Source organism: Talpa occidentalis, unplaced genomic scaffold (genome assembly GCF_014898055.3).
Source record: "Talpa occidentalis isolate TD23 unplaced genomic scaffold, MPIMG_talOcc4v2.1 talOcc4.2, whole genome shotgun sequence".
NCBI classification, from domain to species: domain Eukaryota; kingdom Metazoa; phylum Chordata; class Mammalia; order Eulipotyphla; family Talpidae; genus Talpa; species Talpa occidentalis.
The window spans coordinates 109,501,626-109,645,804 of record NW_023602073.1 but is presented as its reverse complement, the minus strand read 5'-3'; the positions used below and the strand labels follow the sequence as shown (position 1 = coordinate 109,645,804).

At 39.0% G+C, this 144,179-nt stretch overlaps 2 protein-coding genes across 2 annotated transcripts; both read left to right on the top strand.

The window, feature by feature from the left end:
- The first annotated feature begins 12,820 nt into the window (after nucleotides 1–12,820).
- OSTM1 (osteoclastogenesis associated transmembrane protein 1) lies at nucleotides 12,821–38,866 on the top strand. The gene is made up of 6 exons (XM_037520179.2): nucleotides 12,821–13,272; nucleotides 22,067–22,181; nucleotides 29,708–29,805; nucleotides 30,113–30,268; nucleotides 32,694–32,859; nucleotides 36,711–38,866. The coding sequence occupies exons 1-6, from the start codon at nucleotides 12,871–12,873 to the stop codon at nucleotides 36,764–36,766; spliced, it is 993 nt and encodes a 330-aa protein (XP_037376076.1). The 5' UTR covers nucleotides 12,821–12,870; the 3' UTR covers nucleotides 36,767–38,866.
- Nucleotides 38,867–75,529: 36,663 nt separating this feature from the next.
- SEC63 (SEC63 homolog, protein translocation regulator) lies at nucleotides 75,530–139,723 on the top strand. The gene is made up of 21 exons (XM_037520178.2): nucleotides 75,530–75,822; nucleotides 96,747–96,846; nucleotides 104,597–104,711; nucleotides 106,182–106,294; nucleotides 109,903–109,964; nucleotides 110,539–110,597; nucleotides 112,189–112,239; nucleotides 113,204–113,312; nucleotides 115,691–115,785; nucleotides 115,875–116,007; nucleotides 117,169–117,261; nucleotides 118,002–118,156; nucleotides 120,338–120,485; nucleotides 123,188–123,270; nucleotides 124,672–124,731; nucleotides 124,966–125,139; nucleotides 129,094–129,252; nucleotides 130,876–130,977; nucleotides 133,167–133,265; nucleotides 137,875–137,979; nucleotides 138,707–139,723. Exons 1-21 carry the CDS (start codon nucleotides 75,699–75,701, stop codon nucleotides 138,848–138,850), a joined length of 2,283 nt encoding a protein of 760 aa, XP_037376075.1. The 5' UTR covers nucleotides 75,530–75,698; the 3' UTR covers nucleotides 138,851–139,723.
- The last annotated feature ends 4,456 nt before the right edge of the window (nucleotides 139,724–144,179 follow it).

Genomic DNA, 144,179 nt, shown 5'->3' with positions numbered 1-144,179 from the left:
TCTGGGCTATGAGAAGTGGTTTTACTCCAAAGTAGATTTTAGGCAATTATATGTACAATTGAAAGGCTGGCAAGGTTTCTGACATCGTGGACGACAAGTAGAGAGCATTCAGAAATCGCTCTTCTCCATTTTGTTCTTTACATCTTGGCCCAGAGGCCTGAATCATGGGATGAAGCAGAGAAATCACCAAGCACTTGAGAGCTTTATAGAGATGGGGATTTGAACACCCAAGGTCTTTCTTGACAATCACAGGATGACCCCAAATTCATACTCTAAAGGCAGAGCATTTCTAAAAACAACTAATTCACAGGTCTCTATCATTATGGCAATATATTATCTGAATCAACACGTCTTTCTAATCATGGGTGGATGATATTTTAATATATGTTAAAAGGAAAATGTTAAAGTAATATTTAATAAGGTTAAAAACTAAGCCCCCACTCCTTTACCAGCAGACAAGTTTGGGAGGCTTGAATCAATAAAGGGAATTAAGGCTTCTATGAAAATAGGTCATAAGACACATCACTTTGATTTTGAGTGTTAAAAGCAGGGCCAGGACATACTCTCTGTCAAAGGTCAATGACTTAGACCAGACATGGCCCAAAATGGCACCACAAGTAAGAAAACCTGAGAAAACAGGTTATAAAAGAGAACCTCAAGCCCTTCTTGGTGTGCCAACCTCTCCAGTGTTGGCCCCTGCTCCCTTGCAGGGCATTTCAATAAATCTGCCTTTTCTGTTCTACACGCTCTGGTAGATTCTTTCACCCCTTCAAATATACATTTGAAGGTGCCTCAAATTCCCCATGCTTCCTATAATTCCCCACTAAGGAAAGTAGCTTTTCCATAGGTCATTATTCTAATAATGCCATGTATCAAGATCTCTAGGAAAGATGACTATGGCAACATTGAGCCTTGAATTTCTCTTTCTGTGGTCTTTTGAAAATATTGGAATGATACTGGCCACATATACATTTATAAAATCACATTCCTTCCAGGAAGAATTCATTCACCCAGAATTTATGTAATTGAGCAGATCTATCTACCTATTAATCATCTTTCTATCTAAAACCACTGCTTAAGAGCAGCATGGAATAACAGGCTTGCTGTCTTGACTTGATGTAATTCCCATTTTAATTCAGAGAAATTTCATGTTTTTAGATAGCCTTTCACAGCATTGTGTCAGGTAAATTTATGATTGCTTTTTGACTTCATGAAATACTGGAAGTAGCTTATGGATCTTCAGTTTTTGCCATATAGATTCCTAGATATCTAGGAATCTCAGGCTGGAACACGCTGGTTTACGGGATGGAAACAACTGAGACACTTGGATTATGGCCATTTCAGGCAGTATAATTAAGTTAAATTTCTGCAGAATTAAAAAAAAAAAATTTCTGCAGAATTGACCTGATAATTAATATACATTTGAAGAAGACTCAAAATCCAGAATAACTTTGCCACAGTCAATTAAATCCCTTTGGTAAGAGAGTCCCAAATAATGAGTTACACTTTAAGGTATAATATGAATTGAAAGAGGCACAAAAAGCCCAATTGCCTAAAAATTCCTCCCTTTTCCCAACCAACCTTAATACCAACCAATTCCTTTTCCCCAGCAGGCTACTATTTAAAATCAAGTTTCCATTAGGAAGGAAGAGAAGGGCTTTACAGTATACTGCTATTAAATTTGCCATCCAGGGCCTCCCTGGTGGTGCAAGGGATTAAGCACCACACTATGAAGCAATCCACAGCCTCTGCAGCACGAGTTCGATCCCCAGCCGGCCAGGGAGCAACCCATATGGCGCAACAAACCTCTCCTGACTTGCCCACTGCTCCCCTCATCAGTGTACTTCGGTCAATCTGCCTGCTCTGTTTCCCACTCTGTCTCTGGTGAATCTTTTCACCCCCCCGCAACTCTGGCCTGTACGCCAGCTCTTGTATGCATAAATAAATAAATCTTCAAAAAAAAAAAATTGCCATCCAGCCTCCCTTCCCCATTTCTTCCTTGTCCTCATCACAGGATAGTCTTTAAGCAGCCCTAATTAAAAAATTATGATCCCTAAACTTGTCCTGGATACACTTCAGGCTTAATGGAGATTTAGCCTTGGAAAATTTGCAATTGGGAGAAAGACACCTGGTTTTGTCCAGGTTAAAATCTTTACTGCAGATACAACAAGATATTGAACAAATGGAGTTAGGGCAGCTCTATTTCCTACCATGAAGACTGGATAGTTAAGTAGCGTGGAATAGCTACTGTAAAATTTCAGCCCCATCCTAAGGCATGGCTGTGGCTTCATACTTATATTTTCCACTTTTTGTTTAAGTTACCTTGACGTAGTGTCTGTTTCTTGAAACCAAAAGAAAGCCAATAGACTGTCTTGGTGGAAGCTATTGGCAAGTCCTATAGTTTCATAAGATCGGTTACAGATCAGTCAGTAGTTACCCTCAAAGGCACATAGAATCTACTTTCTGAAGATCTAGGGAATACAACCAAAGAATCCCAGGAGCGTCAAAACAAGATCTTGGTTTACATCTGAAAAATCCAAATTTATACCAATATTCAGATAAGTGTATACATATTTATTTGCCATAAAACCAAGTAGTCTCTCACCCAAATATGTTACAGAATTAATAATGTCATTCTGTTATAGGACAGGGAGAGGGGTAGCCCAAAAACCCCGCAAACCTGCCTATTCTAAATGGGTTCTGCCATCTGCCGCATCAACACAAAACATATGACACTTTAATGGGAAGGAACTTTAATAAAAACTAGGAAACAATACAGGTAAGGCAAAGAGTCTAGTTTCTAAATGAAGCACCCAAAGTTACCCGTCCCCTCGTGGGTAAAACTCTATCCATATGGGGTCGGCCCAGAGCAAGGCCCCAAAGCCTGCCATAAGTCTAAAGCATCTTCCAGTGGGGACCCACAGAAAAGGGTCACAAACAACCGGACAAGCCCGGAAGGAAAAGAGCAAAATCAACATCAAGATAAAAGCTGCCATTGTCACCTCCCCACGGGTCTCACCCACATCTGTGTCACCCAGTCCACGACCAAAAGACAAGCGCAGTTTCTTTACATGTCTCTAGGCTCCATGTGCCTCTTCCAGGTCTCCTGGCTCCATCCTGCTTCCTTCCTTCCTTAGTCTCTTCTGCAGCTTCTCCTCTTCCTGCTCAGCTCCACCCTCCCTTGGGTGGGGCAGGGAACCTCCCCCTTTCCTGGGGACCACCCTGTTACAATTCTGACATAAAGATGTTTTAGAATTTTGAAAAAAAAAAGAAAAAAGCCCAAGTAATTAGCTTAAATTGCATTAGTTTAAATGTTAGCAGACTAATAAAAGACTAATAAAAGGGAACTGATAAGCAACTGTCTCTCCCCAAGGGATTCAGAGCAACAGAAGCATTGCTGTTTTTTTTTTTTTTGGAGGGGGAATAATTTCTTTCTCTAATTTTAGGGAGAAAAAAATGACTGTCCATAATTCTGTCATTCAAATACAGAAAGCAGGGCCTCCCTCATGCCACAGGGGTTAAAGACACAGCACTATCAAGCTATGGCCAGCCACTGCAACATGAGTTCAATCTGGCCAGGGAGCTAACCCACAGCAGACCTTCCTGTCTTGCCCACTGCTCCCCTCAGCAGTATATTTCAGTAGATCTGCGTATTCTGCTCCCCACTCTGTCTCTGGTGAATCCTCTCACTCCCCCCACCTCTGGCCTACACGCCAGTTCTTTTATGCATAAATAAATAAGTCTTTAAAAAAACAAAACAAAAAAAATACCGAAAGCGTTGTTCTCCATTTTTCATAAAAAGCTGATATGGACGCAGCTGGTAAGACCTGGATAATTAAAATATCAATCAGAACGGGGAGATTAAATGACTTTGCTTGAATAGAGCAATTGCGTGGAATTAGAATTGGAAGGAAAATAAAATAATTTGTAAAAGAAGCAAAGCAAACAATTTAACATTGGCCCTTTCTTCAAGTAAGCACAGTGGAAGGATGATAAGTGGTACTTGTTCTTAACGTTGCCATAGATAAATTGGAGAACATTCATTTCTCTGAGTCATGGACATTCAATCCTTGTTTGTAACATTTGCCTCCTTCGGATTCTGCTGTCATGTACACAGTGAATAGGATTTACTTACAAAGAATATTGAAAATTTGACATTAAAAAGGCATGCTATATAGAAATAGTGTCTTTTTAATTTTCCCAGAAATATATACATATATCCCAGAAAATTAAATGATAAGCAATAAATAATAAAACAATTTGAAACTGTGAAAAGGAACATAAAATCTGTATGTATTTATTGTGATGAAGAACAAGAGTGAAATAACTGGAAAGGAGGTGCTGCAAGACCAGAACCTGACTCACACAAGAGGGTGGGGGTGGAGGGGAATAACCTGACCTTTAACCCAGCTATAGAAACCAAGACCCTTAGGCGCCAGTGCCTTATCACAAGACATAAGACCCAAGCAGGATCAGACTGTGGTAGGGAGTGGAGCACAGACCTGAGGGTAAAGATATGGAGATTGGGCCCACCCTGGAATTGCTGGTCCCTCTCTAGTTTAGCCTAGTTATTCAAAACTAGCAACAAACGGGCCACTCCACGGAGGAGTGAGCCCTCCCAAAGAGAAAAGGACTATATCAGTGCAGTCTTTGCACTGGCTGGGGCAGCACTCCGTCTGCCTACCTATGCCTGGGTAGGTGCTTTCTTTTCACCAACTCTCTCCCTCCACAGGGCAGCAGCCTCCTGCCCGCCCATGACCTGTACCAGGCTGGGGCTTCTCTTCACTGACCTCCCTCATCAGAGGCAGCTTTCCTTAAGGCCGCCAGCCTGCAAATATGCAGGCCTCTCTCAACAAACCTGTCCCTTTCAGGGGAGTTCTTCCTGCCCGTTTGTATCCGTGCAAGTGCCTTTTATTCTTTTGTCCCCTTTCCCTATTAAACCTGCCCTTTAAATATAACTACTGTCTGTCTCGTGGGAAAACTGGCCACTTGCTGCTGAAAGGGGAGCTCTGGTGACACCTTTCACAGAGTGAACCCAAGGACCCCACACTCCAAACCCACAGACTCCAAAAATGACATCAATTGAATGATGAACAAAATTTAAAAAATAGGTGTAATCACTTTTCTATTTATCATTAAGATCTCTCTACTAGTAAAGGTTTGTTACAGGGCAGGGAGAGGGGCAGCCCAAACCCCGCAAACCTGCCTATTCTAAATGGGTTCTGCCATCCGCCACATCAACACAAAACATATGAGACTTTTAATGGGAAGGAACTTTAATACAATTAGGAAACAATACAGGAAAGGCAAAGAATCTAATTTCTAAATGAAGCACCCAAAGTGACCTGTCCCCTCGTGGGTAAAACTCCATCCAAATGGGCCCAGAGCAAGGCCCCAAAGCCTGCCACAAGTCTAAAGCATCTTCGAGTGGGGACCCACAGAAAAGGGTCAGAAACAACCAGACAAGCCCGGAAGGAAACGAGCAAAATCAAAATCAAGATAAAAGCTGCCATTGTCACCTCCCCACGGGTCTCACCCACATCTGTGTCACCCAGTCCACGACCAAAAGACAAGCGCAGTTTCTTCACGTGTCTCTAGGCTCCATGTGCCTCCCCCAGGGCTCCTTCTGGCTCCATCCTGCTTTCTTCCTCAGTCTCCTCTGCAGCTTCTTCTCTCCCTGCTCAGCTACACCCTCCCTTGGGTGGGGCAGGGAACCTGGAACCTTCCCCTTTCCTGGGGACCACCCTGTTACAGGTTCTTTAGAGAAATAGAGCCAATAGGATATATATAGAGAGAGAATTGCCTCACATAATTATGGAGCTTGAGAAATCCTAAATCTGTATCTGCAGTTGGCAAGTTGGAGGTCTAAGAGATGTCAGTTATATAGTCTGATTATGAAGGGCCTGAGAACTAGGAGAGTCAACAGTGTAAATTCTAGTCTGAGAGCCAGCACGTTCAAGACCTAAGAAGGGCTGATGGTTCTGTCTAAGTCTAAAGACAGGGAAAAAAAAATCAACGTCAAATATCAGAGCACTCAGGCAGTCAGAGTTCCCTCTTATGGTCTTTGTTCTCTTTAGGTCTTCAGTTGTGTGGGTGGGGTCCACACACTTTAAGGGGGGCAATCTAATTCAATGTGCTGGCTGGGATGTTAGCTCATCTAGCACTACCCTCACACACAGTCAGAATAATGTGTGTTTTTTTTTTAAGATTTATTTATTTATGCATACAAGAGCTGGGGTACAGGCCAGAGATGGGGGTGGTGAGAGGATTTGTTATAGGGCAGCCCCAATACAAAATGGGTTGCCTAACTGTGGGTCCTCACCCATGCGCTTGAAAGGACTCATTGATGGCTTTGGTTTGGAGTAGAGGTGGAGTCCACAAAGTCTGTATGGAATTAGCTCAGGATATGCTTTCCCCCTAACAGAGTCACCAGAGACAGAATGGGGAACAGAACAGGCAGACTGACTGAAATACACTGCTGAGGGGAGCAGTGGGCGAGATAGGAGAGGTCTGCTGCGCCATGTGGGTTGCTTCCTGGCTGGCCGGGGATCGAACCCTCACTGCAGAGGCTGCGGGTTGTTTCATAGTGTAGTGCTTAACCACTTGAGCCTCCAGGGAGACCCCAGAATAATGTTTGACTAAATGCCTGGGCCCCCTGTGGCCTAGTTAAGTTGATATATAAAAATAACTATCACTAATTCATCTCTTGCCAACTTGGCATCCCTTTTTTTAGTTTAAAGATTTATTTTTATTTATTTATACATACTAAAACTGGGATATAGGCCAGAGGTGTGGGGGGTGAGTGGGTGAGAGGATTCTTCAGAGACAGAGTAGGGGCCAGAACAGGCAGATCTACTGAAATACACTGCTTAGGGGGGCAGTGTGGGAGACAGGAGAGGTCTGCTGTGCCCTGTGGGTTAGCTCCCTGGCCAAGGAGCTAATTCATGGTGCAGTGGCTAATCTCAGCTTGATAGTGCTGAGATTTTAACTACTGCGCCACCAGGGAGGCTCCAACTTGGCATCCTTATGCATCTCCTTAAACCAAATCTAATCTCTAAATAAAGACAAAACAAGGTCATAATTCTAGCTAACATGACACAATTATCTTGCACACAACCAAAAACTCGTTAACCTTTTCCCCAGAAAAGAAAATAATGTGGGCCTCCCTGGTGGCGCAGGCAATTGAGCTCAGTGCTGCGAAGCTGTCCGCAGCCTCTGCAGTGTCTGTTGGATCCCCGCTGCCCTCCGAGCAACCCACATGGCGAGTAGACCTCTCCTGTCTCACCTGCTGCTCCCCTCAGCAGTGTATTTCGTCAGTCTGCCTGTTCTGTTTCACTCTCTGTCTCTGGTGCATCCTCTCACCCTCCCAAGCATCTGGCCTGTACCCTGGCTCTTGTATAAATAAAATAAATTAAAAAAAAAGAAAAAGAAAATAATGTGCTTGTGTGATGTTTATTCTTCTCCTTGAGAGCCATAATTTAAATATTGTGTTGTAAAATTAACAATACTTAAATGCTATGATAGAATGTCAAATATATCTTATGTTATATACGGAAATAGAGCAAAGAAAAGAAAGATATTTGTACATATGTACACATACATTCAAACAAAATAAAAAATAATACTCATGATAGTTTCATTCCCATAATTAGTTACATGGTCATAACTGGCCTTTATAGTTCCCTTCTTCCATTACCCATTATATATTCCCTTCACCTTCAGCAAACACCTCTGCTGGCTATGGTTCTATATCTGGTAGGGTAAACCAAACCTTCATTCCTAAAGGATTGCAGTTCTGTTGTAGTTTTCCATTGACCTAAACAACAGGGCACGAAAATACTAAGGTATCTCCTGTATTCCAGACATATCCTTCCTTACCCTCATTGTGAAGCAGCAGTCCAATTTCCCCTTGGTAGTCAGGATCAATCAGCCAGTCAACACAGTAACTCCCTTCTTTGCCCATTGATTCAGATGCATGACAGGCCCAAAGTGGCCTGTTGGCAGTCTTAACTTCCAGTTCAATGGAATTATTGTTCTATTCTCAGGGTGAAAACATTCTTCCCTTTGGAACTAAGGCTTCCAGGCCAGCAGAGCATAGGTCACAGGAATAGGAAGCAAAAATTTTGCTAGTGGGTCACTAGGGGTAATAGTGAGAGGCCATTCTCATTTTCACCACTTGATTCCTGGACCATGAATTCTAGTTATTGGAGAGACAGGACCGTATTTATCAAATTTACACAGATTTTCTTGTTATGTTAGGAAATAGATTCAGTGATCAAAATTTGGCCACTACTAATGTATAAATACTGAGGTACATATATTCACATATATTTATATACACTATATTTTTTATTGAGAAAATATTAAATATGTTTTGATATAAACTCCAAGTTCGAGTAAGATTCATCCTTAGAAATATACAGTTATAAGCAGTCTGTCGGGTAAATCTAATCATACTTCATTTTGTTAAAAATATCTCCTAATGAAGAAACTATAAAACACTCCATTTGGGAATGGGAAATCTGGAAATGAGATTGGCCACTAGAGTGTACAGGTAAGACTCTTTACAAGGTGTCATGAAGGGACAATATGACTTACATTTTCCATGTATTTAGGTCATTCTAGCCAGGCATGCAAAGTTTATGGGCATTGCCAGGATCTCAGAATTTTTGCAGTTGGGGAGCTTAGTTGCTGAGTCTTTTCTGGAGAGTATAATCTACCCAAGAGAAAAGATCTAAAACATTGATGTTTTCAAAACTGTATTTTGGGTGACTGTTCTGTGCATTGTATGACATTTAGCAATATTTCTGGTCTATCTACTAGATAACATAGTACCCCTCCCTCAGTTATCATAACCAAAAATGTTTCCAGACATTGCCAATGTTACGGGACTCATAAAATTGTTCCACTAGAGGCCACTGGTCTCATGATGCGACCCAGTCAAAAATCTCTATTGGTGAGCATATGTTCCCATTCAGCTTTGTAGTACTTTTTGAATATAAGCAGACAACTAAAGTTCACCAGAATATAAGGAAAAATAAGGGAAAAAAGCAACATGGAGGAAACGTGCTATGAGAAAGAATATGTAGCAACTTTAAAGAATATGTAGCATCTTAAAACAAGAACTCATGGAAATTATAATTATGGTAGCAGAAATGAAAAACACTATAGAAACACTGGAGAATACACTCTCTAGAAAGAAGGATAAAAAGATAAAGAGATGGAAAAATAGGAGAGGATTTAGAAGATGAGAGAATTAAGTCTCGGAGGACTGTGTGAGGAGGCAGCTTTAATGAATAAAAAGACTCCAAAATATAGAGTTTTTTTTTTTTAAAGATTTATTTATTTTTATACAAGAGCTGGGGTATAGGCCAGAGGTGCGGGAGGGTGAGAGGATCCACCAGAGATAGAGCAGGGAGCAGAACAGGCAGACAACTGAAATACACTGCTGAGGGGAGCAGCAGATGCCACAGGAGAGGTCTGCCATGCCATGTGGGATCCTTGCCAGCTGGCCAGGATCAAACCTGCACTGCAGAGGCTGCGGACAGCTTCACGGTGCCATGCTCAACCCGCTGCGCCACCGGGGAGGCCCCAAGATGTAGAGGTTTAAATTGCATGGAAGTTTATTTCTCTGTGGCCAAAGTAAGACCTTCCATGAAATCTTTATATGGCATGAACCCACACATGAAGCACAATGGAAGTAAGGTCCTCAAGGGATAGCCAAGTTTGTTTTTTTTTAAAAAAGATTTATTTATTTCAGTGTAGAAGAACTGGGGTGCAGGCCAGAGGTGTGGGGGGATGGTGAAAGGATTCACCAGAGACAGAGTGGGGAGCTGAACAGGCAGATTGACCGAAATACACTGCTGAGGGGAGCAGCGGGCAAGACAGGAGAGGTCTGCTGCGCCATGTGGGTAGCTCCCTGTCAGGGATTGAACTCTTGCTGCACTGGCTGCGGACAGTTTCATTGTGCTGCGTCTCAACCCCTTGCACCACCAGGGTGGCCCTGATAGCCAGGTTTTGATCCAGGTTAAACTTGTGCTGCCTCTTTTTAGTGGAGAATGATATTTAGAAGCCAAGATTTGGGCATGATGTGTGCTCATTACTTTTGGGGTCTCTTTGCGACTAGGTCTTCTTGGTAGGTAGCCAGTGAAAACACCATAAGTGTGTGCATGTATGTATGTAAATATATACACACGTATCTATATTTCTATATATATCAAGTCTATATTAAGTCATTGATATCCCTAATTTTCATTCAATTCTACCATTTGTTCTACTTTTCATATTTATAACTCCCTTCTCTGACAGTGAGAAACCAGACTCCCATTACCCTTAATATATTTACTTACTTAATCAATTCGTCTGAATGCAAGCAAATTCTCAGTCACTGCCCTTTGCCGTTTATGGAAACACTTCTTATCCCACTCAGGATCTAATGGGGTAATGCCTGGCACCCTTGCCACCTTAAATGTACTCATTTTACTTATGCTCTGACAACCCCCCTCTCAGCCCCTGTCACTCCCACCCCACCAGGAATAGGTATCTACTTTACCTGACCTAACAGTTTTAGGGCTAAATTGTTCCAAGAAGGGAAAGGGAAGTTTACCATGCCCCTTTAACACAGTCTTATACTATTGTAAACAGTATTGCAATGAATAATTGTGTCTACACAAAATTAGTATATGTTTAAGATGAATTCGTATAAGTGGACCGTGAATCAGAGAGTATGTGCCTCTGTAATGTTGCTGATTCTGCCACCTTACAAAAGTTACATTACTTTCCACAGAGGCTTGACAATTTACACACCATGGTGCCTAAAAAAACTCTTAACACTGGTAATTCTAATACATAGAAAGGCCTCAAAGTTACCTGGTGATATTTGAGAAAATTAAGACTGATGTTTTTTTCTTTTTTTTTAGAAATACATTTGTTGTCACACAAATGAAATTTTCAATATCATAGTTTCTTGGTAAACAAAAATGAAATAAAATTGAGCCACCAGAAGCAAATTTAGGAACACAAAATAATAACCAAACTCATAGAATAAAAAGTAACTCCAAGAACCCTCTGAAACATAAACTGGGTTCATAAACTAGTAGCTCTTCCATTTGCAAGGCAAAAATGGAAACAGAATGACACAAAACAACCAGGAAATAATTTTTCTACCAAATGTATTACTCAGATACTTGTCAGCAAACTGTTTTCCAGATCACGAGCTTAATTCTCTCTACACTCCTGCAGTGGTAGTAAGACTCTTGTCAGTGTCCTCACTGCCTTGGGCATGTTAGAACCTGGAGGGAGTTTGAAGTTGAGCCCATCATTTTTCTGGTTTTTGCACTGAACACGGTGCATCTCGGGAACCTATTCGGCCCCAAGCAAACCTGGACGCTCGTCACCCATGGACCAGGGTACAGAGAACTCACACAATCGCTACCAATGCAGCACCTATAGCACCTATAGCAAATTGGGTTTCCCCCATTTACATTTTATGTAAATGAAACGAAAATTCTAGTTCCTGTGTCGCAGTAGCCACTTTACCAATGCTCAACAGGCATAGTGGCTAGTGGCTACCCTATTAGGGCAGACACAGAATCTCTCCTCCATCAAAGAAAATCTTTCCGACAGCGCTGATGTAGACAGTTCAGCAGAATTTTTTGAAGTTTGGAAGCCACCAGACTCCATTATCAAAAAACTCAACAAACTCTTTGCAAATAGGAAGGAGGGAATTTTTTTTAAAAAAGATTTGTTTATTTGGGCCTCCCGGGTGGCGCAGCTGTTGAGCACCAGGTTGCGAAGCTGCCCGCGGCCTCTGCGGCGCCAGTTCACTCCCCTGCTGCTCCCCGGCCACCGGAGGAGGGTCCCACATGGCGCGCAGACCTCTCCTGCCACCCGCTGCTCCCCTCAGCAGTGTACTTCGGTCCTTCTGCCTGCTCTGCTCCCCACTCTGGCTCTGGTGAATTCTCTCACCCTCCCGCGCTTCTGACTGTACCCAGTGCTTGTATAAATAAAATAAATAAAATCTTTAAAAAAAAAAAAGATTTGTTTATTTATAGAGCTGGGGTACATAGCAGAGAGGGGGGGAGGAGAGGTGGGGGGAAGGGGAGGGGGTGACCGCCTCACCAGAGACAGAGTGGGGAGCAGAACAGGCAGATCTACTGAAACACACTGCTGAGGGGAGCAGCGGACGAGACAGGAGAGGTCTGCCGCGCCATGTGGGTATCTCCCTGGCTGGCCGGGGATAGAACCCTCCCTGCAGAGGCTGTGGATGGCTTCACAGTGCTGTGCTTAACCCCTTGCCCCACCAGGAGGCTCAGGAAGGGGGAAAATTCATGGTAAGAAACACCAAGTAAAAAACCTGCCCCTGCCAGCAGATTTTCTCTGAAAATTACTCGTAATTCCCACGCCCGTCTTTCCGCAGAGTGAAGAGTGCGCCAACTCGAGGACACGTGGAATTCCCAAAGCGGGGGGAAATCGAGGGCCAAGACCCCCGAGGTTCGACTGCTAACAGTGGTGGGCGTCTGTACGGGCCGGGAGGGCGAGCCTCGGCTTGGCCCAGGGCAGCACAAGCCCCGGGTCTCGCGCGCCCCTCGCGCCGCATGGGACGCCGACGGGGAGCGCGCAGCCGCGGGAGTGTGCGCGCAGCCGCGGGAGAGTGCGCGCTCCCGCAGACGAGCGGGCCCGCGGGGCGGCTCCCGGCTCCCGGCAGCCAATGGGGCGGGGCGCCGCGCGCCGGGGGCGGGGCCGTGACGCGCGCCCCTCGTGACTGCGCTCGCGGCCTGCGCCCGCGGAAGCCGGAAGCGGCGGCTGTCGGCGGCACTGGCTGGGGGTGGAGAGGCGGCGGTGAGCGTTCCGGGGTGGGTGAATCCCGCCATGGATCCTGACGCCGCAGTCGCGCGGCGCAGGTGGTGGCTCCTGCCGCGAGTGCTGCTGGTGCCGCTGCTGTGGTGGGGGCCGGCTCTGGGCGCGCTCTCCTCGGGCGGCAGCCCCCACAGGGTCCTCCGCGACCTCCTGGCGGAGCCCCAGTTGGTGGAGGTGGAAGACTTGTCCCTCACTCTGCTGCAGGGCGGAAGACTGGGGCCCCTGTCGCTGCCCTCGGACCTGACGGAGCTGGATCCTGAGTGCCAAGCGTTGCTGCTGGACTTCGCCAACAGCAGCGTAGAGCTGACCGGCTGTCTGGTGCGCCACGCCCGGCCGGTGCGCCTCTGTCAGAAGTGCTACACCCCCTTTCAGCAGGTCGCCAGCAAGATGGACAGCATCAGCCGAGCCGTGGGGGTGGGTAGAGGAGCACCCCGGGACCTCTGACATGGAGGGCTGGGAAAGGAGGAAGTTGTAATGATGATTCGCCCTGAGGGGCTCTTCGTTTCCCCTCTGTAAGCAAAAGGGTTTAGATTGGGTCTTTGGAGTCTGGGCCATCAGGAAAGTGGGCGGCCTGTTAGGGTTTGGGTTTGTATTTTTTTTTTTAAAGATTGATTTATTTACACCAGAACTGGGGTACAGGCCAGAAGCGCGGGAAGGTGAGAGAATTCACCAGACAGAGTGGGGAACAGAACAGGCAGACAACCAAAAACACTGCTGAGGGGAGCAGGGGGCGAGACAGGAGAGGTCTGCTCGCCTTGTGGGTTATCTCCCTGGCCAACCGGGAATCGAACCCACTCTGCAGAGGCTCCAGACAGCTTCACAGTCCTGCGCTCAACCCCCTGCGGCACCAGGGAGGCCCTGAGTTTGTGTGTTTTCCTTTGTGGCTGCTGATGGGCATCCTCCTAGAGCATACTTGCCTATAAAGTATGACTAGTTTTCTTGGGGCTCTTGCACCTTTACTCCCTCCCCCAATTCTGCCACAATTACTTCCCATGTCTACCTGGACTTCCCAGGAAGGACACTTTCCTGAGCCCCAGCGTGTAGTGTGGCTGTGCTTAGGAGCTTGTGCTTTGTAGCAGAACGTTTCAGAGCCACCACTTTTTAGCAGTGTGATTATTAGAGTCTCAGTTTCCATTTCTGTAAAATGGAAACAACTCCGTGATGTGACTGTTAAAAGGATCAAAAGAGATAATATGTGGAAGTCCATGTTAGTGACCAGGACACTGGGCCCAGCCTCCCAGGAGTCCAGTTCTATTCTGCTTATTAGCAATATACTCTGGGCAGGTTACCTACATCCTCTGTGCCTGTTTGCTCATCTGTAATATGGGAATAGCAGAGCTCTTTGAAAACTGGCACATACAATAATAATAGTTCCCAGTAAATGGGAGCCTAATTGGAAAGGGTCAATCTGCCCTACATTTGTGGTATCCTGAGAGCTTTTCTGGTTGTGTGGTAGGTGCTGTGAGGGATTTAATTAAAAAAAGGCAAAAAACACAGAAGACACCTTCCTGCCACTAAGAACTGTATAGGATCTATAATAGGAAAGAATTAGGGAGTCACAAGGTATGATTGGGGATATACGTGGTCAAGGAAAAACAAGGAATGAGATTGGTGTTGGATGAGTTGTCCTTGTATTGAGAGGATTAGTGTGGAATTAGTTTACAAATCACAAATGATTTGATAAAATATAACTTGTGTCTAGTTGCATCCTGCTTTAAGTCAGCCTGATATTTACTTAACATCTATTTTTTATGCATAAGTGGGGATTTATTTGCATTAAATAATACCTGTGGTCAATCTTTTCTGTAAAGAATTAGTTTTCAAGGTAGTTTAAGTAAATTTGGGCTTTCTGTACTATTTTCCAGGCATACTTCTCTTGGGTATAGCAAGGAGGAGGTATGTCATTTTATTTTCAAAGATTTATTTTATTTGTTTATGTATACAAGAACTGGGATGTAGGCCAGAGGTAATGGGTGTGTGTGTGAGAGGATTCACCAGAGACAGAGTGGGGAACAGAAGTCAGATCTACTGAAATCCACTGCCGAGGGAAGCAGTGAACAAGATAGGAGAGGTGTGCTGTGCCATGTGGGTTAGCTCCCTGGCTGTGGATGGAACTCATGTTGCTTTGGCTGGTGGTAGCTTGCTAGCTCTGTCTTTAACCCCTGTGCCACTAGGGAGGCCTGATATGTCACTATTTTAAAATAAAACACCCAAGATTTGTCCCAGTCAACTCAAGTAGGGAATGATGTGGTATCATACTGTTTTGAACAATTAGGTCAGTTGTTTGTGGCCAGAATGGCTGAGAATTGTGATGCAAAGTTTGGATTTTTTGAGGCAGTAAGTGCTTTCCTTGTTTATGTAGCGGCCATGGAATTAAGAGGTTAAAAAATAACCCCAAACTCTAGTAGTACAGTATTATGGGTGGCACCCAATCTGGGTATGAATTTCAGCACATTCCCCACAGTCCCTGGGAGGCTTCAGTGTGTGGGTTGCAAAAACTTCCTCTCTTCCTATTCAGATTCTGAAACCAGTAATGTGGGCACTCAGCTTGCCTCACCCTTGTATGAAAGAAGGCAAGTAGAGCTAAAAAGAGGCAGAAAAATCCTTTCCCCATCTGCATTTCCTCTCCAACTAATCCTTAACCTTAGTCCTTTTCTTAGTAGAGCTGAATGTGGTTTATTAGTGCAAAAGTATGATTTCCACAGTTCTGAGGTACTTTATTGATTTGATAGGGTTTATTTTTTTAGAACTAATTGGGAATTAGACCAATAGTGAACTTGTGGAAAAATGTGTTTTGAGTTTCTTATAAGTGAACTTGAATGAATTAGTTGTCCCTTGTGTTTATGTGTGTGGGAGCGCTATTTCTCAGCAGTAAAGTATTATTATTATTTTTTTTTTTAAAGATTTATTTATTTATACAAGAACCGGGGTACAGGCCAGAGGTGCGGGAGGGTGAGAGGATCCACCAGAGACAGAGCGGGGAACAGAACAGGCAGACTGATGAAATACACTGCTGAGGGGAGCAGCGGGTGAGACAGGAGAGGTCTGCTTGCCATGTGGGACCCTTTCTGGCTGGCCGGGATCAAACCTGCGGTGCAGAGGCTGTGGGCAGCTTAACAGCCCGGTGCTCAACCGCCTGCGCCACCAGGGGAGACCCTATTATTATTATTTTATTTTTCAAAAAGATTTATTTATTTATTTTTTTTTTTTATCCAAGCACTGGGTACAGTCAGAAGCACGGGAGGGTGAGAGAATTCACCAGAGCCAGACCAGGGAGCAGAGCAGGCAGAAAGACCGAAGTACACTGCTGAGGGGAGCAGCGGGCGGCAGGAGAGGTCTGCGCGCCATGTGGGACCCTCCTCCAGTGCCGGGGAGCAGCCGGGGATTGAACCGGCACTGCAGAGGCTGCGGGCAGCTTCGCAACCCAGTGCTCAACCAACCCAGTGCTCAACTGCTGGCCACCCGGGAGGCCCCTATTATTATTTTAAAGGTTTATTTTTATTTACTTACAAGAACTGGGTATAGGCCAGAGGTCTATAAGGTGAGAGGATTCTCCAGACAGAGTGGGAACAGAACAGGGGGATTGACTGAAATACACTGTGAGGGGAACAGTGGGTGAGACAGGAGTGGGTTAGCTCCCTGGCCTGGGATCTAACTCAAACTTGTGCTGCAGTGGCTGCTGAAAGCTTCATAGTGCTGAGACTTAACCCCTTGTGCCACCAGGGGGGCCTGTATTGAGCATCTTTTCATGTAGACTTTGATATGAAAGCAGTGTGATGTTATTGAAAGATTAAATTCTGTGGAATGACATGATGGAATTTGTATTTTAAAATGCCATTATGGCTACCTGAGAGAAAATGGAGGGGACAGGCACTAGAGAAGGTAGAGGAAGAGTTGGTGTGGAGAGATGAAGTGGTCACTTAAGAAACGATGGGGACCATGGTAGTGGGAGAAATGGGTAGATCTTGGAGATATTTAGGAGTAGAAGTGACAAGACTTGATAGTTAATTGAAAGTGGGGAATAAAGGAAAAAATGATTTCCAGAGTCTTTTTGCCCCTTTGTCCTGTTCCTCCTTCCCTTTTTTCTTTCTTAAGATGGGAGGGCCTGATCAAACAAACATGCAGTGAAGAAGGATCCTTTAGAGAAGGTGAAGATACAGGAGAGAGTGAATATTCAACAAGGCCAGATTCCTGAGAAGAAAGAGTAGATGGGATCTGAGGCATCCACAGAGATGAGGCTTGGCGGTGGCAGTCACTTTCTCCACTGTACTGGAGGGTAGAAGAAGAGACTGGATGCAGAGCTGGGCAGGCCCAAGTTTCAGTTTGATGGCTTCTGTTTTCACTGTCAACTAGAAGGCTAGATTTTAGGTACAGGGTGAGATGGATCCCATGGTTCTAGGAAGAGTAGAGAAGATTGGAGATACTGGTTTTAAAGAAAGGAGAGTGAGCAAAGAAGAAAGTGAGGAGTGCAGTTTGAAATTATGAATTTATTGTGGAAATAATCTGCTTGGTGGTTTGCTTTTTGCCAGACAGGCATGATGAAAGTAGATGGTCAGGTTCGTTGTAGTTAGAATTCTGCTGACTGATTATGACAGATTGGAGTGTTAAAAGTTCTAAATATAAACAAGGGCTGTTGTTGTTTGGTCATGTGCTAGGTGTTAGGATCACAAAGATACAAAGCAGAGTTTTCATCCAAAACAAACTTCTTTGCAGCTGAGGAACCTGCTGTGCTGCAAAGTAGATAATGTGCTTTAAGAAACTGAGCTTCACAGTGAAATAAGCCAGAAGGAAAAGGGAAAATACTGGATGGTTTCACGTATAGGAGGAATATAGGGGAACCAAATAAGGGATCAGGAAAAAGAATAACAATAATAATAAGTAAAAAAACAATTAGGATGCAGCTATAAATCAGAGACATTCTGCAAGGGAGGGAGAGGTAGAAGAATCAAAACAGGGGAGGGAAGGGCACAAAGGACTATGCTGATGGTTCATGGGCGAATGGCGGTGGGAATTTTATGGGGAATACATCTGAGAGGAGAAAGTATACAAGCATACATTGCACAAAAATGAACAATGATATAAAATATATATATAAATAAATACTAAAAAAAAAAGAGAAAGAAACTGAGCTTCAGATGATTAAGTAACTTACCTAAGGCCATGTAGTGTCAGAAGCAGAGTTTGAATGCAGAAGAGTAATTATGACCATTAAGTGAGTTTCAGATATTATTTGGAATATATATTTGTAATATTAAGAACTATTAGGTATTCTGCATACATGATCATTATTGGGATTATTCATCACTTCCCTTCCATTTCCACTGTTGCCACCATCTTTTCATTATATCTGACCTATGGAAGTAGTCTAATTGGTCTCTCCACCTTCTCGCCCTACGTATTGTGACCTAGACCTGTGTTCCCCAAGCTCCACTTTTCTTATCAAAAATCTTAAAAAGTTTCCTCCTATACGGCTCGTGACCTTCAAGACACTTCATAACCTTGCCCTGATTTCTTCCTCTATTGCCTCTACTTTCATAGAGGTACCCTCTTTTCTAGCTATTGAATGGAAGCCTCATTATATTGGCCTACTGAATACGCTGAATACCACATAATTCACTCCTTGATCATTTTATTCTCCCATTTTATAATCCTCTTCCCTTCCTCAGTATAGGGGGTTGGGTTACTTTAAATCCCACTTCCTCTGTGAACTCTTTCCTAATTTCTCCAACTACACTAATGTCTTCCTCAGTTGAACGGTTTCACTCATGGAACATTCATACTGATTTTTTAAAATGCCAGCCTTATGAAGATAAAATTTAACTGATTATGCTTAACCATATATACCACTAAGGTTGGCAGTAAGGTAGCTAGTTGAAAAATCATATTTCATTACTCTGTGCCAGACATTATGCTAAGTGACTGATGTATGTTGTTTTATTTAATAGCTATAGAACTCACGATGGTAAAACTGAACCTCAGCTTACCTTAGCTGCCCAAGATTACCAAAGAGTGTCTGACTCTTTAGGCGATGTGCTATTCAAGAAGTAATAAAAGCTTTCTTACGTGATTTTTTTAGTGCTCTGAAAACAATTCCAAGAAACTGACTTTAAAAATGCTGTGTTTAATTAGTAAATTAATCGTAAGCATTCATTTGGGCACATCTTTATTTTTTAAATAAAATTTAATTAATTTACCATTGGTTTACAATTTTAGATAAATTTCAAGTATAGGGTACTTCACACCTTGATATGTGCATATACTCATCGTACCCACTATCTGAGTTTAGCACATTCACACTATCAAATTGGCCACCTCTCCCCATGATTCCTATCCCACTGCCGCTTGCCCTCTGGCAACAACCATATTTTTCCAGAGTCTAAGAGAAACTCCCTGCACATGTTTTGTTAGTTCATTTGATTTGTTTAATATATTCCACAGATGAGTGCAACCATCAGTAAATGTCTTTCATTTTCTGCCTTATTTTGCTTAACGTAATCACCTCAAGTCCATCCATATTATTGCAAAAGGCAAGATTTCATCTTTTTAAGATCAGAAACAAATATTGGTGAGGATGTGGAGAAAAAGGAGCCCTCATACATTGTTAGTGGGAATGTAGGTCCAGTCCCTATGGAAAACAATATGGAGATTTCTCAAAATATTGAAAATATACAATAGCTAGGCTTTGGAAACAAGCCAAATGCCCAAAAATAGATGACTGGATCAAGAAGATGTGGTACATATACACCATGGAATATTGCTCAGCATTCAAAAAAGATAAACACATGCAATTTGCAGCAACATGGATGGCGCTGGAAGGGATCATGCTCAGCGAAATAAGCCAGAAAGAAAAAGAAAAATACCGGATGGTCTCACTTATAGCAGGAATCTAGAAAACTTAAATAAGTGACCAGGAAAATGAATAACTATAAGAAAGTGAAAATCAAAATCAACAAAAAACTATGAACCAGAGACACTCTATGGGGGTTGAGGGGCAGGGAGGGGAGGGATTGGGGTCAAAATAAGGGTGTTGCAATTGTATGGGGAATATAAAAATAAAATTTATTAAAAAAATATTGAAAACAGCTTTACCTTATTCTATCCAAAGAATGTAAAAACACTGATTTGAAGGGATAGATGCACTCCTATGTTCACTGCAGCACTATTTATAATAGCCAACTTTTGGAAACAAATGCCCAAGGATGAGTGGATAAGGAAGATGTGGTATATTTCTACAATGAAATACTACTCAGCTATAAAAAAGATGAACTCTTGCATTTATGACAATGTGGATGGAACTGGAGGGGATAATGCTAAATAAGTCAGAAGAAGAAAGCCAAATACCAGATGGTGTTATTTATATGTGGCATGTAGAGACAAAACAAAGGGTGAGACAAAACCAAGCCAATAAAAAATCTTAGAAATATGATTGTAGCATTGAGGCTACAAGAGGGGGAGGAGAAGGAGGAAGAGTAGAGTGGGGAAGGGGATACAATGAACTATGGTAGGACACTGGGTGCCTTGATGGTGGGTGTGCTGAGATGACATATGCTTCTGAAACACATGTAATCTCAAAAGATTTCATCTTTTTAAAATAACCAGGTATATTCCGTTGACAATGCTATACCACAACTTCTTTATCCATTGATCCGTTGATGGGTATTTAAGTTGTGAATAACACTGGTATGAAATAGGGTGCATGTATCTTTTTGAATTAGTATTTTTATAATCTTTGGATAAATACTTAGTAATGGTATTCCTAGGTCATGTGATATTTCTTTTTTAAAATATTTTTTGGGATTTATTTTATTTATACAAGAGCTGGGTATAGGCCAGAGTTGCGGGAGGGTGAGAGGATTCACCAGAGACCCAGAAGGGAGCAGAACAGGCAGAAGGACTGAAGTACACTGCTGATGGGAGCAGCGGGCGAGACAGGAGAGGTCTGCCTCACCATGAGGGATTTTCCCTGAACCAGCGCTGCAGAGGCTGCGGACAGCTTCACAGCACTGTGCTCAACCCTCTGTGGCACCGGGGAGGCCCCACATGTGATACTTCTATTGTTGGTTTTTAAAGTAATCTCCTTACCATTTTCCATAGAGGCTGCAGATTTGGGTGCATCTTTTAGTCTAACGCTCTCCCAACTGAGCTATTTCGGCTGCATTGGGTGCATCTTTTAATAAGATGACAAAATAAGCCACCCTGAGGGCAACCACCCCAAAATGAACATAGAGCTATTTTAAAGCATGAATTCTGTAATTGATTTCCTTTCCTCTTTTTCTACTGTATGTGACTGATCAGTTCTTCCCCGGAGTTATCACTCTCCTCTCTTTTCTTACCCATCACAATGTTTAATTCCCTATCTGTCTGTGGGCTATTCTAAAAGTCCCAGTGTTTATGGTATTTCTTACACAAATTTTTATATTTTATGGTATTTCTTACACAAATTTTTATACTTCAAAACTCCAGGATTCCTTTAATGCTTAATAAGTAATAGGAGTTAAATAACTTTGAAAGAATGAAGTGTCTGCAGGACATAGTTCCTTGCTTGGGGCACAAGAGAACGGAAATAAATAAGGATCAAATAATTCAGAACCTTGGAATTATTATTTGCATAGTGTGTTTCATTATTAAAATGACCTGTGGAAAGCACATTTCCTTTATCAGGATACAGACTGGATCTGTCACATTTTTCTGTAGACTTTAAGACTTTAAACCAAAAATTTCCCAGAAGATGAAACTAAATGTTTTGTGATCATTTACTCACCAGACTACAAATTATGTAGGTATTATATATGGTAGAGAAATTTATTTGGAAGGCAGAAAAGTAAATGAAAAATCAATGTATTTCCATTAGAGATAGCCAATATTACATTGTGGTGAATAGCTTTTCCAGAATTTTTCCTGATAAGAAGTAAGAAATATGACATGCATGCAATTTGGGTCTAAGAACTGAGGCTGTACTATAGAAACAAGTATTTACAAAACAAAGATTTTCTTCTTTGCAAGTGAACCTTGTATCAATATGTTAGCTGCTATTGTTTTGTTACCATTGTTAATAATGATACTATATGATCATATCAAAACCCAACATTTAAATGTTTATAGTAAATATTTTAATTCTTCTTATAATCTTATTTTTTTTCTTTTGCCTCAAATTGTTTGGAAAGTCTAAAAATACTTAGAATGTATTTTTCTATCTCTTTTGTTACAGAATGCTTCAGAGAGTAGTAACTGTGCCAAAAGTCTCTTAATGGAAGACAGAGTGCAAATAGTTGTGATTCTGTCTGAATTTTTTAATTCCACATGGGAGAAGGCAAATTGTGCAAGTAAGTAATTGTGCAAGCAAGTAAGTAATGCTGTAGTTATGGTTCAGTAGTATAGATGTCAGGTTTTATTTTCATGAATATTGAAATCTTTGAATCTGGATAATACTTTTTATTACTAAATTTACCTTCACTGTTTATTGATGGGAACTACTTAGGCAAATACTGAAAGGCAGAAAAGTATAGCAGTTAACAGCATGAGCTTTGCAATTAAGACAGATTTGTGTTTGATTCTGAGTGCTGCCACTTACTAGTCCTAACCTACTATTGTCAACTTTTGGGTGCATAACTTTGCCTCTTGGTACTTCACTTTCTTCATCTATAAAGAGGTGGTAATAACGGATCTATCATATATGATGGTACTTTACCATAGCATGTACCATAGCCTTTATTTTCTAGAAATCCATTGGAAAAGAAAGAGAAGGATCAGTAAAGAAGTTACCACAATAGTTTAAGCAAGAAGCAAAGAAAACATAAAGTAGGGCAGGGACCATGGAAATAGACAGGATGGATTAAAAAAATCCGTAGGCCATGAAGTAACTTTTCTAAGGATTTATGTTTTTGTTTAGTTCATATGTAGAAAAACTTTTATTGGGAAAAAGACCTCCTGCAAGGGATATCTTATGCCCTCATGCTGCTATTTTATTTTGGATTTTTGATGAGTAGTATCCAGTATGAAGTATGGTGACAATTATTAGCCCATGTATTTTTTCTTACATACTGAGAACAACCTAGATCTGTAGTTATCTGGGTGATAATTTATAAGTATAATGATTCTACTGATCCACTGTGTTATCCTAATATACTTCCTGATCCATCAAAGAAAAATTAACTTTCAGCTAGTACATATAATTTATGTTGAGAAGGAAAGATCCTCTATTCTCCTGCATTCACTAGAGGGGTGTATGAAATAAATTAACAGCAGATTGATTAACAAGAGAAAAAGGCATCCAAATGCATTGATTTTTTTTCCCCCTAAAGATTTATTTATTTATTTATTTATTTATTTATTTATTTATACAAGCACTGGGTACAGTCAGAACTGCGGGAGGGTGAGAAAATTCACCAGAGCCAGAGCGGGGAGCAGAGCAGGCAGATGGACGGAAGTACACTGCTGAGGGGAGCAGCGGGCGGCGGGAGAGGTCTGCGTGCTATGTGGGACCCTACTCCGGTGGCCAGGGAGCAGCTGGGGATTGAACCGGCGCTTCAGAGGCCGCAGGCAGCCTTGCAACACAGGGCTCAACTGCTGCGCCACCGGGGAGGCCCCCAAATGCATTGATTTTTTAATGTTACATGCCTCTGAGCATCCCTGGGGAAAAAGTAAACCACCAAAAATAAAAGTAAGATTTGAGAACTTAATAGGAGAAGGGGAAGACCATTTAAGGGAGAGGGAATGGTTTTTAAGAAAAATGAATAGACCATTAGAAGAAGAGATGGGAGATATGATAGTTTGTGACCAAATTTGTCTGGGTATTGCATCTATTTCTAGTCTCTCCTATGATGAGTCAGTCTAGTCAGTCTTCCCTGATTGATGAAACTCCCAGGGGAAGAATTTATGACCATTGAGTTTCTTCTGGTGGATATGCCTTCAGGCAAATAAAGAGAATTCAGAGAAAGCCTGTCTTTGCACTTACCCTTTTTCAAGTACTTTCAGCTCAAAAAATCCTTATTTGCAAAGAGGCATATTTTAGAAAGGTATATTCTGTTACCCTTCACTTATTGTGTCTTGATTCTTTAAAAATCAGTAATAAAATGTAATGGTTAACCAGGTCAATTAACCACTCTTTCCATATTTAATCTGCATGTTAATGTACTAAGCATTCATTAGATTCGCTTATTTGTGTCTTATTTAAAAAGTCTTATTAGTTTTCATATTTATTTAGCTTAATTATGTTATTCAGGTACAAAGTTCCAGCAGTTTATGTGATATTTTCTGAAGCATGCCCTATTTTTCAGAAACTGGTGATTGTTTCTGTTGTTTTCTATAAAACCAGTTTTGGAAAACATAAATCTTTATACAAACTTCTAATGGATGCCAAATACTTTATCTAAAAATGCATAATTCCTGTTATGATAATTTAGTAGATTTCTGTGTAAGGTCTTAACTTGAATCCTTAACACCTTTAAAAATGCCTCTTGAGCTGATGTCTGTGCCCTCATTGAGAAAGAAGCCATGCTAATCTGTCCTTGATGAGGCTGCATTGATTATGTGAAATGAGGAAAATTCATAATGACCACTTCACTTAGTGCTTATAGAAGCTTTATTATTACTAATATTCCTTAACTTACTAATTTCTAAAATACATAGCTTCTCGCTGCTTATAACCTTATGCTCTCAATTTTTGCAAAAGGATAAAAGAGGAATTTTACTAGTGTTTCTTTGTTTTAAATCAGAAAGTCAGGGCTCTTTAATAATGAAGACATTTTTAACCCATTATATAAATGAACTCCTTTGTGCTTTGTAATATCAGTGTCTAATAATTATTTTAAAAATTTGATGATAGTGCATTAATGTAGTACTTAACAAGATGACCAGCCTATATTAGCTTTTAGTTTAATTTTTAAGTTATCTGAAATGAAAAAGAATGTCGGTAAAATAGAAGTGATTAAGTCCTTTTGTTGGAGAGGCTTCCTTTATAAATTACTTTTTTCTTTTTTGTTCTTTTTGTCTAATTTTCTACTACTTCTATAAATTACCTTTTTATAAAGAAATATTTCAGCTGCATATACTGTATAGACAAAATTACCATTGCTTTCATATTCTTTTTTTTTTTTAAGATTTATTTTATTTATTCATGCATACAAGAGCTGATATGTAGGCCAGAGGTGTGAGGGTAGGGGCAGTTAAGAGGATTCACCAGAGACAGAGTGGGGAGCAGAACTGACGTAATGACTGAAATACACTGCTGAGGGGAACAGTGGGAGAGACAGAAGAGGTCTGCTGTGCCATGTGGGTAGCTCCCTGGCCGGGGATCGAACTCGTGCTGCCCTGGCTGCTGATAGCTTCATAATGCTGAGACCTTTTGCGTCACCAGGGAGGCCCCTGCTCTCATGTTCTTGTACTTGATATTACCTTTATATGTAACATAAGAACACGCACAGATTTATTTCTGTATTGCATGTGTTAGTTGCCTTGACATGACTCATTATAACATGGATGTATAATTGGTATGCTGTATAAAATTGTATTCTCTACTTTACTGAAAAATGTCTTACAGAAACTAGAACCTTATCAATCTAGTTAGTCCAATATACTAATATTCTACATATTTGTAATTGTTTTTCTTTTTATTTATATCTACTCTGACTTATGCATAAAAGGATTCAAGGCTACTTTGTGATGGTGTCAAACCAGGATTAAGAGGAGTTTATGTTAGGGCCTCCCTGGAGGCCTGGAGAATAGCACTATGGAGCTATAAGCAGCCACTGCAGCACTAGTTTGATTCCCAGCCAGGGAGCTGACCCACATGGCGCAGCAGACCTTTTTTGTCTCCCTGGCTGCTCTCGTCAGCAGTGTATTTCAGTAGATCCTCATGTTTTCTCCATTCTGTCTCTGGTGAATCCTCTCTCTCCCCTCACCTCTGGCGTACACCCCAGCTCTTGTATGCATAAATAGATAAAATAAATCCAAAAAAGAAAAAAAAAGAGGAGCCTATGTTATTTTTTTTTAAAAAGAATTTAGTATGTGAATTTTTCAAAAACTGACAGTAACATTTTCAAATAACAAAGAAAAAATAGTATAATTAAGAGAATACTTAATTAGAAGTCTGGAAAGTGTATTTTATATTTCAGTGCCTAACTTGATGTTTGATCCTTTATATATTACTTTATTTCTGTTTTCTAATTTGTAAAGTGCTCCCTTAGATTTTTTTTTTTTTTTTTTTTGTGGGACCCTCGCCAGCGACTGGGGAACGAACGGGTGCTGCAGAGGCTGCGGGCAGCCTCGCAACCCAGTGCTCAACCACTGCACCACCAGGGGAGGCCTGCTCCCTTAGATTTTTAAATGGTAGGATGAATAGTCACAGTGGGACTCACATTCTTGAGAAGACAAAGCTGCAGGGAATGTAGAGTGCCTGAGCTCTAAGGGGTAAAAAGCCTGTAGAACAGATGTATCAGCTGAGCCGGGTATAAACTAGCCCTTGAGATAGAGAACCTGTGCAAGGGGATGAATGGGGTGGAGGCAGTTTCTGGAGGTAGGAGTGCCTTTTTGTAATTAACCCAGCCAAAGAGGGTGCCTTTCTCTAGTTTTTAGGAAGGAGTCTTAATGTGCTAATTGTTGCCCTATTCATCAGATTTGTGTTTCAACGTCAGTTGCCAATATTGATCAGTTGGTGGTGACTGCCTGAATCCGTGCATATTTCTGGGTAGTGGAGGAGTTGTTGATTCTGAATGTTGACATTTGATGGTTTAGAATATAGATCTGAATGTTTTATATTCAGTGTTTGAGAGTACAGGCTCAGAAATCAGACTGAGCAGAAATTCAGGTTCTCTTCAATTTTGTGATTTTGGCAACCTCCTTCATTTCTCTAAGCCTCTATTCCTGATTATAAAGTGGAGATAACAATAGTTCTTGCCTCATAGGAACATAGTAAACATAAAGTGAGTATATGTGTTGAAACTGCTGGCTTAGCATTTGGAAGATAGCAAGTAAGCATTAACGTTAGCTTTCACTATAGGCTTTTTGTTTACCATAGTACATGCAAAAGCTCGTCCTGTGTAATATCAGCATGTATTCTGGAGGAGGAAAAAAATCTTTTCCTTCTATCCACTTTAGGTTCTCCAGCTGGGACTATAAATTAGATTAAAAAGAGAAAAACAGTTGATTAATGTGTTCATGCCCACATGGGAACACCCAGTGCAGAGACACCCAAAAGGGTGGTTAGAGTTTGTGTTTTATGTTATCTTGGGCTAATCAAAGGAAAAGGATGTTTACAAAATTCTGTGAGGCTTCTGGATGGAGGAGACACAGCTACAAGAAGGTGACCAGGAAAGGAATGGTAAGCAAGGGTGGTTTAGTAAAGATTTGTAGTGCAAAGATTACTTAAAGCCTTTTCCTTTGGTGATTATCTCCTTCCTATATAAAATTTACACACCACATTTACAAAAGGAAAACTTGGGTCCTATTTTTAGAACTTCCTGAATCAACTGGTTCTCATTTGACCTTTAGCATAAAATAATCCATATGTCAAAGAGAGATATTCTGAGGTGGCATAGCCTTATACCTTTCACTACTTATTCAGTCTATCTCTTATTCATTAAATTCTCTCTAATTGTATCACCATCTTTCTCCTGGATAATAGAGATAGCCACCTATTCTGTCTCTCTATTCATTGTTGTAATTCATTGTTGTAAATAGCGCTGAGTGGGTATAAGATACAGCTATCAGCTGAAGTTCAGGGAGACATGAGAAGAGTTGAGTGCCAGAGAATAGAAAATATTTGGAACATCTTTTGTGGAATAATTGGTAGGGTGTCTACAAGGATTGTTTTGAGATCCTGAGATCAGGATTTATATTGAATCCCTTCCTTACAACTTTAGAATGTCCTGTAATGCTGTTTTACAACCAGAATTGGCAGTAGAAAAAGCAGATGGAGACAGTTCAGGATTGGAAATTTTTGTGACCCTGCGGGAAGTAAAGAAGGCAAGGATTGTAGGAGAGTGAGATTAAAATCACTGACCACAAATTCTAGGATATGAAACCATGCACTTAAGCCAGAAGCCTGAGAGGGTAAGCTGAGAAACACAGGGAGCGGTAAAAGCAAAGTGAGGATAAAGAATAGGTTTATGAGCAGAGATCATGGAATCACATGTCATGCAGATGTGTTCTTATCACCTTCTGGCCTGAGATGTTGGCTGTAACCATGTACCACCAGATCCTCAGTCAGGCCAACTAGCATCAGAACGTTATCCCTGTCTTCATATTTATTGAAACTGATGGTGCTGAAGCAGCAGGGTTGAGTAGTCTGGCACTGTTCAATACAGATGCTTGCTAGGACAAAGGGAATAACCTAGAAATATCTTTGAAAAAAGCTTAGTGCCAATGATCAGTACAAGTTTTACTCAGTGAAATAAATTACAACAAACTAAGGAAAAAAGGTCCAGACATCAAAATGAAATGTTTTACTAGAAAGCTGCTGAGAATGAAAGTCTTCTATCACACAATTTTCCAATTAACTAGGAAACATTTTCCCTCTAAATGCACAAAATCATATTGGTGCATTGTATTTTTTGTTTGTTTGTTTAATTTTATTTTTGCATAGAAGAACTGGGGTAGAGGCCAAGGGGAGGGTGTGTGTTATGAGAGGATTCACCAGAGACAGAGTGGGGAGCAGAACAGGCAGATCTACTGAAATACACTGCTGAGGGGAGCAGCGGGCGAGACAGGAGAGGTCTGCTGTGCCATGTGGGTTAACTCCCTGGCTGGGGATTGAACTCAGGTCATAGTGATGATAGTGCTGAGACTTAACCCCTAGGCTACCAGGGAAGCCCTGTATAAAGGTTTACACGAATTAATAAATTATCTGAAACTGAAAAAAAAAAATAGCTTCATCAAAGAAGGGAAACTAGATGAATTATACTATATTCATACATAGAAAACAAAAGGATAAACTTGAGTTAATCCTTAGCAAGGGTAGCAAGTTACAGAGGAACATCATTTATGTAAGATTTTAAAAAGCTTGTAAAACAATTCTATTTCCAGATTTCTTGAAACCCTCTTTATCATTATTTTAGGCAAAATTCTCCCAAATTTGTTTCTCTGGTCTTCCAATTCATGACAAATTAGAAAGAGCAAATTAAAAATGGCTACCCTGTTTGATGCAATAAATTGCCCACTAGTGAAGATGGAAAGCACAGGATACTAAATTTGGCACCAAAAATGTTTTAAAAAGCATATGAATTTAGATAAAATTAATGTGGGATAAATAGGACTAAGATCACCCCTATTAAGGCAGCATTTGAAAAATGGTGTTCATGATTAGCATCTTGCACAATCAACTCAATTTAACTTTTTCTGGTATTTTTTTATAAAATGAGATGATATGATTATTTTAATGAAAACGGTTATGACTTAATTTTATTTTTTAAGGTAAGCGTCATGCTTTTGGAAAATTACGTTGAACACTACATGTTTATTTGAATAAAGAATTGCTTTAGGGCCTCCCTAGTGGTGCAGGGGTTAAGTCTCAGTGCTATCAAGCTACGGCCAGCCACTGTGAATGAGCTTGATCCCCAGCCAGGGAACTAACCCACATAGCACAGCAGACCTCTCCTGTCTCGCCCGCTGCTCCCCTCAGCAGTGTATTTCAGTCATTACGCCTGTTCAGCTCCCCACTCTGTCCCTGGTGAATCCTTCCCCCTCCCTCCCCTCACCTCTGGCCTATACTCCAGTTCTTGTATGTATAAATAAAGAAAATAAATCTTTAAAAAAAAAATTGCTATAATGTTAAATAGAAAATATAGCTCGAGAGATAAATAACAGATCATGTATGCTTGAGGTATATTAATATACTTTTTTTGTTTTTTGGCAGATTGTTTCGTGAACACAAGTGAAAAGCTATCAAATAGCACAGTGAATTTCTTCAATCTATTTAATCAGACCTTGACCTGCTTTGAAAATAACCTTCAGGTATTTCACATGATACTTAAAACTAAATGTTGCTTTATACAAATGAATAATAAATATTTCCAGTTGTTAGTGTATTAATAATCGATATTATCTGTACACATCAGTAGGTCTCTAATTTTGGAGCCTATAATACGATAGTGGTAACTCTATTTTATAGATAATAAATCTGCGACTCAGCGATTTCATCAACTGTCTAACTTCACAACTCAGTACTTTAACTCGCTACAATATTTTTTGTACTTTTAGGAGGGCAAAAGCTTACATTAAAGAGATGATGATGTTTATTGTGTGTATTATTTTTGCCTAGGGGAGCATACAGTTAAGAAATTATTCAGAAGTATGCAAAAACTGTGGTGACTTATACAAAGCTCTGAATGGTCTGTACAATGACATGCAAAAAAAATACAAAGAAGAGAATAAGGCTGAATACGGAATACATTTATGCATTGATGTGGAAGATGCGGTAAGTACTTGGCTTCCGAAATGATACTTCTATAGTATTATCCCCTGTACAGGTATACTGAAATCTGTAGATGCTATCTTCAGCTGAAAGTAATTAGTTATAAAGTAACAAAATTTTAGAATAGCCTGATCTGTTAAATACTTTTTAAATGGAAATTAATCAGGTACTTCATAATGAGTTAATAGTTAATATTTGGTATGTTTTGTTTTTTAATTTGATAATAGGTATCATTTTCAGAGGTTATCTTGAAATTGTTACTAATCTACATTTCAGTTTCTTGTGCACTTGTTGCTAATTCAAGAAGTCTCTTGGTTTTGCTAATGTGTTTCTGAAGCCATTCCTCAATTACTTCCTACCCCATTGCCTTATTTCTTTATATCTACTTCCATCTGAAAATTTTATTTATTTACTTATGGCCTTTCTTCACTCATTATAAATATAAGCCAAACAAAGACATTATATCTTTTTTTGTTCACTGTTCAGTACTTAGTTCCTGGCATATAGCAGAACTCTAATAAGGCTTTTTTCTTCACTGCATAGCATGTCCCTTCACATGGGGCATCACTAGATGGCGATCATGTCTTTTTAAAGGAATATGATGGCCGAATACTGAGGCATTAGAGGAAGTTGAGAAATTATCGATTAAAAGTTGAGAAATTGAAGTAAAAATTGATTAACTTCATGGTTGAGTATGATTAGTGTGAATTATCATAGCAGCTCAGAGAGAACTAGAGCAGATCAGTAGTCTTCAGGATGATAAAATGGAGGCAGCATGAGGATGTTTGTTTTTACTGCTTCATTTGTAATGTCTGGAATAGTACCTGGCTTCTAGTAGGCTCTCGATACACTAAATATATATAAAATAAAAGAATGAAGAAAATTAAATATGCTGTGAGTTAAGATGGAACACAGGAAATCCACATGATTATTTTAGAACATTCTTCTTACAGAGTGCAAAACTTAAACATACAGTACACTATTTGCAAACCATGTCTTAATTAAACAAAATCAAGGCAAGAAAGTTTTCTATATTAAATTTGGTGGTTTCCTTACATCACTCAGCTTGTTTGACTGAAATCATGAGCTCAATATAAGTGAGGTACTGCATCCTCCTAACTGTATGTTTCCATTGTATGCTGCTAAATATTAATATTGTCTAATAAAGTTTTCTGACCCATTAGATATCATGTACTTAAAAAATTATTTCCCACAAGTGTTAATCTTTCATAATATCTCAGATAAGATATTAAGCATTTCATAGATACCTCTTGAACAGATGTCCTGTAAATTGATACTTTTATTTCTGTTCTAAAAACATTGCAACAAACTCAGTGATGTTACATGTGAAAATACATAGTTTGTTTTTGTGACCTCCCCCCAATTTTACTGAAGTATAGTTGAAAACTGAAGTTGTGATATATTTAGTGTACGTTGTGAAGATTTGATGTATGCATGCATTGTAAAAATATACCCACTGTCAAATTAATGACACATACATCACCTCACAAAATTATCCTTTGAAACAATTTTTGACGAATGTAGCAGGATCTAACTATATTCCTGTTGATGTAAGTTATGTTTCAAATCTGTTAAAGGTGAATATTCTTTAAGCAGTTTTATGAATTTAGAATATGAAATTTTGGGGGTCTCCCTGGTAGGCTAGGGGTTAAAGTCTCAGCACTACCACTGTAAAGGCCCACCTGAATTCAGTCCCCAGCCAAGGAGCTAACCCACATGGCTCAGGCGACCTATCCTGTTTCGCCAGCTGCTCCCCTCAGCAGTGTATTTCAGTAGATCCTCCTGTTCTGCTCCCTACTCTGTTTCTGGTGAGTCCTCTCACCCACCTCCTATACCTCTGGCTTGTACCCCAGTTATTATATGCAAAAAATAAATAAAATCTTAATAAAAAATAAAATATGAAACTTCTATATGTATATAAGATTATGCAATGGGTAAGTGTGAACTAGTTTGTTTCCTTGGCAGAAGAAATTGCTCTCAACTATCAATGAATTCTTTTTTAGGGTTGTATATTTCATCTAAATTTTGGATGCCTCTTAAGTTATTATTATTTTTTTAAAGATTTTATTTATTTATTTATTTATGCAAGTGCTGGGTACAGTCAGAAGTGCGGGAGGGTGAGAGAATTCACCAGAGCGGGGAACAGAACAGGCAGACTGATGAAATACACTGCTGAGGGGAGCAGTGGGCGCGGCAGGAGAGGTCCGTTGCACTATGTGGGACCCTCGCCGGCAGCCAGGCGGGGATTGAACCGGTACTGCAGAGGCTGTGGGCAGCTTCACAGCCCAGCGCTCAACTGCTGTGCCACCAGGGGAGGCCCGCCTCTTAAGTTATTAACAAAATAATTTTCCTAATTTGAAGACAACTTAATTATAAAATAGTATGATATTATTTGTTATTATTCCAGATGAACATCACTCGAAAACTTTGGAGTCGAACTTTCAACTGTTCAGTTGTTTGCAGTGACACAGTGCCTGTGATTGCCGTTTCGGTGTTCATTCTCTTTCTACCTGTGGTTTTCTACCTTAGTAGCTTTCTTCATTCAGAACAGAAGAAACGCAAACTCATTCTACGTAAGTTTCCTTTTATAATTGTTCATTTATTTAGATAAAACCCCGTATTTAAAAAATTTAGGCTGTTATAAAAATGATACAGTCTCTGAGAAAATCATATTATTTTAAAACATCTCTCTGCTTCAAATTTTGCAATTATGATTACTAATGGAAAAGAAATGCGTAAGAAGTTTATAAGTACAGTTTTCAAAAATCAATACACAATGTCTTTCCAGTGCTTTACTTGAGTAAGCTAGAAACTGGAATAAGGTTGGAAATAACAGGAATAGCAACAAAGGCTTTGCAGTCCTGAAATGGTGATTGTGAGGAGAGAGAGACAGCTTGTAGGCTGACTAGAACCCTGCCAGAACCACCAAAGAATGCACAAGGCAGGGAGAAACTATAGCTTACACACAATTTGTTTACAAATTGCAGTTGTAGTTAAGTTACTTGACATAGAATATGTGCTCCATACATATTCCTTGCTTTTCTTCCCATCAAATAGGGAAGAGCAGAAAAAGCACTAATTAAAAGATCCTTTTTAGCTGAAAAAGAGTGGCTTTCTACGTCATACAAGCTTCTTGCTTATTATCAGAATGAAGAATAGATTAATTCCTTAGTAATTAATTAATTTTAAGATGGATTAATTTTAGTTTAGAGAAAATTAGGTTGTTTTACATTGGACTTTTTTTTCTGTGAAATATTTGTGTCTATGGTACAAAAATTCTTTTTCCTATAAATTTCTTGCTAGCATATCTTCTCTATCATTTATCTAATTTCAATTTTAATATATCTGACTTCTAAAAAACAGTTACTTGTAGATCAATTTGACTAGATTTATAATGTCTTGTCAACTTACAAAGCTATCTCTTAGAGGGGTGAGTCTTTATCATGAGTGTATTTACTAGAGCTTTTTGAAGAAGATGGCTAGCATTCTGTAAATATGTAATTACTCAGTTCTAAAAGCACTTATTTAGAATAATAACAAAATATCACAAGAATCTCATTATTGAGAAACTTTATTTCTCAGGGCTTGGTTCAGCATCTTATTTGCATTGCAAATCCAAACTCTGCAGAGATATTACTGCTTCTGATCAGTGTTTTTCTTTGCTTGTTAGTGTTTTCACAGTAAAAGTCAATACTATCCATGTGCTTGTGCAAGTCACAAACCTTGTTGTCTTTTAATTTCTTTCAATTCTTTCTTTTATTTATCCACTCCCACATTCCCTATCCATCCTTTTTTTTTTTTTTTTAAATTCATCAGCAAGTATTGCCAGCCCTGCTTCCACAGATGTATGTTAAATTGTCATTTCTGTGTGTCCACAGACAATATCATATAGCCAGGCCATCATCATCTCTTATCTGCACTAATGCAGAACCCCCTTAGCTGATATCTTTGCTTCCATTTCTTGACCCACTACAGTCTATTCTCCATAGAGTAGTGAGAATAATTTTTAAGACATTTTCCCATGCTCGTTTCTCACTTGAAACCCTTGATGTGTTCCTATTACACACAGAATAAAATCTAAACATATTTCCAGGGTGTGTTCTCCAAGCTGTTTGAGACTTGGTCCCCATCTACCTTTCTGTATTCATTTCATACACTGCTCTGCCCACTCATGATGCTTGTGTAGGCAGTCTGTCCTTGTTGTTGTTCCTCTCAAATACCAAGCTCATTCACATGGCCTCTGTCCTTATATTTGCCCTCTTTATCTTTCCTAGCAACTTGTCATCCAGATCTTAGGTCAAGACCTGTAAATTATACTTTATTTTCCTCCTTATTTGTTTGTCTCCCCTAACTCAACTGCAAGCTCTGTCAGAACAAGGATTCTGTCTGTCTTGCTTGCCGCTATAACACCAGCATCCGGAATATATTCGGGTCACAGTAGGTACTCAAAAATACTCCTCAAAATACCAGTCCTGTAAAATTCCTCTTCATGAGCTTCCTAGTATCTGAATATAAATGAAAGATTCTGAGATTATACTCCCAAAACTGGACATAATACCTATGAAGGTTTCACACAGAAGCCTTATTTATGATAAATAAATCAGCAACTTAAGGAAGTTTGCCAGTGTAAAAGCAAGCAGTTCTTGTGTTGCTACGTCATAGACATTTTTATTTATTTTTCTTAATGCCACCATTCTGTTTGTCCTTATTCATCAAGTCCTGTGGGGATAGGGGTTTAAAAAATGAACAAGGCACAATACATGCCTTTAAAGAATATACTGACCATAATCCAATTATAAGAGATGTAGTAGAGATTTATTGTTGTTGGGCCACAGGGAGGATAAGAATGGCTGCATTGGGAGTATTGGGATTCACTACTGGGATTCACCACTAGATGATCCCTGGGGTAGAATTTTGAAGGATGTCCATTTATCTAATAGAGATAAAGAAGTTACAGATCTATACTCATTGTGTTGCTATCTGGTTAATTTAATAAATTAAGTGGTAATAAACTAGATTACTTCTTGTAATTTTAAACAGTAACAATGGGAAAAAACCTATTGATTTAGTCTGCTTTCAAATCCACTGAAGGTTTAAGAAGTAGATTTCTAGCTTAGGCTGTTTTTTTTAGTTTAAGTTGCCCTTTAGTTTAGGCTGATGTAATACATGGGTTTAGAAAGTCATGTTGTCATCTAAAAGCTAGTGCAGTGGTCAGGGAAGACCCTGATAGAAACTAGAACAGTGGTTCTCATGCTTGGCTACAGTACTATAGCTATATCATAATTGTTTGCAGAGCTTTAAAAAAAAAAAAAATACAGACACCTGGGTCCCATTACAGACCTTCTAAATTGTAACCTCTACTCTTAGTGTTAAGAATCTCTAAAGTAGAAAGATTCCTGGGTATTCATTGTAAAATATTCTCACTGTGGCACAATTGTCTTTCATTTCTAGAATGTGAGAAACGTGCCTGTTTAACTATAAGTATACAAAACATATTCCCAAGCCAAATATCCAGAATTTAAAAGAATTAGCCCTAATGTCTCAGTTTCATTCCCATTACAATAAAAATTGATAGTAACATTTTATTAGCAACCATGTTTGTTAGGTATTCATGCCAGTGCATGTACTCTACAGCTCCCTTTTTCATTGCAAGCTATTAGAATTTTTTTTTTTAACAATACAGAATTCTTTCACTGAATTCTTCTAAGAGAAATTTATTTTTGGATTCTCAACTGAGACTTTAAAATATATAATTTTATTATTATACCTTATAGTACTTCCATTTTCTAAGTTGAGTACATTTTAAGATTGTGATCTTCAGGATAATATAAATTATGTCTCTTTTATTTGGTACTGTTTCTAACAAGGTCATGTGCAGCTTCTAGCAAAGTTGTATTTTTTGAGGTTGGTAGAAAAATGAACTTAGATTTTAATTTTCAGAAAGTCAAATCTATTCAGATTCAAACATAGAATCAATAGATGAACACTATAGTTAATATAAAAATGAATGATCATGGGATGGAGCTAGAAGGGATCATGCTCAGCAAAATAAGTCAGAAAGAAAAAGAAAAATACCGGATGGTCTCACTCATAGCAGGAATTTAGAAAACCTAAATAAGGGACCAGGAAAAAGACTAATTAATACAAAGTAAAAATCAAAATCAACAAGCAACTATAAACCAGAGACACCCTCCAGGGGTAGGGAGGAAGGGGGGAGGGGTGGGAGAGGAAGGAGTAGGGTCAAAATAAGGGGCGGGGGGGGGGTGCAATTGTATGGGGAATATAACCAAAATGAAAATGCATACATTGTGCAAAAATGAAAAATGATGTAAGAATTATATAAAATAAAATATTAAAAAAATGAATGATCATGTTTAGAGAATTAACTCTAAGTGAAAATACAACCTTTTTTTGTTTTATCTAGCCAAACGTCTTAAGTCTAGCACCAGCTTTGCAAATATTCAAGAAAATTCAAACTGAAACCTACTGAATGGCGAGTTTACATCATATCCGGTGTATGAATGGTGGAAGGCACAGCTTGGTCCAAAAGAAGATAAACTGTGATTTGACAAATCAAGTTCTTAAGAAATGGAAGGACTTCAGATTTATTTTTAAATAAGAATTTTCAATTTTTCTTTCCTTTTCTGCCCCCTTTTTTAAGGGTTTGGGTATTTTTAATTTCCAGGCATAGCAGTGTTGTCATTTTTAAAGTGTGTTTGTTATAATAACAAAAGATGTAAAAACATCTTTTGTGTAGGGGTTTTTTTTGGTTTTGTTTTTTTTTTTTTGTTGGCATGTTATTACTATTTGAGACTTCTGGTATTTCTTTATTAATGTAATATCTCAAGTAGCAAAGTTTTTGAAAACCAACACCTAAAAATTCATCAGTTATAGCAAAGACTTTGAAAAAGAAATATACTTGCCAAAAAATAGCAAGTCCAAAGATAAATTATTCACCATTGCAGTATTACTCTTACATGTACAATTAATATGTCATACATTACAAATAACATACTCTCTAGTTTCCTTCAAGTCATTTTTGAAAGCACTAAATAAAAACTTCCCTAATAATTTTTAGAAGTGGTAAGGTACATTTATAAAAAGATTTATGGTAACTGGTTTCTTACTTGACTTTTATAAACAGTAGTTTACACCTTTTTTTGCCTTTATTTCATAAGTAATTTGAAATCACTGGACTGCTTTATTATATTCAGGGCAAGATGGATTCTTTTTGTACCAGGGATTTGCATTGTGAATAAATTATTTGGCAATTTATAATTTATTGCTACTTTAAATCAAACATAGCATTGTCACACTGTATTTAAATTGTGATCTTTTTAATGGAGATTTGCCCTTGGGCTAATGGACATTTTTGTAAAGGAGAGAAAGGAGTAAGGAAAGCTTAAGATTCAGAAAATAGGGGAAATGGATGGGCTGCTCATTATATGATTTTTGAAAGGTTTGTGTCAGGGCCATCAATCAGAAAGAGACTCTAATATAAAAACAATTAGGTTAGGACGATGCTTGTTTTTTCCTAAAAAACATTGAAATCTGATAAAAATGATATGATTGTAATGAAATCAGATGTTTCACTCTCAGCAATTTTTATTTTGGAACACTTATATTAACTTCGTTTCAGAATTGTTGACAATTTTATTCCTCAGGTGTTTAGTGTTGAGAATTTCATTTATTAATTCCTTCTTACTTTCTTGGTGAAAATAGGCTTTATTTTAAACACCGAGAATACGAAGACTGCTGTATATAGAAACAAGAGTTTGGTTAAGCGGTATGAGAATTTGAATCTCTTCATGTACTGTAAAATATTCGATGGAGAGATAGAAAGTGTTTTCATTTTTTTTTTTGTTTACCATATATGCCGAAAGTGAAGGCTCATCTTGGCTATGTAACATATCCAAGAGCTGTACGGTTTTTCAAGTCTGCTGTGATCTATTTAAAATGTGCTGGGATTTGTTCTGCTGTCACACAGTTCATGCTGCTGATACTAATAGCACTATCTTGATTTGAAGCATATGGTTGAGGGCCATTGAAAGCAATCTTTCATTAATGCAAATAGAGCCAGTTTACATGTGCAAAGTTACAGAATGACATCTTTAATTCTGTAAGTAGTGACTCTTTGAGCACCTTTCAATATTATGTATTTCTAAAAACCATTGCTTTTGGATATGGTTGTTAATAAGCACTTTAAAAAAGAAAAGGCAACCATTACTATTTTTCTGGTTGAGTCATTGCTCTTTAGAAGTAGCATCAGCAATAGACTTCAAAAATAAATATTAAGCATTAAAATGTATAAGTATTTCATTTTTTAGTCATGCTGAAAAATTCCTTGTGTAGTTCTCAATTCTGAGACACATAGCATATGTGTGTGCACAAGAACATCTTTAGGGTTTTTCACACTTTGAAATAAAGGAAGTTGCTTATGGAAATTGAGGTGTTATATTTAATTTTTAAGTGCATTAAAAAAAATTCAGATGTAATTTAATCTATTTCAGTTTTTGGGTATTGCGTTTAAATGCTTTCTTTAAAAGCACCATCTATCTTATACTTTTACTGTAAATAAAAATGAACTTTGGATTATTTATTTTTTGTTGGATTTGGGAGGTAGAAATAGCATCAGAGATCTTAAGGAGTAACTAACTAAAATAATGAATAATATGAGAGTTTATTTGGTAAGTGTTACTTCAAATGGGATTTACTAATATTTCTTTTTAACTGCAACGTATCTCTTATAACATGAAATGTTTTCCCAAAATGACACTGTAGTTGGGGTTACATTCCTGACCAAAAATGTGACATCAAATAAATATCAGCAATTAATTGTTAAAGCAAAACATACCAGATAAACTGGTAGAAACTCCTGCTAGTCAAAATCCAACATTTCACCCCAACATTCATGTTCTCTCTCGTTTTTCTCCTATTGACTTGGAGAATTAATAGCTGTGGTGTGAGCAAAGGGCTAGCATACAGAGAGGATGAAAGAACAGGTAAAATTTCCAGAATGAATCCTCTTTCCCCTCCTACCTCCAGCCTGTGATTCCTGAATTTTTATGTAGAAGGGACCTGGAGGTGGTAATCTGTATGGAAAAGGGGAGTTGGGTTCATTTGTCTTGAAATTGTATGTGTATAGCAAAAATCACTGTATTACTAGATTGTTTATTTACTTGGGGAAGCTTTTGGGAAATACAGGATATTATGAAAGGGTTAAAGCTGTTTGACATTACACCACTTAGCACACTTAGCCCATCACCCACTCAGGACTTACTTGTTGCTCCAACCTAATATCTCAAATAGGAACAGCATGAAGTGATTGCTTAGCTGCTTTGACTCCCATCTGTGTTTATGTCCTCTGCATCAGGAGATTGAATCTTTTTTCACTACTTACCCGGTCTCCTAATATTACAACAAATGGAATCTCTCATATTTTGGTTATAGCCACTAAGTCTACACCCCTTGTTCTATGTCTTTGAAACACCAGGATGGGTGCATGGATGGGCACTAAGAGTGATTTAGAGAATGCAGTGTCTGTCTTGGGCAGGGTATGGAACACCCTTTTGGGGGCTGGAGTTGTTGACTATGGACGGTCTGATTTCAAGCACATATCCCCATTGCTTTTGGCGCTCAAGTCCAACCCACCTAAGCCTTATGATTGACTGATTCCCAGGGTGCCACCATTTATCCTCTTAGTCCTACTTAGCTTCAGCAAGACCAAAAATTCTGGTGGCTTGATAAAGTTGTGGTGAAGTTTAAGTCTTCCAATCCAAAAAAGTCACTTCTTTGCCTTCTGACTTGCAAAGTTTCTGATGACAAATTTTGTATATTAATGAAAGCAATAATGGCACAAAAGTCAAGAGGGGAATTCTTGGAGTTAAAAGAGATACAGTGTTTTAAGTCTGTTTTCATTGGAAAGGTTATTTCTTCAGGAAGTAGAATTGAGAGTCAAGTAGGTACACACTGTTAAGAGATTTTTTTTGTTTTTAAGTTGGGTGGAAGGCACATTCTGACTCAGATACAATTCCATTGCTTTCAGATATCTTGCTTTTCTTCTGCTCTTGTCCCTTTCTATTTCTTAAGAAAGCTGCTTGATATAAAGTACAAAACAAGTACTTTAGAATCAGAACCGGGTTTACATTCCTGTTTTTCCCTCATTTGGATAAGCAGTTTACTTCTCTGAACCCTCACTTCCACACCTGTGAAATGGGAGGTGGTAACACTGGCTTCACAAGATTATTGTGCAAATTAAATGAGATCGAATATTTAAAGAATCCGCAGTGCAGTGCCCAATACCTATTATTTCATACTGCTCAATCAGTACTAGTCTTTTTCCTGTGGACTATACAAATTACACTGCGCAGTTTGGTACTTGATTATACACCCTCTCACATCGTTTGCTAGGTTCCTTGTGTTTGTGATTATTATCCCTGCCCCCTTGATTAGATTGGAATCTTCTCCAGTTCTGGGACTATTTCTCCTTTTCCACTTGTCTCCCTAGTTCAATGATTGGTTTTTGAAGTCAGAGTAATACCTGAGAAAAGCATGTGTATACCTGAGGAAAGCATCTGAGGTTACAAAATACATTCCTGAACCACACCACATTGTATTGGAAGGTGTCTTTGGAACAGGTCCACACAAAGGACGTTTGAGACCTTGAAGAAAGGCCCTTCATCTGCCCATGAAAGGCTTGAAAGTGAAAACATAGCTAATGGAAAGAGAGAAATGCTATCTTATCATTCAGGAACCTTCTAGGATAAGCACTGAAGATTCCAGGCTGGAGCCAGTGGGGGGTATCATGAATTGCTGCCCTTAAAACTAGCATCTTAAATCATACATAATGCCTTTTCTGGGCAAGAGTCCCACCTGTTTAATCGCTGCTAAATGAGTGTGTATTAGATCTGACTGTTGAAAAATACCAAGATTGGACAGTTAAAAAAAAAAAAATCAACATGATGCCCATAACTGGTTTAATCTATCTTTCAATAATCCCACATATTACCTACTTATTTGCTGTAATGAACATGCCATTCAGTTAAAATAAGATTAACTGCTTAAACCGTAGCTTTACAGGCAGAGAACTTTAATGCTGCTTTGTGTTTCATTGTAAGGTTCAGCAGTTAAATGATACCGTGTTGTCATTTTTTTCTTTGTAATCACGTAGGATTAGCACTCCCCAGCCGATTCTGCTGATGGAACATTTGAAGCAGTCAATTTATACGTCTAGGTTACAACCTGGCAGCAATAACAACCTTCAGATTCAAACCTGTTACCCTCATCAGCTCTCAAATTGCACTGTTCTTTGTGAAGCCCCTCTCTGTTCTAAAGATAATGGAAATCTGGCCTGCTATGCAGTCTATGGGAGAAAAATTGGAAAGGGGCTTGGGCACACATCTGGAAAACAGTGCTGTGATGCCTCAGTTGGGATCAGAGTTCAGAAAATAAATTCAAGTTCCCTCCAAGTGAGTGAACATTTGCCTGTTAAGGTCAAATCCCACTTTAATGAAGCTTTCTAGATTATTCCAGCCTCACTCATCTCTTTTCTTTGAATTGTAATTGGAATTATTGTTCTCCCTATATTATTTAAAACTGATTATTTGTTGATTTATATGGCTCATATTGTTCTATAAGATGGGCTAATGCTGTCTCTTCAGCTAGCTTGCAAGATCTCTGAAGCCAGGGTCTAACATCTACATGGGTCCTGTGCCCTTAAAAAGGATCCAATAACTGCTCCTTGATGGAAGGAAATACCTCTGTGATGTGAGCCATTAAGAATCTGCCTGTATAGTCTGGAGTGGGGACTCTGAGCCACAGCTGAGCCTACTAGGAGCCCTGATGTTGGCGGTGTCCTCTTTTGTGGAGCATATATCCTCCTTTTGTGGTTCGTCAAAGACAGAGAGACAAGAGAATGACAACAGGTCTGTCCATCCTTTCATTGATTTAGTCACTCAAAACTATTAAGCATCTTCTGTATGCCAAAACTTGCTTCTCAGAATCCTTGAGAACAGAAAAACTCCTCCATGACCATTTTGGCAGAAATGGGGAGAAACAGTTTGAAAGTGCTAGAAGAAAACACCTTTCCTCTCACACACTACCCTTCAATCCCAAATTTTAAGCAGGAGCACACTTCTTTAGAGCTTCCTTTCCCCATGTGTTTACTCACCACTTCTCATTTTGACCTTTCCTCCTACTTAACTGCTGTGATGGAAGGGGCTGCTCCTCCCCTGCCTCCTGTGATAATAGCAGGCTATTGAATTCTCCTGTGTGAAACTGGTTTGCTCAGGTCTCTGCTGGACAGGCCACTCTTGCTAGGCTGGACAGGTTCCAGGTATGTTCCTTTAGATAGGATTTAGTGTGGGTCAGGGTTAATCAGTGGGTGGAGGAGGTTGAGGAGGAAAGAGGGAGATTAGGTTGGCTCTGCCCTCTTTAAGAAATTAGATGAATTATTTAATGAATTACAAGTAAGGAGACTTGCCTTGGATCAATCCCTGCCTTGAGGGCAATGCTGATGTCTATTTATTGGGCATGTTTTGACTCTCCAGGAAGAAGTCAGAGCCTCAGTTGCTCATAAGATGATCTGAGGTTGGTTTGGGGGTGTTAGATTAGCCCAGAGAGGAGAAGCACCCGTCAGCACAGAAGTGAACAGGTGATGGTCAAACAAGGAGCTGGTTCAGTAAGACGTAGTTCTCACTTGGGCCTAGTGTAGTCATTTATTTTTTTAAAAGCCATGAATATCATACTGGTATGAACCAAAAATATGTTTCAAACGGCACTAAATACCTCTTAAATGGCAAGTAATGATGATCCAGGGCCTGTTCCACTAGGATCAGTTTTGTTTATCTCATATTGCTCAAGAATTTTCTGTTAAAAGGAAGTAAGAGAGGTGCAGGGAATTTGTGAGAAAATATTTTGGGTGAAATTGAAGGACAAATAAGTTGAAAATCTACTGTCTTTAGACTTCTTAAGAAGGGAAAATTCTGAACTTACAGCTTCCCAGGAATATTTTACATTCATTAACTATGAAAAATTGTTTATTGTGAAGAAAAGGAAAAGCTAAGTTCTGATCATACAAGCTTCTGGGGATCATAAGTGATTAAGTGTCACTGCCGACCAAGAGGGCAATCTGAAAAGAACTTCAGCAGCCTGTGCAGTCCAACTTAAGGCTTTTATTAGCAGATATTACCACCTGTGGGGCCACTAGAAAATCAAATCATGTCCTTCAGCAAGTATTAATGCTACTTTTAAGAATGACAAAAATAACAAGTCATTAAACTTTTCCAACACATGGTGATGAAATCACATTACAGCTCTGTTTTTGTATAGTTAAGTCTTATTTAAAATTTTAAAAAGCTATGTATTTGTGAATTATTTCTCTAACTTTGTGTTTTACCAAGAAGATTGGTTATAATTTTCTGTTTGGGCACTAAAGGATTATTTTATATATTAAAAAAAGGAGTAATGCCAGTTCTGACTTCTATAGCAAAAAAGCAAAACTTAGGGGAAAAATGTATTCCTTTCTTATTGAAAATAATTTCAGTCTTTAAATATTCATCTTAGGTTTTGCCATGCCATATCAAAAGAAAATGAAGACCTCTGAGAGTAAGTGTTGATAATGATGGGGAATTTCTTGTGGAAAAAGAGGCCCTCTCCAGTGGCGCAGCAGTTGAGCACTGGGCTGCGAAGCTGCCTGCAGCCTCTGCAGTGCCGGTTTGATACCCAGCCGGCCGGGGCGAGGGTCCCACATGGCATGACAGACCTCTCCTGCCGCCCACTGCTCCCCTCAGCAGTGTACTTCGGTCCTTCTGCCTGTTCTGCTTCCCGCTCTGGCTCTGGTGACTGTGCCCAGGAAAGAAATCTGGTTAACATTTGTTTTACTCATGTTTGTTTCACCCTTCCATAAAAACTATTAATCGTACGTTATTCAGAAAAAATAAAAAATATGCTTTGGGGAATATGACCTTGAGCTGAAGTTACCCTAACTATAGTATAACTCACTGTAAAAAAATTTTTGTCAGATTGTTTTGAAATCTTAAGCCATCCTAGGAAGAGTCTGATTTCATGAAAAGTTCTAAGGAGACCAAGTCAAATCCATAAGCTGGAGGCCCTGCTGTTGTGTCACACGGCCAGCACTTGCAAGAGTGACATCTGAGACCCTTGCTTGTTCTGAGCCTATGAATCACTCCACTTTCCCTGTTCATGCTCTGAGTTCCTGACAAGTTTCTGTCTGACCTCCTAGCTTGAACTTTCCCCTTCTCTCTTATATTTGGCCTCATAAAAATCCCTCATGGAAAAAAAAAAAAAAAAAGCACATTTGATACTCCTCTGGTGTTGGCTCCCTTCCCCTGCTTTGATTTACATTTGCCCCTTAAATTCTATCTCCTGCCAGTCACTTCAGAAATAATCCAGCCAGATTCAGTTTATCCTAAAACCCAGGTGTTCATTCGTCCGCTGAAGAAATACGTCTGATTCCCTAAGATGAGGCAGGCAGAGTGCCAGGAACTGGGGTTCTAGTAGTGACAGAACGGACATGGTCCTGATCTCACAGAGCTGTTGCTATAGTAACAGTGAGGTTCCTTATTTCCCAAGCTAGGAACAGGCATGTCCTGAGTGAGAAAACCAGGGATTGCTGATTCTTAAAGATCAGAAAAACGAAATTTAATTGTACACAGGCAACTGTATTTTGTTCAAATTTTAAGATTGCATACCCTTTTTAATAGAATGGTTATTAATCTTTGTTTTAATTTTATACAAAAAGCAAGGTTGGCTATAAAAGCATGGTGATCTCCCTTTAGATTAGATTTTATAGATGATATAACTATAACCAAGTTTACTTGGTGGCTGCATATTCTAATTTCAGTAAACTAAGTGGAAACCAATAAAAAGTTTCTTTAGGATACTATCGAGCTGTAAAGGAAGATGAACTCTTGTTATTTGCAACAACATGGATGAAACTGGAAAGGATTATGATAAGTGAATCAGAAGTGAATAAGTGAATCATAAGTGAATAAGACAACCAGATGATTTCATTCATATGTGCACTATAGAAGAAAAAAAAGGAACTAATAAAACTGAATGAAAACATACCCTAGAAATATTGTTACAGGGCAGCCCGGATACAAAACGGGGTGCCTGACTGTGGGTCCTCACCCGCACGCTTAAAAGGACTTATCAATACTCTACTGCACCTCCACTGCCTTGGACTATAACTGTGTTTTACTCACCTTCCTCTTCCCACAGGAACTCAGGGTCTTGGTTTATTGCTTAAATGAGTGAATCTGCATGACACTAAGTGTCTGCTGGAGACAGGAGGTTATGAATTCTATGTAATATGTTCAATAAGAATATTCTTTTCCTAGGTGTGGCCCCTGGACACTAAAAGAAAGCCACAGGTACATTTCAAAGGATAGATAACTTGACCAAAAATGAATCTCAATCTGTAAGACAGTAAGATATAAAGCTTGAATTAGTACCAAGAGACTGTGGTAAGCTTCGACTTTCAAAGTATCTTTAGGATTTTTCACCCTGTTGCTGAAATTTCTAATGGAACAAAGGATTTACGGGTTTCATGATCTGAATTATTGAATTAATTTTTTTAAAGATTTGTTTATTTATGCATACAAGAACTGGGGTACAGGCCAGAGGTGTGGGGGGTGAGAGGATTCACCAGAGATAGAGTGGGGGACAGAACAGGAGGATTCACTGAAATACACTGCTGAGGGGAGCAGTGGTCAAGTCAGGATAGGTCTGCTTCGCCATGTGGGTTGCTCCCTGGCCAGGGATCGAACTTGTGCTGCAGTGGCTGCAGATAGCTTCATAGGTTGCGTCTTAACCCCTTGCGCCACCATGGAGGCCCTGAATTAATTTTTTAATGTGTGTTGCTGGTGCCGCTTTCTTCCCCCAAGAAGGTAAGCTCAACAAGAACTTGCTTGTCTTGTTCACTGTACATCTACCCAGCATCCCAGATAGTACCTGGCACATTGCAGATACTTGGTAAATATTTGTTGAATATGTGAATTTACAAGAAAGGCTGGAGGATTGTGGATTATTGTTCAAATTACAATGGACTGATTACAGTGTCAACTGGATTTGGAATTCCCTGCCAGGAATGAGTTCTCCAAAAACGTCATTATGGACAGTAAGACACACAGATTCATCAACTCGAGCAATTGCTTCTATTTTTTTTTTTTTTTTTTGCAATTGCTTCTAATTAGCACTTTTCATCCACCTATGCTGTGCTCTGAGGGTCCCTTGCAATGTTTCCCATGGCAAATCAGTCTAGATTCTCAACGAGAGAATGCCCAAGCAGTACTGGGAGCTGGGATGACATATTCATATAGGTTCTGAGGAAGCCACCATCCTTTTCCTAAAGGATCTTATAGTCTCAGAGGAGGAAGACATGAGGGATTTTGTGTTTGGTAATTTGCCCAGACAACAGGCTTCTCATTGGCATATAAAGCAGTCTCAGCAGTACTGCTCTAGAATACAAGGTGTGGAAGGGCACATATGGTCCTGAATCCTCACCTTTTGAAGGCTAGGACTCCACTAAAGTGTTCAGCGTATCAAAACTGATAACAATTTTCAAAACTACTCATTATTGAGCTCCTGTTATGTGCCAGGCCCGTTTACTTTTATTTTTACTTTTATCCCAGGGTAGTTCCAGTGATATTAATTCATTTTACATACAATCAAACTGAGACTCAGGAAATTTCAGTAACTTGCTACTGAAAGTCACACAACTATTAAGTGAAAGCCATGAATCAAATCCAGGCTTTTTAAATACTGTGTTCTTTGCACTACACCAATGGCTGTTGTTGAAATATCCGAGATGTACAATGAATTTACACCTACGAGAAATCTCTTCCTAACTTCCCTCCTCTATTCCTGTCAGAGAACATCTTAAACACACCAGTCCAAAGCCCTGTAGACCCAGGCACATTTCTTTACAGGGTATAGTTTACTGGCACATTATACTGATAAAACCATTAAAGAGAGTCGCTCTCTCATACCTAGAAGACACCGGGAAAAATAACAGTAAGCATTCAATCAATTATAGCTATGATGGACACCAGACCCTCAATAGGCTCAGCTTCTGTTTCTAGATGACACCATTTAGCCCTAAGGTCCATCCAGGCTCTTCACATCTCTGATGGTCGCATAGATGTCCTCAGTCTCTACTGGTCACCTAAAAAGTAATCATGAATGAGAGCTGCTGTGTCTCCAAATTTGACTTCCCCAGTGAATGGCAGCAGTGAGAGCTGCTCTCCACCAGAGCCAAACTCTTCCTCTACCTCAAGGAAGCAATTCCGCTCCTTCCAGTCCCTGCATATAAGGTTTTCATAATTATTTCAGATACTGCTCCTTGGAAAATGTGGTTTTATTCCTGCTCATTAAGTCTTACAAATATTATGACTTAACATGTCACATTGCCCCAGTGGATCTCTCATAAACTCTGGGCTGCTTGGACAGTTGCAAAAACTAGACAGGGAGGCTGGAATCAGCATGAATAAAGACAATTACCCCTCCCTTCCCACACATACCTCCCTGCCAATGGCAGGGCATTCCTGGAGAAGGGGAAGTGTGAGGGAAGAAAACTTTCAAGTGCAATTATTACTGTGGTGAGGAAAGAAAATGTACTTTTCCCAAAACCACTTTTTGGGGGGTACCAGGCAAATATCAATTCTCCTTCAACTTCTTGAGTTTGAAAAGGTTTTGTCACTACACATGACATTTGACTTCAAAACGAAAGTTTTGGGAAGACAGATTTTCTTGGTAGTTCTTAGTTCTTCCTAAATTTAGGAGGCATGTGCCCATGGGCGAAGGTGTGGCATGAGGAACTAAGAAATAGTAGAAGAGAAAAAGCTGAAGCGGGGAATGGAGAGGAGAGAGGGGAGAACAAAGGATACATGGGGCTTCAGTGTTCTGCTTCCTTTTTCTTTTCAACAGCACAGATGAGGGGGCTACCCAGGATTTCAAATCCACTTAAGCTTTTCTGAAGAGATGGTTGTGGCCTGACGCACAAGTGACTCTCAGAGCAGAGTCGTGCAGTTACAGAGGCAAAAATGAGATAGAAGGGCTCTGACATGTCCAGTGATGTCAACAACAGCTGACCAGTCATAAGACCTTAGGAAGGAAACCAGTGGGAATCTGGCTTCAGAGCACCTTGTACCCAGCTAGCTCCCTGCTAGGAGCTTAGAAACAGATTGATTATGATAATGGATTTTGTAATCTGTCATCATCCCATAAGCTACGGACCCACAGACTTCGACCCCTCCCAGGTATAATAAGCTCCTTTATTCAGCTGCACATGTTCTCCCTGTGGGGAGGATAGGAGGGGCACTTATAATTACAGATCCAAAGCAGATGTTTTACCAGAGAACAGGGCATTATATTCATTAGCAACAATCTTATAAACCAGGTTCTTTTTACTAGCCAGTTCACTAATTGACAGTTAAGAATTTGTATTAATAATACGCAGCAGCCAGGCATTGCTTAATCTGACAGTTTTATTAAAATTGTAGGCAAGCTCTGCAAGCCAGCACGACTGTCGGAATCCTGCTCCCCAAGGATCTTAACTTGCCTGTAAAACAATATCACTCTGGCAGAAAATTGTTCTCCCAGGTTGAAGTCCGAGAGTCAGCAGAGTTTCTCGCTTGAATGAATTTTTTTTGTTCCCTTTCTGACGCATCAGAACAAGGAAGCGATTTTGTCCTCATTGTTTTAAAACCTTGTTGGTATGGTTCACGTGTTCTGGACCCAACTATTCCAGCAGTGAATTGACCTGACTCTAGTTTTCTGCTTTTCTGAGTCTCTTGCCCTTTTTTAAAAAAAATTTATTTTGTGGGGTATAGAAGGAACTATTTCTCCAGTCCTTAGTAACTCCAGCAAAAGTTGTGTAAGTGATGACAGAGATGGCAAAATTCAAAGTCTATGCTATCACTGCTCTTTCCAGCCTTTGCCTTTGAAATCCTACCCATGTTCCAAGGCTCCCTCCTCCCTGGTATCCTCTCTAATTTCCCTCACTGATGGAAATAAAATATTTTCCTCTTCCTCTCAGCACCTCCACCTACTTCCCCAGGGCCCTCTCATCACCTGATCCTAACTCCCTGGGGGCACAGTCCATCCCAGCTAAGTCTCAGCCCCCCTTCCCATGATCCTTTGCCTAGAGCAAATAATCACTAAGTATTTGCTAGGTCAGATTGAATTTACTCATTATCGCTAACTCTAATCTCAGCCAGTCAGTCTGTAAGCACTCTTTTGATCTTTGTTCTTTTTACAAATATCTTTAGAATCTAGTCCTTCAGGACTTTTCACACTTCTTATCCATTTCCCTGGTTCAATCTCAGCCTTCTGGAGAGGGATCTTTTTAAAACATAAATATGGTCATGAGACTCTTCCGCTTAAATTCCTTCCACAGTTCTCCATGTATTCATTTCTTCTCCAAATAGTCTAGAACACACTGTGTACCATGCACTATGTTAGGAGCTGTGATTTCAATGATGAACAAAACACTCCCAAATCCTGCACTGATGGAGCTGAAATACTAGTGCGGAAGACAGACAACACATAGGCGACTACGTCAACAATAGATAAGTAGTACGAAAGCCAGTATTTATGGTCTGTCAGATGGTAATGAGTGATATGGGAAAGAAGAAAATAAGAAAGAGCGACATGGAAGGATAGAAGGGGAGGCCAGCACATGCTTGGGTTGATTAGGAAAGGCTGTGTTGGAATTGTTAGGGGGAAATGATGTCCTGAGCTAATCCCATACACGCTTTGTGGACCCCACCCCTACTCCAGACTAAAGCCATCAAGACATTGGGAAAGACAAATCCCATCACCACCAAAGGGAGGGTGGCTGGGACCTGAGAGTGGAGTTGGGTTGGATATAAAAACCAAACACGTGGGCCTTGGGGGCTCTCGCTATCGCTTGCCTCCTGGCTTCACGGCTCCTGGCTCGCGGCCAGCTCTCAGAGTGCCATTTTGGGATTCCTGATCGACGGATCGGGTAGGACTCATTTAAAACTTTGTCTCCCATTTTTCTCCCTGAGCTGTACATTTCCTCATTTGCCCTTCCCTTGTAAATAAACCTTTTATTAACCTTTCGCGTGTGCCTGCAGTAGAGCACTGATAAGTCCTTTTAAGCGAGAGGGTGAGGACCCACAGTCAGGCACCCCGTTTTGTATCAGGGTTGCTCTACAACACAATGACCTTGAACAAAGATTGTGGAAGTGAGGGAGCTAACCAAGTGGAAACTTGGGAGCAGAGCTCACCAGGCCTGTTGTATGGTGCTAAGGAAACATAGCAGGGCTAGCAAGAAGCAGCTTTAATTGCACTGGTGCTGACTCAGCAGATTCACATCTAAAGGCTGAGCCCTGTTTGTAGGAAGTCAGGGACATATACATACTTTTAGTTTCTACGAGGTTCCAGGTGGGTTTGCATTGGCAGCTGCACATGGTCAGATATGACATGGCTACATACTAGTGAGTTGTATGGCTGCATACTAAGGACTGAGTAAAGGTTTAGTGTTCACGCCACTCCCCTCCCGCCCCCTAGTTCCATTCCGCCTCATGGCGGTACATGATCTAACATGAATAAAGATTCATACGTGAAACTGAGCAAAAGGTACTCAAGACCCCCAGGCTGCTGCTGAGGGAACAGTGATGTAAAGAAGGTGCTAGGGAGGGAGGGAGGAAACAGAGTGGGGGTAAAGGTAGAAAGTGAAGTGGGAGAGATCTTGCCAGAGCCAGACTTTGTGGGCAATATGAGGACTTTGGAGTTTACTGAGTGAGATGGGACACTTTGAAGATGTTCTGCAGAGGATAGTTTTGATCTAACTTCAGGGTTTTTTTAAAAATTTTTTTTCTTACATCTTTGTTCATTTTTGTACAGTATTTGATTTCTCCCCTGAGGTGTAGTCTCCATAATTCTTCCACCACCATAGTCCCTTGTGCTCTTCCCTCCCCGGTTTTGATCCCCTCCCTCCTCCTCCCCTGCTGTATGCCTCAGATCTATGGTTCAGTTTTAAAAGATCACACTGGCTGCTGTGTTGAACAGAACACTAGGGATGTCTGGGAAAGACAGAAGTGGGGCAATCTGTTCCAAGAGGACTGCAGCCTTCAACAGAGTCATGCAGCCCTCTGGGCCAAAGTAGATCACCAGGTGGTGAGAAGTCACCAAATTCCTGTTTTTTGGAGATAGAACCAACAGGACTTGCTATTGAAATGATGGAGAGAGAGGGAGGGAGGGAGAGAGAGAGAGAGAGAGAGAGAGAAAGAGAGAGAGAGAGAAAGAAAGGTTTTAAAATACTACTTATTTAGAGCAACTGGGAACCTATTTGTTCTTTCTCTCCACTGCTGTCACCGGCCTCTCCCTTTCTACATTCCAGCTTCTGCTCACACCCATGTCTTCCATGTTCCACACTCATTCTTTTACATCTGAGTCGTTGCTGATGATAATCATTCCTACTGGATTGCCAAAGTGTGGCCTTCTATCCACCAGACAAATTCCTATTCCTCCTTCCAGACCTCACATATCCTCAATGAGGACTGCTTCCTTTTACTTGCATGCACAGCACACACACACACACACATACACATACCCCTGAGCAGGTATATCTACACCCACCTCTCATTTGCACATCCTTTATAACTGCCTCTCCTTACTTCACTTATTTCTTCAGATTTCATGGATCTCAGGTTCCTGGAGAATGCACGCTACCTGAGGGCAGGACTTCTGCTTCCTTATCGCTCCCTCTCTACCACAACAGTGGGGCTTCCTATTTATTAAAGCTATGAATGAGTGGGATTCACGGTGCTTCTCTCTCTAAATCCCTCTTCCTTTTCTCCTGCTTCCCTCACAAAAATGTTTTGTTTTCCCCTTCTATCTGTGACCACTCGTGCTACCTGGTAAGTCATGTGTTGAAGGGACTTGATTGGATGAATACTGACTTGTTTTGCAAAACAGGGAATGACATTTTATTTGTGCGTTAAATATAAAAAAAAAATCAAATGGACTTTAAGGCAGTTTTAACTACCCCCAACTCAGACTGTGTTGTAAAGGGATGTTCATCTCCAAGTTCACTACCAGGAAAGCCTTCTTGGAGGTCATAAATTAGATTGCTAGAATCCCATGATTTATTGAACCTATTTAAAACATAGAATGGCAAAACAGGGGGATTTAGAATAGGAGTAAAGCTGTAAGGAAGCAAATTTATCTTTCTCTTCTGCTTTAGCTGCAGTTAAGGGATCAGAGGACAAGACAGAGTAGTGTCAGCAAAAAGAAGTGTCTGGAATGCCCCAGCTTGCTGTGCTGGAAGGGTACAGGGTAAGTATGCCTATACAGCAGGGATAGTTGGCCAGTTGCTGTGCTGAACAGTTATGGGTTTTATCTGCATTTCTGGGTTGGAGCATAAATGAGGCTCTACAGGACGATACGGAGATAACTGAAATGTGGCCGGTTTAGGGACGATGTGATTATCACCTGGAGGTGGCATAATCCATCCTTCCTATGTCCATCCTTTTTTGTCTGTAAATAACACTCTTGTTATTTATCCTTTTTAACATATGGCGTATTTCACAGGTTGCCGATTTACTTACTACCTACTTCTCAGCACCTCTTATGAATTATATCTAGGTTTCTTGGGCTATTTGCTCACACATGTATTCTCACAAGTCACTCATTTACTTCCCCTCTATCTTGAACACTTCTCATGAGTTTTGTTCATTGTATGTGTTTTTCTTTCTATGATAGCAGAATTAGATATTCTGAAATAGCACAGCAAGTACAGACATTGTAGGATGAATGAGAGACTCCAAGATGCCAGTTTAAGAGTATCTGTGCCTAATGCAATGTCTCAGGAGGTAATTACGCCCAATAATTTATGCCCCTTACCACCTACAGTGCATCCCCATGATTGGCTTATTGAAGAACGTGTTTAAAGGCAAAAGAAAAATGGAAGTCATAAAAACCTCTGGGATCATTAATTATGTATACCCATGCTGGCTGGCTAATAATCATAAGAGTTAATTGGAAAATTTTGTTTCCAATCACCTTAGTAACTCAGAATCTTTTTCTTTTCCTGCTTACTTCCTAAAGGCCCCAAACTATTTCTGAAACTGTACTGCTCAGCTGAAAAAGAGTAAGTCCAGGGACAATTGTTTATTTATTTAACTCAGATTCACTCCAATACTTTCTATTGTACAAACTCCTTTTTAAAAATAAACTTTTTGAGCTATTCTTTACAGACATGCACATTTTAAGTATGCCATTTGGTGGGTATTGACAATGTTTGCACTCACACATACCACCATGGTTAAGATAGGACTTGTCCATCATCCCCTCAAATTCCTCCATTTCTAAGTAGCAATTTGACGCAACAAGGAAAAAGTTCCAGGTGTTCATTTCCATAGTATCTTGCTTTCCTTAAAGCCCAACTCTTGCCATTGGGGCAAACAGAGAAAGCGTCATAAAACATCACTTAGTGGTTTCTTTCCAATAGGCCCGGCATGATGCTTATCCAACATGTTGATTTTAGTTATTGGTAGTAAGGAGTGTAGATATTTTTAGGATAGGTGCCAACCTTGCTTTCTGTCCTCATTTGTGAAACGGTTGAGTCACCTTCCAGCATTACTTCTTCCCCTGTGGACCCTCAGCCATGGTCAGAGAGGATGTGTGACTGCCTTTTAAATGCACCGATTGCAGCACTTTACACAATGCAACCTCTGTGCGACTGCTCATGTGAAGTCCCAGTCTGGACTGTTCTTCTCTAGGGACCAGTTCACTTAGCATAATCCCCTCAAGTTTCAGCCATGTTGTCATAAAGAGCAAGATTTTATCTTTTTAAATAGCTGAATAGAGAATATGTTATAACTGAATAGGTCCCCAAACACTTCTTGAATTAAACAGATAATGGCATATTTAGCCCATGCCCTAGCCAGCAGCCTCAGAGGGACTCAGTGGGAGCGCTGGGTTCTGTGCTCTGATATGGTAGCCATACCATCTTGAGAAAATCAGGTGTGTGACAGTCCAAATTTACCATTATATTTACCACTATTGAGACAGTACTCTCTTTTGAGCATTCTACCCATGCTTCAGGAATTATGAAATTTTCTAGTCTTGCTGGTGGAAATAGACACTATTCTCAGTCTCACACAAGTGGCAGGTATATTGCTTTCTGGTCTTTTTAGATAGTTCTTTCTCCACTCCTACCCTCTCATGTTGGGGCTTCTGCCTGGAACATTTCCTCCAATAATTTCTTACTCAGATAATTTCTAATTCTTCATTAAGTTCCCAATTTTAACACCACTTCAGGGAAAACTTCCCTGACTACATAGTGGCCCTTCCCAGGCTTGGGTGCAGCTCCTGCTTTGTCCTCTTGTTACAGGGCAGGGAGAGGGGCACCCCAGACCCCACAAACCTGCCTGCTCTAAATAGGTTCTGCTATCCACTGCATCAACACAAAACATATGAGAATTTAATGAAAGGAACTTTAATACAATTAGTAAACAATACAGGAAAGGCAAAGAATCTAGTTTCTAAATCAAGCACCCAAAGTGACCTGTCCCCTCGTGGGTAAAACTCCACCCAAACGGTATTGGCCCAGAGCAAGGCCCCAAAGCCCGCCACAAGTCTAAAGCATCTTCCAGTGGGGACCCACAGAAAAGGATAAGAAACAACCAGACAAGTCTGGGAGGAAAAGAGCAAAATCAAAATCAAAATCAAGACAAAACCCACCATTGTCACCTCCCTGCGGGTCTCTCACCTACTTCTGTGTCACCCAGTCCACGACCAAAAGGCAAGCGCAGTTTCTTCACATGTCTCTTGGCCCCATGTGCCTCCTCCAGGTTTCCTTCTGGATCTCCATCCTGCTTACTTCCCTCCTCTGTCCCTCTGCAGCTTCTTCTCTTTGCTCAGCTCTATCCTCCTTTGGGTGGGGCAGGAAACCTGAAACTTCCTCTTTTCCTGGGGACCACCCTGTTACACAATGATCTCAGCACTTATCTCAACCATATAATAATTGCTTCCTTCTTTCTCCCCATTCCAACCTCCGAGCCTATTCCCTATAGTATCCCAGCACCTAGTCTTAGTAAGCACCAGTGTCTTATTCTTTTTGAAAATGTATGTTTATCTTTTGTAATAAATTCCAGCTCTATTCTGTCCTCCCCATTCCTGGCTCTGTTCTAGGCCATTTTCTAACCCTGATTCCTGAACAGCCTCAGATCAGCAGCCTCCCTGCCTGAGGGTCTCCTTCATCTAATCCACCCAGCTCAAAGCAGCAAGAACCATTGTCCTCAAGCATCATTTTGATCATATCACTCCCCTTCTTAGAAGCTTACAATAGCTCCAATTGCCTCTTGAATTAAATTAAAACTCCTAATCATGGGTTTCAAGAGTCACTACCAATTAGCTGCTTCCCTTCCCCCACACCTAACTGCTGTCATCTTTTCATAGGCCCTCAAGCTGTTGCCCTGCAAATTTGTTCCATGTCCACCTCACCGCCAAGCTGGCCCATATTGTACTTGCTCCTCCTTTCTTCATTGTCTCCCCTCCTCTTTCTTTTTCCCAAGTCATATCCCTTCCCCCACTTACAAATATTGCTCAGTAATAATTTCCTTAATGAATATATCCAAGTCACCTCCATGAACCTTATTATATCATAACCTGTTCTCAGGTAGGTTGAATATTTGTGCATATAAGTATGTTACTAACATCCCATTCCCTTTGGCTGCTGCTAACTTATTTTTTGGTACTGTCTGCCCTGTTAGTGTCCAGGAGCGCCTTCCATACCAGATTTCCACACCAGGCTCTGGTCAGTCTGATGTGTGCAGCCCTAGCTGAACAGTACAGAGTTTGTCCTCAGCATCCCTGTCATGGGAGATCTTACTGTGGTGGCGAGGAAGAAGGATGAAAACAAACATTTCTGAGTACCCACTCTGTGCCGGACATGGTGCTAGAAGCTTTACATATGTTGTCAGGTCTATCCCCAACAGCCTACTGAATTAGCAATGATTATTTCTGAACTGCAAAGACTTGAGGAGTCAGAGAGTTGTGTCTAGTCTGCCTTGTCACTGGTACAGGTTTTCTTAGTGCAACCACATGCTTCTATCCTCACACAAGGGAAGACATGTTTCTGGAAGAGTGGACCTTCTGGCAGATTACCTCAAATCTAAATCACCATAAGGATGTGCTCTGACAATGTTGTGTCCACACGGCCTACAACACACACACAATGTGGTGTCTGCTGCTTTTAAGTCTGACGAAGATGCTCACAAGCACTTGGCTCTGCTCACTCTATGTGCTTGTCTAACTCTTAGGAGACAAGTCTCTTCCTAGAAATGATTTCTTCTTTTTTAAAAAAAATTATTTATGCATATAAGAACTGGGTGTAGGCCAGATGCGCGGGGGATGAGAGGATTCACCAGAGACAGAGTGGGGAGCAGAATAGGGGATCTACTGAAATAAACTGCTGAGAGGAGCAGCAGGCAAGGCAGGGTTGGCTGTGCCATGTGGTTTGGCTGTGCCATGTGGGTTGGCTCACTTGACGGGGGATTGAACTCATGCCACTGTGGCTCGCTAGCTTGATAGCGCTGAGACTTTAACCCCTGTGCCACCAGGGAGACCCTTATAAATTATTTCTTTTTAAAGCCATGGACTCTTTCCCTTGGGAAAAAAAAAAAAACATGATCACATGACCCTGTGCTCACTATCAGAGTATCCTCAGGTCCACCTCTCCCTTTGCTTGTCACCATAGGTTGATGGAGGTGTATCACTCAGTGGTAGTGATGTCTGAGAAAAGTTTCATCAGAGCACCCCTTTTTTTTTTTTTTTTTTTTTTAATTTTCTAGAGGCATGTCTTATTTATTTATTTATTATTTGTTTGTTTGTTTGGTTTATACATGCACTGGGTACAGTCAGAAGCGCGGGAGGGTGAGAGAATTCACCAGAGCCAGAGCGGGGAGCAGAGCAGGCAGAAGGACCGAAGGACACTGCTGAGGGGAGCAGCGGGCGGCAGGAGAGGTCTGCGCGCCATGTGGGACCCTCCTCCGGTGGCCGGGGAGCAGCCGGGGATTGAACCGGCTGCAGAGGTTGCAGGCAGCTTCGCAACCCAGCGCTCAACCGCTGCGCCACCAGGGAGGCCCCCAGAGCACCCCTTTCAGTGGCACTCGGTGAGTTTCCCCAGGAGAGTTTCCATGAGGCAGAGATGTTTAGTTATATCCAAAAGACAGATTTATTATTAAAAGGGATGGGAAGTCAAGGAGGCTTGCACAGACACAAGCGGGCAGAAAGAGCTGCCCCTGAAAGGGACAGGTTTGCTAAAAGCGAAGCCTGCACAGTTACAGGCAGGCAGCCTTGGGAGGAGCTGACTCTGCTGCTTTGCAAAGGGAGGAGGTTGGTGAAGAGAAACACCTGCGCAGTCACTGGCAGGCAGGAGGGCTGCTGCTCGCCAGGGCAGAGATTGTGCTGATATAGTCTTGTTCTCTTTGGGAGGGGCTCATTCCTTGTGGGATTATTAACTGCTGTTAAATTAATTATTTCTAGGACTGATGCCTAAAAGATTCTTTCTATATTTGGTTTGACTAGGTCAATTTGGAAAAACCAGTGATTCTTTTACAATGGCCCTCAATCTTCATGTCCCCACCTGGTGTGCACCTCAGTCTGCGCCTCCGGATACTTTACTGTGTAGCTTGTCTGATCACTATTTTTATCATGTCTATCCTTAACCTCCAGTTTCTGGCATTGTGTGAGCCAGTTTTGTGATGGTCTTGTGATGCCTCTTTCCAAAATTTTCTACTCTCAGCCTCCATTGGCAGAGCATTAGACCACATAGGTGTTCTAGACCCCAGGACTAGAAAGGAAAGTACACTCGCCTGATAACTTTTCTTAATTTAGATTCCAAAGCCTATTGAGGTAAATTTTTGAGAACTCTGTCAATATTATTTATAAATATGTTTCAAATGATGTGCTGTGTAAGTCTTGAGTTATTTAATCATGCAAAGGCTAGCTTTGAAATGGAGACGTAAGAGAAAACCTATGGATTAAAAAGAGAGATTCAAGAAGAGGCTTTTTTTTTTTTTTTTTAAAGATTTATTTATTTATTTATACAAGCACTGGGTACAGTCAGAAGCACGGGAGGGTGAGAGAATTCACCAGAGCCAGAGCGGGGAGCAGAACAGGCAGAAGGACCGAAGTACACTGCTGAGGGGAGCAGTGGGCGGCAGGAGAGGTCTGCGCGCCATGCGGGACCCTCCTCTGGTGGCTGGGGAGCAGCTGGGGATCAAACCGGCACCGCGGAGGCTTCAGGCAGCTTCGCAACCCAGTGCTCAACCGCTGCACCACCGGGGAGACCCCAAGAAGAGGCTTTTGAGAAAATGAATTTCATGATTTTGATTGTACCCATATTAATCTATGGTTCCTGCTGCTGGTTTTAATTATAGCACCTTTACTTCCCAATTGCAGATAACACCATCATTGCATTTCAGTTTAATTGCCAGAGCCTGGTTTGTTTACAAGGGGAAGTCCATTTCAAACAGTAAACTTATTTTCCTGGGAAACTTCCTTTTGTTGCTGAGAAGGAAAAATGAAAAATACTGGTCTATTCACAGGCTGTTTGAGGCTGAAGAGTGACATCTCTTGGTGAAGAGATGGAAAGGATTTCTTTTAACTGAAATATGTAGAAGAACAATTATCCATGGCTTCAGAGTGTGAACCCCCTAAAATCATATGCAAAATTTTGGGTGTAAAGTATATGTTTTTCTGGGGAAAAAAATGGTCTAGAAGTTTTACCAGATTCTCAAAGAATTCTCTGTTCATAAAAGATTAAGTTCCCCAGGGCTTGGGTCATGTTTTCTTAAAATGTTTGGGTCAAAAGATTACCTGCAGCAGAGCCACTGAAGAGCCTGTTACAAACTCAGGTTCCTGGGCATGAGTTAGATTCTCTAGGGGTAGGGTTTGGGACTTCGAATTTTTAATAGTATTATTATTTGTTACCCCAAGTTATTTGGTGAAGTTTCTGAATTAGTTAAGAGGTTTTAGGTGTTTAACATTACCTGTTAGAATAAGATCAACACACTGCAGTGTAAGTAAGTACTTTCATTATCCAGTTAGGCTTGGGTTCAAATCCCAGCTCAGTCATTTACTAGCTGTGTAGTCTTGGCATATTATGAATCTCTTCTGAACCTGTTGCCTTATCTGCAAATATGGGGCTAACTAATTTATCTGTCTTGTGATAATATTGCCTAATACATAGTAGGAATCCAAGAAATCTTTTTTACTATTCATTAAACACCAAGTGTTACTTCTATTAAACACCAAGTACTCCTCCAAACTATCTAGGTCCAATTTTTAAAAATGCTTCATGAGGATTTTTCCATAAACATATTGTTAAAAAAAAGAAACGAGTCAATCATTTTCTATAGAGATCCATTAACCAGGTATAAAGATCCAAAAACAGGGATTTTTTTAGTTACTTGACAAATATTTCTGTTTTTTAATTTTTTATTTATTGTCTTACATTATTGTTCATTTTTGGACGGTGTTTGATTTCTCCCCTCCAGGGCGGATCCTGTTGTTCTCCCACCACAATAGCACCCGTGATCCATCACCACAGTCCTTTCTCTCCTCCCAAAACAGGGGTTTTGATATGTGCCTGAACTTTACAACTTTTTTTGTCTTAATAGAAAATTAGCAATATTGGGGGCCTCCCTGGTGGCGCAAGGGGTTAAGATGCAACCTATGAAGAAATCCGTAGCCACTGCAGCATGAGTTCGATCCCCGGCCAGGGAACTACCCAAGTGGCACAGCAGACCTCTCCTGACTCACCTGCTGCTCCCCTCAGCAGTGTATTTCGGTCAATCTGCCTGTTCTGTTCCCCACTCTGTCTCTGGTGAATCCTCTCACCATCCACATCTCTGGCCAGAACCCCAGTTCTTGTGTGCATAAATAAATAAATCTTAAAAAAAAAAAGAAAATTAACAATATTGATATTCTACAGGCCCTACCACAACAATTCTGTCTGGACTCACAGTGATTTTAGCAAATAGTAAGCATAAGAGAAATTACAACAGCAAAGTCTTCCATGCTTAATAGTCATGTTATAGAGTATTTGATTTAATTGAGCATCTACTCTCTAGCATATCTTCAGAAGCAAAAAAGAAAAGAAGAAATTCCTATTTTTGTTTAAGCCATATTTGACTTGAACACTCCTCTAGTCCCACTCTACCCTCATGCACACACACAGGATTGTTTTGGGAAAATTCTTTTCCTCTGATGATTTTGCTGCACTAGTATACCACAGCTGTGTTTTCTACCATGGGAAAAACATTTACACAAATGTTCATTTTTACATACCAAAGAACATTTACTCTGGCTAACAATGTAAGCAGAAAATCTAAAGGAAATACAATGCCTAGGCAAAACCAACAAACTCTTCTAATTCATTTTCACAGTGAGTAACCATAGCTATCATTTGACTAACTGAAGAATCTGAGAATTTGTTGCCTGTGCTTTTTTTTGAGGTTAGACATTTACTTCAATCACTGGTGAAAGAAGACTTGTTCATTTGGAACATAAGAAACTAATTGTATGGGGAATATAAAAATAAAATTTATTAAAAAATATTTATTTATTAAACATATTAAAAAAAAAGAAAAAAGAAACTACGGACCAGTGAAGAACTACCCAAAAGGTAAAATTCAGTAGTCTGTGTACCTTAAAGTTATCACGTTATCCTTCTTGAATCTGTTTATCAAAATTTTCTTGAAGAGGCTAAGCTCAGGTTTTGTGTTCTTTGATTGCCATCTGCTGGTAGTTCTCTATGCTGGAAAATAAAAATTCCCAGGAAGACTGCAGCAACCTGGTTATTGTTTGATTTAAGCAGTTTTTGCAACCCAGGAGAGACTATCTTTAATGCCCATGATGGTTCGACTTTCATGCCAACGTTTTAGAGAACATGACCTGAGAATATACCTGCTGTAGTTGATTTCTGGGAATATAGTTGCATGGTTTCTTAGCGCCAATTTGCAGGACCAGCGGCTCAGTCCTTTTTTTTTTTTCCTTTTTAATAGACATTTTAAGAGTATTTTAGGTTCACACGGAAAACTAAGTGCTGAGTGTTCCCATATACTCCTTCTCTCTGTACATGCACAGATTCCCTTACAATTAATATCAGGCAACAGAGAGGTACATTTGTTATAATTGATGAACCTACATAGACAAATCATAATCACCCAAAGTTCATATACAGTAGAGTACCCACATGTTGTAACACTCTGTGCATTTAGGCTAATGTATAATAACACTTCACCATTATCATATCATATAGAATAGCTTCATTGCCCTGAAAAGCCTTTGTGCTTTGCCTATTTATTTATCCCTCCCTTACCTCTGCAACCACTGCAGTTGTGCCTTATCCAAAATGTCATTTAGTTGGAATCATACAGTATGTAGCCTTTTCAGATTGACTTCTTTTACTTAGGGCTATGCATCTAAATTAGTTCCTTGTCTTTTGGGTAATTCATTTCCTTTTGGCACTTGATAATATTTCATTGTCTGAATGTGGCACAGCTTGTTTATCCATTTACTTACTGAAGGACATCTTGGTTGCTTTCAAGCTTTAACCATCGTGAATAAAGCTGTTCTCAAAATTCATGTGCAGATTTTTTGTGTGGACATAATTTTTCAGTTCATGTGGGTGAATATAAAAGTGTGTAGGGGGCCTCCCTGGTGGCCTAGGGGTTAGTCTTAGCCCTATCACTGCTAAAGCCTAGGTTCCATCACAGCCAGGGAGCTAGCCCACATAGGTGCAGCAAACCTCTCTTGTCTCTCCCACCGCTTCCCTCAGCAGTGTATTTCAGTAAATTCACCTGTTTTGCTCCCCACTCTGTCTCTGGTGAATCCTCTCACTCCCTTATGCCTCTGACCCTCACCCCAGTTCTTCTACTCCAAGAACAATATAGATAGATAGCTAGATAGATACATACATACATACATACATATCTATATCTATATATCAAGGAGTGTAATTCTTGCATGGTATGGTAAGAGTTGTTCTATTATTTTTCTTGTCGTAAGAGTTCATTTTTAAGAGAACGAAGCAGGTAGCACTGGCTATGGTCAACCATAACAAAAGTCTTAACCTCTAGTCCTTGGATCTTGAGGTATGTTCAGGAATCCTGCCAAAATCATACATGAAATATTATGTAATATGCATTTTCTGGGACCATAGTTCATTGTTTTCATCAGATATTCAAAAATGACTATGTCTCAGGCCTCCCTAGTGGCACAGGGGTTAAAGACACAGACTTATCAAGCTATTGCCAGCCACTGCAACATGAGTTACATCCCCAGCCAGGGAGCTAGCTCACATGGCACAGGAGACCTCTCCTGATTTGCCCACTGCTCCCCTCAGCAGTGTATTTCAGTCGATCTGCCTGTTCTGTTCCGCACTCTGTCTCTGGTGAATCCTCTCACCCACCCACACCTCTGGCCTATGCCCCAGCTCTTGTATGCATAAATAAATAAATATTAAAAAAAATGACTATGTCTTAGGAAACAGCTTTCTGGAGACTTTGAAAGGAGTGTGGTTGAGGAGATATGACAAACCTGTAGTGATTCTCTTTGTCATAGCAAATCTATCTTTGGAATTAGAATCAGAAAATTAAAAAAACTAACATTCCCTATGAACTTAACATGTGCCTGATACTCTTAAAGAGCTCTCACACTAACACACACGCACACACATACAGTTAAAAACAATATCTTGGGTTTACTGAGAATCCGCCAATTTAAACAGTTTGTTCTGTGTTTGTGTGTATGTATGTATGTTGGCTATTGTCAAAGTTATAAACCTGTGTGCTTCAAAGGACCCGACCCAAAAATGAAAAAGACAACTCACAACATGGGGACAGATATTTTGGAAGCCATATAGCTATTATGGAACTTGAACCAGAGTATATAAAGAAGTTTTACAGCTCAGCAATAAGAGACAAATAACCCAATTGTAAAGAAGGCAAAGGATTTGTACAGACACGTCTCTAAAGAGAACATACAAGTGACCATTAAGGACATGACATGATGCTGAACATCATTAGTCATTAGGGATTTGCAAATCAAAACCACAATTAGATGCCACTGCATGTCCACTGGGGTGGCTATAATAAAGACAAGTGACAACAAATGTTGAGGATGTGAAGAAATGGTAACCCTCATACAGTGCTGGCAAATGGTGCAGCCAGTTTGGAAACCATTTTGGCAGTTTCTCAAAATGTTAAACAAAGAATTACTGTGTGACCCAACAATTTCTCTCTTAAAATACACACCCAAGAGAACTGGAAGCATACCTCCACATAAAAGCCTGTATGTGAGTACTTATAGTAGCATTATTCAAACAAACAGTAAAAACAACCCAAATGTCCATTAACTGATGATTGGAGAAATAACATGTGGAATGTCCTTACACTGGACAATTTTCCAGCCCTAAAAGGGAATGAAGTACTGATATATGCTACAGCGTGGATGAACCACGCTTGAAAACATTTTGTGAATTGAAAGTCACAAAAGAGCACGTTAAATAATTATATTTATATAAACTGTGCAGAATAAGCAAGCCAATAAAGACAGAAAGAGGTAGCCATAGACTGGAGAGAGATGAGGGAAGAGTGACTGTCACTGGGCCCTAGGTTTCTGCTGGGGGTGATGAAGTGATCTGAATTTAGCTGGTGGTGATGGTTGTACAACTCTGTGACTATGCTAAAACCACTGAATTGTACACATTAATGGGGTGAAATTTATGGTATGTGAATTATATCTCAAGAAAGCAATTTTTTTTAAAAAGGGAAATCATTCCTGAAGCAGAGTTGTCCTCCTGCGTGGAGCTATATTAGAGCAGGCAAAGTAAGGGAGGGAGCTTAGGTGGTGATAATAAAACAATTTTAACAGCTAACTTCACTGACTTAGATATTTATTGAGTACCTACTATGGTTTAGATGCTATAGATATAAACAAGGTACACAAAATCTCGGGAGATTCTATTCTAATGGAGGAAATAGGCAGTAAGTAGGTAAGTTAATCTATCAGACAGTGCTAAGCATTTCTCAGAAAAATAAGGCAGGGCAAAGAAGATCAGAAATTGGTGACATAGGGGGCCACAGTTTTAGGTACAGAGGCTGGGAAAGGCCTTTAGGAGGTGACATTTGTGAAAGGATCTGAACAAAAGGGGCCCCCCTTATGGCACAAGAGGTTAAATGTCAGCACCATGAAGGTATCAGCAGCCACTGCAGCAGGAGTTCTATCCCCAGCCAGGGAGCTAACCCACTTGGCACAGCAGACCTCTCCAGTCTCGGCTACTGCTCCCCTCAGTAGTCAATCCACCTGTTTTGTTCCTGGTGAATCTGTCTCTGGTGAATCCTCTCACCGTGCTGCCTCCCCACCCAACCTCTGGCCTACACCCCAGCTCCTGTATGCATAAACAAATAAAATAAATCTTAAAAAAAAAAGGATCTGAACAAAGTGGGTGTGTTGAACATTTCTCCTATGCAGGCAGAGTTGACGGTTTCCTATGTAGCCTAATATATTTAACCCTCTCGACAGCCTGAGGCAGATAACTACTATTATTCCCATTTTACTGTTAGATTCAGAAAATTGAAGAGATAGAGCTGGTATTGAAACCTAGATATTGTCCTTTTATAGGATTTTATAACTTTTCAAAACACTTTCATGCAAATGGAATAATATATGCAGAAGTGCTTTGTAGATGATAGAGTACTATGCAAATGTAAGTAATTATAACTATTTTAATGTAATCTAATTTGACCTCCATGGCATCCCTGTGGGGGAGATAAGGTGTATAATATGAGATCATTCTGTAGACAAAAACAAATATATACACTGTGAAGTGCAAAGTAAAGTGACTTGCCCAAGGTCACAGAACAGTAAGCAAAACTTTTGGGATGATAAATCCCACCAAGTATTGTTCTTGCTAAATTTTTCCCTATTCCTTAACTCTCCCAGACACTAACCCCCCCCCCCAACCCCGGCCCATTCATACCCCAGGAATTAGGGAGAAGCCACCCAAGCCCCATCCTCTTGGTTAACACCAGGAAGAGGCTTTTAGATCATTAACTCTTCGAGGTAGAATCAGAGAGCAGTTACTGGGAAAAAATGTGAATATTTTAGGTGACTACACAAGGGTTTGAAAATCACTCTTCAAGTTGATTAAATGGGCTTGATTTTAAATGCTTTAGATCAGAGGGAATTAGCAACATTCCAAAATGCTACCCAAATGGTAGCTATACTGGCCATTAAAGCCACTGAAAACCAAAATTAATATGTGAGACTAAGATTTCAGAAAACTTGCAGTGCAGATTTGACTTGTGACTAGTACTTGGGAGCAAAGTGACTATTTAAGAATCTGAGGGTACTCACTTTAACTGCCCCTTTTCCATCCACCTCCCCTGTAAAGTTTGGTTTTCTGTACTTCTTTCCCTGATCATTGAGTAAATTATTGCTTAAACTTTATGGAGGGATTGGCTGTAAAGTGGATTTGTAACAGTATAAATGGGGAGGTTTTCCATGTTCCCTGCCCCCTTAATCAAATGTGGAGCTGAGCTGTGAGCAGAAGCTAAAATCTTTTTTTTTTTTGATTTATTTTTGCCTTTTTTTTTTAAAGTTTTATTTATTTATTTATACAAGCACTGGGTACAGTCAGAAGCGCGGGAGGGTGAGAGAATTCACCAGAGCCAGAGCGGGGAACAGAGCAGGCAGAAGGACCGAAGTTCACTGCTGAGGGGAGCAGCGGGCGGCTGGAGAGGTCTGCGCGCCATGTGGGACCCTCACCTGGCAGCTGGGGGTCAAACCAGCGCTGCAGATGCTGCTTGCAGCTTCACAACCCAGCGCTCAACGCTGCGCCACTGGGGGAGGCCCAGAAGCTAAAATCTTGACTTGGGAGAGATGACTAGGAGGAGACTTGAAAGAGGAGACAGGTGGAGTGGAGATATATGAAGTCCTGCTTGCCTATTGGCCTTGGACTTGTACCAGGGGCTTGGGGGACGTGAAAGAAATACTTGGGTGAGAGACGCATGGGAAGCTGGCAATGGCAGCCTTTAACTTGATTTGTACTTTGATTTTGTTCTTTCTTTATTTTTTATTTTATTTTATTTTATTTTGTGGGACGCTCGCCAGTGGCCAGGGAAGGAACCGGCGCCACAGAGGCTGCGGGCAGTCTCGCAGCCCAGCGCTCAACCGCTGCACCAGCAGGGGAGGCCCCCCTTTCTTTTTTTAAAAGATAGATAGATAGATAGATAGATAGATAGATAGATAGATAGATAGATAGATAATAGATAGATAGATAGATTGATTTATACAAGAACCGGGGTACAGGCCAGATGCATGGAAGGGTGAGAGGATTCACCAGAGACAGAGTGGGCAACAGAACAGGCAGACGATGAAATACACTGCTGAGGGGAGCAGTGGGCAAGACGGGAGAGGCCTGCCACGCGGGGCCGGCCAGGATTGAACTGGCGCTGCAGAGGCTGTGGACAGCTTCACAGCACCCCGCTCAACTGCCTGCGCCACCAGGGGAGGCCCTGATTTTGTTCTTTTCATCCCAACTTGCTTGGTCCCTCTGCCCCTTTCCTATGGTTTCCTGCCAGAAGGTGCCTTAGAATTGTGGCAAGCTTTTGAAGCCCTGCTATAGGCCAACCCTGTTTGGCCAGGCATTTGCTCATGAAGGGGGTGAGTAACTTTGGGTGTTTCATTGGGAAACTGTTATCCTTTCTTCTCCTTCTGTGACACTAATTCTATTAAAGTTCTTTTCTTTTGAAGGTCTTACACACTAAGGGTATGCTTTGTTTTTGTGTGATGGATGGCAGAACCCATATAGAGCATGCAGGTTTGAGGTCCTGGGTGCCCATCAATCTGAATGCTAACAGTATCTAAATCCAAAATGAACCCAGGCCTCTTCAAAGTGGGCATAGGAGCCTTGTGACTGACCAGAGGGATCCTGTCCCAGGGAAGGGCAGATTCCTATAATGTTTCACCTAGGATTGCAGCTAAAAGCATCCCTAGATGTTGAAAACTTGCAGTGCAGAGTGTCCCATATAACATGGCAAAGTCATCTGTAATTTAAAAAAAAGAAAAAAAAAGTTCAGCTATTGGCTGTCCTTGGGATCACATCCCCACTCATGTCTGTTTTTCCAGCTTTCACTTCGCTCCCTGACAGGAAGTCCAGATGGGAGCGCCTCTACTGTCTTTCTCCCCATCCTGCACACAGGTTTCTCCCCATCCTAACTGCTCCACTGACACTGCCCTTGGTATAGTCATCCACCTGCGGCATCCATTTTACCAAAACCACTAGACCAGCATTTCCCGAAGCACGCGCCTGCAGAGCAAGAGATCTTTGTTATGGGTGTTATTAAAAGGGGGGTAATAGTCAAAAAATTTGGGATACCTCACATCCTATACCTCATCTTAAAGATTTACATTCCTGTTAACATATTTAGGGGGTTGGGAGTGTGCCTTAATCTCTCTGACTCTCTCCCTACCCGATTCTTGTTTAGATCCCCTTCACCTGACACCCTCAGGTGTGCGGTGGGTCACAGCAGCTAAAACACTGCAGTGTGACAGTTAATGTGGCAGCCTGGCAGCTGCTTACTTGCTTTGTGTTCATTTATCGGCAGGCGTCTTTGGATCTGAGGCACCTAAGGCTGCCATCATCACTCGTGTTGGAGCCCATGTCTTAAGGCACCAACAGTCTGAATGAATGGAGCTGAAATTCTTTTCCTCCTTTAGTCATTTTTTTATCCCCTTTACCACCAGTCCATTATATTAATGATATGGTCATAGAATTTGCCTGTAAATTAAAGTTCAGGTTTCTTATTTTGATCTCCAGCTGGCTCTGTCATTTAAATTCCATAACTTAACTCAGTGACTTTGCTGGGCCTGACCAAGCTTCTAGGGAAGCAGGGCCCGGCTGGTGACCCTCTTCACTGTGCATCTATCCGCATTGACTGACTAGCATTGGAACGGAGAGGTCCTCTGGGTAAAATAACTGAAGCATTTCCACCATTGGGGTTAAGATATATATAGCCACTTCTGCTTAACTGGCGCCCTAGGTGCAAGCCAGGTCTCTGCAAAAGCACGCTGGTAATTTGGAGGAGTCTAAGTGCAGGGAGTAGGAGAGGGACTGGACAGATGCGATCATCTCTGAGCTGAGTCACACTGCCTGGATTCTACACTCTCCTCTTCTCTCACAGCCTATGTGACCCCAGGGCATTTTCTTCCTTTCTCTAGGCTTTCTTACTTGGAAAATGGGTGCAGTTCGACTTCAAAAGGCTGTTTGAAAATGAAAATAGCTAACTTAAATAAAGCAAACAGCACCAGTGCCTCCCTGGCGGGGCAGGGTTTAAAGTCTCAGCGCTATCAAGTTATCACCAGCCACTGTGACATAAGTTCGATCCCTGGCCAGGGAGCTATCCCACATGGTGCAGCAGACCTCTCCTGTCTCACCCGCTGCTCTCTTCAGCAGTTTATTTCAGTAGATCCACCTGTTCTGCTCTCCACTCTGTCTCTGTTGAATCCCTGCATCTCTGGCCTAGACCCCAGTTCTTGTATGCATAAATAAATAATTTTTTTTAAAAAAAAAGCAAACAGCAACAAATATTCCTATTATCTGCAATAAAGAATTAGTATCAATGACCTGGTAGTAAGTAGTTCTGAACAAAGTGAGGTTCACCTAGAAACTTACATTTCATTTGTGTGCTTTGGGGAGAAAATGTCTACGTGTACGCACTGAAGAGTTTGTTTTAGCACTCAAGAATTCTTTATGTGAGCTTCTCCACTGACTCCTCTTCAGAGGAGAGGAGCCCCAACTTCAGAGAACACTTGTAGGGTAAAGAAAATGTCAGGCTTTTCTGCCCTACTGCCATCAGGATGGATGATGGATCCTTGAAGTCCTGAATGCATGCCTGATGGCGGGCACCTGGAGTAGGGTGTGGGCATAGGTAGATGGGATTCACCTGGGCTAAGACTGGGCTTTTAAGGTCGGCGTCATGGGGACGCCAGCAGAAGCCAAGAAGCCAAGAGAGAAGTAAGAGAAGCAGTAGCCGAGAAGAAGCCGAAAGAAGAAGCCGAGAGAAGGCCGGAGAACCCAGAGTGAAGACCTGCTGGGGCCTGGGAGGACTGCCAGCCTCCCGGCCCCCCAGCACCCTGCCTGCCATGTGCCTGGCAAATCTAAATAAAAGACCTGCAAAAACCACTGAGGACTCTGACTCCTCCTTTACCCGGTCTGCTGGATCCTAGAAAACCTGCTCAGTGCCCATTCCTGACATTACAACACTCTACTGCCATTGCCAAATTCTAGACAAACAACTGTCATACTAGGGTATGTTCTTTCTTCCTGAGCAATAACATGGATTTCAACAATCAGGTGCAATGGCTCTAGCGTTTACACAACGGCACCTGTGTGGGTTGGGCGGGCAACAGACTCTCTGGGCTCTGTTATCACTGAGCCTGCAGGGTTGTAACTTAAGTAGCCATGGCTGAGAGCAAGGAGCAAGTCCAAAATGGGCACACAAGAGAGATCCCCAGATTATTTGCACAACTTCTGCACAAGACTGGATTTCCTACAGCCTGCCAAGCAGGAGTGCAGAACCATCAAGACTAAATGAATGCACCTACAACTGTGAAGCCTAATAGACTGGGGCTCCTATTATATAATATAAATGTTTATATATTTAAGGGGATTTATATAAGTATTTATTTGCCAGGTCCTGGGCTGAGCACATTTCATTTCCCAAGTGCACGCTCCCCCGCCCCCCCCCCAACACATACACAGTTATTCCCATTTCACAGTTGAAGCCATTTGCTGAAGGTCACATAGGTAGTAAGTTGTAGGACCCAGTTTAGAATGCTTAAGTTGATTTGGAAGCTTTACCTTCTATGCTACCCTGCTCTCCTATACCTACACTCTTGTCCTATCTTTCAGAACTGCCCTCCACACTCTTCATTTAATTTTGACTATCTCAAATCCATCTCATAAGTTTGGCCTACAGTTTTTCCTCAAATATTGACATTTGTAATGTTTACCATGAGAATTGTGTTCACTGGTATCGTCTCTCTAAGCATATTTGCCCAAAGCTTGCTGTTTTTATATTTTGATGTTAATTTGGTGGAAGATCTAAAAGATTGCTAGTCAGTGTGCACTTGTGGTCCAGAGGCACAAGTGTCACCTGGAGTTTGTTAGAAATTTGAAACCAGGGGCCTCCCCGGGGGTGCAGCAGTTTGAGCGCAGCGCTATGAAGCTGTCCGCAGCCTCTGTAGCCCAGGTTCGATTCCTGGCCGGCCAGGGAGAAACCCACATGGCGTGGCAGACCTCTCCTGTCTTGCCTGCTTTCCCCTCAGCAGTTTATTTCGGTTGTCTGCCTGTTCTGTTCCCCACTCTGTCTCTGGTGAATCCTCTTACTCTCCCACGCCTCTGGCCTGTACTCCAGCTCTTGTATAAAAATAAATGAATCTTAAAAAAAAAAAAAAGAAATTTGAAATCACAGACCCCACTCCAGGCTTACTGAATCAGAATCTTCATGTTAATCAGATTCCCCCAAGGGATTCATATGTACACTACAGTTTTGGAGGCACTGGTGTATAGCTTTGAGCAGAATCTCTGAAGTCACCAACCTTTAGGTAGTTTCTCATTCAGTGCAGGACCTTCAGAAGCTGATAGACTGCTAGACTCAGTAGATCAAGAATCCTCAAGACTACTTCATGAGACCTTCATCCAACCTCCTCCCCACCATTACTTAAGCAGGATACACTAGTTCTAAAATTTGGCTGTCAATTGGGATCATGAGGGGGAGATTTTTATGTAAGGGGTATAGGGATAGACCTAGGCACTGGGAATATTTTAAATTCCCCAAGCAATTCTTATATTTAACAAAGTTTGAGGTTACTAGCTTGTGAATATCTTCACCTTTCAGTTAATGTAATTCCAGGGTTTATATTGATTCATAGCTTGTGTAAAACAGGCTTTCCCTGTTTCCCAAACAGGCTTTACTTTGATTTTTAGACTTATCTGTAGTAATTACTAAAACACAACTACCAAACTTTGTCTCCAATTCATGCTGTAATTTTAACCAGCACATATGTGCTCTGGTCCTCTTCAGAGAGGAGGTTTAGAAAATACTGTTTTCAAAGACCAGTGGATTAGAAGCTCTAAAACCTGCAGCAGTTGGTGTTTTTGTCATCTTCTTGTTTCTGGAAAGGCACCTGATCCTCGTCCAGCAGGAACTAATGGTTTTAAAAGCACAGAAAAGAATGGTGTCAGCAATCTTTCTACAGCTTTCTGAAGGGAAATGTTTTCTTATAAAATGCTCAAGTCAAGTGTAATTTAGAGCTTCAGTAAACTCAACATATGATGAACAGATAAATTAGGAAGTAATTATTCATTGTTTAAAAGGATTGATTTGCAAAAATGATTCAGTACAGCAGTGTGGTTCTTAGAGTAGCAGTGTCAGCATCACCTGGAGACTTATGAGAAGTGCAATTTTTCAGGCTGCCTTGTATCTTCTGCCTGCCACTCTAGAGGTGAAGCCCAAGAATATACATTTTCACAAGCCTTTCAGGTGAATTTTCTGCAACTGAGGTTTAAGAACTACTGCACTGGAAGATTTCTTTAAATGAAGTTTCCCACCAGATAATACAAAGTGTGTTCACTCATTCACTCAGGGTCCCTTACTTATATTCTCTAAGACAAGCATTTTTAGAAAACCTTCAGAGTGTAATTGAGTATTTATTTAATTCAACATTTTATATATAAATAAGTATAATTTGTTTACTATGACTAGATCTGTAGTATAACAGAAAAAGATCTCACAGCACATTAAACTTAGAATTATGCTTTTATGACACATTTTCCAGTAATATATTCTTTTTTTTTTTTTAATAGAGGCATGCTTTATTTATTTGTTTGCTGGTTTGTTTGTTTGTTTGTTTTGTTTATACATGCACTGGGTACAGTCAGAAGCGCGGGAGGGTGAGAGAATTCACCAGAGCCAGAGCGGGGAGCAGAGCAGGCAGAAGGACTGAAGTACACTGCTGAGGGGAGCAGCGGGTGGCAGGAGAGGTCTGCGTGCCATGTGGGACCCTCCTCCGGTGGCCGGGGAGCAGCCGGGGATCGAACCGGCGCCGCAGAGGCCGCGGGCAGCTTCGCAACCCAGCGCTCAACCGCTGCGCCACCGGGGAGGCCCCAGTAATATATTCTTAATATAAAGTAGATTTCTTTCTAGGAATAATGTTTAAAAACAGCTTGAAAAGCATAGTTGTATAGGTACAAGCCTTGGTAGTGCTTCTCATCCATGCAAGTGGGGAATGGTAACATGTAAATAGTTTCATAGATGGGCTCATTAGAAGGATCAAACCCACAATCCTTGCTCACAAAGACCCTTCCTTAGGTTCCAAAAAGGCCTTTTCATTTCTGTAGTCCTGTCTCAGATTTAGGCAGTGAACTTGATTCTCAGGTTGGTTGATTGTTTCTGCCCCCTCCCCAAGTGTCTGGATTTTGGTGAGAGGAGATAAAGGCACCTGGCAGATCAGTAAGACATCAATGTTTGGCTACTATGTGTGTGTAATACTATATAACAGTTAAAAGTAATTTATTTAGCAATTACCTAATGTGGAATAAACACAAGACATTCAAATGAGAGCAAACAATGCCTATTTCAGAATTTTTGCTATAGCAAGAGATTCTGCCACCATCACTTGTGTTCAGCAGACTCAAAGTCAAGCAGGGGAGTGGGGAAGTTTTAGAGGTTTTTTTTTTGTTGTTTGTTTTAAAAGTAAGGATTCAAGCATACTCTGATCATTCTCCTGGGGAAGCTGAAGGCAGGCTAACTAGGGGCATCCTGTGTGACTGGTTTAGATAGCATATTTGCCCAGTTGATCCTGATTTGAAAATGGGCTCAGGGCCTCTCAGGTGGCTCAAGGGGTTAAGCATAGCACTGTGAAGCAATTTGCAGACTCTGCAGCATGAGTTCGATCCCTGGCCAGCCAGGGAGCAACTCACATGGCACAGCAGACCTCTCTTAACTTGCCCGCTGCTCCCCTCGGCAGTGTATTTCAGTCAGTCTGCCTGTTCTGTTCCCCACTCTGTTTCTGGTGAATCCTCTTACCCTACGCATCTCTGGCTCTTGTATGCATACATAAATAAATCTAAAAAAAAAAAAAAAAAAGGAAAATGAGCTCAAACAACTGGGGAGCTGGCAGTTGACCTAGTCTGGGCTGATTGCTGAAGAGGTTGTGTTTTGGCTTCTTGGATTAGTTGCTCTAAGACTTGTGGGGCAGAGTTCTGTTGTTATATAGGCTTGGCCATGTCCCACTATTTATCAATGCAAGCCGACAATCTAACCTGTGGGACAAGTTTATTCATATATTTATCACTTACAATCACTTGCCAGCTTGTCCAGTGAATCAGAAACTAAAATGAATTGAATATACTGCGTATGTAGGGGATGTCCGAGAAGTCTTGGGAACGTGTATTTTGTTTTTATTGCTTTTCTTACATTTTTTTTAAATTGGGGTGACATTGGTTTAAAACACTGTATATGATTTAAGGGAAAGGGCTCACACCTCTTCAGATGTATGTCATCATATCACACCTACCACCAAAGCCTCCATAGTCCTTCATCAAGGGTCATTTCCAGATTAGTGCCCTGACCTCCCGCTTCCAGCTTAGCTCTGGGATCTCATAGCCAGTGAGCGAAGGGAAAAGTCTCTAAGCACCAGGGCTCCCCCAGCCGTCCCTAATCCAAGCACAGATTGCTGCCCACACCCTGCCAGAAAACCAGCTGCTTTGGGAGAAATGTTAAGGTCCACGACCAAATGGTGGTCTAGAGCATTGACTTTGTGGTGTCAGAGTGAGCTGGGTTTGACTCTGGCTCGCTCATGGTGTGTGACTCTAGACAATCCCTTTGCCTTAACTTCCTCTTCTGGAGATCAGGCATGCTTTGATTTATTCCATGGGGTTTACTGATAGTTACTTGACATAAATAAAGCAATAAAAGTCTTAGCCTGCTGCCTGGGTGGGAGAAAACTCTGTAGACCTGGTGGCTATACATATCAGCCCTGGGATGGGGAGGTCACCATCTCCACTGACTTGGGGGGAATCTTCATCTGCAAAATGGGCACAATGTAGATCACAGTGTTTTGTAACTAACGTTAATTTGCAAACACAACTAAATCCCCCACCCTTCTTATTACATACAATCTCCACCCCATTCTCTCCTCCCACCTGTTCTGAATGATTGTTTCCAAAATGTGGGGGGCCTGAGCAGAAGGTCCAGAACCTAAGGGAACAATATTAACTAGGGAAATCAAGAGTAAAGGGCAGGAGTGGGTGAGGTAGGACGAGGGGAGGAAGGAAGCATCGACTCTGCTCTGAATCACTCTGATTCCAGTCGCAGGCGGGTGAACAGATCGCCCTCACTCCTCAACCTCGAAACCTTTTCTTTTTTTTGAGATTTATTTATTTATTTATGCATACAAGAACTGGAACTAGGCCAGAGGTGCAAGGATTCACTAGAGACAGAGTGGGGAGCAGAACAGACAGATGGACTGAAACACACTGCTGAGGGGAGCAGCAGGTGAGTCAGGAGCGGTCTGACTGTGGGTAGCTCCCTGGCCAGGGATGGAACTTGTGCTGCAGTGGCTGGGAATAGCTTCAAAGGTTCTCTTAACCCTTTGTGCCACCAGAGAGGCCCAACCCCCAGAGGCCAGAGATGTTGGGTGTGTGTGTGTGTGTGTGTGTGTGTGGATTCACCAGAGACAGAGCAGGGAGCAGAACAGGCAGACTGACTGAAATACACTGCTGAGGGGAGCAGCAGGCGAGTCAGGAGAGGTCTGCCGCGCCAGGTGGGTAGCTCCCTGGCTCGCTGGGAAGCGAACACATGCTTTAGAGGTTGCGGATTGCTTCATAGTGTGGTGCATAATCCCTCGCACCACCAGAGAAGCCCAACTCCTAAATCTTCGTTGGGACCCCACAGGCCGACCAGGGAGACCAGGAGTCAAATGCCGATAAAACGAAGGGAGAGGAGTGAACCCTGCGGCGAGGGTGGGGACTCTAAGGGAGAACTGGCAGGCTCGGGGGGGCGGGGCTTTGGCGGAGGGCGGGGCCTCAGAGGCGAATTCCGCGGCTGCGTAGGCCACGTCTCCCTCAGCAGGGAGAGCGGCGCGGAGGAGGAGGGGCGAGCGGTCTCTTCTCGCGAGAGCCGGCGGGGTCGCGGCAGTGGCGGCCCGACAGGCGTGTGGGCGGGAAGGAGCCGTGGCGGGGCGTGCTACGCCACACCGGGCCGCGGCGCTGGGACCAAGGCGCTGAGGGGGGTCGTGGTGGCGGCGGTGGGACGAGGGAGGGCGAGGAGGGGGTGCCATGGCGGGGCAGCAGTTCCAGTACGATGACAGCGGGAACACCTTCTTCTACTTTCTCACCTCCTTCGTGGGGCTTATCGTGATCCCGGCCACATACTACCTCTGGCCCCGAGACCAGAACGCCGGTGAGTCCCCACGGCAGCCGCCTGAGGACCCGCGCAGGCCCCGCCGGCCGCTCCGGGCCGCGCCGCTCCGGGCCGGGCCAGCCCGCCGCGGCCGGGCCTCTGGTCTCGGCGTCCGCCGCCAGCGGGGCCCGGGCGCGGCGGTGCTTCCCCGGTCCCTCCCCGGGCTCGTCTCCACCCCTCTTCCTTGTCCTCTTGGGGAGTTTGGCTCCGTCCTCTCTTCCCCCATTGTTCTGGATGCTCTGTGCAGGCTCCTGATGCCTCTTTGTCTTCTCTGTCTCCGGTTTTATTGGGTGTTTTTTCTTTATGGAGGGAGCGGCATGGGATGGGGAGGATGGGAATTGGGAGGTGAGAGAAGAGTTGGGAAAGGAAAAAGCCTGACATGCAGGCACGAGGCTCAGCCCCCAAGCCCTGGTCCTTCTCCTTCCGAGCCCCTCGTTTCCCTGCTGCAGCTGTCGTTACAGATGTTGGAGGCACCGTCTGCTCTTCAGACTCCGACTGAGCTCACCTACGGCACCTCCCCCTGCCCCTCTCCTCCACTGCGTTTTCGTCTGTTCACTTACCCTGTGGGGGTTGGAAGTAGTGCTGTTATTCCTCTTAGCAAATTTAGGTTTTTCTCTGTTTCCTCTTCTTTGGCGTTTCCTGTTGATGACGGGAAAAGTGCAAGTATGAAGGATTAAGTTTGGTAGGTAATTGTGAGGTCTCTGGTCCACTGCTTTTAATTTTCGATCTTTTCGCATTAAATACCGTCGAATTAGCCCCGCAGAACAGTAGAGATTCTTTTCTAGCATTTGATGTTTGAGTAATGTTTGGATTCCATTTGTTGCACTCTCAGCACATATGGCAGGTGGACATTCTTAAAGCTAGTTGGATCTGCAAGGCCCTTGGAGTTTATTTATGACACCTAACGGTAACTGGTAGTTTTTGAGTATTAACATTTAGGGGAAACTTTGTGTTTCTCAAGGTCTGGGCCAACTTGCTTAAATATTTTGAGTTGGGTGTGGTGGAGGTCTGCTTGTCCAGGTTATATACTGCACTTTGGGGAAATTGGTAGCAGTGAGGCACTGAAGAGGCTCAGAACTTGTTTTCAGACTGATTCAGTGCTTTGTAAAATTCTTGACTTATGTAATGGAATTAAATTGATTTAGGGTAAATAGTAACAAAATATCCCATCTTTGTGTACTTGACAATAAATTTAAAATATCCATTAAGTGCAAAAGTCTGCCCAGATAACAGCTTAACCATTTTTCTCATTCATTGGATAGTTTTATGAAAATTGGATATTAGGTAATTATGCCTTCTTTTTCTTTGTATTTGAGTTATTTGTATTCTTTAGTGGTTGTGTATAAAGGATGAGGTCTTAATACCGTAATGGTTTTCCTTATCTTCAAAACCTAGACTATTCTTGTGGCAATTTTTATTTTTTGAGTTAAAAGTACCAATTTTGGTGTAGTAGTTTATTTTTTACTTATCACGCATCTGTTTTGTAGTTGGGTGTGTTGAAGACAAAAGGGGTATTTGGGAAGATAGGTAGGTTTGGTTAGAATGTGTTTTGAGAAGTAACTCTGACTTCAGAAATAAGTCATTTTAATCCACACCAGATTTTTGAAATTTAAAAGTCATTTTCATGGCGGATTTTGTATTATTGAACTTGCCTCATAGTTTATGTCGTCGTATTTGAGTCCCTTTAGCATATAACTGGTCTTTGGGAGAGTGGTCAGGAATTAATATCAACTCTCTATGTTGTGAACTTCAGATGTTATTTAGTCCTCTTAAAAACATGATGGTGTAGCTGCTGTTATTATCTCCTCCATCTTACATGTTTAGAGAGTATCAGTAATTTACCTAAGTGGTGGATCCTGGATTAGAACATTGGTCTGCTTAGCTTCAAAGCCCTGTTATTTCCATATTGCTAGAGAGAAAATTAGGTGTTGATTTGCCCTTTTTTACATAGGGCTTTTTGCTTCAGTCTTGCTTGGTCAGTAAACGTGCACATGTTGATATATTTGGTCTTGCTGATAATTGCATTATGAAAATTAAGGTGGACACTGAATACTATTATCATTATGAAAATTTGTGCACACCATTTCGACGTTTGTGTGTCTACCATAATCATTGAGGTGTTTCTTTAGAACTGCAGTGGAATTAAAGGGGTATTTTCTTCATAATGCCTTTTTTTAAAGTTCATTTGCAGTATTTTGAATATCAAAGAGAATTCTTGAATTACGGGTTCACCCAGTGCTCCAAAAAAGAAATAATTTGCTGACTTGTACTGACAGGAGACTACTAACAATCTTTATTCATCCCACTTTGAAAATAGTCATATTTTGCTGCTGGCATATTAATGTTTCATTATTGGTTCTGTTTTAGACCCTTGAGGGTATGCTAAGGTATGAATGCTCTATTATGGTACTAAAATCTGAAACATTAAGTAGCACATCTGTCCTCAAGAGTTGAATAAAGGATGTGGACATGTAGAGATATTTTTGAATAACACAATAGGATCTTTTAACATTTGATTTAGAAGCTTATTTAGTTTTGATATGAAATTCCAAGTAGCTAAATAAAAAATTTAGGCATGTAAGTTTGAATTTCAGTTCTTCTGACAGTTTTCACTTTTTGAGGGATATCCTTTGCTTAAAAGGACAAAGGGATTTTTTTTTTAACCAGGAACTATGCAGTCTTAAAGTTCAGTTTAAGAAATCCTTGGTTAGTTTTTCTTTTTTAAGATGACATTTGGACTTTTGTTTCAAGGTTGACAGTTGTTTCAGTGAGTCTTTTTTTTTTTTTTTAAATTATTGGGCTCCTCAGAGCACCAGAAAGCATGGTGCCATTTCACAGATTGTAAAATCTAGGGTTTAAAAAAAATAGAAATATCCTGATCATTGGTATATTTGATTTGTTGATTGAAATTACTGTTATTCCAAAACATCATTGGAATCCTTTTGCCTTGAATTTTGTTTAACTTATGCGTTGTGTCCTTATATTTAATGCCCCATTTAGTAGTCTAAGGGGGCTATTTATCTTCCTCAGTTAAACTGTTTCCAAATTGACTGAATAAGGTGACTGAATACTTTTTTTTTTTTTTTCCCAAATAGAGGCATGTTTTTTATTTATTTTAGTTTGTTTGTTTGTTTTGTTTATACATGCACTGGGTAGGTGGCGCAGCGGTTGAGCGCTGGGTTGCGAAGCTGCCCGCGGCTGCGCCGCCGGTTCGATCCCCGGCTGCTCCCTGGCCACCAGAGGAGGGTCCCACATGGCGCGCAGACCTCTCCTGCCGCCCGCTGCTCCCCTCAGCAGTGTACTTCAGTCCTTCTGCCTGCTCTGCTCCCCGCTCTGGCTCTGGTGAATTCTCTCACCCTCCCGCGCTTCTGACTGAATACTTTTTTAAATCATTATGGACAAAAGCCCCGTATGAAGTAATAACATGAAGGGTTTTGATTTCCTTAGAACAGTAGTTCTCAACCCTGACTGCACATTAAAATCACTTGGGGAACTTTCAAAAACAGTTGGGCTCATCCCCAGATATTCTGATGTCATTGGTCTGGAGTGGTTCCTCTGTATGGTCCTTTAAAAGGTCCTTATGTGTTTGTGAATTGTAGTTAGATTTGGAAAGAACAGGGAGAGAAGAACTTCCTTAGAAGTGCTCTTTTGTTACAGTTATCTTGGAAGGTGCTTTGTCTTGATATGTGCTTTTTCTTAAAAAAAAAAAAAACAAACAAAACCCTCTAATGTCATAGCCTTTTTTTTTTTTTTTGTCATAGCCTTTTTGTTTTCCAAACCTAAGACGCATTTACTGTACAACAGTGCTGTAAAGTTCTTGTAGTATAGTATTTTTGTTAAAACAACTTTAATACCAATACATTTAAACCAGTTCATTGTAGTCATCTATTAATGTGTGCTATTATGCTCTCATCTATTATTATTTATTATTTTGCTGTGGTTGGAGCTTTATGCATTTTTGAATGTTAACATTTGGAAATGATTGCAGTTACCTTAGCATCACCCAACTAAAGTTGAGTGCACTGCCCCCCTTTAATTCTTTCTTGTTGGCTGTTAATGTTTTTCTTGCCTAATATTTTTAAAATGACATTTTTTAAAAGATTTATTTATTTATTTATACAAGAACCAGGGTACAGGCGAGATGCGCAGGAGGGTGAGAGGATTCACCAGAGACAGAGCGGGGAACAGAACAGGCAGACTGACAAAACACACTGCTGAAGGGAGCAGTGGGCGAGACAGGAGAGGTCTGCCGCACCATGTGGGACTCTCCACGGCGGGCCGGGATTGAACAGCACTGCAGAGGCTATAGAGCTTCACAGCACTGTGCTCAACCGCCTGCGCCACCAGGGGAGGCCCTAAAATGACATTTTTTTTTTTAAATGCAGATGCTTTACCTATTTTTTAAATTTTTAAATTTTTTTTTATTTTTAAAGATTTATTTATTTATACAAGCACTGGGTACAGTCAGAAGCGCGGGAGGGTGAGAGAATTCACCAGAGCCAGAGCGGGGAGCAGAACAGGCAGAAGGACTGAAGTACACTGGTGAGGGGAGCAGCGGGCGGCAGGAGAGGTCTGTGCGCCATGTGGGACCCTCCTCCGGTGGCCGGGGAGCAACCGGGGTTCGAACCGGTGCTGCAGAGGCTGCGGGCAGCTTCACAACCCAGCGCTCAACCGCTGCGCCACCGGGGAGGCCCCTAAAATGACATTCTTAATGTTTATTTTTTTCTTAATGTTTATATGTAATTTCATCCTGATCATTAATCTTAAATGTGTGCTTTTACTTCTTTAATTTAAAATAGAAGTCACATTATTTTAAACATTATCAGATTCTCAGTATATATTTGATAAAAGTCAATAACTGGTAGCTATAACTATTCAATTTTCAAATAATTGAGAGCATCCTTTTATTCTTCTGGTTGGTTAAGGTTTATATATATTTTGAATTGAGATAATATGTCTATACTTTTTCAAAGCTTTGCTTTTTTTGACTCCTTGATCTACTTTTTCAAAACTTATTTGACCTTATTCCTTGATCTTACTTTTAAAAAACTGCCTGGTTTTGAAACATCAGTCTGTCACAAGCTGATTGTGTGATCTTAGGCAAGTTATTTAACTTCTGTGTATTTTAGTTTACTCATCTGTAAAATAGAGAGTTGTTATCTGTTTAATAGAATTAAAAGGAAGATTAACTATACATATAAAGTGTTCAGGACAGTGTCTGGCACATAGTGGGTTAGCTCCTACTGTTTCTGCTGGTTACATAGGCTTTCTGGAATAATTTGATTTGGTACTTAAGTACTCAGGTTTTTTAAATCTTCATAGTGTTTGAAAGAATTAATGAAACTTTTCTTTAAAAAAGTTGCATTTTGGGGCCTCCCTGGTGCCTCAAGGGATTAAGACACAACCTATGAAGCTGTCGGCAGCCACTATAGCATGAATTTGATCCCTGGCCAGGGGGGTGACCCACATGGCGCAGCAGACCTCTCCTGTCTCGCCTGCTGCTCCCCTCAGCAATGTATTTCAGTCACTCTCCCTGCTCTGTTCTCCACGCTGTCTCTGGTGAGTCCTCTCGCCACCCCCCCCCCAATCTCTGGCCTGCAACCCAGCTCTTGTATGCATAAATAAATCTTTAAAAAAATAAATAAAAAGTTGTATTTCTTTATTCTTTACTTGCTGTCAAACAGTGTACAAATCCATGAGTTCTCTGATTTGGTATTGTGAGTGGGAGTCCTCTTAGAGCCCACTCCCCCCATACCCCCTTAACTTTTGACACTATCCTCTTTTGTGGGGAGAAGCCCCCCCCCCAAGTATGTGTCAAGTAATTGTATCCTCCTTAACTCTGCTGCTGTGTTGAGTGCTTACTAACCTCAAAGTGAGGTTTGCTGAAAGTACTCAGGTCTCACTTTGAACTAAATCCTTGCATTATCCTAGTTTCATTAGGTAACCAACTTACCTAAAACCATATAGCTACTACTAAGTAGAAAGATTGGGTGTTTGACCCAAATCTTATGCCAAAATTCTTGTTAGGCACTACTCTATACTGTTTCCTATAATTAATGTAACATACAGTAAGTATTGAAATGGCAAGTGGAAAATGCTGTGGGAGCAAAGAGGGAGGACTCACTAATTCTGTTTTGGGATTTGGGGGAGTGTTACATGTAGAGGTAATTTGAGATAGGTCTTGAATGCTAAGTTGGAGAGGGCATTCCAAATGTAAGGGAAAGGATATTGAAAAACCAGAAAATGTGGAATAAATGACAAAGATTTGAATGTGATTGGCACTTAAGCAAGTTAGCTATTTTAGTAAGTTTATCTTTTATCCTGTAAGTTATTGGGTAAACAGTGGAGACTTTTAAGTAGGGTATTAGCTTGGTCAGTTTTGCTTTTGTTCTGCATTATTTGGTGGATTGTTTGGAGAATAGTTTGGATTGGGTGGGGGTAGTGGGAGGTGGGTGACTGGGTGGGGAAAAACTAGATGGAAGGTCCATTTTGTTAACAATGCATCTCTGCAAAAAGTGGGAGGAGCATTATAACAGTGACCACAGGAACAGTTTTCATTTTCCCTGCCCCCACTTACATGTGCTGCCTTGGACTACAACTCCCAGTTTGCCATGAACCAGACTTTCTGAATGGGGGCTAGCTGGGAAGGAGGAAGCAGCGGATACATATTGGAGGTAGAGAGATGAGGGTGAGATATGTGGGAAGGGTGTTCCTGTTCCTTGGTCCTGGATTGTTAGCATTTTGCCAGAGACAGTGGCAGCTGTTATCTTGACCCTGTGGAAGCTTACATGGTACATTCTGAATTTTGGGTGTCCTGTTCCAACACTCTGAGACTTGGCCTAACTCCTAATCACTTCTTGTGGTTAGTTCTGGTATACACTTTGGACTTGTTCTGAAGCTTTTATGCCTCAGCTGCCCTGGGTTTGACTGGACGTTTGCCCATGAGGGGTTGGGTCATTTTTGGATTTGATTGGGAATCTGTTATTTGAAATACTTTCTGCCTCCCCCCCCCCCCATGAACTTTGATACCAGTTAAACATCTCTGAGCACACTAAGAGTCTGCTTTCTTTGTCTTTGTGTATGTGGATAGGCAGATGGTTAGAATGGGTATAATGGATTTTTCCCTTCACAATGTGGGGGGGCCTGAATACCCTTCCAGTTTTGTCCAGTTTTAATTTCAGGGGTTTATTGAGATGTCAGGATGTAGGAGAATGGGCAGATTAGAAAGATAATTCTAAGATAGCTTGGACTAGTTATGGAATAAACATGGAGGAATGAGAAAGTGGAGTGCAGATTTTGAATTTTTACTCATTTAAATTTTTACTCATTTCTTCTATGCCCCTAAAAACTTTGGTGATTAGCCCAGTAAAAGCCTGTGGATAGCCTGTTGACCTTTATCAACTTTGGAGTTGGATAAAGGGAAAAGAATGGGATCATTATTTTTATTTAAAATGAAATGTTTGGGGCCTCCCTGGTGGCCTGTGGGTTTTATCAGTGCTATCACTGTGACATCCTGAGTTCTATCCCTGGCCAGGGAGCTAACCCACATATGGTGCAGCACACCTTTCCTATCTCGCCCGCTGCTCCCCTCAGCAGTGTATTTCGTCAGTCTGCCTGTTCTGTTCCCCACTCTGTCTCTGATGAGTCCTCTCACCCTCCCGCACATCTGGCCCATACCCCACTTCTTGTATAAATAAATAAATCTTTAAAAAAAAGTGTTCTTTTTATTTTAGAATTGTTTTTGTCAGTATGGAGGAAAGAACTTTCTCATGTACGTTCCAGATCTCTTTGGCTTCAGAATTTTGCCTTTTAAAATCTATTATTAATTGAGCATTTGCGGTTAGCCTGTACTAGGAATACTGGACAATACAAAGATATATGCAAATGTAAATGTACTCTTGTTTTGTAATCTGGTTGGGAGGGTTAGGATTAGGTAGGCTAAGATAAGAATTATATCCAGAGCACAACAAAGAAGATGTCAGAAAAGTGAAAACCAGGTGCTGTAGAAGTTAAGTACTTAAGTATTTGCATTTAGTTGGGGATAATAGTGGGGATCTAGAGGTAGGAAGGGCTCTTCAGAGTAGGTCTATTTTAACCAGACTTTTAAATGATGAGAAAGAGTGAATGGGTGGATTGGGGGTGTCAGTCAAAGAAGTCTCATGAACAAAAGTATAGAGGTTGGAAAGAATGGAATGTGAATAGAGTAGATAATTTGCAGCTAGCGTTCATGGAGTGAAAAAGTATCAGAAAAGGCCAGTAAAGTTGGTTTAAGTCATCTGGAGACTCTTGTATGCTCAGCTAAAGAGTTTGTGTGTGTTGGTTAACAGTATGTCATTTGGGATATTTTAGAACATTGCTTGCAGTTGTGCTATATGAAAGTTAATGTAATGACATATCTGAATGAGTTAGAATGGAAATTAAGCAGATAGGAAATAATGTGATCCTGAACAGTGGTGGCACATAGGAAAGGTATGGGGACAAACGTGAGATCATACTTCAGTAGCACTAATTACATTCACAGTTGCATTCCCAAAAGCTATCACCATGATCTATTTCCAAAATATTTTCTTTACCCCAAATACACTCAGAACCATTGAGCTGTATCTCCCCATTTTCTTCCTTCTAGCCCCTGGTAAACTAATTTTTGTCTCTCTGAATTTGCTTAATCTGGATATTTCATATTAGTATAATCATGCAGTATAGACCTTTTTATGCCTAGCTCATTTCATTTAGCATAATCTTTTCACGGTTCATCCATATTATAACTTGTGTCAGAACATCATTCTCTTTATGACTGAATAATAAGTCATTGTATGCATATTCTGTATTTTTGTCAATTCATCTCTTGGACATTTGGGTTGTTTCCATTCTTTCATTACTATGAATAATGCTGCAATAACATTGGCACACAAGTTTCCCACAGTGGTTGTGCCATTTTCCATTGCTACCAGCAACAGGAGTGCTCCGATTTCTGCATATCCTCATAACACTTGTTATTTTCTATTAAACATTTTACAGCCAGCCTCTCTTCCACTCTTAGAGCACATAGGACATATCCTCTGGATGCACTCCCTAGACCTTTACAATTGGTGCTCTCTTTGCCTAGAATGCTTTTCTTCTAGATAGCCACATTACTACTGCCCTTGTTTCCCTTGTATCCTTGTTCAAATGTTTTCAGTGATGCCTTCCTTGACCATCCTGTTTAAGATTGTGATGTTTCTACTTCCCCTGAAGCTTTCCCCTTTTGTTTTTTTCCCCCTTAACACTTCTCCCCATAACACGTTGAATATAATTTTTGTTTTTTGCTCTTTTCTATTAAAATGCATGGTCTGTGAGAGCAGGGTTTTTTTTTTTTTTTTTTAATCCTCGGTGTTCAGAAAAGTCTTGGCACATGGTAAGTAGTCACCAAATATTTGTTAAATAATAGTTATCATTCTTTAAAATATTTTGTGCTGCTTAACTATATTCCAGGCAACTGGAAAGGGTATGTGTGACAGAAAGACAGAGATTATTTGTGGAGGAGATATAATTTCTGCTTTCAAGAGCTTGCCTACAGAGGAGTAAAAACTGACTTTAATACTATTTGTTGAAGAATGGTAATGCTATCATACAAATTGCTGAAAGGGCTGTATTGTACTGCTTCTTTGTTTAAGGAAGGAGCTATAGAAAATGTTAACATTCTCAAACCCAGTAGTTTCTGGGATTCTATTCTAAATTTTAAATACTTACACGGTCAAAGAAAGTATCCATAATCCCAAAAAGTTAGAAACATGTCCTGTGTCAATTTTAAGATAGTCATTATATTATGGCCTCTTTATTCATCTAAATCATATTTACAATGTATTTCTAAATACCTAAGCTGTTTAGATATTTAAAAATTACAAGTAATATGCTCTTAATACAAACTTAAACTTTATATGTCTTTCAGCTGTACATGCATATATTATAGAGTACTATCATATTAGCTTTTGTATGTCTTATTTGTTCTAGTCTGAGAAATTGTCACTTGGGCAGCTGCTGCATTGAGGAGATGCACAGGTATCATCAGTACTACAGGGGTGTCCTTGAGGCCTAGTTTGAGGCAGCTCCACAATCTTCAAATCCAGGGCAGCTCATTGTCCCTTGAAGTTAGTTGCTGAAATATCCTTGTTCATAGAGGTTCCTCCTGAGTGTGTATGTACCTCAGCCTTGCTAACTCCTTTCCTTTCTCCTCATATATTCTTATCTTTTTTTTTTCCTAAAGATTTATTTATTTTTATACAAGAACTGGGGTATAGGCCAGAGGCGCGGGAGGGTGAGAGGATTCACCAGAGATAGGGTGGGGAACAGAACAGACTGACGAAATATACTGCTGAGGGGAGCGGCGGGAGAGACAGGAGAGGTCTGTCCCACCATGTGGGTTTCTCCCTGACTGGCTGGGAATCGAACTGGCGCTGTAGAGGCTGCACACAGCTTCACAGTGCTGTGCTTAACCCGCTGTGCCACCGGGGAGGCCCCTCTCCTCTTATTTTATTCTAAAGAGTACTAAAAAGGAAAGATTAAAATGCTATTAGTGATTATCTGTGTGAAGAGTGAATTATTTTTCCTTCTGCTTTTATGAATTTGTGGAGATTTCTATATTAATTTTTATTAATATCCAAAAGATTTAAATAGTCTTTGGCTACGATGACTGTGATCTTGAGCTAAACATTCTCTGTGTCTTTTACCTCTTTGGCCCTTTCCATCTCAGTGAATTGTTTTCACTTTGGGGTTTATGGTGTGCTTAAGGTCCCAGTGGGACATAAATCTTTCTATTTTAAGCTTCTTTTTAAAAGCTGTCATTTCTTTAACAGTACTTGAGTCGCTCTGTTTCTTTTTTCTCTTGCTGTCTGTTTTAGAAATAATTAACCTTTGACTTGTGCTGTGGATTATCATTGTAATATTAAGGGGGAAGGAAAAATAAGAGCGGTAATGACCAAATGATTAGATGAAGAGTGAAGTAGAGGTGTTGGTAGATAAGATGGCAGCATAGAGAAGACCTTTGGTAGGATTTTTAGTCATGTTTGATAATGCTAAGGAGACATAGCATCCTTCTCAGGGATCCACTTGAAACACACAGCAATTTGTTTAGAATTCAGTATGTTTTACTTGAGAAGTTAAATTTGGAGAAATGCATCTTGAAATGAATCATTCCTTCAACTGAGTCTTCCCTTCTTTCCTTAGTATTATCTTCTGGATTAGAGACAGATGGGTTATAAAAATCTCTGTCTTACAGATATGAAGAATGGATGCTTTTTATATTACCTTGACACTTACATAGTAATGTGAATTAAAACAAAATAGTTTGCCATTTCTACCCCCCAAATTCATTTGATTTGTTGACTTGTCTCACATTCTTCAGTAGTGAAGTCCTTGTAGCTGTTTTTATTTGTCATACTTTTTTTTGTCTATATACTTCTTTTACACCAGACTTTTTATTAGAGCTATCATCTCATTAGTTGTTCTTAGCAACCCCTCCCTTGTTAATTTTTTTAATTTGAATTTCTTCATATTACACTTTGGAGATACAATTAAGATAGATAGATTTAATTAAAACCATGGGCCTCCCTGGTGGCACAGGGGTTGGGACGCAACTTATGAAGCTATCTGCAGCCACTGCAACATGAGTTCGATCCCCGGCCAGGGAGCAGCCCACATGGCGCAGCAGATCTCTCCTGTCTCTCCCTCTGCTCCCCTCAGCAGTGTATTTCAGTCAGTCTGCCTGTTCTGTTCCTTGCTTTGTCTCTGATGAGTCCTCTCACCCCCCACACCTCTGGCCAGTACCCCAGTTCTTGTATACATAAATAAATTAAAAAAAAATTGTGATGCTGTATATTTTTGCTCTTTCTGCAAATTGTCTACTAAAGTGATTTCAGTGCACAGACCTATAACTCTAAAACTGGGCACACATCCTATCTCTTTAGTGGTTTGCTATTTATTTGTTTTTTTTTTTTTCCTAGTATCTTTAACTTTGGACAAGTTATTTAACCTTTCTGAACTTTAGTCTTTTTTTTCCCCAAGTATAATCAGTCATTCATTCACACACACACACACACACACACACACACACGCAAATACTTACATACATATACATGCATACGTATACACATACCACCAGGGTAGTTAGAACTTCTAAATTATATCATTCATACATTCGACAAATGTTAAGTACCTAGTCTTTGCAAGGCATTGTGTTAGGTAGTGGAACATGGGTATGAATATGGAAAGGATCCCTGTTCTTTTCAAGTGTATATCCTAGTATGGGGAGACAATTAACAAGTAATATATAAAATAATGAAATATTAGTGATAAATACTTCTTAGAGAAGTGAAATGTTCAAAGGCCATCTTTCTGAGACTGTTTTCTTCAAACTGAGTGAGGAAAGGGGACCAGCCATTGAAAGATCTGAATTGGGTGGGAAAAGCCTGTTTCAGGCAGTGGGAAAGAGTTTTGTATAAAAAAGCCTTTAAGGTAAGAAAGAGTCAGACATATTCCATGAATAGAGAAGACCAAAGTGGCAGGTGTGTGCAGGTGAGAATGATCTGAAATAAAGTCAGACGGAGCTGGGGTGCAGATCATATCTGTAAACCAAGGAATATGAAGGTTGGACTTTATTTTAGGTACGATGGGAAGCTATTGAAGGCTTTTAAGCAGAAAAGTGCCAAGATCTAACTTCTTATTCTCCCTTTTTTTTTTTTTTTTTTTTTGTGGGACCCTTGCTGGTGGCTGGGGATCGAACTGGCGCTGCAGAGGCTGCGGGCAGCCTTGCAACCCAGCGCTCAACTGCTGCGCCACCAGGGGAAGCCCTATTCTCCCATTTCTCAACGGCATGAAGAAAGATTTTTGGTCATCTTGAATATATGGCCTTTTAAAGATGAAGTCATGAAGTCATATTTCCTTAAGATGTTATAAAATATAGTTGTACACTTAGAAATCACATACTATAAGATACAGTATTTTAAAAATACAGCTTCATCTTCTTACTTTTCAGGAAACAGTTTCAAATTCCTCTTATATTCAACCTTGGTATTTTTGTTTCCCTGTTTTGTTTTGTTTTTTAAAGATTTATTTATGCATACAAGAGCTGGGGTACAGGCCAGAGATGTGGGGGGTGAGAGGATTCACCAGAGACAGAGCGGGGAACAGAACAGCAGACTGACCGAAGCACACTGCTGAGGAGAGCAGCAGGCAAGTCAGGAGAGGTCTGCTGAGCCATGTGGGTTGCTCCCTGGCCGGCGGGGGATCGAACTCATGCTGCAGAGGCTGTGGATTGCTTCATAGTGCAGTGCTTAACCTTGCGCCACCAGGGAGGCCCCTGTTTTCCTATTTTGAAACATTCTAGAAACCAAACTATTGAAGTAAAACATCTTTCCCTATTTTTTAAAGTTAATAAAAGAACAAAATTTCCCAACAATGAGTGAACTAATATCATCATGAGGAGGCAATATATTAACTAGTTGAAGAGAGACTTTGGGTGGCTAGAAAACTGGTGTATGATAGCTTTTCAACTTTGTGGAATATTGCATATAATCTTTTGATTTTTTTTTTTTAATTTATACTATTTTTAAAAAATTTATACCGGGGTACAGGCCGGATGCACAGGAGGGTGAGAGGACCGACCAGACACAGCGGGGAACAGAACAGGCAGACTGATGAAACACACTGCTGAGGGGAGCAGCCGGCGAGACAGGAGAGGTCCGCTGCGCCATGTGGGTCTCAACCCAGCCGGCCAGGATCGAACCTGCGCTACAGAGGCTGTGGACAGCCTCACAGTGTAGCACTCAACCACCTGTGCTACCAGGGAGGCCCTAATCTTTTGTTTCTTAATGCTATTTTTAATGAATCCCTTGGGGCTTTAGGAACAATTTTTAAGAGTTGCTGAATTTTGCAAAGAGAAGAAATACAGCTTTTTCTTTAAAATAAAAATTAAAAATTGTTTTAATCTATATAATAAAGCTTTAATCAAGCTTTATTAATTCTAGTAATTTATTACAGGGTGTGTTCTAAAATTTGTAAGTGATTTTTATAATCATCAAAATATTTATTTTAAATGATAAATGAAGTAATCTTTTTGATGGAGTTTGAGTTAACAATGATGACTGCTTTTGTCCATAGGTTACATATATATATGTATATTTACATGTATGTTTATATATTTTCTGTAAATTTAATGATTCCGGGTAATCTGCAACTTCAAGTTTTGACAAAATATGTCTAAAGTAGAAATATTTCACTAAAATCTGTTGTACCATATTGTCAAAATTTGCTTTTTAATTTAATTTTTTTTTGCTTTTTAATTTAAAAAGTAAATTTTACTCCCTAGAATTTTAACTTTTTGAACATATAGGATTTTTTTTGTGCTAATTTTGTCTGGTTTTAGTTTCAGGGTAATTTTGGCATCATGAAATGTATTAGGGAGCATTCCTACTTCTTGTATTTTGGAAAACAACTTGGGCAAGATGCACATTAGTTCTTTTTTTTTTTTAGTACTTCTTTTTTTAAAATTTACTTATTTATGCCTAAAATAACTGGGGTGTAGGCCATAGGTACTGGGGGTGAGAGGATTCACCAGAGACAGAGTGGGGAGCAGAACAGGCAGATCTACTGAAATACACTGCTGAGGGGAGCAGCGGGAGAGACAAGAGGTCTGCTGCCCCACGTGGGTAGCTCCCTGGCCAGGCAAACTCGTGGCTGTGGATAGCTTCATAGTGCTGAGACTTAAGCCCTTGCGCCACCAGAGGTGCCCAAGGTGCACATTAGTTCTTAAAAAATCAGTAAAATCACATGGAAAGCCATCTGTTCTTGGGCTTTGTTTTTTGCAAGATTTTTAAAGTTTTATTCATCTTTTTCTACCTGGGTTAGCTTGGTAGACTATATATTAACATAGAATTTTATCCATTTCTTCAAGGTTATTGAATTTATTGATACATAGTTGTTCATAGGAATCTCTTAAGAGCTTTTATATTTCTGTGCAAGCTGTGGTGATTGTACCACTTCCTTTGTGATTCTGTTTACTAATGTTTTCTCTCTCTTTTTTAACCTCTCTAGAGGTTTATCTGTTTTATCTTCTCAAAGAACCAGCTGGTAGTTTCTTTTTTTTTTTTGTATACTGTTCTTGATCTCTTTAATTTATTTTCACTCCTATTTTTACTATTTTCTTTTTTCTACTAACTTTGGATCTTGTTTGTTCCACTTTATTTTCCATTTGCTTTAGTTGTGATATAAGACTCTATATTTGGGGGTTTTGTTACTTTTTAATGTGGACCTGCTTGCAATCATCTTTCCCCTTAAAGCCACATTTTCTGTGTCCCATAGATTCTGGTAGCTTGTTATCATCATTTTCATTTGTCTCAAGGTATTTTTAAATTTTAGCTTTGATTTCTTCTTTTATTCAATTGCTATTAAGCAGAATGTTCTTTAGTCTTTGTGTATTCAATAGTTTATCCTAATTTTATGCAACTCTGATCAGAGAAATACTGAGTTTAATTTCAGTCCTGTAGTTTTATTGACAGTTGGCTTAGGTACCAAGGTATGTTTATTTTTTAAAATGTTCCATGTGCACTTGATAAAAATGCATATGCATCGTTCTTTGGATGGAGTGTCGTATGGCTGTCAGACTTGTTTGGTCTAGTTCCTCATTTAAGCCCATTTTTTCCTTATTTATGTTTTGTCTTTTGATCTGTCCATTGTTGTAAGGGGGGTATTAAAATCCCTTAGTGTTACCGTGTTATCAGATTCTTAAGTTCTGTTGCTGTCTTATGTATTTTGGTGCTCCATCATTTATGAGTGTTATTTCTTATTGTATTAAAGCTTTAATTGTAAAATAGTGTTCTCTATGTCTTACTGCCTTTCTTAATTGGAAGTCTATTTTATCAGTTGTAAGTTTAGCTCTCCCTGATTTTTTTGCTTGCCATGTGCTTGTATAACCTCAGTCCAGCCTTTAACTCTTATGTTTATGCTTGTCTTTGTTGGTAAGGTAAGTATCCTGTAAACAACAGAAGGTTGGATTTTGTTTTGAAATCCAGTTAGTCACTCTCCATCTTTTGACTGTTAAGTTTAGACCATTTACTTTTAAGGAGTTTGTTGAGACATAAGTACTCATTGACATTTTGTTATGTTTTTACTTTGGTTTCTCATGTTTTTCATGTTTAGTTTTGAGAGCTTCCTGTTATATTTTAAGTTCCATTTCCATAGTCTTATGTGTTACTTTTATTCTTTTTCTTTAAAGGATCTCCTTCAATCCCTTTTGTGCTTACATGTTCCCACTGTAAAGTTCACGGACAGTCTGATTAGTGTTCTCTTATATAGGTTCCCCTTGTTTGTTTGTTTTTTTTATATGCTTTCAATGTTCTGTCCTTGTTAGTTCTCAGGAGCCTTTTTATGATGTGTCTTGGCTGTGTCGGTCTGGTATTATTTTGCTTGAAACTCTTTGGGCCTCTTAGATCACAACTTCTGTTTGATTCCCCAGATGGAGATGGTTTGTGGTGATTATTTCTTTAAATAATTTTTCTGTGGCTTTTCCTTTCTCTTCTTGCACCCCCATGAATGGCTATTTCTCTTTAACTTGTCCCAGAGCATTCTTACATTGTTTTCATTTTTCTTCTTCTCTCTCTACGTTTTTCTATTTGTGTGTTTTTTAGCATTGTCTTTTCAAACTCGTTCTTTCCATTGCTTCAGTTTTTCTGCTGCTGAGGCCCTCCTGTTATTGGTAGGTGCTTGAGCTCTAGTTTGTCAAGCATATTTTTTTGTTTTTGTTTTGGCACTGGGGTAGGGAGTGGTGAGTGTTGGTTGTTTTGGGTATCTCAGCCTGGGCTTTGAGTAGTAGCCTCTTCTGTAAAGAAACCCAGGTACTTTGGCCTGACTCAGGCTACAGCTATTGTATATTGAGAGCTTTAGGCTCAAACCAGTAGTTCTTGCTGTGTGTCCCCAACTCTGCAGTTCTTCAGCAATGCACACTCTGTCCTAGGTGCCTGCTTGCACATCCTCGATCCAGTGCAGTGCATTTGCCTGCGTTTTAAATCACAGAGATGTTTTATGACCTTGGAACTTCCCTTTTCTATAAATGTGGATGATTTTTTAAAAAAAAAACTATACCATAAGTTAATGTATTTTTAGCAAAAGTTTTAGTAGTAATGAAACTAATGATTCTGTAATCTAGAAGTTTATAAATGAACTTTTAATTTTTTTCAACATCATTAAAAAAACTAGAAGAACTGTACTTGTGATCGTTACTTTGACTTGAGTTCATTCATACAGAGATTTGGGTGAATATTTAGTTGTGCTGGAAATCTAAATGCCATAGTAAGTTCAGCATATAAAAAAAAGTGTGTAATATTTACTATTAATTTAGATATTTTCCTGGACAAATATTTAAATTTTAGATTGGAACAGTGAGGTACACATGGTATACATATACATTATGGAAGACTGGCGACTGAAAATCAGTTGTACTTTCTCCTGTCCAGAGACGTTAGGAGAACATCATATCTTTGAATAGATCATGCAAACTGGTTAATAAAGAGGCTTCAGCATTGTTCCTGTAAGTTTATTAAATATGTTCTTAGCTTTGAATATGTTTTTTTTTTTTTAAGATTTATTTATTTATACAAGCACTGGGTACAGTCAGAAGCGCAGGAGGGTGAGAGAATTCACCAGAGCCAGAGTGGAGAACAGAACAGGCAGACTGACGAAGTACACTGCTGAGGGGAGCAGTGGGTGGCAGGAGAGGTCTGCGCGCCATGTGGGACCCTCACCCAGTGGCCGGGGATCGAACCAGCGCTGCAGAGACTGTGGGCAGCTTTGCAGCCCAGAGCTCAACCACTGCACCACCGGGGAGGCCCTGAATATGTTCTTTTACTTGAAAATGTGAGACTGTGGAAGGTTATTTTTTTATTTTTTTTTTTTTGTGGGACCCTTGCTGGCGGCCAGGGACCGAACTGGTGCTGCAGAGGCTGCGGGCAGCCTTGCAGCCCAGCGCTCAATCGCTACGCCACCAGGGGAGGCCCTGGAAGATTAATTAAATATAGATTAAAAATAGAGCCAGTGGTATTTTCAGAATTGTCCATACTCTAACCAGGAAAGTAAAAAAATTAACATTTGCTCCCATTTCATTCTCAGACTCCATCCAAGTTTTGTTATTTGTCTGAATAATGGCCTTTATAGCAAATATCTACTTCAGAATCACATATCATATTTAGTGGACATTATTTCTTTAGTCGTCTTCATCTGGAATAGTTCCTTGGTTTTCACTTGACTTACAGGCCAGGTATTTTGTAGAATCTTAATTTGGGTTGTCTGGTGTTTTCTCATGAATAGGTTTAGTTTATTTATCTTAGGCAGGAATTTCATAAAACTGATTGTGTTCTCATTGCATTCTACCAGATGGTATTTGATTGCAGTTTGTCCTATTGCTGGTGATGTTTACTGTGTTTGCTTCCTATTGTTACCATAACAAATTTCCACCAACTTAGTGAGTTAAAACATTACAAATTTATTCTCTTATAGTTCTGGAGGTCAGAAGCAAACATCAGTTTACTAATCTAGGGACTAGTAAATTGGGCAGGACTAGTCCTTCCTTGGAGGCTTTATCTTAGAATCTGATTCCTTGCCTTTTTCAGCCTCTAGACATATTCTGTATTCTTTGGCTTGTTACTCCTCTATCTTTAAAGGACATAATTCCAACTTCTAATCCCATTGTGACATTACCTTCTCTTTCTTTGACCCTACTGCTCACTTATAAAGAACCTTGTTATTATATTGGCCCTGCCCTGATAATGTAAAATAATCTTTCCATCTCAGGAGTCTTAATTTAGTCACATATGCAAAATTCCTTTTGTCACTTAAGATAATGTGTTTACTGATTTTGGTATTAGGATGTAAACATCTTGGGCAGCATTTATTCAGCCTACTACATTTCCCAGTGTAAAACCATTCTTTTCTCTATTAAGATCTCATTGGAATTCTTAAAAGAAATAGAGCAAACAGGACTGAAATCTGTACTGAACTGCAAAAGACCTCAAGTAGCCTAAGCAGCCCTGACAAAAATCAAGAGGAATGAAAGTATTGTGCTCCTAGAGTTCAAACTATAATTCAGGCTATAGCAATCAAAACAATATGGTGTTGGAATAAAAATAGACACATAAGCCAGTGGAAGTGGAACAGAATTGAGAGCCCAGAAACAAACCCATGTTTATATGGATAGTTAATCTGTGAGAAAGGAGCCAAGAATATATAGTAGAGAAAGGGTAGTCTCTTCAAAAAAATGGTGTTAAGAGGACAGCCAGATGTAGAAAAATGAATCCAGACCACTCTCACACCATACACAAAAATTAACTCAAAATGGATTAGATGTAAAGACCTGAAACCATAGAATATAAAAGGCAAAATACTCCATGATAATTGACTTCAATGTTGTCAATAGATTTATTTTTCTATATCAAAATATATTAGTTCATAGCAGTACTGTGAATAAATCCACAGGGTTCATTCTTGTTTTCTTTCATTTGTGTGATTTCCTTCTCTGATGGTGAAAAACTAATTCCAATAACATATTAATGTACTTAGCCAGTCCCTTCAGCATGGACTATGACCAATCTCTGCCACAACCACTGCTTCTGCATGGACCCTCTTCCCTGCATATCTCTCCCCATGTGGGTGTCTTACTCAAAGTGGAGTGGTAATAGGGTACTTATTATTCTTACATGGTGAATTTGAAGCATTGTATTATATGCGAAGTTCTTTTACTTATCTGAAATTTAAGGACTATGGATTTGTAGGTTTTTAATAAGATGAAAAATATTTATCTTTATTAGCCAGCTGGATCACTTTAGATGTCTCAAATTTTGTTGGCAACATACAAAGCATATTAGTAGTCAGTCTAAGTGGCTTCTCTCCAGCATGTCTGATCAGTGTTGACCTTGGCCATGTCAGTGTCATGGAGCTTTTCAACAGTCTGTTTGATCTGGTGCATGTTGCCCTTGATGTCCATGATGAACACAAATGTGCTTTGTCTTCTTATTTCTTCATACATGACTCAGTGCTCGGCGGTTTGGGGATGGCGGGTGGTTTGGGGAACTTGACACCATAGTGGTCAGCTTGTCGCTTTTCTAAGGCTATTTGGGCTGCTTTTGGGAATGTCTTCGTCCACCAAAAAGTGGGTGACATATGGATCTTCCTTTCTTTTGTGGCTGTGGAATGTGTCAGCACTGCCTTCAAAGCCTTGGCTTTGGCTTTGGGAGTAGCGGGGCCTTTTTCTTTGTGTTGTCATTTTGTTAAAAGGTAGATTTTAAAACATTTTTAAAGTTGGAAGAATAATTCAAACCAAGTGATTGTGATGATTTTAGTAAAACTGAACCTAATCTTTTAGTTTGGTTTAATTCCTTTTTAGTTTAATTGCAGATTATTTATGGGGACTAAAATAATATCTTTTGTCCTAATACTCATAAACCTATCTTAGCTTATGGGTTTGGGTCACTTTTCTAATCTAACAATTATTTTCTTGTTTGAGGGTATCATTTCTACTTAGCTTTCTTAATAAATTGCTTGTTTTAACTGTTTTATACTTTTACTCCTTTTATAGCAGAAAACTGGAGAAAATTTCTCAAAAGTTACTGATTATGTGACTAAATACCTTTGAGTCAATTTTGATGTTTTTCAGTTAGAAATTATTTAGGTCTCATATAAAAAATGGTTGTCTGCTAGTTGAATAAAATTTTCCAGATAGATTGTTTCAAGTAGCAAAAAATTTAACCTGTCTTGTGATTTAAAAAAAAAAAATTTAAGTAGGCATTACTTTCATGTTCCAATAAAATAGCATGGTAATAGAGGTTAGTATGTTATTAATTCTGGTTTTGTCTTCACTATAAAAAGTGATATATTAATGTATCTTTTTTTCTTTTTTTTGACAGAGCAAATTCGATTAAAGAATATCAGAAAAGTATATGGAAGATGTATGTGGTATCGTTTACGGTTGTTAAAGCCCCAGCCAAATATTATTCCTACAGTAAAGTAAGTAATTGGCTTCAATTAAAAACATACTTCTTGCTTATCCTTTGCTAGGCATTATTTAAAAGAGGAGTAAAATTATGAGTGTTAACATGTGTCTAAAGAAATTGTACCCTTATTAGGAGTAAGATGTGGTTAGTAAACTTGAGAACTGTTATAACAGAATGGTTTAGAAGTTCAAAGAAGAGTACACTTCCTAATTAGGGAAGGAGGGGAGAAAGAGGAATCAAATCTTGAAGGAAGACCTTCTGTATCTTCTCAGAATTTGAATTTTATCTTAAAGACTATGGGGGAATCTTTAAAAGATTATCAAAAAGGGAAGGTAATGGGCAACTTTGTATTTCATGGTGCTGAAGTTTATTGAGCACATACTGTATACCAGGTGCTGTATGCTAAGGCACATACTGTATACCAGGTGCTGTATATCAGGTGTTATATGCTTTATATGTTACTTCATTTAATTCTCTGTAAGCATCAAGGTATATTTTTGCTTTTTCTCAGAATAAGAAATTGAGGCTAAGAAAATGAGGTGACTTGACCAAGTCATGTGCTAGAAGTAGTGGAGCAGGGACCTAATCACCTTTATTTTGGTGGCACATCTGCTTAAACAGATCATTAGCGTATTTAATTAGAGAAGGCCTATTTGACTTTGTGAGACTGTTATTGGGCATGCTGGTTTGCTGCCTAGGTTTTGCACTTTTACCCTAAGTCATCAATTTAGAAATGAACCTGGCAGGAAGATAAGAGTTGCTATTATTGGCAGATTTATCTTGTGAATTACTTAAATTAATAAAAGACAGGAGGGGAAGACCTATAAGAAAAAAATAGTAAGAATAGAACCTGTTTGTTTTTTTTTTTTTAAGATTATTTTTATTTATGCATGCATGCAACAACTGGGGTGTAGGCCAGAGGTGAGGGTGTGTGTGAAAGGATTCACCAGAGACAGACTGGGGAGTGGATGTTCTGAAGTACACTGCTGAGGGGAGAAGCGGGTGAGACAGGAGAGGTCTGCTGCACCATGTGGGTTATTTCCCTGGCTGGGGAGCAAACTCAAGCTGCAGTGGCTGGCAATAACTTGATTGCACTGAGACTTTAACCCCTGCGCCATTGGGGAGCCCCAGAACCAGTTATTAATATCGATTGTAAAGGCAGGAAGGACACAGTGCAGGTTTTCTAGGATCCCATGCAGACCGGGTAAAGGAGAAGTCAGAGTCCTCAGTGGCTTATTGCAGGCTTTTATTGGGGTTTACCAGGTACACAGCAGGCAGGAGTGCTGGGGGGCCGGGAAGCTGGCAGGCCTCCCAGCTCTCAGCTTCTGCTGCTGCTTTCTCGGCTTTTTTTATCGGCTTCTACGGGCGTCCCCGTGACGCTGCCCTTAAAAGCAGTCTTAGCCCAGGTGAATCCCATCTACCTAGGCCCACACCCTACTCCAGGTGCCTCCATCAGGCATGCGTTCAGGACCGCAAGGATCCATCCTCTATCCTGATGGCAGGAGGGCAGAAAAGCCTGACATTTTTCCTTACCCTGCAGTCCACCCACTCAGGGTTTTCTGCCATATAGTCTTCATATATACAATTTTCTTAGCAAACAAACAATGCAGCCATGGCCCACAAAAGCAAATACATCACAATATAACAACAAAATACAACAGAACAGAAATAAGTCCAGGCAGGGCCCCAACCTAGTGGCAAAAGACAATTATTGGTACCAACAGATGAGCCACCAAATCTGCTGCTGAAGGCACTGCTCATACGAGGAAGGGGAATCACTCACGGCATCTACTGTAACACGCCAGGAGCCTTCAGGCTTCCTGACCTTCTCTGGCTGTAGTCTCGGCTACAAGCCACATACCACATCCACCCCCAGGATGCACTCACTCTGGGATTGGCGATTCTATTCTTCTGTTGGGGGTAATCGCCCAACCCTCAGGGTTTCTGTCTGCAGTCGCTCCAACATTCAGCCTTCATAGCCACCAATGCGACTCGCAGACCCCTGCACTCAAGCCAACCCACTGCACAAGCACATGGGTTGGGGATCCAAACTCTACATTCGGCTTGGGCTCCACCCCAAGCCACGTTCCCCACCCGTCCCCCAAGGACGGGTTCCTCAGCTCCTCACCCTCACTCAATGAGCAGGGCATCACCCACAGGTGATTTTAAGAGACTCACTGGTCTTCAGCATACTTAGGCTGCTTAACAGCTGCTCAGGGCTTCTCAGACTTAGCATCAGCACCAGCGTTTGCCTTCTCAGTTGGCTTTTCTCCACCTAGCTGCTGGGCATACACAGGCTGCTTTTGGCCATCAAGGTCCACTGGACACCCCCAGATTCCCATCTCCTGGGGTTTACAAACTATTCTCCCCCAGGATCCCCAGAACAACATTAACTTGCCAAGGTTCCTCTGCCTTCTGGCGGGGTTGTCAGTCCAAGTCTGTTGGTCCAAGTCTGTTAGCCTCTCCCTGCATCAACACTGGTGAGCTCTGAATCATGGTCCTCTCTTCCGACAATTCTTGCTGCCTCAGGGGTCATTAGCTGGTCCTCTCGGGCGTCTCCTCCACACGAGTTCTCATCCGGTAGCTTCCGGACTGTGTCCACCTTCTGTGCCGCCATGGCGCCTCCAGTGTCATCACAGGCAAACACAGTCTGTTATTCCTTAGTCCCTCCAGGTCTTCGGAGGGCTCCAATACCTGTCTGCATGGATCATCCTGCCGACTTAAGTCAATTGTAGTGGCAGGAATGGCCACTAAGCAGGTTTTCTGATCCAGCAGACCGGGTAAAGGAGAATGTCAGAGTCCTCAGTGGCTTTTTGCAGGCTTTTATTAGGGTTTACCAGGTACACAGCAGGCAAGGGTACTGGGGAGCCGGGAGGCTGTCAGGCCTCCCAGCCCCCAGCAAGTCTTCATTCTATCTGGGCTCTCCGGCGTTCTCTCTCTCTCAGCTTCTGCTGCTGCTTTCTCGGCTTTTTTTATTGGCTTCTACTGGTGTCCCCGTGACGCCGCCCTTAAAAGCAGTCTTAGCCCAGGTAGATCCCATCTACCTATGCCCACACCCTTGTAAAGTCAGGACCAGGACACGGTGCAGGTTTTCTGATCCCATGCAGACCGGGTAAAGGAGGAGTCAGAGTCCTCAGTGGCTTTTTTGCAGGTCTTTTATTGGGGTTCACCAGGCATATGGCAGGCAGGGGTGCTGGCTGGGGGGCTGGGAGGCTGGCAGGCCTCCCAGCCCCCAGCAAGTCTTCACTCTATCTGGACTCTCTGGTGTTCGTTCTGCTGCTTCTCGGCTTCTGCTTCAGCTTCTCCTTCAGCTTCTACTGCTGCTGCTGCTGCTGCTGCTGGCGTCCCCGTGACGCCGCCCTTAAAAGCACAGTCTTAGCTCAGCTGAATCCCATCTACCTATGCCCACACCCTATTCCAGGTGCCCACCATCAGGCATGCATTCAGGACAAGGATCCATCATCTATCCTGATGGCGGAAGGGCAGAAAAGCCTGATATTTTCTTTACCCTACACCCTACTCCAGGTACCCGCCATCAGACATGCATTCAGGACCGCAAGGATCCATCATCTATCCTGACGGCGGGAGGGCAGAAAAGCCTGACATTTTTCCTTACCCTACACGATTTAAACAGTGATGATAATTTTCAATATATCTGTGTAATTTAGGGAGTTTAAATAGTGTTTCTTTGTAAGGTTTGATTTTGACTAGTTTGGTTGCTATGTGGAGGGAGGGAGTGCTTAGCTTTGGTGTTGAGAGCTTCAATGATGTGAAACTCAAAGGCAAAAAACTAAATGTTTTCAAGAGTAGTTTCATAGTCACTGCTCATTCTTTGCTACTGCTTCTCATTTTATTTGTGTAGGGTAAGGAAAAATGTCAGGCTTTTCTGCCCTCCTGCCATCAGGATAGATGATGGATCCTTGCGGTCCTGAATGCATGCCTGATGGCGGGCACCTGGAATAGGGTGTGGGCATAGATAGGTGGGATTCACCTGGGCTGAGACTGTGCTTTTAAGGGCGGCGTCACGGGGACACCAGCAGAAGCCGAGAGAGAAGCCGAGAGAGAGGCCGAGAGAGAGGCAAAGAAGCAGAGGCAGAGATCACCGGAGAGCCCAGATAGAGTGAGGATTTGCTGGGGGCTGGGAGGACTGCCAGCCTCGCGGCCCCCCAGCACCCCTGCCTGTTGTGTACCGGGTAAATCCCAATAAAAGACCTGCAAAAAGCCACTGAGGATCTGACTCCTCCTTCACCCGGTCTGATGGGATCAGAAAACCTGCTCAATGGTCATTCCTGCCCCTACAATTTGTTTTAAAGATTTATTTATTCATGCATATAAGAACTGGGGTATAGGCCAGAGGTGCGGGGGTGGGAGTGAGAGGATTCACCAGAGACACTGGGGAGCAGAACAGGCAGATGTACTGAAATACACTGCTGAGGGGAGCAGTAGGCAACACAGGAGAGGTCTGCTGCGCCTTGTGGGTTAGTTCCCCGGCCAGGGTCGAACTCAGGCCATAGTGGTGATAGCTCTGAGACTTAATCCCTAGACCACCAGGGAGGCCCCACTTTAATAGTTTTCAATTTCACTTTTATGTTTGTTTTATGAACTTTGCTAGCTTTAGGGGGCTAAATAAAATGTGACGTTATTTATGGAAATAAAGTTTATTTTCAAGTGTTCACTAGCATATTGAGGGTATTCACAAGTGTAGGGTTTGATTTAAATATTCTTAAATTATTTATATTATTCAGTCAACAAAGTAGCTCTTTTGTGCCTACTGTGTATGTGTCATTTATTTTACTAGGTGCTTATATACTGTGATTAATAAATAGATATGATTCTACAACTTACTGTTTTAGGGGATACTGGTAAGAAACAAATAATGATAATAGAGTTTAGTTAGAGCTGTGAAGGAGGGGACTGGTTCTTTACTACTCTGTTGATTGTTTATTTAAGAAGAAGAAAGATTTTTAAAAACTGGCTCCTAGCACAGGGCTCTAGTAAGCGGCATCCTAGGTGAAAAGCTAGTAATAATGAGCAACTTGGCAAGATCTCACAGTTAATATGTGGTAAAACTGAGATTTGCCCTCAAGAGTTTTATTCCAGAGACTGTGTTTTTAACTGTCTTTCCTGGATAGTGAAAGTGGGAGTTTCCAGATGGGGCTCTCTTTACATCTTTGGGTTTAGATAGATGTATAGGTGTGTAGGGTAAGGTCAAAAGTGTCAGGCTTATCTGTCTGTCCTCCATTAGGATTGATGATGGATCCTTGCGGTCCTGAATGTATGCCTGATGGCGGGCACCTGGAGTAGGGTGTGGGCATATGTAGATGGGACTCACCTGGGCTAAGACTGGGCTTGTAAGGGCGGCGTCATGGGGATGCCAGCAGAAGCAGAACCACGAGAAGAAAAACCACAAAAAGGCCACCAGAGAACTCCGGAGAGCCCAGATAGAGTGAAGACTTGCTGAGGGCTGGGAGGCTTCCCAGCCTTCCGGCCCCCCTGCACCCTTGCCTGCTGCGTACCTGGTAAATCCCAATAAAAGCCTGAAAAGCCACTGAGGGCTTCAGGACTTCTCCTTTACCCCATCTGCTCGGGTCATAGAGATCTTGCACTATGTCCTTTCCTGCCGTTACAAGGTGGTATGGAAAGCAGCTTTGAAGCATTATGCCATTATGCCATTGATAAGATTTAGTTTTATTTTGGTCATATGGAATGGAATTTGCATCAGAGTACCTTTAAAACTACTCTTGAGTTAGTAAAATGGAATATGAGCCTGTCCCTTTGCTCAAGGAGCTTGCAGTAAATCAGAGGAGAAAAGTTATGGTTTGTGCTTTGTCTGTAACCAACTTCACATTGGTCATCTTGATAAGGGTTAGGGATTGCTTCTTTGAGGATGGATAATTTGAGTTGAATCTTGAAGGATGAATAGAGTTTGATTGGACAGAGATGGGGAATAGGAATTCCAGGAAGAAAAATCCAAGAGACCAAAAAGGATGATGGTGGGAAAAGCTTAGTGAACATTTAAAAAATCAGGTAATAAAGGTAAGCAAATAGCTTGGAACTGGATCCTAGGAGCTCATTCCAAGGAAACATGTTGAAGATAGGTTCCTGCCAAGAGAGCTTTAAAAATATGGAATGTGTTCTTTCTATCTTTGAAAACAGATCACTCCAATTTTGTTTGACTAGTCCTCTGATTAATTTTATCTCTGTTTAATCAGTCCACCTCAGAACAAGTTATAATTCATCACTTAAAGATTGCTACTAAAATGATGTATTTTCTTTTTTTTAATTTAAATTTTATTTTTATATTCCCCATACAATTACAACCCCCTTATTTTTACCCCAAGCCCTCCTTTCCCCGTCCCCCACCCCCCATAGAGTGTCTCTTGTTCATAGTTATTTGTTGATTTTGATATTTTCTTTCTTATAGTTATTCTTTTTCCTGGTCCCTTTAAAATGATGTATTTTCTGTATTTTTATTCATAATGAATTTTTAAAATTACAAAATAGGATTGTAATAAACAACTTTTTTTTTTAAAGATTGATTTATTTATGCATACAAGAGCTGGGGAATAGGCCAGAGATGTGGGGGGTGAGAGGATTCACCAGAGACAGAGTGGGGAGCAGAACAGGCAGACTGACTGAAATACACTGCTGAGGGGAGCAGCGGGCGAGACAGGAGGGAGGTCTGCTGCGCCATGTGGGTTGCTCCCTGGCCGACTAGGATAGAACTCGTGCTGCAGAGGCTGCGGATTGCTTCATAGTGTGATGCTTAACCCCTTGCGCCACCAGGGAGGCCCAATATACAACTTTTAAAAGCTGTTTTTCTTTTTAAAATTTAACAATGCAAGGCATATAATCTTGCTCAGGTAATATTTTTGTGGTTGGAAAGTTTCGTTATAAGATGTTTATCCACTATATTGATGGTTTTCTTTTGGTGGGGGAGGGGAACGGCTATTATTTACATCTGTAATCACCCCTTTTATACTTTATATACTTAGTTTTATTCCTTCTAAATGTCTTAAAGTGAAGTCAGTTGATAGTTTAAAAGGGTATGTACTTCTTTAGGGCTTTTGATGCTTTATTGCCAGATAATCCTTCAGAGTGGAGAGTGTATGAGTGTTCATTTTTTCTTTACCTTCTGCAACGTTGTAGTATCCATCTTTTCAATGTTTTTTATGTCTTTTAATCTGTTGTGCACATCTTTATCTGTATTGACTAAAAAGTTTCCATTATGTGGCTGTGTCTTGATTTGTTTAGTTGGTCTGCTATAAAAGGTTTAATTAGTTTCCTATAAATGGACATTAGGTTGTTTCCAAAGTTTTGGAATTATAAACAAGGCTATTTATTCATCTTTGCACAATTGACTGATTCTTTTTTATAGTTTCTTACTAAAAGTATGATTGCAAAAGCAAGAGCTATTCTTTTTTATATTGAATGGTTTATTGAATACTTAGTATTAATATATTTAGATCTAATGTAATAGATGTAACAAATTAATAAGTTGAGTAATTCTATATGTAAAAGTCTACAGATAATAACTGAGAATATTATATACAAGGCGCTATTCTAGGTTCTAGAGAATTCAAATGTAAAAAAGTCACTGTCCTTACTGTTAGAGTTTAGTGATTGTAGAAATTAAGTCAATAGGATAGTGATATGGGCCTATTTTAGATTATTTTATGCCTTTCTCTTGTCACAGTGTCTTTAGTTTCTTAAAGGAAAACCATGTGAATGTATTTACTTATACTTATCTTTTTCCTAAACAGGAAAATAGCTCTGCTTGCAGGATGGGCATTGTTCTTATTCCTTGTATACAAAGTTTCCAAAACAGACCGAGAATATCAAGAATACAATCCTTACGAAGTATTAAATTTGGATCCTGTAAGTAGTGTTTATAATACTTATTAGTTTAGTGATCTGTTGAAAATAGTATAGGCTCACATCTTAAAAGAAATTGGGCTGTGCCTGAGGAAATCAGACTCTGGACAGTTAAAATTTGTATTAATATAACGTGCTCAATCCACTATTATTCTAATGTATGCTTTTAGAACTACAGATGTTGATTGCCATCCACTAAGGATTGATTTGTTATAGCTGAAATGTAAGAATATTTTGAAGATGAAAAGAGAAGTTAGTGACAAGTTAGTTGGATGATAACAACAGCTGATACTTCAGAAGTGTGTTAGTCTTTGTGTCTTTTAAAGAACTGGTGTTATTGCCCTAGATATTCAGGCTAACCTTGGGTGTAACTCTTAGTGATCTTTTGATTGAAATTGATTGATGGGCCCCAGCAGAAAATTAGTCTTGTAGCTTTATCAGTGGAAAGGCAGAATTGAAATGAGTAATAGAGACCATCTAGTTCTTTTTCCTGGTAGAGAAAATGAGGCCTGAAAAATATATCCTTTTTCTGGGTCCTCTAACCAAGCTGATTTTAGTGTTCTTTCCATTTTCCCCTCAAACCTGCTTTATTTTACTAATAGTCTGTTCAAAATGTGGCTTGATCAAGTGATTTATATAATACAAAGTTTACCTGTGTTTACTTTCTAGTTTTTTGCTTTGAAGGAAAAAAAAGTTTGCATAGCATTCTGATGTTTATTGTGATGATTGTGGTTAGCAAGAGATTTTTTTAAGATTGAAAAGCTTTGGGGGCAATTTAATGCCATAAAAATCAATATGAAAAATTTATTAATAGAAATTGAGCCTAATTAGGAAATAACCAAGGTAAACATATTAAATGTTAATATTAAAATATTGACAAGCAGATGAAATGAGATATTCAGATTATATTTTAGAAAGGAAGTTAACCTGTGTTTTAAGAGTTTTTTCAGCCACATTTAATTTGCCATGATCATTCTTTGATATTTAAATGTCAATATTTTTTTATTTAAGTGTAGTTTATATGGTTTCACTCTCATATTGTTGGTGTCTAGTGTACTGCATGACACATAGTAGGTGCTCAATAAAATAAGTATATTGGGCAGAATAAGTTTTTTTAAGATTTATTTTACTTATTTATGCATACAAGAACTGGAGTATAGACAGAGTGGGGAGCAGAATAGGTGGATTTACTGAAATACAGCTCCCTGGGCGGGGATGGAACTCATGCCACAGTGACTGGAGATAGCTTGGTAGTGCTGAGACTTTAACTCCTGCGCCACCAGGGAGGCCCCCCAAAATAAGTTTTTTATTTAAAAAATACATGGGGCAAAATTGATAAAATATACAGGATAAAAACTTCATTTTCTCTTTCTGAATTTATTGAACTTAAAATATTTTAAATTCAAAATGGGACAAATTATGTTTTTATAGCATTGTGTGTATTTTTATTAACATGATTCTTTTCCCTTTTAGGGGGCAACGGTAGCAGAAATTAAGAAACAATATCGTTTGTTGTCACTTAAATATCATCCTGATAAAGGTGGTGATGAAGTTATGTTCATGAGAATAGCAAAAGCTTATGCAGCGTAAGTAAAGATTCATTTCAAATTTTTAAGAGTGGTAAATATAGTTTTCTATTTAGGTGAAATAGTAACTAAAATAGTTGTTATATACCTTTTGTTAAATGTTGACCCCCATATGTTGACTCTGTTATTAAGGAGTTACCTGACAACCCTAGCCAAGTAGTGTTGTTGCCCTGTGAAGTTAGTTAAATAGTAAGTGCTATGTGTATTGAACTATTTTCTAAGCATCCTGATTAGAAGAAAATGTATTTTGTTTTCATTTCTAGGCTTTTTATTATTTTATATCTTTATTTTTTATTTTGGCAGTGTAGTTTGTTAAATTTTGGGGAACCAGGCTACAGTAGGTAAAATTAAAGGCAGCTACTTTTGAGTGTAATATTACAAGAGATAGAAGTTTACTGGATTCTTTAGATCTTGTAAGAGGTATATCCCTACACAATCATTATGTTAAAGAGTAAAAAAACAGATAAGATGTCTGTTTTGAGGACTCAGTGATCTGTAATTTTGTGAGCTAATTTAAAAAATACAAGTAAATTATAGGATATTCAAACATGGTAGCGAACTGAGAAACTGACATGTTGAATGAAAAAAGTTTTTGGGGAATGTTATTGTGCTTATTAGTAAAATATGTTGGCTGTGTCTCTTCCAGTTTTTTGGACCACTTATTATCTATATGAATATGATTCTATACTAAAACAGTGCCTTCAGGAGCTTCTGAAGTATGCACTATATTTTATTTTCTGCACAACAGATGTCCTCCAGATTGATGTCTTTCTGTTGGTGTCTTCTTTCCCCCTTTTCTCAGCATGTCTCCTTCAAGCATTTACTCTTGTTACACAAGAATTGCTGTGCCTTAGTTGCTGTCTTCAGGTAATTTAAGAACTGAAGATTTCCAGAGGAAGTCAGATAATGAAAATTATTTAATTAGTACCTTTAATTTTAGTACTTTTGGAGCAGTTATTCCCTTCTCCCCTCAGTTTTCAGGTATTGTAACATTTTCAAGTTCATGATTTTGTTCTCAGGTTGCTAGAAATTTGATTCATTGTGACATATGGTCACTATTCAAAAACTGCAGAAGAATAATATCTAGCTTTGGTTTTATGTGGGTTACATGAATGAAGATAGAGAATATTTTGTATGTAAAATGGTCTGTCAGGCAGTGAAGAGGACCCATAACTGAGAACTTGCAAATTGGCACAAGTATAACTAGATTATATAAAGGTGTGCATTTACTAAAAACAAGTTCTGAGTGATAGAATTGAAGTTCTTGTTAAACTCAACATTTGGCATAAAGTTCTAGGCTTTAATCTACAAAATCTTTTAAAATTTAGTTTAGTTACCCAGGATATTTTCTCTTCCTTTATGCTCATTTTAAGAAACAAGCTGGGTACTCCTCCTGCTTCATACTAGATTTTAACTGATGTTATCTTAAAGTTATTTCAATTTTTATGAATGTGTTTTCATATGTTCCTACAAAGGAAACATGTACTTAACTCTGCATAGCCAACTCAGGGTCACTCACATACAATTTAGTTGAAGTATTCTCTAGATCAGGATTTATAATCTGGGATCCTTAAAGTTGTGTATTGGATTTATATATATTTATAAATGTGTTTTTTTTTTTTTCCAGGGCAAAAGGGATATAGGTTTTACATATTTGTAATAGGATCTATGACATAGTCTGCCACCTCCCCCAAATTAAGAAATACAATGTTTAAGAAACTTTATATTCAGTTTTAAAAATTATGTTAGAATTATTGGTTTTGTTTAAATTTATTAGATGTGAATTATACTAAAATCACATAGCCTTAAAGTATTCTATTAGGAGTGACATATAAAAATAAAAATTGGGTTGCTTTCTTACCTGACTCTTTGAAAAGTTAGTTCCTTTATTTGAGTATACAACATGGTGTTTCTGACATAGTGCTTGTGCAACTTGGTTAAATGAATTACGTAATGGAATTATAACCATGGGTGTGCATGTATGTGTGCAGGTTGAAAAATCCTATGTTTTCTATGATGTGAGTAGTGTTTTATTTTGCAAAATCTGAGGTCATTGTATAGAGAACAGAGCAGTATTGTGCTGCCATCATCAGGAAGTCAGAAGGGGTGGAATTATGTTGGGGAAAACACAACAAAACAAAAATGGACAATTATAAATCAGAGACCTACTGCAGGGGAGGAGGAGAGAGAGGGATGAGAGGGAAAGAGGGAGGGAGGAGCACAGGGGACTGAGGTGATGGTGCACAGGTGCATTGGTGAAGGGAACTCTGTGGGGACTACACCTGAGGGGGTGGGGAGAAGCAAATATTGTTTAAAAATGAACAATGATGTAAAAAATAAAAAAAAATTTAAAAAAAAGAAAAACAATCTGATTAAAAGACAGGCTTTTGACAGAAATAATAGCTAAAGCTCTGGATAACTTGGATAATTGTGTGGGGGAAGCCAGGGTGAAATATATTTAGAAACATTTCTCCCTTAGAAGAAAAGAATCATAGTATACCACTCCTTATAGCAATATGCAACCTCTAGTATTTTTTGCTCCTATATTTTCCTGTGGCTTCAGTCAGATTGTATAAGTGGAGGTAGAGTTGGATAAGGGATTAAAGATGTCAAAACACATGTTTTCATAAATAATCAAATCAGTGTGTTCTAAATATTTTGAGATCATTGAAAATGTGTACTTTTAGTTTTAACTATTTAAAAAATGTACTTCTGCATTGTCCCTTTCAACTGGGAGCTTTGTTGAATAGAAGTTACATTGCATCTTAAGTGCATGTGTTCTGGGAGATAGAAATGTAGCTAAAATTAATTTGGACATAAACATAATCTTGCCATTTAGTTTGCAAAAATGTCTTTTCTGTCATACTATTGGTCATTTTGTGTGTGGGGGTGTGATTTCCATTCTCCTTAACATTAAAAGTTTTTGATGAATTGAAATTTTCTTTTAAATTTTTTAAGTATCTATCCCTATTCCTGTAATAAAACCACTCTTACTTTGTGCCTTAAGCCATTAGCCATGTAGGAAGTTATATTTATCATATGTTTAAAAAAAATCATTGTCACTTTCATGTTGTTTGTGTTAGGAAGCTATTGTCTTAGCAGGTGTTTTCCTAGTCCCACTGGCAGTTGGCTTAGAAGAAAATTGGGATCTTAGCACACTGCAAATGATCTTCTCCACAGCAGTGGAGTTTTTACAGGTCTTGTTCATTTGAACCTTGCAGATGTGGTACCAGTTTTGGAAAGAGCTATCATTCTGTATTATTTATCATGCTCATTGAAGAAATTTTGGAAACTATGAGAAAATAAATTCACCTATAACCCTCCTTTTCTTCTCAGAAAATGTAAAAGTTTCTTCTGACTTGAGCCAGCTAAATTTGAGAAGTCACAAACCAGCCAGGAATTTGTATCAAGGCTCTCAATAGTTAGCATTTTCTGCTAATGCAGAATTTCTTGTTGTTCCTTTATCCCCTTGATTTCTGAGAGGTTTTTCCTGATTCTTTAGAATTAATATCTTTAAGAAATGAGTTGGTTAGTTAATGGAGTTTGCATACAGAAGTACTTTTTCAGAGTTGAATTTCTAATCATTCAACTTTGTTATTTTATGCTAGTTTAACTGATGAAGAGTCCCGGAAAAATTGGGAAGAGTTTGGCAATCCAGATGGACCTCAAGGTGTGTTAAGTGTTGATTAGTAGAATACTGGGTTGTGCATAGTAATGTGAAATTGCTAACCAGATTGGAAAGAATATTTGCATTTGTAGGGTGTATGAATAGTAAAATTATAGCCACAGGGAATAGGACTTAGTTATGGGAATTTAGTTCCTTTTCATTTTTATTTTGTTTTTCTTTGTAGAAGCTAGTTTAAAAGATAAAACTTAGATTGATTTGGCAAGAAAGAGTGATCAGTATCATTATTCATCATTTCCAGTTAGTTGATAAAATTGAGTGAAAAAATAAGCTTTTCTACTGACTTTAAATATTTTCTCACATATTCATGGTATTTGCATAACCTCAAGACATACCAAGAATTTAGATTTTTCTGGAAGGAATTTGTATAGACAGGGTTTTTTCCTACCTCTAATGAAAAAATTTGAAATTTCAGATGTGAACCATATTCTGTGTAATGGGGACATATAATTAGGCAATCTTTCTCAGGACTTTGGGGGGGAGAGGCAAAATTGGGGCATATAAATAAATAAACTGGATATGAGGACTCAACAAACAACATATACTCTTCCTATTTTAGCCACGAGCTTTGGAATTGCCTTGCCAGCTTGGATAGTTGACCAGAAAAATTCAATTTTGGTGAGTCAATTATAAAGAACACATTATAATGTGGTTGACATATTTTGGTAATATAAAGAGAACTATTACAAAGAAATTGGTATATTGTTATTATTTTAGCTGTGTATTTGTGAAAACTGCTTATACAGTAATGGAGAAAAGAATTGAAAAGTAGAACTTTGCCTTATTGGTATGATTTGGTACATGTTTCGGTCACATCTGGGAACATTATTGCCACTAATTTATATGAAAAAGATTTTGAGCATTCCCAGGCCTCTCCAGAAAACCTACCATGTGTATGTGTGTGTGGGTATACATTTTGTTCTATACTTTCACAGATAATGGGGCAAACCTGTATTAGTTTGGGGGTTTTGGGCAGTCTATTCTAAATGTAGTTTTAAAGCCTTACAGCTGTGGTGATTTATTTTGGAAGTGGTTTCAGTTTGGATTCTAACTTTGGGGTTTAGGGAACTACCTTTTTTTAATGAAATTTACCTCTATTCTAAGTAGTACTCAAAGTTTAAATTATCATTCATATTTATACATAGGCTAACTTAATTTTAATGTTTGCTAAATTAATGGCATATATTCCATATGATAATTCACAAGGCAATTGAACATCAGACTATGGTAGGATATTAGCTTTCAATCAGTGATAGATGCTGCAACTTTAAAACATCACAGTTATCTTAACTTATTGTTCAGGAATAGATGATTTCCTGCTTCCTTTCTTGAAAATAATGATCTAGAAATGTTTCTTTGAAAAAATGAAAGTCAAAATCCATGCAGTCTGTAACTATAATGTGGCTATTAGGTATTATTTTATGGCAGATTAGTAATCATTATCTTGAAGGTTCAATAATTGCTATATATCAGTGTGTTTATCATAATTGCTATATATCAGTATGTTTTAGAGTTCAGGAGTACTCTAAAAGACTAAAAAAAAAGGATAATTAGCTCTCAGGTTTGGGGTTCCAGCAATAGGAGAAAAATTTAAGACCAGTAGATAGAAATTACTTGCAAACAGGGTATTATGAAGTAGCCCCTTGGTACTTAGGCAAAGGAACCAGGCTTCTGTCATTTACTATGAAAGCAATAACTACTTGGCAAGGTGTGGATATAGTGGATATGCAAGTACCTGTCTGGCAGGTCCCTGTTGTAGACTATATGGATTATAGGCTTTATGGATTCCGGTTTTTATTCATTCAAATTTATATAATTAATAAAAATTTATAATTCAGTTATAAATAATATATAAAATGAGCTGTTATCAATAGCATATCAGTATATAGCAAATTAAAAGTTAATTTAGTATAATGGATAAGAGCATGGCCTCTAGATAAGTAGACTGCCTCTCTGCTCTACCACTTACTAGCTGTGTGACCTGGGACAAGCTTATGAAACACATATGTGCTACAGGCTCCTTATCTGCAAAAGAAAATAATAATGATACCTTCCCCATAGAGTTTGATAATGAGAATTAAACAAGAGAAATACATGAAGAGTACTTTTTATAGTGGCTCGTCCATCATATGCCTGGAAGTTAGTGTTCATAGGTGATGTTACCATTTCCCTGATGAAGGTAATCATTTTGTTCTTTTTTCATTTCTAGGTTTTACTTGTGTATGGATTGGCATTCATGGTTATCCTTCCAGTTGTTGTGGTAAGTTCTAGTTCTTTTATTAACATTTATTTAGAAAGAGAATTGTGGCTTAATTTGGTGAATTCCTTTAAGATTGTAATTTGTACTAGAATATAATCCATTAATTCTTGACTTAATCTTATATCAACTATACTTTAAAGGTCTTTTAAAGATGATATCACTGGAATATGTTAAAGGATATCTACTCCCTATCTTGAAGTTATACACAACTAAGATTAAACAGGTGTATTTAGAGTTTAAAATAAAAATCTTCCCTCAACTCCATTTCTCTGTTGATGACAATCATTGCTGTGTTTGGTGTTTTCCTTTTCAAATATTTTTCTGTGCATTATGTATGTACATACACATTTTTAGAAGAAGTGTATACTGTGTGTATTGTTTTGGGACCTTTTTTGCTTTATGTATTACGTGCACACCATAGAGAACATTCTTAGTAACTTAATATGGAAAGACTATAGAGATTATGATTTTACTGTTTTTTTACCTTTTGACTAGTGGTATTCTTTCTGATCTTATAGTCCCTCTGAGTACTGTTATGAGGCTAACGATTAACTTATCTTGACTTCATAGAATTGTTTTGTGAGGATCCAGTCATAGAATAATGTGAATCAAGGTGTTAGCTGAAAATTGCTCCTAAACTTATTTATTTATTAAAGACGTGCTATGTGTCAGGAACTAGCCTGTTGCTCACAGTAATGGGTTGTTTCTATTTTGTTTTCAAATAATTTTTAGTTTAAACTTAAGTGTTGTAATCTTACGTGTAGTGAGGTAGGTTGGTGTTTTAGACTTCAGGGATCATAAATATCTGCAAAGTAAGTAATATGAAATACCTGTTAAAGGCATTTGTTTTACAGCTTAGGTTTATTTATTGATTTATGAATATTTTGAAAATTTTGACCATAAATGTATTCTGCATAAAATTTAACATTTATTATAGTTTTTATGTTTAACTTTGTGTTTTTAGGGCTCTTGGTGGTATCGTTCAATACGCTACAGTGGGGACCAGATTCTAATACGCACAACACAGATTTATACATATTTTGTTTATAAAACCCGAAATATGGATATGAAACGTAAGTAAATTTAAGTAACTGCAATGTTAGATCATTTTCTGAGTCATTTATGTGGAGGTGATATGAAATTCCTTTTTACAGTTTTGCACTCAGTTATAACTAAAACTGCGGGAAATGCTATACTCTACCACTTTTCTTTTTTAATTTTTTTTTTTTAATTTTTTTTTTTTTAAATTTTTTTTTTTTTTTTTTAAAGATTTATTTTTATTTTTATATTTATTTATACAAGCACTGGGTACAGTCAGAAGCACGGGAGGGTGAGAGAATCCACCAGAGCCAGAGCGGGGAGCAGAGCAGGCAGAAGGACCGAAGTACACTGCTGAGGGGAGCAGCGGGCGGCAGGAGAGGTCTGCGCACCATGTGGGACCCTCCTCCGGGGTCCGGGGAGCAGCCGGGGATCGAACCGGCGCTGCAGAGGCTGTGGGCAGCTTCGCAGCCCAGCGCTCAACCCCTGCGCCACCGGGGAGGCCCCTCTACCACTTTTCTTGATCTGTATTTCTTATTCCCATTTACTTAGTCTCTGATATATATATATATATATATATATATATAATTTATATATATATAGTTTATGAAATTTCAGAAATTTTATTTTATATCAGAAATTTTATGGTAAACCTTCATGTGGGCTAATATTGTAATAATGCTAGTTGCTAACATTTTTTGAGTGTTTGATGTCCCAGTTATTATAAAGTACTGTATATGTTTTAGATCATTTAGTCTTTGCCTTGTCCTCTTAAGTGCTGTTTTTAAGCATATTTTATAGATGAGAAAATTGAGCCCAGGATACATAAGTCACAGAGCTTGAACCCAGGCAGTCTGGTTCCTCAACCCTAATTTAGTACATTATATACAGTGTTAACCTCAGTAAAATAAGCACAGGTTTTGGGTATTTTGAGAGAAAATTGAGAACATATTTCATTCTCAGAATTTATTGCAAAATTTCTTATGAAAATAAAGTACCATCCTAAATATTTGATGTCATAAGGCCCCAAAAGTTAATTGTAAGTTTTATCACTGGAATATCTAAGGCTGTTCAGAATTACTGCTCTGCAGAAATCTTAAATATCTTCCATTCCCTCCTTAAAAATAAATATGAAGGCATATATTTTAAATTGTGCCTCATTGGAGTGTACATATTTATTCCAATACCTAAATGGACTTTTCTATAATTTGAATTTGTCAGTTTTACTAACTTTCTTGGTAATGAGAAAGAGACTCTAGGATCATATGACCATGTGAACAGACCTTATGTTTCTGAGGAATGAACAGTTCATGCCGCATAATGAGTGAGTGTTATTTTATCTTATGCACACACATCATGCTTCCTTATGCTGGATTAAAATAACAATATAGAAATTTATTGCATTATGAAAATGTTTCGTATTTGTAATCTGTTTTAATGTTTTTTTTTTTTTTTTTAAATCAGTGATCTTGATTTCTGTTTCACTTCAGAGATTGGTACTTAACCCTGCACAATTTTGCCAGAAAATCATTGTTCAGTTTGGTTATATATTCTTGGTTATTCTAGTGTTGACAACATTTATGTAGCTGTATTAGCAAGAGTTCATTTCCTGAAAATATTTGAGAGTAGTAGTAGCTCATGCACTAGTGTGCTTACTTTCTGTTACACACGTATGAAGAAACTGAGGCCCACAGAGAGGAATATTGCCCTTGGTCATTTAGCTAGCAAGTGGAAACTAGAGTATATACACTTAACAGCTGTACCTGCTTTTGGTGAAAATACATGTATATAATTCCTGCTGTCAGGTGATGACTATAGTGCTAGTCCTTACACAGCTTGTATAAGCTATCATAACTAATGCTAATATATTGGCTATGAATTATGTGTATTTCAATGAATACCATTTCCCCAAAACCCTCCAGGGCTCCTTAATAAAATTTTCTGTATATTACAGTGTATTTTAGTTTTCACAAAGCTGAGAAGTCAGGCATTGAAGAAACCTAAAAGTTTTTAACCCATTATTTCTTGGCCTTATTAGTTGTAGTGTCTCGTTGGTTTACATAACAGTTATTAACATCACATGGAATACTTAATGCTCTATAGAAAACTTCTGTTGGACACAAGCTTAGGTCTACAAATAGATATATTTGAAGTGATTTTAATGACTGCAGTTACTCTGGAGTCCTTAATTTGATATAGATTTCTTTTTACTTGTAATAGGTAACACTGTACACATTTAAAAAATGAGTTTTTCGATGGGATGAATTAATACTTGGTTACTAGTATTCAGATGATTTTAGCAGTATACGTGATCAAAAACTGCCTTGGTATAGAATTAATGAAATGTCTTAGGAGAGGAAATTAATGGGAGCAAATTTATTTACTTCCCTTCATATTTCTTTTACTTTCTTAGGTCTTATAATGGTTTTGGCTGGAGCCTCTGAATTTGATCCTCAATACAATAAAGATGCCACAAGTAGACCAACAGATAATATTCTAATACCCCAGGTTAGTCCTATCTCCCAAATACATTAAAGTATTAAAAGTTAATACTTTTTAAGTGTATATTTTTTAAATAATTATTTTATTTACTCTAGCTAATCAGAGAAATTGGTAGCATTAATTTGAAGAAGAATGAGCCTCCACTCACCTGTCCATATAGCCTGAAGGCCAGAGTTCTTTTACTCTCTCATCTTGCTAGAATGAAAATTCCTGAGACTCTTGAAGAAGGTATTTGTGATTCTAATATGTGCAGGGTTTTATTGGTACAAAAGGAACAGATTTAATTAGTTGTTGTTGTCTTTGTGTTGTGTTTTTGTCTCTGTTCTTTTTTGCTTAATCAAATAATTGCTCAAGGACCTTTTAAAAGAAGTCTATATGCTACATAGTTATTTCACAAATAGTGTGAAGGTTTAAATAAGTCAGATGTTTTGGTAGATCTTGAAATTTAGTATTTCAAGGTGAGAGAGTACTTTATAAGAATGTTTGGTTAATTGCACATTATACTTGTAAAGTATACTTTCTAATGACTTGTAAAAAGGGATTTTGTGAGTTTTGGGAGAAGGATAAAAATGGATTTCAAAGCAAATATCTCAATTTATTCCATCACCACTACCATCCAGGAGTGGTACCAGTCAAATGTCTGTTTAAACTTTGAAGCTGCATAATCTACATAAAAGAAAAGCAGTGTATTGGGATGCAGAATTTATGGCAGTGTCATCGATTTGAGTGTCACCTTTTCTTCACTTGCATTATTTCAATTGAAGTTTTAAAAGAAAGTTACTATCCTTAGGGGATAAATGTTCTTTCTGAATGACCCCACTTTCCCTAAGTATGCCTCTGAAAACAAAACTACTTTGATGCTTAGCAATTAGTGATAGGATGCTTATGATGGAATGAAGAAGTACTATTTTTAGGTTGAATACCAACCCCAGTGAACAGTCTAAATATTTAACCAAGAGTCTTCCCAGACTCCTTTCTCCTCCTCCTCTACCTACTTCTCTCCACATTTAGGTTGGTAGGTTGGTATTTATTGTCAGTCTTGTTAGTCTTTGGACTTACCTATAATTATATGAATCTTAAGTACACAAGAAGAAAACTCTTAAGCCTTTTAAATACAGTAAGATTAGGATTAAGTTAAATTTTGTGATTTTTCCCAAAAAAGAGATAGGGAGTCAATTTTCAAGTGCAACACCGTAACAAAAATTTACTTTTGAAACATCTTATTTGAGCTAGGTTTTTCTGACTAGTTTTTGACTTAGTATTGCTATGGAAAAACTATTGATGTAAAATTCTGAGTCGTGAAATATTTGTGGGACAATTTAAATTTAGTCTTTTAATTATAAAAGTAAAATGACTTGTTTCAAGTTATTTTTTTTTATTGTTTTGTAGATCAGCAATTTATGCTGAAAAAATGCCCTGCTCTACTTCAAGAAATGGTTAATGTAATTTGCCAACTGATAATAATGGCCCGGACCCGTGAAGGTAAGGAGCAAACATAATTTTGCTGTACTTTTTCTTGCAAGCATATTTAGATTATACTTAGTGGTTTTAACATATATGGGTGCTTACTGTCATTCTGTCTATACAGCTTTTCCAATTTTGTTTATGGTTTTCCTTCTACATTTTCCATTATATAAAGTCTTGCCACGACTCATTATATTTTTGAATTTAATTTTTAATTTTTTATAGTTTATTATTTGCAGATATTTAAAATATCCTTTTCCTTTCTCTGAACATTTCAGAATTCAGTTATTCTGTATTTTAACAATGAGCTTGAAATAATTCTTTTAAGTTATATAATAATGGTTCACCTGACATTCCATGTTTTTTGTATGAAGGAAAAGAATGGGGGAGTTTATGATCAGTAATGGAGAGGGAGACCCTTAAAAAAGGAGATAGTGACTGTGGTTTGTTGTGACAGATGATGTCAGTTCTTAGCATGGTGTCCCTATGGTCTTGATAATAATGTCTGGTCATCTACTGGTTTTGTAAGTGATAGAATTTTTCTGTTAAACCAGTGATTGATGCTAGATAATGTGCATTTGACCTAGTTTGTATTTTTTTAGTATTTTAGTAATTTTTAAAGGGAAAGCAACAGTGTGGTCTTAAAATCTGAGGTGGTAAGGATGTTTGCATGAATCTTGTTTTTGTAATGAATTGTTTACTTCTTAACATATAAAAAGTCCAGCTCTGTTCTTTCTTTTCTTCCTGTTCTTTCTAAGAAAGGGAGTTTCGTGCTCCAACTTTGGCATCTCTAGAAAACTGCATGAAACTTTCCCAGATGGCTGTACAAGGCCTTCAACAATTTAAATCTCCCCTTCTGCAACTCCCTCACATTGAAGAGGACAATCTTAGGAGGGTTTCCAATCATAAAAAGGTAATTCTTTGTTACTTTAAAATCAGTTTTAGCAGTTTGTCATGTCACTTATATGAGACGTTTTCTAGAATTGGTTGGTATGAATCTCTTAGACTTAGAATGTTAAGGACATTATAAATCTCTCTCAAGTGGTCCTATTAACATTTTCTTGATGAGGTAATTGATTTATAATATTTTAACCCCACAAATGGTTTTGCTCTTTGACAATAACTGTTTATTAATTTACACTTTGTTTTCTGTATTACCAAAAATAAACATACTAAGTGAAGATAAAACTGTCTGTTTTTATTTCATTCTATTTGTGGCTTAAAGGTTGTGTAATGGTTTGTTGGTTAATTGTGAACAAAAACAGTGAAGCAGTCAAAAAACAAGTAGCTGAAATAAGGATAATTCTTATTTAGAAAATAAACATTTGTAAAGACATGGTAATGAATCTTAAGATATAGCAGACATGTATAAATATCTATTAAAAAACTTGAGGAAATATAAGGAAAAGATGGAATGATTTTATAATTTTGGTAGAATTTTAAACTTTACTTTTCATATAGTAGACAAAGTGGGCAGAAGGTAGACCCTGGATTTCTTATTATATTAAGGTAGAATTAGTAAGTACATTAGATTTTTGCATGAGCGTTCTCTGTCCTTTCAACTGTTACTTTTATTAATTTGATCTTATTTTAAGTCATAATCAAAAACTTTCAGAATCCAAAGTGGGCATTTCACTTGCCTCATGACCTAATAATCCCTGCCTAGGAAAGTGAAGTTGGTAACTAGTATCAAAATCTGGAAATTAAAGAACACGCCTAAATAACCTTTTAGCCAAGATGACTATTACTGCAATAATATATAATATATTTAGAAAATACAAAAATGAGACTATTGCATAGTAAAATCCAAAGGGTATAGTTGTACTTGAAGATAAATTCATATTCTTAGTTTTTAGTTATTAAAAAGTGAAAATAAGATCAATAAACTAAAGCACACCAAATGACTATGGTCCTTGATTGGCCCAGGATTTGATATGAATATACTCCTTTTTTCCCCCTCTAACTTAATTTTTTTTAACTTAAAAAAAGTCTTAATTAATTTTGTAGTAAAAAATCCCAAACTCAGGTTTTCTTAGAAAGAAGGCCTTGATGATAAAGGACTGATCACAGAAATCTACAAAGAGCTGATGAGACTCAACAAAAACAAAGAAAATAATCCAGTCAAAAAATGGGCAGAAAAGCTAAAAAGAAACTTCTCTGAAGAGGAAATGCAAATGGCCAACAGGCATATGAAAAAATGTTCAACATCACTTGTAATCAGGGAAATGCAAATCAAAACTACCATGAGATACCATCTCACACCAGTGAGAATGGCACATATTAAAAAAACTAGCAACAACAAATGTTGGCGAGGTTGTGGAGAAAAAGGAACTCTCCTGCACTGTTGGTGGGAGTGCAAACTGGTCCAACCACTATGGAGAGCTGTGTGGAGATTTCTTGACCTACTAAACATAGAGCTTCCATAGGATCCAGCAATTCCACTCTTAGGTATTTACCCAAAGGACACAGAAACATCAATTCCAAAGAGAACCTGCACCCCTATGTTTATAGCAGCACTGTTTACAATAGCTAAGCTTTGGAAACAACCCAAATGCCCAAAAATAGATGACTGGATCAAGAAGATGTGGAACATATACACCATGGAATATTACTCAGCATTCAAAAAAGATAAAACACATGCAATTTGCAGGAACATGGATGGAGCTGGAAGGGATCATGCTCAGCGAAATAAGCCAGAAAGAAAAAGAAAAATACCGGATGGTCTCACTCATAGCAGGAATCTAGAAAACTTAAATAAGGGGCAAGGAAAAAGAACAACTATAAGAAAGAAAATATCAAAATCAACAAACAACTATGAACCAGAGACACTCTATGGGAGGTGGGGGGCGGGGAAAGGAGGGCTTGGGGTCAAAATAAGGGGGTTGTAATTGTATGGGGAATATAAAAATAAAATTTAAATTAAAAAAAAAAAAGAAGGCCTTGAAATACAGTTGTATTTTCTGCTTTAAAATGTATGTAATTTTAACATTTTTCTAAAAGTTGCTAGATTTTATAGTAGTAAACATGTTAATTTTCCTTTTATGAAAAGTTTTATGACTAGGGATTTCATTTCTTTCTCTTTTTAAAAATTTAGTACAAAATTAAGACAATTCAGGATTTGGTGAGTTTAAAAGAATCAGATCGTAACAATCTACTACACTTCCTTGAAGATGAAAAATATGAAGAGGTTATGGCTGTCCTTGGGAGTTTCCCTTATGTTACTATGGACATAAAATCACAGGGTAAGTGGGAGGTTTCCCTCTTGAACATCACTTCCCTTTGATAGATTGGCTCTTGTTTATTTGATTCATGGTTTTCAAAACATTTTATTTAATAACATAACTTTAATTAGACTATATGGAACTGTAGTTTACTTACAGATTTGTTATGAAGTAAAATGATGTATGCTTGGCAATTTTGAGAACATTGATAGTTTTACTTTTATTATCCTCATAATGGGATTAAGTTTAAGACTTTTGTTCTGTAGTTCAATTTTCAATGATAACTTTTCAATGAAAAGAGATAAAAGAGATTTTCAGATGTAATGAAAGACATTTGAAGTATGTGTTGTTAGTGTGAAAGAAATAGCTAGTTAGTTCTAAAATGAATTCTTAAAAACCTGACTTATTTATGTTAATGAAACCTTAAAAATTACCATGTTCTCTGCCACATTTAATGTGTTTATCTAGACTTAACTCTCTACATTTATGTCTGTCAAGTAAAAACAGAGATTATTTTTCTCCCTATATAATTATCTTGTGACTTCCATTTTAATAGAGAAATAATACTATTTTAGGACAGTGACAGAGTTAGAGATTGTGTGCTCCATTCCTTCATGGTGACATTGTTCTGAACTGTGACATTTACTGAGTTAACTGTTGTGAGAACATTATTGTGGGACCAAGAATGTAAAAATATATTAGGGATGGTTTCTGTTTTTAAAGGTCTTTATAGTCTAGTTGGGGAAATAGGACATAAAGATAGGATTAAAAACAAGGAAACAGACTAAGTGTTAAGTGAATGACACAGACATTGTCCATTTGTTCATTCAATAAATAATTGGAGTGACACTCATTCTTCTTGGTGATGGGAAAGCAGTGGTAAGACAAAGCTTATGTCATAAGAGTTTTTATTCTAATGGGAATTGAGACAAGATAAATGGTTCCCTGAGACTTGATGTGTTTGAAAAAGAAAGGGTTCAATTTTTCTCTGGAGTGTAGGGCACAACTACTAAAAAGTTGTGGGATGATTTGGTAAGGTGTTGGGATTTCCTTGTGAGTCTCCCTGAGTTTTCAGACTTTAAAAACACTAACCTAAGCTTCATTCAGGACCATACTGAGCTAATCAGAAACTAAATAAAAATTAGTCTGAAACTTAATACTTTTTGATATAATTGAGAATGTGAAAATTATGTCCTGCTTATAAAAATGAATGTTAGAAGAGATTCTCCTATTATAAGTCAGGTGAGTATGTAATACCCTTGGGAAATATTACAGTGTGTTCCATTCTAAAGTGTCTTGTATAAACCATTTATTTTACATTTTTACAGTGCTATCTAAATGTGTAACATGAGTGGTATAGTAATGGAGGGAGAGTAGAAGTATAGAAGTGGGAAAGAGATAACTGCTTCATCTAGTGCTGGGGATGGTGGATCTCTTTGCCTACATTGTTTAGAGACTACATATTATAAGAGAACTTTTGTGTGTGTGTGTGTGAGAAAGAGAGTGACCCTTGCCGGCGGCCGGGGAACGAACTGGCGCTGCAGAGGCTGCAGGCAGCCTCGCAGCCCAGCGCTCAACCGCTGTGCCACCAGGGGAGGCCCTATAAGAGAACTTTTATAGACTCGTTCTTCATTGGAAAGTGTCAGGTGGCAGTGACATTGATAACAGCTATTAAATCATAGTGCTCATGCACATACAACAATGTTGTGTTGATGAATAGGTAGTTCAGATTTGACTTGAGATAATGAAGACTTCCAGGTAAAGAAGAGCTATTGTACCCTTTCTTGATGCCCAGCTGTCACACCTTGCAGGTAGTAATGGAGGAGAGAGCACTTTTAAGTTGTTGGAGACCATTCTTTTCCGATGGTGATATGTTAGACAGGCCAGACTAGTATGTAGTCTAAATCTGTGTAAAATAAGTAGTAAATTTAGAAAAACATGTAGGCAAAAATAAATACATGAAGAAACTTACAGATGAAATCTGTAGAAATATACTGTTGTGTGTGTGATGATATATTGATTTTTTAAACTTTAAAATTTCATTTTAATGTTATTTATTTTAATATTAGGTTTATTTTATTAATAGACATTTGGCAACTTTAACAGATTAACAGATGGCTTTAAAAAACTAAACAATTCTAAAAACTTCACAGAAAATATTTTAAGGTGTTTTTTAATTTAAGTATTTTGAAGTTCTTGCCTTAAAAAATAAATCTCTATAATGTGGCTTGGAATACTAGTTTTAATTATTTTATTATGACAGATAGGCATTGAACATACAGGTAAAATCTTGTGAGTGTAATGTTTGTACAGCTTAATAGAGTGACAGTCCTTCTGAATATCACTAAGCATGGTATGGCTATGGTATGGCAGTCCTCAGTCATGCTTTGTTTTAAAAGGCCTAGGTTTGAAAACTTGGGAATGTAGTAGAGCTATGTTACCTTGGACATTTTATTTTATTGCTGAACCATCAGCTTCTTTAAAGTGGAAATAACAATATTGTTGCTTTAAAAAGCTATTTATCCCTTCCCGCCCCCGTAAAACTATTTTAAGGATTAACTTAGTCCTTTGGAAAACCTTATACAGAGTAGTCAATAACTTAATTTTTATTGAGTAAATTTAACATATGGCATGTTGGAAATACTGAAGTGCACCTAATTGATTTGGATAAGTTTTGTTGTTTATATTGACATGGAGCTTTTTTTTTTCCTTTCATGTTACAGTATTGGATGATGAAGATAGCAACAACATCACAGTAGGGTCCTTAGTTACAGTGTTGGTTAAATTGACAAGGCAAACAATGGCAGTAAGTAACCTACTTGTATTTTTATGCTTTAAGAGCTGTGTTAAAGGTTTTATATTTTTCTTATTTTAAGTCATTTTCAAAGTCAAAGCTGCTATAACAGCAAAATCTAATTTTTGCAAGTTCTACTAGCTGTTTTAAAATTTTAAATCAATTTTTATAATTTTTCACACACAAAAAATATCTTGGATAATAGGTGAATTTTTGGTCATTTGTTAATGGCCTATAACACAAAAAGGTAATATGGGTATAATTCTTAATTTGTAAAGTGCTGTAGAGATGTTAACTATTTCATCACCTGGAGAAGGCACTTGGTGGACTACCCTTGCTGTTGGGTTACACGTTGCCTCTAGTACAGCTTACTGCAAAACTAATGCCAAACACTTTGTTTTTCATCTTTTATTGTAAAAGCAAAAATCCTGTTTGGACTTTTGGTTAACAAACTAATGTAGGTTTTTAATAAAAGAGAAGTTTTGTAAGTGAAATTTCAAAAAGCAGAGGATACATGTATTTATTTTTCAATTCTTGTATGATTCTGTACCTCAGAGTAGTTAAATATTAGAACCCAGCTAATGAAGAAATGAAGCAGAGATGATAGAATTAGACTAAGGGGTGGCAAGCTTCTTCAGTAGACGTCTGGGAAATAAATACTTTAGCTTTTACATGCTACCCAGTCTCTCTAGTAGTTACTGAAAACACAAATGGTGTGATTCTGTTCCAATAAAATTGGCACCAATGGGCCTAGTTTGCTAACCCCTGAATTAGGCTAACAGTTTGTACCATAGCAGTTATCATTGCTGTGACTTGTTAGCTTTAATAATATCAGTGTTTATTAAACAATGCATGTCACTTATCATCTTAGTGGATTCATATTGGAATTTAAGTCCTAAATTTACAGTTTCTGTACTGACTCTAAAATGGATTAGAAGGTGGGCTGTGCCTTTAGGATATATGAGTTTTCTTGGTATTTACTTTTTAGTTATAGATAAAATGAACAGTATCATTACAATAATGAATAAGCTAATATTGATCTTATGAAGTTTTAATGTTAGAAAATAATGTAATATTCAAATTTCTGTGACATTAGTCATTTCTGATTACTATTAGAATAAAAGAAATTTGAACTATGAAATATTTTGGACTAATGAATTTACATTTCTTGTCATCATATTTGTAAATTTAAGTAGAAAACTTTTATATATTCGAGACATGAGAAATTTCAGAAGATAACTTCTGAGGTTTCGTGTACTAAATGTTAAATTTGCACACATTATTTTGTAATTGATAAAAGTCTCCTGTCTCATCCACCCCACCTTAAATTTTCATCAGTTTAAAAAAAAAACAAACTTGCTGGTAGTATAAATAGGTTGATAGACTTCATATTTTTCTCCTTACTGCCTCTAGGAAGTATTTGAAAAGGAACAATCTATCTGTGCTGCAGAGGAACAGCCAGCAGATGATGGGGTAAATACTTGTTTTCTTACCTATCTTTCCTGGTGAAAGAAATGTTTGGTTTAGTTCTCAAATTGACTTACATTGCTTTCAGCTAAACCAAACTAAAAATACTTAGTTTAGCCATTTCTATCTGAGAATTACTAGTACTCCCTGGAGGGAAGATAAATTAAAAATAAAAATTACTATGACTCCAAATTAAACTGTTGCTTTACTTTCTCAGTGTATATATGTTTCGACTTACAGCAGGCTGATAACAACAAGAGTAGGACAAAAGGAGTATGGCAACAGAAGAGTAAAGGACCCAAGAAAACTACTAAATCAAAAAAAAAGAAGCCTTTAAAAAAAAAACCTGCACCTGTGCCCTTAACACAATTAAAGCAGCAGAAACAAAAGCAGGCAAATGGAGTCGTTGGGAGTGTAAGTTTTTTTGTTATCACTGTTGTTTTTATTGAGGTATAACATGCACCAAAATGTTCAAATCATATGTGTACGGTACCTGACGTTTCATATTCATATATGATATTCAAATAGAAATGAATATGTATTTATAGGAATCTATATCTATAGATATAGAGAGAGCTAGATATACCCATCATAACTAGATAAAGATAAATAACATTACCAGCACGCTATAAAGCTCCCTTGTTCTCTTCTCAGTGACTCCTCCATCCAGCTCCATACCTTTGCCCCCATTCTGTTAGTACCATCAATTAGTTTTGCCTATTCTTTAACTTCATTTAAGTGGAATTCTTAAATGGATTTAATTTAAATTATGCTTTCATTCAGTATTATGTCCATGGCATTCATCTATATTGCACGTAGCAGTAGTCCATTTGTGTGTGTGTGTGTGTGTGTGTGCGCGTGTGTGTGTGTGTAAAACATTCCATTATATGAATATACCATAGTTTTTTTGTTCTGTGGTTGGTAGAATTTTGGGTTTTTTTTTTTTCCAATTGCAAGTAAAGCCGCTATGCTTACTCTTGTACATGCCATTTTGTGGGCATTCATTCTTTTAGATATTGTTCCTACAGAATTGCTGGATTTTGAAAATAGGTGTCTGTTTAATTTATTGAAATAGCCCATTTCCCAAAGTTCCACCATTTTAAGCTATTACCAGTAAAATATGAATCCAATTGTTTCATATCCTTACCAGTGTTTGTTTTTGATTTTATGAGTCTTTATTATTTTAGCCACTATGGGTCTATCTACAGTGGTATCTCTATGTGTAGTTTTTATTTGTATTTACCTGATAACTAATATTCAGTGCCTTTTCATGTTCTTACTGGTCTTTAGATATCCTCCTTTTATTTTGGATTGTTTCTTTTATAAATTTGTAGGAATCTTTTATACATTCTGAAGGCTTTTTTTGACACTCAATGGTAGTATTTGATAGTTCGTAATTTTAATAAAGTCTGTTTTGTCCCTCTGTTATGGTTAGTGCTTTTTGTATCTTGTTTAAGACATTTTCTGCATCTCTCTAGGACACAAAAATATTTTTCTGTTTTCTTCTAGAAGTAGTAGTATTTTATTTATTATATGTTATGTCTTGAATTAATTTTTGTGAATAGTGTGAGGTAGAGATTTTTGACCACTTATTTATTTATTTATTTTGTGGGACCCTTGGCAGTGGCCGGGGATCGAACTGGCGCTGCACAGGCTGCGGGCAGCGTCGCAACCCAGCGCTCAACTGCTGCGCCACCAGGGGAGGCCCTGACCACTTATTTATTGAAAAGATCTTTGTTTCCTCTCTGAATTACAGTGGTGATTTGTTTGTAAAATAAATGACCATAATGGTATATGTGTAGATCTAGTTTATTCCATTTATTTTTTTTTGTTTATTCTTTTTTTTTAAAGATTTATTTTTATGTATTTATGCATATAAGAACTGGGGTGTAGACCAGAGATGGCAGGGGGTGAGAAGATTCACCAGACCAGAGCTGGGGAGCAGAACAAGCAGATCTACTTGTTGAAATACACTGCTGAGGGGAGCAGCAGGCAGGACAGGAGAGGTCTGCTGTGCCATGAGGCAGAGATTGAGGGAGAGATCGAACTCATGCTGGTTGAACTCATGCCCATAGAACTCCTGCCACAGTGGCTCTCTGGTGGTAGCTTGATAGTGCTGAGACTTTAACCCCTGTGCCACCAGGGAGGCCCTTTTTTTGTTTATTCTTATGCCAGTGCCACACTCTCTTCATGATTAGAGCTTCTTACTAAACTTTTTACTGAGTCTCGAAATTTTGTAGTGTAAATCCTCAAACTCTTGTTTTACTTCTTCAAAATTATCTTGATTATTTTGGGTCATTTGCATTCACAGCTAAAGTTTTACAATAAGCTCAGTAACTTCCACCAGAAAAAGTTGCTGGAATTTCATTGGTATTATGTTGACTTTGTGGTTCCATATGGGGAGAATTTATGTTACAAATGAGTTTTTATTTGTAATAATGGTTTATCTTCATTAATTTGGATCTTCCTTAATTTTTCTCAGGAGTGTTTTATAATTACCAGTGCAGAGGTATGGCACATCTTTATTAGATTTAGTCCTATGTATTTTGATGCTCTCTGGTGCTATTGCAAATGACATTTTAAAAAGTCCATTCTTAAGTGTTTATTGTTAGTGTACAGAAATAGAATTGCTTTCTAAATATTGACCCAGTATCAAGGAATCTTGATGAACTGACATCACTGTTTCTATACATTTTAAAGAACATTTTCTCCATTACACAATCATGCCATCTGGGAATAAAAGCTGTTTTACTTTTTTTAATCTTTATGTCAGCCCTCTCTTCCTCTCCCTCTTCTTTCTTCCCTCTCTCTCTTGTTTCCTCCCTTTTTCCCTCCCGGCCAGCTGCCTTACTATACTAGTTAGAACTCTGTGTAATGTTGAAGAAGTAAAGATACCAGTTAGTGTGAACTACATTGATGCCTTAAAAATTTTTAAACTAGCCTTGCCTTCCTGGAACAGACTCATTTGGTTGTAATATAGTATCTTTTTCTTTTTATATTTACCTATATTTGTTAATACTGGTTTGGATTCCTCTGTATTTTTATGAGAGAATATTTGTCATAATACCCTTGCCAGGTTTTGTATCAAGTTTATGCTGGTCTCATTAGGAATTATTCTGTTCTCTCTTTTTCTTGGAAGAGTTTATGTAAAGTTTGATTTGTTTCTTATTGTTTCTTATTTGTTTCTTATTGATTTGTTTCTTATTTGTTTCTTATTATTCCTAGGGAAGCCATCTGGACTTGGAGTCCTAAAAAAAATATTTAGTTATAGAGTCCATTTTTTTAACATTCTACTTTTTTTTTCTTGTGTTGGTTTTAGTAAATTGTCTCAAGGAATTTGTCATTTTCCTCTGAGTTTTCAGATTTACTGACATAAAGTTCCTCCTTTTTAATGTTTTGGATTTGTAGTTATGTTTCTTATTTCTAGTATTGGTCATTTGTACTGTTTTTTAACTCTTCGATTGGACTTGTCTTGGGGTTTATTAGTTCTGATAACCTTTCAAATAAATTTTGGATTTGAGTTTCCCTTATTGTATATCTGCTTTCTCTTTAATTGATTCCTGGTCTGTTCTATTTACTTCTGTTTTCTTTGCTGGGGGTTTTTTGTGGTGTTTTTTTTTTTTGTTTGTTTTTTTTTTTTTTTTTGCTTCTTGAAATGAACTATTAAGTATTTTGTCTTGGATATTTTCTTTCCTTACTATATTATATTCTCATCAGTAATAGAAAATATTAAACTCCTACAGCAGTACTTTTTTTTTTTAAAGATTTTATTTATATTTATTTATTTGTTTATTTATTTATACAAGCACTGGGTACAGTCAGAAGCACGGGAGAGTGAGAGGATTCACCAGAGCCAAAGCGGGGAGCAGAACAGGCAGACGAAATACACTGCTGAGGGGAGCAGCAGGTGGCAGGAGAGGTCTGCGCGCCATGTGGGACCCTTGCTGGGGCCCGGGGATCAAACTGGTGCTGCAGAGGCTGCGGGCAGATTTGCAGCCCAGCGCTCAGCCGCTGCACCACCAGGGGAGGCCCCTAAAGCAGTACTTTTAAATAAACTTCCCATTTCTTTTCCTTAAATGAAATATATTGTACAGTTGTTTTTGAAAGATAAACCATCATAGCAATTGTTGAAATATTTTTGTTCTACAAACTATGAAAAATAAGTACAGTAACCAACAATAGATAAGTCAAATACTAGTTTTCAGTCTGCCTTCTACATATTTATAAATAAGAATGTTTAATTTTCAAAAATTCTGTATGGATAGTGAAATTGCAACCCTGTGTTAGTTTAATGATAACAAGTTAGCTTCAGGGACTTAGGATGATATATACTCATCAAGATATTTTGTGGTAACTTTTTTCTTTTAGGAAGCTACAGTGAAAGAAGATGAAGAAGAAGTTTCTGACAAAGGCAGTGAGTCTGAAGAAGAAGAAACCAACAGAGACTCTCAAAGTGAAAAAGATGATGCTAGTGACAGGGACTCTGATAGAGAACAAGATGAAAAGCAAAACAAAGATGATGAAGCAGTAAGACTGTTAGGTTTAAGCAGTTGGATTTATACCTCTTATTTTATATTTATATTAAGTATAATTTTATATTGCTTGGTAAGAATATTTTTAAGGCATTGAAAAATTGTTTCTAATAAGAACTGGAAATGCTAATTTTCTTTAACTTAAATTGCTAGGTAGAATAGGACCTGAGTCTGAAGTGAAGTCAGTTTGGTCTCTTGAAGGCAGTTTTCAGTGTTGGAGATGACTAGAATATGAGTAAGAAAAGTTGGGCTGTGAAATAGGTAGGAGTTACTTGGAAGTCTCACAAAGATTGTAAGTAATGTTTATAGTAAGGAAACATAACTGTGGACTCTAATGTAAAGAGTTTAGTTGAGAGAAAAGCTAATATTTACAGAATTCACCCTTATTCAAGACTTATATAAGACATTAAAAAAAGTGGGAGTCCCTAAGGAATTTATTAAGATGGTGACAGTATAGGAAATAAAAAAAAAATTCTCATGGCATGTCAGTGTGATTTATGGGAGTGCTGCAGAAAGGAATGTACTTGGTGAACAAATAAAGGTCCTTAGAGGGTCATTGCATATAAGCTATAAGCTGATCAGCTGTTTCCTTTATATTTGTCTTGTTCTTTTTGACTGGGACATTGATCTCAAAGTATAAAAGTAACCCATATGGTTTAGGAGCGAAAGGGGACTCCTTTGAATAGCTTCTCAGGCAAAAACAGAGACCAAAAAAAAAAAAAAAAAGAAAGATAAAAGGCAAAAGATAAAAGTATAAGGAAATAATGTATCTATGCCCTTGAAGTAATGGGAGGGCAAAAGGTGACTGTTCCTACCAGTTTCTGGCCTTTTGACTGTTTTTGTACTTTGGGAATTTAAATTGATCTCCAAGAAATGAAAATCTACCACAAAAATTATTCCCATAGACTTGGCTTTGAGGAACAATTGATGTATTCCTTTCTGAGTATATTAAGATTGGTAGGGCTAGTAGAGGTAACTCTAGGGTTTTTAACAGAGGACCAAAAATACATTCATTCAATCAAGAAATAACAAGTAATTACTCATCTGTCACATCCCTCTGTTAGGTGAAAGAGTGCAAAGTGAAATGTGAAAGTTTCTATCCTTGTATGATATGTAGGTAATGGGGAAGGCAGTCTTATAAATAAATGTAGTATAAAAGAGATTGTGCACATTTTGTGCAAAGTGCACAAAGGAGAGAGTGGTTGACAGTCCTCAGGTGGAGGGAAGTTTGTAGTCTCAGGAGCTCATACTTTAGGGTTTAGGAGGTTCTTAAGAGAATGAAGAGGAATTTGTCAGCCAAAGAAAGGGGAAAACAAAAATTGAAACAGTTCAATGAAGTGTAAGTAATCTAAAATGATTAGAATAAAAAGTGCAAGGAAGAAAGATAGCCTTGGGTGAGATCATAAATATGTAGTCGGTGTAGGTGTAGTTGATGCTAAAGGGGTCAGATTTAATAGTTGAAGCATTGTAAGGTTTAAATGCAGAAGGGATCAGACTTGTGGGACTGAACTCAGTGCCAGTTAGCATTGTCAGGAATAATAGCTGGATGAAGGTGGGAACTCCTCAAAACTATCAAATACATATGTGATTTTAAATATTTTAATTTTTACTTCACTAGGAGTGGCAAGAATTACAACAAAGTATACAACGAAAGGAGCGAGCTCTATTGGAAACCAAATCAAAGATAACCCATCCCGTTTATAGTCTTTACTTTCCTGAGGTGAGTATTACATGCTTTCAGATTTTCCTTATTCTATTCAATTTCTCCTTAGATTATTTCTCAGTTGCCTTTTTCTCTGATTTGTCCTGTTTCAAACCACATTAACAAATGTGCTAAGTGTGGTCTATCCTTGATAGACCATTTTTAAAAGATATATTTCAATATGAATTACATTTAGTAATGTATTACTTGTTAGCTTTAATTTTTGTGGTTTCTTCCACTTCTGTCTCTTCTGTGCTTAGATTACTTAGGATTGTGCTAAGGATGATTCCTTATTAGCTGGCCAGGCAGTCTTAACCAGACAAATGCATGTTTCACCTATGCCTGCATAGCTATTGTGCTGTTAAGTTTTAAGTAGGATGAAAAAATTCTTTAAATTTTCCCCGCGGCTTGTCTGTCGCCCAGAGCCACTAGACTTGCTCTGGCCCTGGTAATTGCCCTAGTCTGTGAGAATAGGCAAGCCTGTGACGCTAGGTCCAGCTAAGTTCAGTAGGACCTGAGCATGATTCAGCCTGAAGCGCAGGGCAGGTCTTTGCAATGCTCTTTGTTTCCTTGACCTTGTTTTCTTCATGAAAGCGACCTGCTCAACTTTTGATCTCCTTGATAGGCTAATTTGGGATTTGCTTGACATTTTGCCTTTTGGATGATTCTGACTGTAAACAGAGGTCAAGAACCAGTTGCCTTTTAGTTCAGGGAAACTGTTTCACAGACTGCCTCACAGCTTTGCCACAGAACCTTCTGCTTACCACTCGTGTTTGGCAGGTGATTTCATGTATTAATCTGCTTTCTGCTCTAGAATGTTAATCCAGAGTTGCTCCAGGCTGCTGAAAGCAAATTCCTAAGTAATATGGCTTTCCTGTGGCTCTGCACAGGCTGTTGTTTGGATTTGGAGAGAAGTCAGCCTGGGATTCCATCTTAATGCACACGCTGATCTTCTGGCATGTCCTGAACTCTAGCCCATCTGTTAGGGGCATTTTGCCCATTGGCAGTGATAGTCAGCCAACACAAAGGCTCCTGAAATCAAGTAAATACCATTCTTTGATTGGTTTTAAAAATGCCCTGGGATGTGATAAGCTATATTATTTGTGTCCATATAACATCCTTAGTTAAGATGATAACTATTCCTTCACTCCCTTAGAACATTATAGCTGTGAAAATGCTTTCCTTCTCCCTTGTAATTTAATCTGCAACTGCATGGTAAACATCTCAAAGACCATTTATCAGATAAAATTTATTTAGAATTTTCCTAACATCTACCTGTCTGACTTCCCACATACTGACCTAACAACTACTTAAAATTTTAGATTAATAGTTGATTTACACACTTTGAAAGTAATTTATTATATTTAATTACAGTTATGTTAAGGTTGTTTGGGAGTCTAATATAACAGAAAACAGTTTTGTGTAAAGTGCGAATAACTCATGGTCAAGCATCTTTTCCACTTTCAGCATGTGCATCAAAGGCACAGGTACAATGCAGTTAATCGATGTTTACTGGCTTCTTAATAAATATTCTTGAATGATTCTAATTTTAATCAACTAGTCTCAAAGAGGGGAGAGAAAGGAAGTGGTAACAAAGAAATGCACACCTTGAACATATCCTGCACTTATCTTTTGGGAGTGATATTTCTAGCAATGAATTACTTTAGTAATAGCTTTGTGTACCTTATTTCATAATAGTCATAACTCATTTATTGCACTCTATGTGCTGTGCAATCTAGCTTGTGTTTACTTCTGTTACCTATCATCGCAGTATTCCCTGAGGTAGGCACTTACTTAACAGAGAAAAAAATTCAAGTTTGGAGAAGTGGAACAATCCAGATCACTGCATGGCTTTAAAATAGATATTGGCAAACAACAGCCTGAAAGAAAATTTGACTCCTTCCCTGTTGTAATTGAAATTTTATTCTTTATTTACACACTCATTCTTTATGCCAAGTGGTAGATTGAGTAGTTGCAGCAGACACTCTGTGGTCCATAAAGCTGTGGCACTACCACTCCACTTTCAGTCTATTGCATTTTCATCTACTTTGTGTGTGCAAAACACAATGTAGACAAACATATGTATATACATAACTACTGTAGTATGTATCTGCCACAGTAGGTCTATGCTGAGGGTGCAGCAGTGAAGAAAATAAGTATAATACCTCTAAAATAAGGTGTATTTTCTCTCTCTCTTTTTTTTTCAGGAAAAGCAAGAATGGTGGTGGCTTTATATTGCAGATAGGAAGGAACAGACGTTAATATCTATGCCATATCATGTGTGTACACTAAAAGATACAGAGGAGGTAATTATACAACATTTCAGATTTGACAACTGTGCAGTAACTCACCATCATGCCTGTTTTATTAAAACTGTTTTAGTAATCATTTTATCACATTTGGCTTACTACATTTTTGGTTAAGGCATGTAACTATTCTTTGATGTCTCTGGAGGGAGGGTTCATTGGAAAACTTAAAATACTGAATTATTAAAAAGAAACAACTTAGGGGCCTCCCTGGTGGTGCAAGGGATTAAGCACCGCACTATGAAGCAATCCGCAGCCTCTGCAACACGAGTTCAATCCTCGGCTGGCCAGGGAGCAACCCACTTGATGCAGCAGACCTCTCCTATCTCACCCGCTGCTCCCCTCAACAGTGTATTTCAGTCAGTCTGCCTGTTCTGTTCCCCACTCTGTGGTGAATCCTTTCACCCCTCCGCATCTCTGGCCTGTACCCCAGCTCTTGTATGCATAAATAAATCAATCTTTAAAAAAAAAAAAAGAAAGAACGTAGCCAGTGTTTTAAAACTTGCTCTCAGCTTTATTTTAGGAGTTTTCACTGTTAGTATCTAAGAATATATGCTTTTCTTCCTCCTCCCATCCAGAATTGAGTTATTTTTTTAATAAGAATTTGCCTTTTTTTTTTAAATTATGATTGATTCAGTGCTAGGATTTATACTTTTATCTTAAAAACAAGTGTAAGAACTGGTAATTTGATTTTTTTATTTGATTTTTAACATTGCCCACTGTTAATGACATCACTAATATGAACATATTTTACCCTTAGGAATGCCTTTCTGGTTTTTTTTTTGTTCCCTTATGTTATTTTTCCTAGGAATTGGGTTCTGTCTTCCTGGACTTGGTGAACAAGAGCAAGACTTTTGAATGTCAAGATGATTCTTTTTATTTATTTATTTATACATACATACATACATACATACATACATACATACAAGCACTGGGTACAGTCAGAAGCGCGGGAGGGTGAGAGAATTCATCAGAGCCAGAGTGGGGAGCAGAGCAGGCAGAAGGACCAAAGTACACTGCTGAAGGGAGCAGCGGATGGCAGGAGAGGTCTGCGTGCCATGCGGGACCCTCCTCCAGTGGCCGGGGAGCAGCCGGGGATCGAACCGGCGTTGCAGTGGCTGCGGGCAGCTTCGCAACCCACTGCTCAACCGCTGCACCACTGGGGAGGCCCTCAAGATGATTCTTGATGCTGGTTTTTTAAATCCCAAAAATTTCCGTCTTCTTTATAACCAAGTAGTAAAAGTATAAAGAAGCTTCATGTTTTTCATTTAACACTCAGAGTTAAGTGTATTTCTTTGAAGACAGTGCAGTTTTATTTTTTTAAATATAAATTTAGCCTATTTTTGAATAGGCAATACAGTCACCTGGTTAATATTTCAAAGTGTGCACTTTGAAAACATATTGTGTTCTTATCTCTTAGTCACCCATTCCCCATCAGTGTTATCAAATTTGTGTTATTCTTCATGTGGTGTTGTATATAAATTACAAGCAAATACACAGTTTGCTTAAATTACAAGCAAATGCCCAGTTTTACACGAAAAGTATATCATGCACCCTGTTCTGTACCTTGCTGTTTTTGTTTAATGTTACAGTTTGAAATTTGTTAGCTGTTAATACAGAACAACCTTCCTCATTCATTTTTATAGCTGTAGATGTTCTTTTGTGTGGTTGTTTATCCAGCGCATTCCTATTTTTTTTTTAAAGATTTTATTTTATTTTTATGCATGCAAGAGCTGCAGTACAGGCCAGAGGTGTCAGGGTGGGGGACAGAGAATTCACCAGAGACAAAGTGAGGAACAGAATAGGCAGATTGAAATACACTGCTGAGGGGAGCAGTGGACGAGTCAGGAGAGGTCTGCTGTGTCATGTGGGTTGCTCCCTGGCTGGGGATCGAACTCGTGCTGTAGTGGCTGCAGTTAGCTTCATAGGTTGCGTCTTAACCGCTTGTGCCACTAGGGAGGCCCCAGCACTTTCCTATTTAAAGGACTTCAAAGTTATGTCTTGTCTTTTGCTGCAGTGAATAACCTCATGTCATTTTGCACATAGATTCGTAGCAGTAGTATTAATGGATCAAAGGCTCTGCATATTTGTAATTTCGATAGGTATTGCTACATAATTATTTCTCTATAGGGAGAATGAATGTTTATGTATGCCGATTGCATCTCAGTGTGCCAGACAATTGAATGTCATTGCTAATCAGAGAGGTGAATAATTGTATCTCAGTGTTATTTTTCCCCTCTGATCTTTATTGTAAATTTTTGAAATATATAAAAATGTTGTAAACACAATATGATGAACCTCTACCTCTATTGACCAATTGCTAACATATTGCCATGTTTTATATCTGTCTTTGTGTACACACAAAAAACATATGTATGTGTGCTCCCTCACCCATTTTAAGTACTTATCCACATCATGACATTTATACCCCTAAATACTTAAGCATGTATCTACTAAGAAAAACAGCTTTCTCCTACATAAGCTCAATAGTTATTTTATACTCAGGAAGTTTAGTACTGATACAGTATTATTATCTATGCAGTCCATATTCAAGTTTCCTTAAATACTCCACTAGTATCTGTGTTTTTGTTTTGTTTTTAAATTCATAATCCAATCAAGGATCAGACATTGCATTTAGTTGTCATTTCTCTTTAGAACACTTCCTTGGAGTTTTTCTTTTTTAATCCTTCATTGATGTTTTTGATGAGTCTTGGCAAGTTATTTTGTAGGTTATTTCTGATTTGAATTTGTCTCATTGGCTATTTATGATGATATTGTAAAAGGTCTTCTTTACTCTAACCTGTGCAGCAATTCTTGGGCACTGTGTGACTAAAAAATGAGTGTTTTGCCCACTGATTTTAATAGACATTGATGAGTCTTACCTGAGTCAATTTTTGCTATGCTAGTTGTGTTTAATGTAGTTTTAACTTTGTATTTCTTTTAATAGTGAAAATGAACATCTTTCAGTGTGCTTGAGTTGGGTCATGTGGGGTCTGTTTATGATCATCGGTCACTTTTCTTGGGCTACTGATTTTTTTGATTGGTTTTGGAAGACTTTTTTTTAATACTGTTAAATCAATTCTTTGTAACATTTCACCAATATATGTCCCCATTTGTCTTACTATTATAGTTGTTTCTACATGATTTAGCAATTTTTTTTCTTCTGTGATTTTTAGGTTTTATGTTATAGTTAGAAAGGCCAAACTGTGGATTAATCTTTTTTCTTTTAAAAAGAATTCTTGTATGAGTTTAGTTTTAATGGCATCTTTTACTGTAACCTTGCCTACAAAATTTGGCATTTTGAAGATTGGAGACAGATTACCAGAACATCCAAATACCCTATTAAAAAGTATATTCCTTTGTATAAGTGGAATTTAAATTTTTAAGAGCTGTAACTCTTTCTATTTGAAGTTTATAATTTGATAGGAAATAAAAATATCTTTTTGACATTTTAAGACATTGGTATTTGTATCGGATAAACTTACTGCTCCTGAATGTTTCTCCTTTATTCTCACTACTACTACAGTCACAACTTCTGACACCAAACGTGGCGATTTTCCTCACATGAAGCAATTCTTGACATCAGCTTGGTGTCCTACATTGTAACTCAATGCCGACACTATGTACCTGGAGAACCGCAGGTTAGGGCCTCAGTCTCTCAAGACTGCCTCCTTCCTCCACCACCCCCATCTCACCCCTTCAGTTGATAATTTCAAGTCCTGGTAACCTGTACTTCTTACAACCAACTGTAAATCAAGCTCCACGACATCCTTCTTTAGTTTGATTTATTTGCTAGAGAGGTGCACAGAACTTGAGGAAACATGTTTATTGCTTTATTTTGAAAGAATATGATAAAAGATACAGATGCATGTACAGATAGAAGCAATACATAGGGCAAGGTTTGTGGGAAGGCGTGTGGAGTGTCTGTTCTTTCTGAGCATAAGCCACTCTGCCATTTTCACATGTTTACCAACTCAAAAGCTCTCTGAATTCCCATGCTTTGGGGATTTTTATGGTGGCTTCATCACATTGGCATAATTGATCATTAACTCAATTTCTAAGCCTTTGCCATAGAACGGAGAATGAGGCTGAAATTCTAATATTCTAATCATGACTTGTACTTTCTGGTGATCAGCTTCTATCTAGGAGCCCATCAAATGTCCCCTCATCATTACAAAAGGCATTCTTGTTACCCAGGAAATTCCAAAGGATTTATTGTCCAGTGTCAGGAACCAGAGTCGAGGCCAAATATTAAAGCAAAAGAGGCTCTTAGTGCCCTTAAACACATAGGAAATGACAGGGGTTTGAGGAACTCTGTGCCAGGAATGGGGGGCAGAAGCCAGTACATTTATTTTCTGTTATTTTGCATTGTTTATCGTTTCCTTGAGAGAGAGAGAGAGAGAGAGAGAGTGTGTGTGTGTGTGTGTGTGTGTGTGTGTGAGTGTCTGTGTGTATATTTGTTGCTAGAACTTTTGTAACATTTGTTAGGACTTTTTGTGTCTGAGTTACCCAGCTATTAAAACTCTAATCTGGGAACTTTAGGGACAAGCTGTTGTATCTTCTGCTCCTCAAAATACAGGTTTTTTAAAAGTACTGCTTCATCTTCTAGGTAGAATTGAAGTTTCCTGCACCAGGCAAGCCTGGAAATTATCAGTATACAGTATTTCTGAGATCAGACTCCTATATGGGTTTGGATCAGATTAAACCACTGAAGGTAAGAAGTGACTCTTCAGTAAATATTGTTGTCTGACAAATAGGTGCTTAATATACCTGGGAAGCATTTATAGTTTTGAAATGTAGGCTAATAGAGGGGGAAAGAGATCATTTCATATTTTATATATGATACACTTGGTGGATGCTCTGTCAGTAAACTTGCACACCATCAGTGTTTACCATTTCACTTGAGTTTTTTATAAGGCATGTTACATGTTAGCCAGGTTCGCCGTGGTACTAAAGTATCGTTTCACTGGGTATTGGAGTCCCAGAGTAAGTTGGAGAGCAGTGAAGGGGTGCCTCTTATTTTCCCACAGGGGTACTGTACTTCTTTCCATTAGCTATAAAGTTTTACTTCAGGATTTGGAGATTGCAAAAGCCATGCTACAGTTTTTCTTCTCTTAGCAGAAAATTTATTAAGAAATTACTTGGTGTTTTTGCTCAAGAATCACAATTATTAGTCTTTCATGCCATGGAATCTATGTATAGTATAGCTCCTATCATCTCAAAATATAAAACAGTATTAGAAATTTGATTACCATAACATGTTAGTAGATTTACTGTTTTAATTCTGAGATGAATGTCTATTTGAAATGAATCTGTTAAGTTTAGAGTTAAATTTCTGTCTTTATAATTGCTGTGGTAAAAGAGAATCTTTTCCTTACTAGATAATTCTTCCATTATTGCTCTCCAAATTGCTGATAGTTATATTTACTACTTCTTTGTAGTTGGAAGTTCATGAGGCCAAGCCTGTGCCAGAAAATCACCCACAGTGGGATACAGCCATTGAGGGAGATGAAGACCAGGAGGACAGTGAGGGCTTTGAAGATAGCTTTGAGGAAGAGGAGGAGGAAGAAGAAGATGATGACTAAGCAGTGCTGCAGCTGGACCACAACATTTGCAATTTATTGCTCTTTTTTGGAAGTATATAATAAATCAGAAATAGTGCCGTGCCGAGGGAGGTGTTCTTTCCTAGAAATGGGTGCATAATATAACTTGGTAATGGTGCCTTGGTTCAGTCTGGAAAAATTGCTTAAGGCTTTTTAAGCCTTTCAAGTATGGGGCAGTGCGTCTGTTTCATTTTCAAATGATAATAAACCCTTTGTTGTAACTGTCCAGAAGTGTGGGCTATGTATTATCTGATCAATTTATGGTTCCAGTAAAAGCAAGGGTACATGAAAAACAATCTATAAATGAGCAACTTTTCTTTGTTTAGCATTAGTTTTAGCAAACATTGAAATATGATAAACACCACAAATACGTTTTAAGTAACATCTGCTCAAGTTTTAATCTCTTGATAAGCTCTATCATTTATTGACATTTTGCAGTTATACAAAATTGTAACAGCTCCATTCATAGCTTTAAACTTTTTTTTTTAAAAACCTATCCTGCCCTAAGTTGGCATTTTCTCACATTCCACATAATATAGAAGGCTGCATTTGGGGATTTTCCTTTTTTTTTTAATTGCCCAGAGTTATCAGACAGATTAAAAAATGGCTTTTAATGGCTTAAAACATTTTTAAGCCTCTATTTTAGCAGATCAATGCTGGATCTGATTCTTTTTATAAGCTACAGATCTAAAAATGATTGTGGGGCCATATATTCTCTGATGTTGATGACTTATGTTATTAAGCCTTTTTAAAAAGGTTCACTATATAAAAGCTGAAATACACTCTTAGCTTTTAATCTACCTGACTCTATCAGAAGCCTTTTAAGGGAAAAAAAACTACATATATATATATATATATATATATATAAATACATATATATATATATATATAAAAACATGCAATGGAGGCATTTTTTTGTATCCATTTTGGACTCCTATCAATAAAATAGAAGTTTGACTCATTTTACGTTTGTAATGGTGTGTGTCTTTTTACTCCCAGAGAAAGTATATAATAGGATAATTCATTCTTTTCGTTTTCAAGTAAAAATTAAATTTGTACATTACCTCAGAAGTGACTGCTATTTCTGTATACTATAGAAAAATCCATGAGTGGGAGGAACTTCTACAGTGCATCTAGGAGGGATAGTGCAGTAAAAATGTGTACATGATGAATCATTGAGGTTAGGTGAATATTTTTATTATATATGGAGGAAGCCTAAGTCTGTATTATAGGATTGATGGTAGTAATCCTGACAAAGTCTCCATAGGGCAAAGTATAGTTGGAATACCATCCTGTGACCTTGTTTATTTAAAAGGTTGCCACTTTACATGCAGAATTACCGCTGGTATTTTGTTACAGAAGGAGTTGGAAATAAAATTTGAAAATTGCCAAAAACAATTTTTTTTTGGCTCTAAATTTAGGATTAATGTTTTCTACTATATGGTGAAAACACTGTTTAGAACTTTTGTTACCTGTTTTTAATGGGGTTAGTGAGACCCTTCGTAGGTGGTCAGGAGTGCCTCTGAAGATTCTTTTTATTTTAAAAGTTGAAAGTGGGTGTGGTTTTGAAGTCAGGTTTTCACTTGAAAGTGTCAGGTGAAGCAGCTTCTTTTCACCTAAGTGGTGGAGGGTGAAAGTTGTCTGTTAAAGAAAAGTATAGAGGGATGAAAAACAAGTGAGCAAATAATGTTTAGCATGCAGGTGTGCTGGTTTTCCTGAAAATTTTCAAGAAAAATATTTCTTCTAACGGCTATTTTGTCTTAAAGAAGCTTTACAAATTCAACCAACTTTCTGTTTTTAAGACTGGAGGTCAAATCACAACCCAAAAATTCACTATTGTGCGTAGAAAAGCAGCAGCATCTCAACAAAAAATAACCACTAGTCTTTGAACTTTGTGATACATATGTACTTCCCAACCAAATAAATTTTCCCGTAATGAGTCCTTTGGGTAAACTTCACATGTTGCAGTTGTGAAAGAACTGAGGCTTCAGTTTATGATCTCTGGAAAATTACTGAAATTCTCATACCTTTTTTTTATTATTTAAATGCCATAATTTACCTTGGGTTGCATTTAATGTAATGGAAACCCTTAGTGTAGTTTTTTTTTTTTTTTTAAAAGATTGATTTATTTATGGAAGCACTGGGTACAGTCAGAAGTGCAGGAGGGTGAGAGACTTCACCAGAGCCAGAGCGGGGAGCAGAGCAGGCAGAAGGACCGAAGTACACTGCTGAGCAGGAGCAGCGGGCGGCAGGAGAGGTCTGAGCACCATGTGGGACCCTCGCCCGGCAGCCCGGGATTGAACCAGCACTGCAGAGGCTGCGGGCAGCTTCGCACGCAGCTTCGCAATCCAGCACTCAACCGCTGCGCCACCGGGGAGGCCCCAATTAGTGTAGTTTTGATACCCTCAGACAATGACATTTTGTCAACAGATAAATTAACAGAACTGTAGATGAAATTAGCCAGTGTGTATACACAAAGTGACACTGGTTAGTTGTGAAATCAAGTTACTTAAATGGTGTAATATTTTTATCTTTTAAGTTGGTGAAGTACCTCTTAAAAGATACTCTTCCATGAGGAGACCACAACTGAAAGTCTGGCAGATGTAAATTTTAGTAGAAGTCTGACTGAGGCCCTGTATTCCATCTGGATATCTCAATTTCAAAGTCAGATACCCGTGTCTTTTAAATTGTTAAAAAAAAAAACAAAAAACTGGTGAATATTTTTTAAAAATTAAGGTTATAGAACTACAAGCTATTCTCCCAGCTTGCACTGAAAGTGAAGGCTGAGGCTGGCTGGCTGCATTGTGCTGTGCTGCTCCACTGTTAGGTGGGACGCTCAGGCCCTGGGTGGAAGCAAAGGGGGTGGAGGCCAAGGAACTGCTGTGGAAGAGGGTGCTGAATGTAACCAGGCTCTCTGAGCACATTGCCCTTGACCACAACATTTATCCAGCCATTTGCTTTAGCCCATTCAAGTAGACACTGGAGCGTTCTTTAGCAACAATTCTTACTGCAAATGTAATCCAGCACTTTACGTATTTTTTTGTTGTTGTTCATTACCTATTTACTGAGTTTCTATGTTGTGATTGGAGACTAAGAACATAAAATCAAAGAATTCAATGTCCTTAAGGACTCACTGGCATTAGGGCAGGCAGATGGCGTGGCAATCCATTTGCCTTTGGAACGCCTTTTTGTTATTTGAAGTCTTCGTGTAGGAACAGGAATTAAGTTAGTGCTCGTTTTTAATTTGTTGACTTTTTTAAAAAAAATAGGCAAATCCTCGTTCTTTTAAAATGTTCTTGAAGGCTTTTTCTCCTCAACTGTTCTTTCTCAACTCCATGAAATCCCCTACTGAGTGTCTTAAACAACTATCAGTGAACCAAAATAGGACATTTTACCAACTGTGTAGTGATTAGTTCAAATGTCTCAAGAAGTGAGTATCAAGCATCTCATGTGTTTAACGTGAAGATAGAATTATTTTGCAAAATTAAAAAAAAAACAGTGTTCTACATTTTTCTGTAATCACAGCTAAAAATCCAAATACATCCATTGGTGGCAAGCTTTAGGGCTGTGGTTTCAGTGAGGGTGCGTACATCCCAAGGGTATGCAGATGGTCAGTCCATGGGATGATGTTAAAATGGTTATTTGTATTTAATCTCATCTTTTAAATTTCTATTTTTCTGTGTTTTATAATGTGCATAATGTACAATTGTACACTTCTATAATTTATAAATAAACAATACATTTATTGGTGCATTATATATATTTTTGATTTCAATGCATGATCAAAACATTTTAATACACTACTTTGAGGTTTTGACAGGGTGACATATAAGCTAAGATACAGGTTTGGACCTTCGGCACACACCTTTTGAGTACACAAAGTATGTTCTGCTGGAGCTGAAAGATTGGTATTTATTTCATGGAACCCTACTTCAGCCCCTAGGAAAAAAGGGATAACTTTTTCAGGAGGAACTGCCTAGATTTGGTGATAGAGGAGGGACAGGTTCTAAGAGCTGTTGTCCGGAGAATGGCAGGTGAGGGCAGAAGTGCTAGGGGCATCTTGCTGGGACTTCCAGCAAAGACTGCAGCGCTCTCAGTGGTTTTTGCAATTAGTGGTGGCAGCAAATTAAAGGTGAGTGTGTGAAGGACTGTCCAGTTTTTCAGTACGAGATGAGTCAGCGTTACCCTGCCAGACTGGATGATAGTTAATGACAACAATGGATACCACACAGGTGTGAGGAGATGCCATACAGAGCTACTTCACACTGTTTGCCTGCAGTTTCCAGCCTGATTCCGGTAGAGGGCGATAGGGCTATGATTTTCTTCAGCCCAGAATAATTTAGTTTGTGAGACTAAACCAAGATTAAAGACACATTTATGATTTATTTCTCTCTCCATTTTCTAGAATTGTTCCTTCTCCTTTAATCTTGTTTTGTTCCTATCTAACCTTTGTCTTTATTAAATGTGGACTTTAATACATTAAATTTGCTCCTAGATTTTCTGCCTGGAAGCATGAAGTTCCTGCGTAACAAACTCCAAAAGACTGCCCACATTTATTCATCGTGCTAAGACTGTATTTAGCTTGTTGCCTAGAGGTGGGAAGCCAAGTAGGGCAAAAATTTAAATTTTTTGGGTGGTTGGTGTCAAGAACTGATGGGTCTGAGATTTTAATTCTGTGCAAACTAACAAGTTAACCTCCCACAGTGTCATGGATGATGGTGGAAAACAGGACACTCCCAAGTCAGAGGCAGCTGCACAAGCCCTGAGGGTTTCATGGTCCCCATATCTCCTCTTGTTCCCCAAATTCCATGGAGGTGAGGGGGAGTGACTCAGGCAGACACTCTACATGGACTGTGTTTGTGTCACAGCTGAGGAAAATGGCACCTGGGAAACCAATCTCCAAAGGGTCTGCAATTAACCTGGCTTTCAAGGCTGATTACTGTACAAACATAAAAAGATAGATGGGAACAAAAGCTGTGCAGCTCTGCTCACAAGGTGTGCAGAAACATGAATTACCCATGGAAAATTCTCTTCCAGGGCCTCCCTGGTGTCGCAGGGGTTAAGTCTCAGCACTATGAAGCTATCCAGCCTCTGTAGCACAAGTTCGATTTCTGGCCAGGGAGTTACCCACATGGCACAGCAGACCTCTTCTGTCTTGCCTGCTGCTCCCCTCAGCAGTGTGTTTTAGTCAGTCTGCCTGTTCTGCTCCCCACTCTCTCTGGTGAATCCTCTCACCCCGCACACCTCTGGTTTGTACCCCAGTTCTTGTATATATAAATAAATAAAATAAATCTTAAAAAAAAGAAAGAAA

What these genes read in the sequence shown, in the direction of transcription:
- OSTM1 (XM_037520179.2), top strand. Translation starts at nt 12,871, where the DNA reads ATGGATCCTGACGCCGCAGTCGCGCGGCGCAGGTGGTGGCTCCTGCCG. An exon ending in GCATCAGCCGAGCCGTGGGG is followed by an intron (nt 13,273 to 22,066) that starts GTGGGTAGAGGA and finishes CTTTTGTTACAG; the next exon opens with AATGCTTCAGAGAGTAGTAA. An exon ending in GCTTTGAAAATAACCTTCAG is followed by an intron (nt 29,806 to 30,112) that starts GTATTTCACATG and finishes ATTTTTGCCTAG; the next exon opens with GGGAGCATACAGTTAAGAAA.
- SEC63 (XM_037520178.2), top strand. Translation starts at nt 75,699, where the DNA reads ATGGCGGGGCAGCAGTTCCAGTACGATGACAGCGGGAACACCTTCTTC. An exon ending in CCGAAATATGGATATGAAAC is followed by an intron (nt 113,313 to 115,690) that starts GTAAGTAAATTT and finishes TTACTTTCTTAG; the next exon opens with GTCTTATAATGGTTTTGGCT. An exon ending in ATCAGATTAAACCACTGAAG is followed by an intron (nt 137,980 to 138,706) that starts GTAAGAAGTGAC and finishes ACTTCTTTGTAG; the next exon opens with TTGGAAGTTCATGAGGCCAA.